This window comes from Dipodomys spectabilis, unplaced genomic scaffold (assembly GCF_019054845.1).
Source record: "Dipodomys spectabilis isolate Male_0828 unplaced genomic scaffold, ASM1905484v1 ptg000002l, whole genome shotgun sequence".
NCBI classification, from domain to species: domain Eukaryota; kingdom Metazoa; phylum Chordata; class Mammalia; order Rodentia; family Heteromyidae; genus Dipodomys; species Dipodomys spectabilis.
Window position 1 is genome coordinate 30035623 of NW_024870679.1, and position 121896 is coordinate 30157518.

The 121896-nt window shown below is 36.8% G+C and overlaps 1 protein-coding gene across 1 annotated transcript; it reads left to right on the forward strand.

The window, feature by feature from the left end:
• The first annotated feature begins 13413 nt into the window (after positions 1-13413).
• On the forward strand, positions 13414-103934 carry Erich3 (glutamate rich 3). Its single transcript, XM_042674289.1, is given in 13 exon segments — positions 13414-13582; positions 33840-33933; positions 36580-36705; positions 40503-40574; positions 42285-42413; positions 46771-46929; positions 52479-52697; positions 60533-60713; positions 67205-67391; positions 73414-73697; positions 77479-77715; positions 87841-88364; positions 101646-103934. Coding segments are annotated over 13 exon segments (4524 nt in total). The 5' UTR covers positions 13414-13559.
• Positions 103935-121896: the final 17962 nt, after the last annotated feature.

Below are 121896 nucleotides of genomic sequence, written 5' to 3' on the forward strand. Positions count from 1 at the left end.
TACTCCTTGGCTGGTATCTGCTTACATTGCATGGGATGCCTGCCTTCCTTGGCCTTCATCTGTGTTTCCTGCCATGCTGTTTCCCAGCTCCTCATTAGGATATAGGGCACAATGTGAGTTATTAGGGGCCAAGTTTCAAATAAAGGAAGAAAGACCTTTTTAGGCTTGTTTTGAAAACAATTGCAGAATTAGGATATAGCAATTTTGTTTGTTTGTTCTTGTTGTTGTTGTTTCTCCATCCCCAACACCAAAGATTAAACTCAGGCCTTTCAACTTGCTCAGCAGCCTTCCTTGGGTAGTTTCTACTACTTGAGCCAGGCCTCTAGTCAAGCTTTTTACTGGTTGTTTTGGAGATAGAAACTTATATACTTGGGTGGGTCTTAAAACACAATACTCAAAATCTCATCCTCCAGAGTAGATAAGAATATCTTTCATGATCAGTACATCATTCTCATCTATTGATCCTGGGGCTAGAACTTAGGGCTTGTGCCTATTTCTCAATTGTTCTGATCAAGGTTAGAACTCTCTCACTTTAGACACAGTTTGACTCCTGGCTTTTTAGTGGTTAATTGGAGATAAGAGTGTCACAGACTTTCCTGCTCAGGGTGGTTTTAAACTGTGATCCTCAGAATTCAGTTTCCTGAGTAGTTAGGATTACACACATGAGCCATCGGCACTGACATATTTTTTTAAATCATCATGAACCTAGTATTGTGAAAAAGAATGTTTTAGTCAGAAATAAAAACAAAAAGTGTCCTCCTATGAGAAAGTTAAATGTACAATAAGATAATCCATTATAATTTCTGATTAAGAAATTGTTTTATTTAGCTTGGATTAATCATCTTGCATTCTGTAAATCTATGTGTACACATACATAGATACAGACACACACATACATGCATGCACACATATCTGAATATAGACTTGTAGAAATGGGAATCACTTGTAAACTCATATTATTGCCTTGAAAACCTCTTAGGAGTTGACAAGCCAGATGGGAAATTGGTGGATATTGCTTAGAATCATTAAAAACAAATTAGTTAGAAAGATCCTATGTATATTGAATAGTAAAATGTTTTTTAAATTTAAATAATTTGTTTCCTTTTTATTTCTTTCATGTTTTTTATTGTAAAAATACTGTACAGAGGGATTGCAATTACATGGGTAAGGTAATAAGTACATTACCTCTTCCTTTGTTTTTTGCCCTACCATTCTTACCTTCCCCACCTCCCCCTCCAACCCCCAAGTTGTGAAGTTCATTTTCAACATAGTGTCTTATATATCTCATTGTTACAATGGGTCAACCTGTATACTTATTTCAGCATTTTGTTATTTTCCTTTTTATTTCTATACTGTTAAATTTTTTTTATCTTGTTAATATGTCTTATGCAATTTCTTTTTTAAAGAAGTTTTTAATTGTAAAATTCCTGTACAGAAGGGTTACAGTTACATGAACAAGGTAATGAGTACATTTCCTATCAAGCATTGTTGCTTCCTCCTTTGTTTTCCCCCTACCATCTCTTCCCTCCCACCTCCAAAACTACACCCCCCATTCTTCCCCCTCCCCCACCTAAGTTGTAAAGTTTGTTGTTCAACAGTGTCTTGTACATCTCATTGTTACAATGGGTCAACCTGTATCCCTATTTAAACATTTTCTTTTTTCCCTTCCCCTCCCCAAATTATACCGACATCAAATACAGTGAAAACAGAGGTTATACCATGGGGGAGGAACATACAAAGCAACAAAAAAAATCACATGGTGCATTATAAATACGTTAGAAACAATAGCAAGAAAGACAAAAAACCCTTGTGTCCCTATCTTGGGGTTCATTTCTCTTATCACCTTATCTGGTCATATGTACATAGCTTTTGACCTTTTCTGCTTATCCCAGACATATACTAGTTATTGCAAATAAGGGAAATCATGGGACCTATGTTTCTTTGGGCCCGGCTTACTTCACTCAATAAAATGTGATTTCTTACTTACATAGTAGTGAAATCTTTTAGGAGAGGAGGCAAGGTGGAAAACCCAAGAGTTCTGGATGAGAAAAATTTTGTCATTCTATTTACAACAGTGTTGACCTTCATTAATCTAGCAAACTTAGCTGAGGTTTAGCTTCATTAATAATTTTTTTAAAATGATGCCAGGTATAGGTGGCCCATACTTGTAATCCTAGCTACTCAGAAGCTGAGATCCAGGTAGCAGAGATTTAAGGATTGTGGTTCAAAGTCAGCCTGAGCATGCAAAATCCATGACACTCTATTGCTAATGAACCAGAAAAAAGCCGAAAGTAGAACTGTGGTTCAAGTGGTCAGGCATTAGCTTTGCACAAAAAAGCCCAGGGATGGGTTGGGAAGTTGGCTCAGTGGTAGAGCGCTTGCCTTGCATGCCTGAGGCCCTGGGTTCGATTCCTCAGCACCACATAAGCAAAAAGAAAAAAGCCGGAAGTGGTGCTGTGGCTCAAGTGGTAGAGCGCTAGCCTTGAGCTGAAGAGCTGAGGGACAGTGCCCAGGCCCAGAGTTCAGGCCCCACGACCAGACCCAAAAAAAAAAAAAAAAAAAGCCCAGGGACAGTATCTAGACCCTGAGTTCAAGCCCTGGGACTAGCACATACACACCCAAAAGACTACAATACTTATAAGATGCTGTTAGAATGAGAGACCATGAATGTAGAAGAAGTTACCAGGACAGTGTAGGTTTCTAATAAAGTGAAATCATTATTAGAATAAGAACCTTGCCTTTTATGAATATTTACTATATGTCATGCTCTCCTCATTTTCTGATGAGAAAACAAAGGCTTGGAGACTATAAATAGTTCTCCCAAAGTCACATAGCTAATATACAGCTGTATTAACCACCACAGGCCTGCTAGGCTGTAATTAACAACAACCTCTAAATCTCATGGCTTGAAACAGCATAGGTTTGCTTTTCATTCACAATCATTTTCATGATGGATTGTGGATAGGGGCTCTGCTCTATGTGGTCCTTATTTAAGAGGACCCAAGGACTGTCCCATCATCTACAATGGCAGCTGCTATGCTGAGGGGAAAAAAGATGGAAAGTCCTGTAGGAATTTTTAGAAATGCTACCCAGAAGTTATGCATACCACTTTTCACTTATATTTTAGACCAGACCAAGTCACATGCCATGGCCAACTAATGTCAAAGAAGTGTTGACATGCAATTCTCTCCTATAAACCAAAGTGGTCCTGTCTTCACAGTGACAGAATTCTGATTCAGACCTGGGTCTTTTGTTATAGGTAGACAAAGCAAGAGAACATAATCCCTCTCTGTTTCTCAAATCAGTTCTTTGTCACATGGCCTCTGTGGTACATCTGAAATAAAACATTTCTAGTATTTATAATATCACTATAATATATATGTTATTATATTATATATATGTTATAATATATATATATAATATATATGGTAACTATAATATATATGTTATTATATATTTTATATATACTATATCGTATCAAAAATGGTAAAGATCTATAGAGCTTCTAATTTGTGTGTGTGTATGTGTGTGTGAGTGTGTGTGTGAGTGCACACACACTGGTTCTAGAGCTTGAAGTCAGTTCCGTGACCTTTTGAAACGTTTTTTGTCAGTTGTGGGGCTTGAATTCAGGACCTGGGCACTGTCCCTGAGCCTCTATGTGCTCAAGGAAGCATTCTACCATTGGAGCAACAGCTCTACTTGAATTCTGAGCCTGGGCACTGTCCCTGAGCTTTTTTGCTCAAGGACAGCACTTTACCACTTGAGCCACAGCTCCACTTCTGGCTTTTGAGCATTTAAGTGGAGATAAGAGTCCCATGGACTTTCCTGCCAGGGCTAGTTCAAACCTCAGTCCTTAGATCTCAGCCTCCTGAGGAGACAGATTACAGGTCTGAGCTCCTAACTTCTACTTTATTTTTATAATTATGGCTAATTGAAATTATGTACCTTCCCATTAAGGTTTTGCTTCTTTTGTGTTTGTTTATTTCATTTAAAGCATCTGAGTTACATATCACCATTTAGACTTCTTTTTCCTACTCATTAAATATTTCTTTGTACTATAGCACATTCCAGTTAACTATTCTGCTTTTTCTCCTTTGGCTTACAGTTTACGAAACCGCTGCAATTGCAGTATGTGACTGTAGAAGATATCGGAGTGACAAGCACCATAAAGTTTCTGTGCTTCTATTTCCAATGGTGCGGAACACGGACACATCAGAGCATCTCTCCCACATTCCAGTCTGACTGACCATTTGCCCCAGGGATCAAACCTCCTTATAGTGACAGCCTTGCCTAGAACAAACCCTGTAATCTTGATACCTCCTTCCCAAGAAGAATGTGCAATTTGATGTGGCTTTTACTAAATGAGATATAAGCAGTATCAGAAACTTGGAAGACAGAAGAAATCCCACATGTATGTTTTAGTGCTGAGAATAGAACCCAGACCTTTTGCCTATGCTAGACAAGTGTTATGCCACTGAGTTACCTCTCCTGGCCCAAATCTCATAATTTTGATCTTGGAGAAGCTGTGGAGGTTGTATTTAAATGTCTATTTCTCAAGGAATCCACGACTTTAGTACAACTTTTGTACAACTTCTATTGATTTACTTTCACCTCTCTGGGTTTTAGCAGTTGACCAGTAGGTAATAACTGTTATTGTTTGAATTTGGAATCTCTCTGCAAGTGCATGTGTTAAAGACTTGGTCCCCAACTTGACTGTTTTGAGCAGTGTGGAACCCTAAGAGTTCAAGAGTTCAATCCTGGAGAGTGGACTTTCAGTCATTGGGATGGAGGAACCTCAGCTCCTTCCTCTTCCTCTCCTTTACATCCTCCAGTGAGGTGTGCGGTCTTGCTCCATTCCTAACTTCCTACCACATTGATGTCTCCCAGCATCAATGCACTGAACCCAGTAAAACTGTCATTCAAAGTGAATCCTTTTTTGGGGGGGGAATATTTCCTTTTTTGTTTATTTATTTCATTTAAAGCAGCAGAGTTACATATCACCATTTAGACTTCTTTTTCCTACTCATTAAATGTTTCTTCACATTATAGAATATTCCATTAACCAATCTGCTTGAATGGGACTTGACCTGGGACTTGAACTCAGGGCCTGGCATTATCTCCTAGATTGTTTGGAACTCAACCACCTAAGCATACCTTCATTTGCAGCTTTTTGGTGCTTAAGTGAAAATACATCTCACAGACTTTCTTGCCCAGCTGGCTTCAAGTTATGATCCTCAGATGTCAGCCTCCTGAGTGACTAGGATTAAAGACATGAGCCACTAGTACCTGGCAAACCTTGCTTTTTTTAATGTGATTATTTTCAGGTATGCGTTAGTGACACAGCCTGGCTAAAATAATTCTTTTTTTCAACCTCTTTTCTACATTTCTGTTTTCCCCTTTGTATTCTTTGTGATGTCTGTTTCACAATTTGTATTTTTTTTATCTTTTATTGTAACAAGAAAGTCTCATTAATTCAGATTTTGTAATTGCTCTAACAGCAACTAAATTTTTGTTTAACCTTTATGCCTTGAGGTTGTCAGTGTTGGCTAAGCAATTACTAGCAAAACATGCTCCTCAGGAGAGTATTTAAGCCCTATGAGAAAACACCATGAACCCCTTTAGAGGTGCTTATTTACATGGACCTACTGTAATTATTTCCAAAAACGTACCTTTAGCCAACCATTTTTTTTCCCAAAATCTCTAATCTTCTACTGAAATATTTTTATTTTAAGTTTAAGCAGTATGTTATTGTTTGTCCAGGACAACTGAAGAGCTCACTTCTTTTCCTTTCCTTCTGGTCCATGAGGAAAGACCAGGTAAGTCACACAGGAGGTGGTGATGCCAAAATACTTGACGACCAGTGCTGCTCTGCTTCCCATGAAAACCCAAGCTACAAAAAGTGTTTCAGAGATGGCTGCCCCCAAGGGTTGGAGGGTATGCAGTGTTCTACGTACTCTGTCAGAAAACAGCCAATGTTTAAAAAAGTGACATCTTGTGCTTCAGTATCTTTTGAAATTGGAGTTTCGCCTCTCAGACCTAAATTCTAAGGTTTTCATATGTCATTTCTGGCTACTTGCCCAATACAACAAATAAAGAGACAAGAAATGGTGAAAAAGGTGTTTGTTGTTTTTTCCCCTCATCACATAGGCAGATGGTAGGAAGAGGCAGATAAGCACTTCAACCCACACTGGGGTGCAGACATGAGCTTTAGGTCTAAATAGAGCAAGAATTCTGAGCAATGAGTGTAAGTGCTCTATGGTGAAAAAAATGGAAAAGCACAATGTAAGAGATCAAATCAGGAGTCTTTATTAAAAAGCATGCAAGTGCATGGTGGACACAAAGACCAGCAGCCAGCAAATACATTTAACATGTTAGGAAACTGAGCCTTGAAGGCTGGAGAGAAAAGAAAGAACAAAAACAATACCAACAAACCAATACGGCTCCAATGGAGAGCTGAAGTGAGAAGCCATGGTGACCGGAGAAGAGTCAGGAGACAGGACATAAACACAGACATATGTCACCGGGTAATGTTGCCTGAGGTGGTCCGGGCCTAAATAGGGTCAGGTTAGGGGGCAGGGTCACAGGAAACTCGAGCTCCGGGCACTAGACTGACAGGTTTAGTAACCTATCATCCCAAGTCCCAGCCCTTGACTCCAGAGATTCAGGCATGCCCATTACCTGGGAGGTGGGGGCTTTATCTTCCTGCACCATGAAGATGCCAGACCCTCCTATTCACCACGTGGCCAAGATGACACTGGCCAGACACAGTCTCTCCACTTCTAAAAGTATGCATTAATTATTAAACAGGCTGGCCAAAGTAAAGTCTAGTGGGCTCATGAGAAGTTGTGTTTGCTGTCACCACTTGAGGGAAACAATGTGGTCAGAATAAGCAAGTCACTGTTGCCTGCCAGGTGGTCTGACCCCTCAGAGGCTCTGTTGTTCATTTGCTTGCAGGCAGTTCAGTCCTGTATTTCCTGGATTCCAAGATGGCTGCAAGGTGAATGATTAAGATCAAAGACAGACATGAAAATGCCAACCTTTTCCCCCACTTTGAGTTTTAACTTATAGGTACAAGTAAGGTGTCAAAGCATTCTAGCATAAGAAGTTCCTATGTAAGTGCTGTATTTTCACAGTGTTGAGCTGTTGTCAGGGAGGATGTTGGGGAAGAGTTGGTGTATCTGGAAAGCAGCTTCCATGTGAGCTTAGCGGTCTCATACTTAATCTCTCACCTGCAATGAGAAGGATCATAGCCAACTATTTAAGGGAATGGCTTCCAGAATGAGAAAATTATATTTGAAACTCAGTTTTTCTACTTACTGTTATTTAACTTAGCTGAGTCTCAGTTTTCTCATCTATAAAATGGAGGTTAAAAACAAAAATAAAACCCATTGCATCTCTGTGAGAATTCAGTGAGTGAAGCACTTGACCCAGTGTCCACAGCTGGTGGACATTCACTGGCATTAGGTAAACTGTGTCTTAGCTTTGTCAGTTCTAAGTATGTCTTCAAGTATGCTTTCCAGTGACGTGGGCCATTTGTAGCTGCTTCTGAAACATTTGATCAAGCAAAAATATCTAATTTGCCATTACATTGGCCATTACAATGGCTCTACTCAGTTCTCCTTCTGAAATTAAATGCCTGTACTGCCTCTTAATTGAGTCTTTCCTTAATCTCTCTAGAATAATTTTTGTGTGAGGATAGCAATGTTTTTCTTATTCATTGCATATCTCTTAGTAGTTGACTCCCTAACAACTTGTATGATGGTCTCTTCTTTCAATACAGCCAAACTTTCCTTTCCCTGTCATAGAAAAGAAGATTAGAAATAATTGGAGTCTGAAAGTGTCCATTTTCTGTAATCTGATACGTGATAGTTTTATAAAAGAAAAAAAAATAATCCATTAGGGGAATTGACTCAGAGTATCATAGGGGCTAAGGAATCCTACAATATACAATTTGCAAATTGGAGAACCTGATAAAGATGTTAACCATGATTCAGCTCAAATTCAGAAGTTTTAGAACCAGAGAATCTGACATGTAGCTTCATTCTGAGGTCAGGCTCTGAGAGTATCAGGGGGAAGTGTAGTTAGGAGGGTGGTAGAGGTAGAAGTGGTGGTGGTGGTTAGAAGCTACTGGTACAAGACCTGGAGTTCAAAGGACTTCTGATATCTGAGTACAGAAAGAGATTAATGTCATGCTTCAGAACAGAGAGATGTGATTCTCCTTCGTGTGTGTGTATGTGTGTGTGTGTGTGTGTGTGTGTGTGTGCGCGCACGTGCGCGCGCGCTTGCTTCCATTTTTCATCCAGGCCTTCAGACTATAATATAGAATGTTATCTGCAGTTACTGACAAACATGACTATCCTCTGGAAACATAGGCACCCCCAGAAAGAGTGCTTCCTCTGCCACCAGTAGAGTTGAGGTGATACCTGAAACTAACCATCACACAAGACTAAGAAAATGATAATGTGATTAGTGAGAAGTAGTGATGGACATCATAGGCAGGACTTGGTAGGTTGGGTTTGGAGGGGCAATAACATCAGTCAGAAGACATTGTGTGTCTCTTTGTGGAGGGGCAATAGTGGAGTTTGAACTCTGAACCTTGTACTTGCTAAGTAGATGTTCTACTATAGAGCTGTCTCCAACTCTTTTCCCTATTGACTACTTTTTTTAGAGTTTCATTTCCTGTCTCACTTCCAGTGTGTTGTCTGCACTGAATTTTGCCTATCTTAAGCTTTCTGTTCTAAGTGGGATGACAAGCACGTGCCAGAATGTTCAGCTTCTTTCTGTTGGCCTAGAATTTTGATCCTCCTCATGTCAGCTTTCCATGCAGCTAATGATAGGGACACACTGTGGTGCCCAAGTATTGTTTATGAAGTATCTCATGTGTCTGGAACTATAGTCCTCCTGATTTTAGCCTCTCATGTGGTTAGGATTATAGACAGGAGCCACCATCACCTGCTTCTAAAAGACAATTCTTTATACATACTTCCATTAGAGCCTTTAACATTTTCGGGGGGAGAGGGGTCATTCTCTGTCTGAATGTCTTCATAGCTAAGAGATTTTGTTTAGGTGAGTTCTGTTCATCTTTAAGAACTCATGCCTCATCAGAACTGCCAATTAAATAAGTCATTTTTTATATAATCTTAAAATGTTCCACTTGAGAAACTTGATCAGAAATAAGGACAGAAGAACATAGAGATACCTATATTCAGGTTACTCTGAAGTCTAAATTAGGAATATTTTTGAGTTTGAATTTTATGCATTGTGTATATATTTTCTTAACTCTTTCCCATATCTAATACTGAACTTCTTTAAAGCTTGCCAGAAAAGACTGGTGTCTTTGTACTGTCTTGATAAAGTACTGCGGGTGGTTTATAAATAATGGTGTTTATTTCTCATACTTCTAAGAACTAGGAAGTGTAAGATCAAGGTGACAACAAGTCTGGTAGCTGGTGAGGGCTGCTTTTTATTTCTAAGAGGGTGACTTGTTGCTGTGTCTTTAAGGAGGCCCAAATGGCTGTGTCTGCTTATGGAAGAAGGGAGAAGATAGAGTGAACTTACTCCCTCAAGCCCTTTTATAAAGGTTTTGTGTGTTGAAGACTTGGACCCCAATTTGATATTGTAAGGTAGTGTTTTGGGGAAGTACCCAATCAGTGAATTTATCCATTGGTAGATTCGTAACTGGGTGGACTATTGAAAACTGTAGAAAGTGAGGACTGATTGGAGGAAGGGGGACTCCGGAGGCCGGTCTCTGAAGGTCTGTCCTGTCCCTGACCTCTTTCGTGTTTTTTCTGCCTCTTTGCTCCCAGGCTGTTAAGAAACGAGCAGCTCTGTTCTGCTGCATGATCCCTGCCATGATGTCCTGCTCCATCACAAGCAAAGGAACTGAGGAGGACTGAAACCTCTGAAACAGAACCAAAACAAAGCTGCTCCTTCAAGTAGTTTTTAAGGTCCTTGTTATAGCTATGGGAGTAACTCAGCTCAGTCCTATCCACAAGGCCCCGCTCTCCTGGCTTAATCGCCTTAATTAAACCATCCTACCTCTTAATCTTACCTCTTAATTACATTGATAATTAAGTTTCAACACCTAAGTTTGGAGTGCAATCAGATCATAGCAGCTGAAAAACAATAGCTTGAGGTACATCCTTATAAATCACCTCCCAATATTCTGTTGCTCAGTGCAACAGCTTTCACAACCCAAGCTAAAAGTTCCCTTGTGGAACATAGTGTTGATAAAAGAAGGTAGTTCTGGGACATATCAAATCAAAGCCTTGGCACTTTGGGCTTATAAGGAGAACAACAATCTTTTCAAAGAACTTGAGTGAAATGCATTCAAGTTGTGTCTTGCAAAAAGTCTTGGTTCTGTGATCTTTACCCTTTCAAAAGATAAGCATTGGAACAACTTACTTCTCTAATCCATTGCTTCTTCCATTTGCTTATTCAGTTCCCAACATTCTGTACTTATCATTTGGTATTTATTTGCTGCAATAGATCCTAGGGATACAAGGGTAAAAATGTGGTACCTTTTTTTTTTAAATCCTTGAGGATAAATTACCTTTTTGATTGTGAAGATGGTGGAGACAGGGTCAAACCTCTTACAAAGGAAGGATACTAGGTTTTGTGGGCCATAATATCATTGATGAAAGTATCCAGCTGTCATCTTGTTGTCTAGAAGCAGCCAGCCATAGAAGACTTGCACACAACTAGGTGTGGTTGTATTCCAGTACAACTTTATTCACTGATGTTGAGATAGGAATTTCATATAATTTTCATATCTCATATATATTGCTCTTTTTAAATTATCTTTAGTGGTGGTATAAGAGTAGCCACTTAACAAAGCAGTTTATGAATACAGTATGTCTTGATCAATGTCACCCCTTTCAACTTTCTCCCTCATTCCCCTCTGCCCACTCCTTCCCTCACTCTTCTTAATTTTGCACAATGTATATTGGATTCTTGTCTGCATTTTCTCCTTTGCTCCCCGTAATTAGTCTATCACTTGCCCCTTGATTCTACCCCACCCATTTTGAGTACCTGCATCCTAATATTTTATTTTGCTTACCTTTGCCTTTCTAAGGAATTGCATTATTTGAGATCATTGTTGAATCTACTATTTTTCAGTTAATACATTTATATACACTTGCACACCACCCAGTGCATTTACTTATGGCTTTGCTAGCTAAATCTAGCTTCTACATATAAGGGAAAACATGAATCTTTTTCCAAGCATTTACAAATGTCACCACATTCTTGTTCACCAACTCTCCAAAAGAAGATAGTGGGTTGAATTTAGTGAGTAAGCCTCAGATTGCCTGTCCTGTGATAGGACGTTGATATTGACAGTTCAGATCTTTTGTGATTCTTCCTTGAGCAACAGTTCACCCATAATAGCTACTGAATCAACAATGTAGGTGGAATCTTGTTTCTCTGCCTCTTCCTTTTCTCTGTCTCTTAACCCCTAGCTCTACTCCATGGGTCTTTCTCTAATAAACACAAATCTTTTTATGAATTTATGATACTACTGGAACATTGGGGGATTGTTTTCCTAAGAGAAAATGAAAATGACTCCAGTGAATATTTAGTATTGAAACAGTTTAATTTAGTTTTTTTTTCTTTATTCCCTTTCCCTTTCTCCATACTAGAAATTAACATAAAAATTCCTTTTGGCTAAATTCCCAATGCATTTTCACAGTGAGCATTTCTGAAGTGAAAATTAGTAGCTTCCTTACCGTTTTCATCAGGGATGTGAAATTGTGTAGCTCACAGGGGTGGAGAGCTCCAACCTCATTTATGAATTAAGGCATGCTGTTGAGGGTACCTCAATGTCTGCAGAATGCCAAGGATGCATTTAGACACATTCTTGAGCATCTGAATCATGTGTTTTAACTTCTTTTTTTCTTCTACCAGTGAGAAAATATCATTATTTCAAAAAAGTGAATTCATAAGTAACAAGTAGAACCTATATAAAATTACATTATTTACACTACCCTTAGGGATTGGCATCTCCTAGGGCATATGATAATGTCTTTTTCTTGTCTATCCTGCCCCTCTTTCCCCACCCAGTGATTCACATCCAGGTAAAAATCTACTTATAATAAGCACTGAGGGCAACCTCAAACAGGACCCATAATGGGGGGGGGGTGTTAAACATATGGGAAAGATTAGATTTCCGCCTTTCCTAACCTCTATGCATTTAGTCCTCTAAATAGATCTGAGTCCTTCAGTCTCAGGACCTAAACCATTGAGTTAGAATATGAACACACACATGCCCTTCCCTGTGAGGAAAATCTATCTTAGTTGCACTTGTTAAAATTACAGTTTTTAGAGTTAGACTAATCTAGATTTGGATCCTCTTTTCCACTGAGGAGCCATTGTAGATGTCAGGCAAAATAATTAAGTTCCCTGTACTTCAGTTTTCATGGCTATGAAATGGAGTTTAAGGTAGCAAATGTGGAAAAAGTGGTCACCATGAGGCTGATGGAGGATACTGGGGTCAGATGATGAAGAGTCTTGAATATTATGTTAAGGAAGTGAGTCGCTGTCATGATCAGTGAGTTTTTATTTATGACATGTGGAAAGCAGAATGACTTTATAGAGCTGATGCCCTTCCCACTTCCTCCCTATCATGGAAGCCAGCAAAGCAAGAACAGGCTTTGACAATAGACCATGCAAATACAGTAAATCCACTGGCTCCCCCAAGGCCTCGAATATATTTTCATCCAGGCCCAGGCTTGCTCATGAAAGCCTTGCATTCTAGTCTCTGACTGAAAGGTACATTCTGGGACGTGTAAGTGTTTCTGGAAACATCAAGGCTGCCAGCCTTGCCTGCAGAAACCAGGGAGGGCCCCAGAGAAGGGCAAGAATGGGGATTTTCCAGGGAGGACAGGAGGGTCCAGCTTTTGTTTGCTGAAACAAAATCCACCCAGGATTAGGAGAAGAAGCTTGTTTCTTTCCCTCAAACTTGCAGTTTACTTTGGGGTTGGAAACCATTACATGTTGACTGTGGCTGTGCCGGCTCTCGCTTTCTGTAGATAAAGCTCAGTTCTTCCTTCTTCCTTCCCCAGAGCTTAGCAGGAAACAAAGGGCCAAAAGGGTGTGTGTGTGTTGTGTGTGTGTGTGTGTGTGTGTGTGTGTGTGTGTGTTCAGATTACAGGTGCCTAGGAACTCATGTCCCAGAGCAACAAGCATGAAAGGTGGTGTGTGTCTCCTCTCTCATCAAGGCCCCAAAAGAAGGTTGGAAGCTGGCTTAACCTCCAGCTATCCCCAGGCTCAGTTACTGCAGGGCTGCTGCTTCTCCATACCCGGGGCTCTCGCCTTCTCTCCTCCCTTAGCAACCGGGTGGCTGTGGATACCGCTGGCAGCTGGGGCCCCGGGGAGTCTGTGGGTAGTCCTGTGCTGATCTGCTGCGGCGTCCCAGCCCAGGTGCCCCGACGCAAGGGGCTACCGCAGTGCGAAGCCACCACGCAAACGTGGATTTCAGGGCTCAGACCTCGCACTGGGGCCGGGCCCTCGCACACGCAGCCACCGCATCTGCGGCGGGGTCAGAAAGAGATTCTGCAAAAATGAGCCATTCTCACCCCGCTGGGTAAGTGACAACTGGAGCTTTTCCACTGCTGGTGGCTCCAGCCAGCAGCCCCTCCTCCTCCCGCGAGCTGCAGAGGGAAGGGGCGAGAGGGGAAGCGAGAAGGAGGGCTGGGGCGGGGGGAATTATGGATTCTCTGTTAGCAGGAGGGTGGCAGAAATCCCAGGCATCCGATCTCCTCCAGCCCCATCCTTGCTTCTTTCACTGATGTTCGCCTCCTGAAATTTTCATCCTGGAACGATTTAAAAAAAAAAAGAATGTGAAAAACGCATCCATTAAGCAGGGAGGTTAGCTGGAATGAAAAAGATCCTGTGGTGGGAGCATAATGTGTTTAAATGCAAACGTGGAGCTTATCACAATATTCATGTGTTGGGGGATTGGAGGCAGAGAGAAGTTCTCATTTCACCTGGGCTGGCGTATACACGGGACTCGCGTTGATTTTCAAGTTGCTGGAGCTGTCATTGTGGGGGAAGGCCGCTTATGACACGATTTCTATCTTCCTGCTCTCAAAAGCATCCCAAGGGTCTTCTAGAAGGATTTCGACCAAGGAAAGTGATATGACAGGAGAAAGGAAAGGGGAGAAGAGGAAGCTTGGATGAGGGGGACTACTCCCCAGAAGTCTGCTGCCAATATTTAATATACCCTAGAAAGTTCCCGCAGTCACTATTGGCTATTGCACTAAAAGGTCATTATTCTTTAATGAAACAGAGAACATCCAACCTCCTTCAAAATTAACCAGTAGAAAGTAATTAGATGATTCTTTTGAAATTATGATTCACCTAGTAAAAAAGATAACTATACTGATCTTATGGTTAATGTGAGAAAGCCATTTAAAAATACAGCGCATATTTTTAGGAGCAGAACATTAGCAGAGGGGAAGATATTTAACATCATTTGAAATTTCTGATGTCTGAAATGTCATAGTAGTCATGCCCTTGGGATTTAGAATGAAGCTTGAGTACTATTTGTTTCTTTCTAGTATTAATGGTTGAACTCAGGGCCTTACTCTCACGCTCCTTTTGCTCATAGCTGTACTTTAACCACTTCAGCCACAGCTCCCACCTGGCCTTTTGCTGATTCATTGGAGATGGAATCTCATGGCGTTTTCTCTCAGGGTCGGTATTAAACGGCAGTAATGCAGATCTCAGCCCCTAAGCTAGGGTTACATTCAGGTGAACATATTTTAATGTTTGAAATAAAATATCATAGTCATATAAGATACTCTGTTGGAGTCAGGTTTAGAACCTTTTGCAGAGAGATGACGCTATGCTTAAAAGAGCTTCATAATTTTTCTTAAGTTGTATTGAGTTTGGCTACTTTAATATTTTTGGAGGCTGACTTCTTGGACATGGGTCATGTGAGATGCAAGTCATACTTTTTTTTTTTAATTGCCCTTTACAGAAAGCCTGAAGTTGGGGAAATGAATGTGTCCGTCATGGTTGTCTTCCTATGTTTTTCAAGTTTTTGGCTGCATTAGAGTCTGATTAGACCATTTAATCATTGCTTTTAAAATGTGGAAAAACCTGTAGCTTCCTATTTCATTATGCATGATTAAGATTTCAAAAACTGCAGTCAAATTTTTCTGAAGCTTTATTAGTTCCAACCATACGAGGGAAAAGGAAAAAAATCTGATTTAATGTAACAGTGGTGCTTCACAGTACTTTTCAAGAAAGATATTGACATGGCAACAAAGACTGTGCATTAATGTGAAAATCAGCAACATACCTTATGAATCTTTGTTCCATCTGTACGTAAGAAAGTGTTCAGAAAAAGGTGGAACTGAACCAGTTATAGGTTGAACGAATGCCTTCTGTCAGTGACACATTCAGTGAAGAGGAGCATGAGTTCACATGTGATAACCGTGCGAGAGCTCAACATTTCTTAAGTGCTTGCCGTGAACTAGGCTGTATTGTAATATTCCACATGACATCGCTCATTTCTACTTCCTACTCACTTCATGAGGAAGTTCAGGACAACCTCATCTTTTCAGATAAGGAAGTTGAGTTACAGCTAGGAAGCACTGAAGTTAGAACACAAGGCCAGCTTCAGAACTTATGTCCTTATCCACACATGGTCAGTGGCTTTGATGTGCATGATCCTAAATATGCAGAAATTCTGCTGGTACATGGCCATAACTAATATTTTGACATAGGATTGCAGAATAATTTTGTAGTATATATATATATATATATATATTATATAGTGATATTTCTTTTTTTAGTATCAATCTCTTTTTTGTACGTTTTTTATTGTAAAAATGCTGTACAGAGGGGTTACAGTTACATGAGCAAGGTAATGAGTACATTTCCTATTGAACATTGTTGCCTCCTACTTTGTTTTCCCCTACCATCCCTTCCCTCCCACTTCTATAGCTCCTCCCTCCCCCAAGTTGTTGAGTTCATTTTTAACATAGTGTTGTGTCCGTCTCATTGTTACAATGGGTCAACCTGTATCCTTATTTAAGTATTTTGTTTTTTCCCTTTCCCTCGCCGAATTAGAGAAGTCTATATGCAAGATGTAGGGCACCGACATCAAATACAGTGAAAACAGGGGTTATACCATGGGGGAGGAACATACGAAGCAACGAAAAAAATCACATAGTACATTCTAAATACGTTAGAACCAATAGCAAGAAAGAAAAAGATAGCCGGGCGCCGGTGGCTCATGCCTGTAATCCTAGCTACTCAGGAGGCTGAGATTTGAGGATTGTGGTTCAAAGCCAGCCCGGCAGGAAAGTCCATGAGATTCTTATCTCCAATAAAGCACTAGGAAACCGGAAGTAGCCCTGTGGCTCAAGCGGTAGAGCACAAGGACGCAGCGCCCAAGACAAGAGTTCAAGCGACACAACCGATCAAAAAAAAAAAAAAAAAGAAATTTGTGTCCCTATCTTGGGGTTCATTTCACTTAACATCATCTTATATGATCATATGTACATGGATTTTGGCCTTTATTGTGATATTTATTAAAAAATAAGGGGGAACAATGAACATATGTAACAAATCTAAATGCCTGAGAATTCACTCAAGAACAAAATTATTCAAATTGCTCTAGTTTCCACCTTAGATAAAAGTAGTATTTTCTTGGCCTGTGTTACCATTTGGAAATAATAAAAGTTTCAGTAGCAAATAGAAGATTTCATTAAAGCTGAGCAAGCTCTTTATCATTACTGAAGTACTTTACACTTAAAACATTTTTACGGATAAAATGGTAATAAAGTGTAGTTGTGCAATAAAACAGAAATTTTAGGGTCCTGAAATTCCACCAGTCAATAAGTGATGTCCTGGTGCTTTTTCTTGGTATCTCCTCAGAGTTTCTTTGCTTGCTTAATTACAGCATGAAACACTGGATATAAAAATTACAAAGAACCTGAAATGGATTTGTTCAGATAGAATTTAGAGTAAATAAAAATGGCCTTAAAAACTGCTTTCAAAGACAATAGAGTGAATCTGAGCTGCATTGTAATTTGGTGGAGGTTGAATATAAAACATCGTTTCCAACTAATGAAATTGTTGTTATTAATTAATAAGTTTTTTTATTGTGAAAATACTGTACAAAGGGGTTTCAATTACATGGGCAAGGTAATGAGTACATTTCTTATCAAGCATTGTTGCCTCCTCCTTTGTTTCTCCTTACCATCCTTCCCTCCCCCCCATTCCCCTGCCAAAGTTGTAAAGTTCATTTTTCGACATAACGTCTTGTACATCTCATTCTTTCAATTGGCCCACCTGTATCCCTATTTAAACAATTTGTTTTTTCTCTTCCCCTCCACAAATTATACCACCATCAAATACAGTAAAAACAAGTATTATACTGTGGGGGAGGTACACACAAAGCAACAAAGAAATCATCTTATAATTACGTTAGAAACAATTGCAAGAAAGAAAAAACATTTGAGTCCTTATCTTGGGGTTCATTTTGCCTAACATCAACTTATCTGACAGTTTCTGCTTGTCTTAGACATATGCTAGTTATTGCAAATAAGGGAAAGCATGAGACCTATGTTTCTTTGGGCCTGGCTTACTTCACTTAATATAATTTTTTCCAAGTCTTTCCATTTCCTAACAAGTGGAGTGGTATCATTCTTTCTGATAGAGGCATAGAATTCCATTGTGTACATATACCACATTTTCTTGATCCATTCATCTACTGAGGGGTATCTGAATTGGTTCCATATCTTAGCTATGGTAAATAATGCTACAATATGCATAGAAAACCAACAAGACCACAATAAAGGCCAAGAAATCACTCCCAAACTGAGAATCCAAGAACCATAGGAAGAATCCAGTTGTTGCAGCCCCCAAGAAGGTAGATAACATGGCAGGAACTACCAAACACCTCTCAGTCCTAACTCTCAACATTAACAGACTTAACTCTCCAATTAAGGGACATAGACTGTCTAGTTGGATTAAAAAGCAAGATCCTTCTATCTGCTGCCTTCAGGAGTCACATCTTGCCCATAAAAACACATTTTGAAAGTGAAAGGCTGGAAAAAAAATCTACCAAGCAAAGGACCCCCATAAACAGGCGGGAGTTGCAATCTTAATATCAGATAAAATAGACTTCAAATTAAAATTAGTGAGAAGAGCATAAAAAGGTCACTACATACTAATTAAGGGATCTCTCCTTCAGGAGGATATTACAATTCTAAATCTCTATTTGCCAAACAACGGAACACCCAAATTTATCCAAGAAACACTACTTTCCCTCAGATCTCACATAGATCCAAAGACATTAATTATTGGGGCTTTAACACACTACTATCCCCACTAGCTAGATCAACTTGGCAAAAACCCAACAGAGAAACTGCAGATCTAAACAACTGCATACAGCAGTTAAGTTCTTTTTAATTGTGAAAATACTGTACAAAGGGGTAATGAGTACATTTCTTATCAAGCATTGTAGCCTCCTCATTTGTTTCCCCTTCCCATCCTTGCCCCCCACTCCTGCCAAAGTTGTAAAGTTCATTTTTCGACATAACGTCTTGTACATCTCATTGTTGCAATGGGTCCACCTGAATCCCTATTTAAACAATTTGTTTTTTCCCCTCCCCTCCACAAATTATACCAACATCAAATACAGTGAAAACATGGGGGAGGGACATACAAAGCAACAAAAAAAATCATCTTATAAATATGTTAGAAACAATAGAAAGAAAGAAAAACCATTTGGGTGCTTATCTTGGGGTTCATTTCGCCTACCATTAACTTATCTGACTGTTTCTGCTTGTCTCAGATATATACTAGTTATTACAAATAAGGGAAAACATGGGACCTATGTTTCTTTGGGCCTGGCTTACTTCACTTAATATAATTTTTTCCATGTCTTTCCATTTGTTAGGAAATGAAATTGTTTTAGAATGGAAAATTTCAATTGACAGATCCTCTAGTGTGTGTGTGTGTGTGTGTGTGTGTGTGTGTGTGCTTGTGGATTGTGCAGTGGCCCTAGAGATGGATTGGAGACTTTATTTCCCAAGTCATACATGAGAATAAAATGATACAGCTCTTCTGGCTCCTTCAAGTTCATCACTGACTCCATATGAAGTTGATTCTCTGTGGGAAAGATCCACTTGGCTCTAAGTAGAGACAGTCACACTCAGCTGTAAATTTTCTTTGAGGAAAAAAAAATATGAGGAGTACTAGAGTCCATGACAAGAAAAACATGCAGCAGATGTACGTTTTGAAGAATTGTTCTGAGGTTTAGGGGTTCTTTTTTTGTCTGTTTAGACTTCTTTGTCGTTAATGTCAAGAAGGATTTCTGTAATGAGAAAACACTGAAGTATGATAAAGACTGAATTAATACCTCCTCACTACTTGCAAACTCAGTTCTTTTATTGCCAGAGTTAAAAAAAAAACAGAAGCAAAGTTGTCAATGTTTAGATGTGTCTGTATCCAAGAGTAACAAAAATTGTAACCTTGCCACATGGTTTAGACCAAAGTGACCACGGATCACTTGAGTGGTATAAACTGTCTGACTCTGTAGGTTAGTTTGTAGTCATGTCAGTGGTAGCATTCTAGATTGTTATGTACTCTCACTACCAAAATTATCCCTTTGTCATAGAATTTCTGACTTAAAATTATTGTACAATTAAATTTCAAATGGGTAGATTCTATCCCTCCTCCTGTTAAATACTAACAAATTAACTTCGAGGAGTAACTTGGTTTAGATTAAATCAACTGAAAAAAATTCATTCATCATGGTTTCTCCTCTGATCATTTTGTGGTAGAGATTCTGATCTTTTTCTAAAAGATACCATGTCTATCATTTTCCCCATGCTCATATAAGTCAATAGTCACTTCATCTTGCTTGGATTCCTTCAGATTCCTTCAAAAATCATATAGTAATCTATCACCCCATTTCATTTTGATAAACTTATTTTCTTTTTCTTGCTGGTGGTACTATGGCTTGAGCTTGGGGACTCATGCTCTCTTTTGGCTTTTTTGCTCAAGGCCAGTATTCTACCACTTGAGCCACAGCTTCAATTCTGACTCTTTTTTTTTTTTAAACTGGTTAATTGGAGATGAGAGTTTCTTGGACTTTCTGCGCAGTCTAGCTTGAATTGCCACCCTTAGATTTTTAACCCTGAGTAGCTAGGATTACAGGAATGAGTACAAGTGCCCAGCTGGATGAGCTTTTGATGACAACTCAATTAATTCCTGCTTCAGTTGTACTAAAATAACATATTGTGAGCTATGAGATTTCTGATCAATGTTGTAGTGAAGTTATAAAGGCCATTTGTTGAATCAATACTTAAAATTGACCCTTTGTTTCTGAGATGTTTTTCTAAGTTTAGTGCACCCTAAGATATCAAGTGATAAAAGATATGCCTTTTTTATATAAAAATAAAAGGAGAGTATAAAATGGTGTGTGGGGAGAGGGCAGAGAGCATGGGGGGGGGTGAATAAACATACTGGAAGTTTATTTCCAGGAAGATCAATTTTAGGGGAGCACAGAGGAGTAGAATTTGATTCTCTTAAAACAACCCTTTACTGGACTCAACCTGGAATGTTTTTTAAGTTATCCTCTGTTTTTTGAATTTCTGGTGCAGAGCACAGAGTTCCATCCAATGCAGTCTTCTGTGCCATTCTCCTTTCTTTTCTGAGTCTGTGCTGAGGAAAAGCATCTGGAACTGGGAAGAGAGGCAAGGAGTTTCTCAGCTAATATGCATTATTAAGAAGCTCAGAATGTTTTTTGAGAAGGAAGCACAACTTTTGGGTTCAATTCTCTGTCCTCAAATCAGTATTAAATTATTAAATAATCTGAAATCTCAGTACTTTTTGAGTTTGGTCATTAGTTGGGGACTTGGAGAGGTCTTAGAATAGAACTCCAGCAATGGCAGGTCAATGGGGAGTCTTACAGGTGTTTTTGACAACCATAGGCCTTGTTCTAGCTGCCTGTCTCAAAAAGACAGTCAACCTCAAAATAATAAGGCTTTCTCTACCTATGAGTCCCAGATGAACACAACCAGTGGTTCTTTCATTACCCAGAAAATTAAAATCATTCTCTTTTTGCAACAGTCCCAGTATGGCAACACATCTTTCATTTGTAACATCATTGCTGAGAAATGTTGTATTGGAAAACGCACTTGGATTAAAGTAATTCAGTGGAGACCTTGCTTTTTTGGATTAAGGTTTTTCTGAAGAAAAGAGAAAAAGATGTGACAAGTTGACTGGTGCAGCTTGAAAAATCATGCCTTACTGAGATTCTGTCAGTGTTAGAATTAAAGGTTTTTTCGAGGCTTGTTGGCAAATCATTGCTTGTATATTGGGCCACAAGAAGGAGATGAAAAATGAAGAGCACTGAAAAGTGTACTAATATAGATCTACATCTCATAAATATTTCTCATTCTCTTAGGAGTCTACTTTGACCCTACTTCTCCTCCTTTATGTGCGTCACTCTTTCTTAGTCTGTGGGCAGATTACTGTGCAATTTCTTATGCCAAGACTCATGATTTCCCCATGCGGAGAGGATTATCACTTGAGAGCCTTGTAATCCTCTCCATTTCCATATCAGCTTCCTTCATGTGTGGGGTGGGATTCAGAATATCTGCATCTCTTTCCCATGGGTCATTAATGCTCCTTTTCTGTTTGCTACCACAGATAATTTTGACTCATGCTGTAGCTGTTTGGGTTTCTAGGAATCAAAGACAGATATTCTTTATTTTTTTCTGTATAAGTCCATATTATGTAAGTTACCTGTTTGCTTATCCAGATGTTATGGACTGAATGGCGCACTTCTTCTAATTCCTGTGTTGAATTCTTATCCCTCAGCACCTCAGAATGTGATTGCATTTAGAGACATATATTTAATGAAATGATAATGCTAAATGAGATCAATGGGATGAGCCCTAATCCACTGAGTTTGGTGTCCCTGTAAGAAAAGGAGATTGAAACACAGATATGCATACAGAAGAGATTATATGAACACACAGAAAGATTTATCTGTAACAGTATAGGAGTCATGGGTGTGATGGTACAGTTGGGTTACTAAAATGCCACAGACTGGACAGCTTATAAACAAGAGAAATTTATTTCCCACAACTGTGGAAGTTGGGAAGTCCAAGAACCATGTGCTGGCAGCTTCTGTTTCTGGTAGGGAACTACTGCTTGGCTCCCATTGGCTGCCTTCTAGCAGTGTCATCACATGCCAGGAGTGTCAAGAATGAGAGTATCTCTTTTCTGGGTGCTAAGTCCATTCACGAAGTATTAACTCTTGTAGTCAGTGCCCTTTCCCCAAAGTGCTCACTGTCTAATACCCAATTGGGGATTAGGATTTCACCAATTAAGGGCATATTAACCCAAGGAGGGACATTTAAAGCCCAAGTTTCAAAAGAGAAATAAAAGCCAAAGCTAGCAAAGTGTATGAGGAAAGGTCTTTCAAAGAAAGATTATTAAGAGCATAAATCAGTGATCTCTACAGGTAAGGGTTGAACTTTGGCTAAGTCTGATTAGTAATCAAATTATCCCCCATATCTCAGTGGCTGATGCTGATTGAGTTATAAAATTGAACATTTTAAGCTGGTGATACATTTTCTGTGACTGTTATTATTTTTCTATAATAGTCATAAACATTTATAAATTAATGAAAAGTCTTAGGGCAAAATATTAAGGCAAGGGAAGAAACAGCAGGGTACTAAATAGGCAGTATAAATTGCATAAAGTAGTTATGAAACAGCATTAAAAACTAAGGATTTTAAATTGAATTGAAGCATTGTGCTTTACAGTGGCAATTAATTTGGTGTTCTCTATATGCAACGGACTATAATATTTTGTATTTGTGAATATTATGTGGCTTTCATTTTAGGAAGTTGCTTCTGTTCATGGCTTGTTCCAAGCTACTTATAGTAATATTAGTTCTAATGCTTAGTTTCAAATAAAAATAATAGTAGGGTCAGCCAGAACTTGGAGTATCTGAATAAGTATCCAAGTAAGGTTTTATTCTCCACCTTCTTTGTATTTTGAAAATTTTATACTTTGAGAAGAAAGTACAAAGAAGAAAATCAAAACTGCTTTGAGCTTTTACCATCCATAAATAATTATAGTTAGTAGATTTTTTTCATTTATTTCCACTCCATATCCTTATGGTTTCTTCCTGTTTGTAAAGTTATATTGGCAGCATTATACTATCTGAAAAGCTGTTTCTAAAGTGTTTTTTAAATTTAAACCCAAAGGGATCACATAGACACTTCTCTCATATCATTTGGATGGTCTTTGTATCTCTCATATAAACTCCTAAATGTGGCAATTGCATAACTGTATGTCTTTGGGTTTTTAGTGTGTTCCCAAGACTACACCCTAAACTTAGTGCAGTAGTTGCTAAAAACTCTTTTATAGTCATTTATTATCATTCTAAGAGCACATTTGCTCATCCCTTTAGTTCATAGGTCCTAAGTGTCTACTATGTGCCAAGATCATATTAGTGCTTACAATGTTCCAGGAATTCATTTCACAGGGATTCATTTGAGTGCTTGGAAAAGCTTTAAGAATAGGTTTCTGACCTTTGTTGTCCTTGAGCATCATGATGATGCTATCAGTTATGAATGTGTTCAGCTGTTAGCAAGAGAAAATGATTGTAATAGCTTAAACAATAAACAGATTTAATATTTTAATTATACTTTTCAGATAAGATACTATAAAATCACCTCATAGAGAAAGATAAAAGACAGACCCCCAAACAAAAACATTTCTGGAATCTTTCCAGTAGACTTTCCTTTTATGTAACTGACTATAACTGTATCAGTGGACATGTCTAACTACAAAGGAGAACAGAAAAGCATGTGTTTGACTTTTCTAAGCTCTACTGTAGGAGATAGATAAGGGAGAAAGGTTTGGGAATGGATTTTTTAGGCAGTCCGGTGTCCACTACAGTATGTTAGTGATTGGCTACTAATAGTGGGCTTAGATGTCTGAGTTTTCGATGTTCAAATTTGTAACTGTCAGATTTCTAGATTGTCACATAGCTTTTGTGTAACTCAAAGCAAAATCTGGGATCTTACTTCATTCTTGTGTTTTTTCCTTTGTTTCATCTGTGTGTAATATGTGCTTTGCAAGTTGTTGATAGCACTAACTGAGATGATATGGTCCCTTAGCACAGGGCCTGATAAATATCAAGTATTCATATACTAGCTTTGTGTTTGGTACAGATTTCTTCAGAACTTCCATGACTAAGTCATGAACTAGATGTAGAATTAGGTTTTTTTGAAGAAGCTGCCCTGAGATTAATTTGCAGAAGAGAAGGTGAGAATTTGAAGGCAAGAGGGGATATAAAATAATATATCTGGGAATATTTAAAAATAGTAAAAACACTCTCTAAAAAAAGGCATGATAATTATAGTCATCACTGTAATAGGCCATTATGACTTTGAGTGAGAAAAGATTTGTTTATTTAGATACCATTTTCTCCGGAGCAGGCAAGGATGTCATAAAACCATGTGAAAGCTGGTTAGCACTAAAATGTTAACACCTATACTTTTTCTTTACTCTTCTTCTATTTTCTTTCTTTTGGGGGGCAGGAGCTAGTTCTGCGGTTTGAACTTAAGGCTCCTCATTCTCTGCTTTTTGCTCACAGATGACACTCTACCAATTGAGCCAGGCCTCCTGTTTTTTTTGCTGGTTAGAGATAAGATTAGTCTTTTGGATTTGTCTGCCTGGACTGACAGATCTTTTTGTTCTTGTTTTTCCCCCTTTCTTTCATCTTTGTGTTATATGTTCTTTGTATGAGATCACTAGGTCTCAACTTCCTTGAGAGGCTAAAATCATAGTGTAAGCCACTTGGTTTACCTGCTTCTGTTTTTAACATGCACTTACTGTCTGTAGCTCATTTTTGAAATCTTGAGTAGAATACTACCTATATACAAAGGATTTTCTTTCTTAATTGAAAGAGATTTACATTCAGTTATTTATTTATTTATTTATTTATTTATTTATTTATTGCCAGTCATGGGGCCAGAACTCTGGGCCTGGGCACTGTCCCTCAGCTCTTTAGCTCAAGGCTAGCGCTCTACCACAATGCTACTTCCTGCTTTTTCTGCTTATGTGGTGCTGAGCAATTGACCTCAGGGCCTCATGCATGCAAACACTCTACCACTGAGCCACCTTCTCATCCCCCTACATTGCTTTTAAGTCAGAAAATGACTTCAGATTTATTTCTGATCATATAAACTCATTTTAAGGTAGATTTAAACATTTCTTTCTCATGGAATCAATAGTCTGAAACCTTTGTCTGTGCCTGCAGTAAGTGCATGCTACCAGATAAGTCATAGGCAACAACATAAGATAAGTACTCTAAAATTATTTCTATAAATCTTTTCCTTTAGACAAGCTGGATCCACGAAACGTTATCTCAGGTTAGAACCCTGGAAAACAGGGACTTAGGGAGATGGGGGGCTGGCCTCAGTCCATAGGCTCTGAGGTGTATGTAGAGAGATACTGAGATTCCCGTTCTTGGTTAGAGTCTTCAGAACAAAAAAGGAATTTGGAAGTTTCAGCATCAATTGCAAGAGTGCATGGAGCAGGAGTCAGTTCCAGAACCTGTGACAGAGGAAAGAGCCTGGGCAGGATGTTGGAACACAGAGCCCAAAGAAATGCAGAAACAAATGAGAAGCAATGGCAAGATGTTAGAGATTTCCCAAGAACGCATGTTCACAGTTCCAAACTGCTGAAACTGGTGTTGCTTATTTTATTTTTCTCTACATGAGAGGGACTGATATTCAAAAAGAAAAATTTTCAATGATTCAAAAAATGCTATAGCAGTCCGAATGTTTACTTTTTGAATGGTGGAGGTTTGAAACTCAGTTAGTCCTTTCAAATGATGGAAAATTGTTCCTCAATTCACTCTTTCCAGAAATGAAGCTGATAAACACCTTGCTTGCAGACAGATTGGAGCGTAATGGGGATCTGATATATGATAGCCATTATGTATTTCCATTCGTCTTTGTGCAAAAACATAACATTGCTTGAGATTTTAGGATTTAAGTTTTGAAGTATGTCAACCAAAACCAAATTAAGTATCCAACTCTGAATAAGCAGAGATACCTCAAGCTGAATGGAAAAAAGAAGATAAGGAAGAGAGTTTCAGTCCATACATCATTTCCTGATCAATGAAACTATTCCTTTTACATAGTAACCTGTTCCTTGTTTTGGGAGGAAATAAACACTGGTTCATTCCCCAAAACTTAAGGTTGCCTTTTTAAAGAAACTATGCTTTGTATATTTGAGAAATGCAATTAAAAAAATGGAAACTATCCCAGGTGTCAGTGGTTCATGCCTTGAATCCAAGCCTGCTTACAAATACTTGTGAAAAAAAATTGTTGGTTCTAGCTGGGTGCCAGTGGCTCATGCCTGCGATCCTAGCTATTCAGGAGGCTGAGATCTGAGGATCATGGTTCAAAGCCAGCCTGGACAGCAAAGTACATGCGATTTTTATCTCCAATAAACCACCAGAAAACTAGAAATGGTGCTGTAGCTCAAGTGGCACAGTGCTCACCTTGAGCTGAAGAGCTGAGGGACAGAGCTCCAGCCCAGAGTTCAAGCCCCAGGACAGATTAAAAAATGCTGGTTCTAAATTTTTCTTCTCATTCACCTGTTCTTTCAACTGCTCTATAATCTTCTTTTAATGCCATTTTTTGGTTATTGTACATTTTTGTGTCTTTTTTTTGTTCAAAGATGGAAAAGTCAAAATTCAATTGATCTTACAGGGAACCAGTCAAATCTACGATGTCCTAAGAGTATTGGTGTCTAACATATACCTTTCCTATTGTCCTATCTGTGGGCTCTACAAAACTGCCTTGACAGTAGTCAGCATGGTTGAAAAGCAGTCCGTTTTACTAGTCATTTCATACCATCATATTAAAGCTATAAATAAAATAATATTATGATTTTCATCTGGGTGCATTGTTAGAATAAGCTGAGAGAAATTGTAAATCAATATTTAGTATAATTGCAGAGATCTGGCAGGTTTGGATGCAAATAAAAAAGAATGAAGAATGTAATATAAAATCATTTATATATCAGTTCAATCACTCCGTATAAAGTAGCAGTCTGCAAAGACTCATGGTCTAATTTTAGTTGGCAAAGTATTTTCTTTTAAAAGGATGGAAAATAATTGACCTACATGTCAATTGTTCTCCTCTATTTGTCTTGCTTCAAGTTTCCTCAAGAGGCTTTTCTTATTGTTGCTGTTGTTCTGTCTCACTGGGAACTTTGATACCTAATGCAATTGAGTAGCACAGAACAAAGATACTTATTTGGCAAAAACAAAACAAAACTAATACTGTTAGTATGATTATCCAAATACAGCATTTCACGTTTTTAAAAAGTCAAAAGACAAGAAACATTTTAAAATCATTTTTATTCAGATTGTTTCATTATTATTATGAAATGGAAGAAAAGGGAGAATTATGATCCTCACATGTGGATTATTTTAAAAAGGTATGTGTCAAGGAATTAGACCAACATATTTTGTCTCCATTCATTGAGTTATTCATTCATTGAACAAAATATTAGCTGTTTCTTGGGTGGGAGGCTCCCTACTATATCTTGTGAAAGGGATGGGAGAGTTTGTGAACACAAAGGCAGTGATTACACTTGGATGGATGAAAGTTATTCTGGTTGAGACAATGACCATAACAATGGGCAAGGAATGAGCTCATGGAAAATTCTTAGGTATTGGATTCTTGAATCTTTTTTTTGAGTCTTTTGAGCTTATTTATGAGCCATGTCCACTTTCAGAACTTGAGTTCCTTGACTATGAAATGATGAACTTGGCTAGATTTGACTTGATTATTTCTATGTGTGTATATCTTAATCCAATAAGGTAATAATAATTCCAAGTAAACGTATTTCCAGACCAGCAAACTTAGCTTCCCTGACTCTACTTCAGAAACCAGTCAATTTTACTTCATAGTGATGATTCTAAGGAAGAGAAAACTGGATTCTTCACAATTAAAATCTTATAAGAGGTGGAATTAGAATTTGATCTCAACTTCTCCTACCCCAACTTTAAAATTTCATCTTTTTTAAAAATTTCATCAATTTTTATATTGGGTAAGAAAGAATATAAGTTTCTCTGGTTTAAAACAACAGAAAAGTTATTGTTCCCCTTTAGAATCAAGGTACCTGTCCTTGTAGTTTCCTAAATTTTCTATTTTTAAAATAATAGACATGAAGCTGGGTTCTGGCAGTTCATGCTTGTAATCCTAGATACTCAAGAGGCTGACTGTTCAAATCCAACCCAGTCAGAAAAGTTTGTGAGACCAATCAGCCACACACAAACAAAAAAGCTAGAAAGTGGAGCTGTGGCTCAAAATGGCAGAACAACTAGCCTTGAACAAAAATGCTCAGGGATAGCATCCAGCATCAGGATTCAAGCCCCAGGACAATTACCAAAAAATAAATAAATAGAATAATAGGCATGAATTTCTTTCTTTCTTTTCTTTTTATTTTTTTGGTCAGTCGTGGGGCTTGAACTCTGGGCTTGGGCACTGTCCTCAGCTCTTCAGCTCAAGGCTAGTGCTCTGCCACTTGAGCCACAGCACTACTTCCAGTTTTCTGAGTGGTTTATTGGAGATAAGAGTCTCACAGCCTTTCCTGCCTGGACTGGCTTTGAACCGTGATCCTCAGATCTCAGTCTCCTGAATAGCTAGAATTACAGGCATGAGCCACCGATGCCTGGCATGAATTTTAGTGATTGAAAGCTAAATTTTCTAGATTAGATCTTCAGTTTTGGTGTTTGTATTGTTCTGATTATTGATAGCATTTTCAAATATTTTGTTTAGAGAAGCTACTTCAATGTAAAATTTATTAACTTCTTTATTATTAATTTTGCTAAGATATCAAGCCTTTGTTGGGTACCTTAAGCTTGATGAATTTGTTCCTTGAACTGGAAGTCAATGTATTCTTACTAAATTTTTTGATTGACAATGAGAGATATTTGGTTCAGGTGTTAAAATTCCACTGCTTGTGAACTGTTAACTAACCTACAGACAATGAAGCCACAAGATTCTGGATGTTATTTAAACTTGACTTCCCAATACATGCATTGATTTGTGACCTGTAGAAACATTTTGACTGGCTTTTATTGGAAATCTGCTTTGGCAGGAGAGATTTGATGCAGACCCTCCTTGAACACGATCAAACTCTACAATTGCAGATTTAGTGGCCTCTGAAATGCAAAGCACCTCTTGATTAGGCTTTTCATCTTTAATAATAAAACTGTGCTCATTCACATAAGTCTCAATTGATTCTGTTGAGCATAAAATGATGTAATCATTTTTTTCAGATTAGTAGGGAAGTTGAACCTTTCCATTTATGGCAATGTACAGAAATAGCTCCCATAAAACTTCTTAACTGAAATGCAGCTGAAAAAAATGCCTCTGTATTTGCTAAAATTCTTCCTCTCTTTTTGTGTAAAGGATAGGAAATAGTTGAACATGTCTATGAGCTTTTTGGTCAATGCATATGAAAGATGAATTTTAAGACTAAAACTATGTAAGGTATACTTCTGTGTATTGATTCATGTAATGAATCATAATATTTATCCTCTGTGATACATATTGCAACCTACTTTTTAAACTTAATCGTTGGCATGCTGGTAAACTGGCTTTTCAGGAAAGAAAAAGAGCACTGGTTTGTAATGTTTGCCACTTTCTCGGGTATAAATACTCCCATGATGGCTAATTTCAAGCTACCAATATCTTGCAAAATGCCTGAAATTTTTAAAATTGTCTCATGAGAGCCAGTATAAGTCAACTCTAGCACAACACCAATAGTGCTTTTGAAACATACTTTTGCACATTTGCTAATTATTTTATACATAACATTTCTCTTAAACCTTCTTTTAAGGTTCTTAATATGAAGAACATTCCATTTTGATAGATGCCTGCTTTTACTTCATTACTAGTGATATGTGCAGTCGTCACATATATAATAAAACTTTTATCAGTACTAAGATGATTACTTTGGTCATTTTTAGTATCATTGAAATCACTTTCAACTTATGGTCTGTGGCATGTCACAATATAACAGTTGAGGCAAGAGAAGGTTTAATCACTTGCTCCTAGCAATGGGGCTACCAATGATGGATATAAACAGAACCTGACCTGAAGTCTTAACCTATACATCCCTTTCCTTCCCCAAGAAAGGCTGAGTGGATAGTGTCCAGAGAGAAGGATGGGGTTAAAGGGTGCTGAGGGGCAGAAGAAATGAGCTAATCAGTCTGGTGCATGAAGAAATGTTGCCTTAATCAGGATTTACAAGGGCTGCCTCTCAGTGAGCAATAAATAGTCCTGTTTATAGAGTCAGAGTATGTTTTAGAGTACTACTCCTTCAAGACAATTACCTTCCAAAAGCCTTATTTCCAGTCACCAGTTAGGGAGGTAGACGGACTATAATAGCTAGACAAAGGATAAAGTGAGAGTGCATGTTCACATGTTTTGTAATCTGCAAGTTGAGATATGGATATCATATTTTCAGCTTCAGCTCAGGACATTTGGGGTACAATGTCTTATCTGGAGACATTCAATTCTTTGTGAGTACATTGTTATAATATGGGAAGAAATAATGTATGTGTGCGTGCGTGCATGCATGTACTCACGCGCATGTTCACGCACACATGCTTTCTGAATTCAGAGCCTGTGCTGTCTCTGCATCTCCCATAACTTATAGAGTGACCTAAAAATATCTGCTCAAGAAATGTTTGTAATTAATAATGATTATAGTGCCTCTTCTTTTGAGGTTTTATAGGACACTCTCTCCATTTGGGGCCAGATGGAGGAAATGATAGGAACTGCTGACTTTTATTTCTATGCAGCCCTTGTTTATATATTCTGCCTGGTGAGAGGCAAGGGTTTGGGAACTGAGAGCTGAAAAGCTGCAGCTGGGAAAGCACCAGTCTTTCTGATGTGACTCAGCATTAGGCCCTGAAGGAATGTGGGGTGTGTATAAAAGGGAAAACAGGAACCAGCAACAAGAAAGGTTTGCTTTGTTTCCTTGGGGACTGTTTTCTCCAGTGCATAGAGCCAAAGAGCAGGTCATTCCTTTCCCAGCAACCAAAGTGTGGATAAGTAGTCTTGCCCATCACATAAAAGAAGCAAAGACTTTAGACTGGTTTAGCTAATGAGTTATGTGACTTGTGTGAACAACATGGCCAATGAGTAATGTGGTCACAGTGGCCACAGGTCTGTGACTAGAGAGAGGACGCAGAGCAGGGAGATCACAAATTGAGGCAGTATGACCAGGAGAGTCAATTTTGACAACAGATTCAGAGACTAGCATACAAAGGGAATGGAGTGTTTAATGTGCACACAAATCACCAAATCCAAGGCCTGGTAAGTTTATTTGACCCAAATGTAATAGATAGAAATAGAAAAAAGAGTGACAATGAGGGCAGAGAACAAATAGAACCCCAGAAAGGCTATGGCAAGTAACCCAAGCTTTGTCAGTAAAGCCTGTGCTATTGAGTAAATGCAAAGGGAGGCCAGGAGCCCATGCCAAGTGCACATGAAGAAGCAGAAGGAATCACACAGAGTCTGGCAGTGGCTACAAGTCCCTTCTCAACCATCTTCCTGGTGAAAAAGGCTTGATGTTGGAACCAAGCTGATGCCTACAGGCTGGTGCCTACATACAGTGAAAGACGTGTGCATTAACCACTTCACCAAATCTGTATTTAATTCACTTGAGCTCAACTTCTTGTTATCAAACCATTTTTTAGCCAAAGTGTCAGAAATAATTCAGACATTGTCAGAAAAAGAAGTTAACTAAGCCTGAGTGGTCTCAGGGTGGTTGTTTGCAGCTGTCTTTCCAAGGTATCATATGGACTTGGAAGGAGTTGTGTTACAAATGGACGCTAGCCAGGGACCTAAACAGGAAGAACTTAGAGAACTGATGTACAAAAACCCAACTGGACCTTTTGTGCCTTTCAGTGAGATTAGAGGTGAATTACACACACTTATTCATTTAGTAACATCCTGAATGCATAGATAATTAAAATTCGATCATGCCAAAGTGGCTAAGCACTATTATTAGGACCTAAGTATTTAAAAAGTTATAAAGCCTGGATTTTAAAAAAGGGGATATTTTACCTGTCATAGTGAAGTTGACAGAGTAGTCTCAACTCTTAGACTTTATTTAATCAGGTTTTTTTTTTTTAAACACTCCTAGATATTCTAAAACTATTAAGAAAAGGAAAAGAAAAAAAAAACTTGGGCTGGAAAAACAGACAAAGGACTATATATGATACCACTCTAATGATTTATCTTAAGAATCTGTGAACTGTGGAATCATGATTGTTAGGACTGAGAGACACCTGCTCACCTTTCTGAAATGAGGAGCTGAAAAGATATTCTGAGATTCAGAAAGGGTAAGGGATACAATGTTGACCTTTCAGAGACAGGAAACCTTTGATGAACTATAGGACACCAAGACAGTTCATTTAAAAGATGGTTTCAAAGCATTATCTGAGGCTAGTTTTGTATGTGCCTCAGTGAAGCTCATGGGTTGTCTTTTTACATAAACCCTGGAAAATAATGGTTTTCACAGTTGTTCATCTGTCTGTAACCCTCATGTGGCACCTTGGCTTCTGGCTTTGTAACTGTTTTTTCTGTCGTTTTTGTGGACAAAATTAAACTTTCCTCACCATCTGACAGCATGGAATTTTCCTGAGATGGGCTGCTAAGGAGAAGAGACAGGAAAAGGTCAGCAATACCATCTCTACATAATTAAAGCAGTGCAAACAGCCCCATAAAATTATCGCTAATGACATTTACTAGATTCTATAATATGCATCTCTACTCTGGTCTTAGAATAAGTTAAGGATCAGCTGCTCATAAAATGTACTGATGGTAAATCTTTGATGCAGGTAATATTGTATTTTTTTAAGGACAGATCTACTTATTTCAGGGCTGTGTTGAGGCTTGCTTGTTCTCTTTTTTCCATGCTTCTCTGTTATCCTTGCATCTTATCCTTTTTATCTCTAATATATACTTTAATGGATGTGTGGATAAATGCATGTATATGTGTATGTATACATGCCCACCTGAATACATATATTTGCATGTGTAAAATATAGAATTAAGAACAGCTAACATCACTAGGAGAACAAGAATCAAGACCACCATCCAGAGTTTCAAATCTCAGAAAGAAAACACCAGTTCTATAGTGTGAAATGAGAAATATCACTCTGGGTCTATGGAGTAAGGGCAGAGGGAAAGGCAGGCCTAGCTCATAGTTACACATTGGGAAATAGGTTCCTGGAGAGGAGATGCATTGCACTGCTTCTTGGAGACTCTGGAAGCAAGCAGGTGAGGGGGGCAGTTTAGAGTATGTACGGAAAGGCTGGCCATTCTTCTGAAGGAGCCATTACTTTTCCCTTTCTTTTTTTTTTTTTTTTACTTTTCCTTTTCTGATCAATGGAGTTTGCCTTTCCTTTTCTGAGTTCTTATGGGTTTTTTTTCTTTGTTTGTTTGTTTTTGGTTGGTTAGTTGTTGTTTTTTTTTGTATATTTTTGTGATTAGACTTTTCACACTTAAAAAATTGTTTATTATTGATTTCCACACTTGTCTGCACGATAATCTAAGTCATGGCTGTCTCCCAGCTTCTGTCAGCAAACTTAGAAAATAATAGTTACTCTGTACATGTTTATTAAGTGTACCCAGAAATGATCAGAGTGCTTGATTAGGCACAATATATCAATGACAACACACCAACCATTGCCTAGGTTATCAAGCAACCCTTCATAAAATCTTAATGGTTTCATTTTTCTGTTTCAGGTTACTTGCAGCATACAATAGCCTTACTGATAAACACCTGGTTGGATATTTTAATAATGCAAGGATAAGGAGGCATCTTTTAAGATCAGGGCTGGTAAGATTTGCTTTATTTTATCCAACTTATTTCCTTAAGTCAAATAATTCCCAACCTTTCTCAGATTTCATCTTGGAGCTAGTCAGTGACATCATCTTCCTTATTCATTTTTATAAGAATTACTTCCTTTCCAAAGGCCTGACTTTTATTTGAGGCTATTTTTAAAGGTGAGAACAGAGGTCACAATGAAACATAAATTATCAAGGAAAAGTCATCATGAATTTTCTAAAACAGTTCCGTAGTTTATCCATTTATTTAAAAAAATCTGCTAAAGAACTAAAGCAGAGAAGATTTTGTCCTCAGGAAAATATATTTTTTTAATAATCACAGAATGTGGTGTAGAAAACATCAACAATTCAGCATTTCCCCTTGATTTTTTCAATGTTCATTTCCTGTGATAGTTTATTAAGACATTAATGTCTTTCAAAAGTGCTCTAGCCACAAAATATCCATTCCTCTATGTGTATACAGTGTGCAAAAGCTGCTAAACATCTTATGATTTTTCTACTTAAAGAAAGGGTGTGGGAGATGTGAAGGGATGGAAAGGGGAAACAAAGGAGGAGGCAACAATACTTGATAAGAAATGAACTCATTACCTTGCCCATGTAATTGTAACCCCTCTGTAAGGTATTTTCACAATAAAATAAATAAATAAAATGCCTTTACATAAAAAAAGAAAAAAAAGAAAGGATGTGGTTTAGAAAGTGTTAGTTTTTAAAAGAAAGGTGGATTTCCTTAACAATTGTTGCCTTGGTATTAAAGGAACACACATTGCCTTTCTAATGGTTGTTTATGTGCTTGGCACTGTAGCTTGAATAGATGTGAGAGAGTTTGCTTTTCAGTCTCCTGGGGTTTTGTGCATCAGACCTGGCTCAGCCATTAATAAGAAAAGAATCATGAGTAAGTCACTTAACTTGTACAGTATCAAAGCCCTCCATTTCAAAATGAAGCTAATGATGCCCCGTCTTCAGCACTGATTTAAGACTGAGAAAGGTGTAACAAATTATTTTAGTTGTTATTAATATTGCTTCTTTGGATAGAGTCTATAAGCTTCATGCATAAAAGGAAGGACTTTGTGTTTATCAACATTACTAACAAATACTTCTTGAGTGCTGGTTATATCTTGACCACCCAAATAAGGAAAATACACCTTTCCCTAGAGCAGTGGTTCAAATGAAAGCTGCTTAGTAGTGTTGAGTAAGGGTTCAGCATCACCTGGGAACTTGTTAGAAAATGCAAATACAGAGCACTATTCTGAAACTACTGGATAAGAAGCTCTGGACAGGAGCCCATCAATCTGTCAATTCTGGTACTGTCTAAGGTTTAAGAATTTATGCCCTATTGGAGTTTCTAGTCTAATTGGAGAGATCAGATATCATCCCAGAGAATACATAAGGACCATACATATTAACTGCAAGGGAATGGCAATCAAGATGTTCAAATCTTTCCTCCAATTAAACACATGTGGCATAAAATCTCATAGAGAGCACAATCCAAAGATTGTATGTAGGTTATTTGAAAGTTTGAGTGCACTTTCTATAATATACATCTTTCCATCATTATAAAAATTACAACTTATTATTGTAGCACCACTGTAATTGATCTCAACACCAATATGTTGGAATAAGAATGATAACAAAAACGCAGCTGGCAAAACTAAGAACAAAGTTTAAAGGAATGGAAAGTAAGATGAGTAATCTCAGAAGAATAGGATATTTTGCTCACAGGACATAAAAACAAAATCAGCCAGAAAGTTCCTTAGCCAGGCGGTAGTTCAAAGCCAGTCCAGGCAGCAAAGTCCACAAGGCTCTTATTTCCAAGTAACCACCAGAAAACCGAAAGTGGTGCTGTGGCTCAAGTGGTAAAGTGCTAGCCTTGCTGAAGAGCTGAAGGAGAGCACCCAGGCCCAGTGTTACAACTCCACAACTGACCAAAAAAAAAAAAAAGAGTTCCTTAGAAAGATTTAGAGAACAACAAAAAAAAAGCAGCAACTTCCTCTCTTGGTTCTTGCAATAATGCCAATTGAGACCAATACTGAATTCCTTCTATCTAAAGTACTGCATAATCTGTAAAATTTGTGAATCACAACAAATTCAATTACATTCTGAGCTGGAAATCGGAAGAAAAGAAAGCAGTGGGAAAAGACAAAGTAGTGAAATCAATTATTTTTCAAAACAAACAGATGAGAGCCTCTGTTGCTTGCCTGTTCTGCTCTTCAAAGTGTTTTCTATGGAAACATCCGTCTTGTGATCGCTGCTCCTGTTCATTGTTTCAAGGTGGTACCCACCCCCTTTCTTCCCAAAATGTGTTCAAATGGAGAGATAAAAAAAGAACACCTGGGCTCCATCAAGGGAAAATTGCTACTCTAATGAATACCTTGTTTTAACTGTCAAGTGTACCACCTGTGTGCGTTTTCACACTGATGGGTATATGAGACTTCCTCTCTCCTTTTTGCCTTATGAAATATTCATTGGAAGTGAAAGTTTATTTATTAGCCCTAATGATGTCCTCTCTTAAGCTTTTAATGATACTACCTCTCTTTTGTCCTTTTCCTCCCTTCTCTCCCCTCTAACATATTTTTCACTTTGTTTTTCTATGTATGTTTCATTTATTCCTTCATTCATATGTGTGATTTATTCATAACAGATCACAAGAAGTGGAAGAATACTTTCTGAAAAAGAATATAAGCTAAATATCATGAAGCAGGATCATCAAAAGTATATCCGGGAGTGTTTAGCCCAAGCTATTTTCCATAAGGTCCTTGACATGGAGGTACAAATATTTATTATCTTCCATATATCTGATAGTTTGTAGTGTAATCATTAATATTATTTTCTATCGGGGGAATTGTTCCTTTACTTCATGAAAAAGTAAATCAAACCAAGTGATTTGGGAAATGCTTTATACCTCTGTAGGTATCCAGAAGCCAAGAGACTATGAACTTTTCTCTCTTTTAGTTGAGAAAAAATGTGGGCATCATTACATATTTTGTGATATTTAATTTTCTAAATGTAGATTTTTAATTCACAATGGCTACTCTGAAACATACCAGCCCTCGCCATCTGTACGTTAATTTCCATTTACTAAAAAAAAAGTGACATCTGTTTAAATATCAGTAATTCCACTGCCATGAATTATTTCAGATCTGTTATTCTTTTAAGTCTCGAAGCTCAGCGTATGTTAAGCTTCAAGGAATAGGCACAGAAACATCTGCTGTCCCTCCTACCTCAGGCCACACTGGTCACTGCAGATTAACCACCCAAGCATCAATATAGTGTACATTAAAAAAATCCGACATAGCATTTTTAGTGAAATATCTTGCTAACTTGATAAATTACTTCAGCCTTGCTCCATGAAACTTGTAGTTTCAAGCATCAACACCATTTTAATCTCTGTGAAAAAGTATGTCATTTTTTGGCTTGACCAAATAGCTGTAAATCAAAACTCCTGGCTTGTAAAACTTTTGACCTGTGGGCACAAGTAAACATTTGTGTACAACTGTAGAATCATCAGTAAACCAAGTTTAATTCCACTGAAGTATTTATTATGTCACCATTATATTGATTAAGCATCCCCTTAAGATGTGTGTATCCATGTTTATACATACACACATTCTATTAGTTTGGCAATTCATTTGTGGTTTATATCATATGCAATAATTATACAGAATCATTGTTTATGGACCTCCAAATCTGATTGTTTACAAAGATATTAGAACTCTGTAATTTGGTTTAAACTAATCAATACAGCATAAAATTAATCTATACTTAGTCAATAAGCACTAAGTTCAATATTAGCCTTAGACCTTAGACTGTAGTTTGTTTTTTCTTTTCATTCCCCTCCTCTCTGTCTCTCTGTCTGTGTGTGTGTGTGTGTGTGTGTGTGTGTGTGTGTGTGTGTGTGTGTGTGTGTGTGTGCAGGTCCTGAACTTAGGGCTTAGGCCCTGTTCCTGAGCTTTTATGCTGAGGAATAGTGCTCTACTACGTGAGCCAGAGTTCCATTTCTGGCTTTTCTAGTGGCTACTTGGAGATAAGAGTCTCATGGACTTTCCTGCCCAGGCTGGTTTTGAACCTCAATCTTCAGATCTCAGCTTCCTCTATATCTAGGATTACAAGTGTGAACCCCCTGCACCCTGCTTAGACTTTAGTTTGCTGAACTCTCATATGACTGATATATTATGTTGCAACAGAATTAGATGTGATGTAATTTAAGAGTCTTCATGCATTTTTCAAGTGTGGCATAAATACTTTGACTAATAATAATATATCATCTACAATGTAGTTTATATGTAATAGAACATATAATAATTATAATGTACAGGTTTGGTATCCCTAATGATCATGGATCTAAAAATGTTCCAAATCCATCATGATGATACTCAAAAACTTCTTGGTTTCAGATTTTCAGATTAGGGATGTTTAATGGAGAAAAATCTATGTAAATATTCCAAACTGAAATCTGATATATTTCTAGTCTCAACTATTTTTGATAATGGAGACTCAATTTATACAACACAACAATTAATATACTAAAATGTCATACTCTAAAAAATGTCATATGTGTCTTTCATTTAATTTATTCTAATACAGATGACTAATATTGCTATATTAACACCCATGTGTTAGGAATGGAGTTATTCACATAAATAACATTAATTGCAGGCATCCACCTGCCCAAATGAGAATACAATGGCGTGAAAGGACATTGAACGTAAAGGAAAGCTCATGTGGCCACCATGGGTGGGTTGGAAGGAATGGCTGAAAGTTGGGTCCTTGGTTTGTGGAGAACCTTAAATTCCCAATTTGCTTTGAAGAGTAGGTGATGAGGCGATGAAATGTTTTCCAGCAGGGGAGTGAAATAAATGAGCAGAGCTGTTTGAGAAAGATGATGTTACTAAAAATGTGGAAGATGGATTAATGAGCTGGAAAAGATTGGAGGTGGGAGGTCAATTAGGAAGCTGTTGCCAAAGGGTGTGGGCTAATAGCAGTAGTGATGATGCTGTGGAGATGCAGCTGTCTATAGAGCTAGCGAAGATGGAGAAAGCCTTAAAGTAACTGAAAGGAGAGGAGATTACGAGAGGACGGGCCAGAGCAACACTGAGGTTTCCAGACTAGGTGTCCGTCTATGGAAGAACAGGAGGAATAGCAACAAGGGGAGAAAAGAACAAGTTGTGAATTTCATGCCTGTAGCACGGTGTCCTGCAAGCCAGGGGAGACTACAAGTTGCAGGATGGTTAAGTCAGATGAATGCTGGGGGAAAAGGAGATTATATTAGACCCAGTGGGCTGGTGGCCCTGGGGAAGTAGTTTCGTTGGTGGTAAAGAAGAGGAGCTGACTGCAGAGATTTGGGGATAAATGGAAGATGGAGTGTGGTTGATAGTGAATGTAATAAAGTTTGGTGGTAAGTGGGTGAAAGATCAGAGGAGAGAGAGAGAGGAAAGGGAAATATCAAGAAGAGAATTAATGATTCTCAGATGGGAAATGATTAAGTGTGCAGAGCCAGGAATCCAGAACATAGACACTGTTTTGCTCTCCCCACAGCACCAATAATTAAAATATTCTCAAATGCATGTACATGATATCAAATTCAATTCTAAGTAGATCACCCTCATGTGATGATAATTTTAATGTAATATACAAGTTTTGGAAAACACAAAGATAGCACTTTAAAAGAAAAATAATCATATGTAGGTCTTATTATCAAAGATAGCCACTACTGTTTATTTATTTTTGCTTCTATTAGTGTTTCTGCATTAATAAAAGTATGACATGTGTGAAGCCCTGGGTTCAATACACACACACACACACACACACACACACACACACACATTTGCACACACATACACACACATCATGTGTTCTCGGAGGGCCATGGTTTAGGGTAATAAACAATCATAAAACCTAGAGAGTTAATGTTATTAGACCAAGGTTCAATTTACAGTTCCAGGGCTGACTCCATATATTACTGGCCTCAATTTTTGCACTTGTAAAATGGAACAGCTGGACAATGAGAGTTGTTCAATTAGTGATATATGGGGCTAGGTGCCTGATAGAGCCTTGATCAATAAAGTTGTATTTCTGTGCCATTCTATATCTTGCTTTTCCCTACATCATGTGCATTTACCATACTTTATAAAACAAATCTTTCTGAATTCTGTCCTATCACATAGATGTGCAAAAAAAAACAACAAAACTCTAACCATTCTCTTCAACATTTCTATCACAGTTGCCATTTTTTCTTTGATGAAGGAAGAAAAGGAAGCTTTCAGATAGCATCTTCATGCTCAAAACACTTTGAAATCATTGTTCAGTTTTCCTCTTAGCTTTAGGAGTGTAATTTACTGGTTAAAAGCAATGGATACTTTTAACTGCTTAAGATGTGCTTATAATTGGCGTCCCAAAGAGTGGTATCAATTTCTATTCCCACCTGCACACTTATGCAGGTGATTCTTCTCCATCTCAATGACAAAAGGGGTAATTGAAAAGACAGCTATTGGAATAATTTTCCTCTAAAAAATTCTTTGCTATAGCTCACACGATTCTCTCTTCCATTCTTTCCTGTATGCCCAGCGTTACCATCAGCTTGAGATAAAAAAGAAACTAGAGACTTTAGCGAGAAAGGAGCAAGTTCAGCGGTTTAAGGTAAGGTACTACAAACTTTCTTTTACTTCACAATGTTATTTTATGACTACAAGAGCCACTAGTGTGATGATTGAAGTTCCCTGACTTTGTTTTGGGGTAGAACATAGCTGAGGTCAAATAATGGTTCTACTAAGTTTGGATCTTGGTTGTCATCATTACTGACAATCACAACAAAATAAGAACATTTCTGTGAAATAAATTTTAACAAGGCACAGGAATTTCAAAGACAAACTTGAAAATATCCTTTTCAAATGTGTAATTTTGCTTTTATATTTTCTTGTGAGAGAGGCCAAAGGATTGTCATCTGTCTTAAGAAAATAAAAATAGATGGTAATGTTCCCAGCAAGAAGAAAAATTGGGCACCTTAAGAACTATACAATGAAACATTTTCATGTGAATGTCACCCTTGGAAATTATGGTGGCAATGATCTTCTTTTGCAAAGAAAAACAATAAGATTTAAGTCATTTTGTGCTGGGTAATTTGAAATTCCTTGCTTATTTTCTATTTTTGTCTTTGAGATTCCTTCTCTGCAGTGAACTTATGAAATACATAAATTTGAATCTAGATGAGAGTTCAATTAGGTATGTCTGAAAGATTACAGTTAAGGTTGGCAGTTTTATTCTGTTTCTTGAGCCATTCAAAATCCCATGTTTTTTCTTAATTTTCTGTTTAGTCTTACAAACGTGGGGCCTAAAATATGTTTCAAAAAACTGACCTGTATTTGGAAGCTTCTGAAAGGGTAACTTACTATATGTGGCTGTAATTTCTCTCTCTGGTTTGATAGACTCAAATCTATTTAATCTGAATCAGAACAGAATCTTGGTATAAAAGTGATGTTAAATGATGAAAGATAGGCCAGGTTTTCAATATCAGAAGAAGTAGAGCATAAAGATTTGTGGTTAATTCAATATTGCTGGTATTGTCCAATGCCTTCATCAAGAACTGAGTGAGATTCCCTAACTTATCTGCTGAAATGATCATGAAGAAAAATGGTCACTGGAAATAATGACTAGCCCTGCCTGAAGCATTGTGGAGTGTGGCTGTGCTACATTGTCTCTTGCTTGGATTGCCAGGCCAGGGGAGGCCAGTGCATGAGCATCAGTAACAATGGGAGAGATTCGCTATAGACCTTCTAGTTCCTCACCATGTGGTTTTTTTCCTCATCACAAGTTCATTTCCTATTTGCAATTGATAAAGACTTGTTTTAAATCCCCTTTATTTAAGAAAGAGGTGACAGTGATCAAGATGCATTGTACTCATAAATAGATATGTTGAATTGAAGCCCTTTAAAAATAACTACTTAAAAGTAATTTAAAACAAGTATTACGCAATCTGTTTTGGTTAATGGAATTATTGAATTATTTTCCAAGATAGAAAATTACTATTTTCTGGAAGTCTTTACTGATCATAGTAGTCAAAAGGCATTGTGTTCCTTATAGTGGTTCCTTTAAAGTAGCTCAGAGTAAAGATCAGCACAAAAACAGAGGGCAACCTGCTTCTATATAGTTGAAGATGATTCCATTTCCTGCCTTTCACCTCTGCCTTCAACTCCAAATTAGGGCTGTCGGAACTTCTGTCTACTATGACAAGGCTCAGAAATATCATTTTTAGAATGAAGGAGAAATGACTTTGGTTTCACAATTAAGAATGAGCTTATTATATCAAGCACTAATTTAACATATCAACTATGCATCTCTTTCTTATTCCAGGGAGAGCACACAAGAAAATTTATTGAAAACAACATGCCAATCCTGTCTCCCCATCCCCCAGCAGGCCCAAAGACAAGTCGTGGCCATAGTGTTCTGACTGATGAAAGATATTCCAGTCCACTAACACCAGTGAGTTATATTAAACACTCTGTCCTAGATAGTTAATTTACGATGCTCTTTAAGATCATATCTTCATAACCCTTCAAGTGCTACTAGGTAAAAACATTGGTTTAGAAATAACATGAAAATAGGCATATATAATAACAAGAATAAGTCATATCTGCTCAACTCTGTCTTAAGAAAGTCTCAACTCCAATCAAACTCTTGCCATATGTTTTGCTTCTTAGCACTAGATTTTATTGAAATATAATACTTAAACATTATTCACATGACCAAATATCTTCCCTGGCTGGAAAAGACCAGAATCTTTTTACTTGACATTTAAGACCCTAAACATATGACCTTATGTTAGTTTTCCTGATATTTTCCTTTTATCTAGTCCTTAGCATCCTAACATGTAGCAAAATGGAAGCACTAGTTAGGTTAACACAAGGTTTGTGTTTTCTGTCCGCTTGATTTTTGTTCTTAGTATTCCTTCTATGAACACCATATCTTCATAAATATAATGGTACCATAATGAATGTTGAAGAGATATTAACACTTGGCTTCTTTTATAAAAAATGTGAGCTTATACTTTAAGTAAAAATAATTAAGTGGAAAATTCTACCCAGAGAAATTGCGCAATAATATTTTATTCCAGTTTGATACATTTATTACCTAGAAGTTATAAATGAAACAAGGTACCTTGCTTGAAGGAAAGTACCTTGAAATAATACAATTATGGGCAATATTACCAAATATTTGCTAGAAGCTGACAGTTGTGTTATAACTAAATTGCTTAATTGCATCTTTATTCTTGCTATGTGTAACCTAATATATTTCCTTGTTAGTATGAGGAAAACAATTTTTGAGTTCATGATGTTTCTAGAGAAATTACAATGCTTTCACAGATTGTTGAGTTAGGTTTATCATATAGAGTGTTAAGCTTGGACATTTTTCTAAAAGTAAATATGTTTTCAAGTTTCCTGATGAGCAGCTCAAGTGATGCAAACTTCCTTTGTTCTTACACTTTTCCCAGTTTTGATCTATCTATATTTATCTATCTGTCTGTCTATCTATCTATCTATTATCTATCTATCTATCTATCTAATTATTTCTTTGGATGGCAACTCAATAGACTCTCAAAAGCTTAATTCCAGTGAAATAAAAGAAACATTCAAGTTCTTGTTTCTGTCTTCCTACCTGCTGTAGAGAGGAAAGCTTTCTTTTCAATTTTCCAGCAGAACACCTTCAATAGTTTGTGATACATCTATAAGACCTTAATATGGCAGGAGTGAGAAAATAATTTTAAAATTACAGCAAACATCAATACCAACACTTTAAATGTGTTTCCCTCAGGTAAGCTAGGATTCTTACTTGGTCATCCCCATGGTCCACTGAAACAAATAGATCTTCATAATGGATATGGCCATCTGTATCTTTATTTCTTGAATTAATAAGGAAAGCATCTAGTCACTAGATGGTCACTAATTGCCTCTGAACTTGAGGTGCATTGTTTATCTGTACCATATCATTAAAATTGTGGAACACCATTTCAACTAATTCCATGCCATTCTTAGGCAATTCACTCCTCGAGATTTCTAAGAATTATAAATGCTCAGTAAAGCTGAGTAATCACCAGGTAGTCAATTTCAATTCACATTCAGGTACAATTTTGAGAATGCTAAACTACAGTGCCACATTTACTCCAAAAATATATTACAATTTAAAATATAGCAAGTTTAAGGTAGCTTCTGATGTGAACTACAACTGTTTGTAGCTCACAGCTGTTAAATGGCACAGATTTGTTTTTAGAGATAAATGTAATCAGTTAAACATTTGACTGCCACATTCATCTAACTGAATGATATTTGTATGCAAATGCATGGAAATAAAATTCAGAGCAAAAGAGCCAATAGATCATGTTCTAGTTTGCTGTAACCTGATTTCTTGAATCTCTACATTAGACGTTTTCATGTTTCCCTGTTCTATTGGAATGACAAGAGAGTCTTACAGCATGGACATATTTGTTTTACAGAGTCCAAAACAAGTCTTTGGGTGATCTGATTTCTTTAATTTTCTTTTGTATGGATTTAAAGACCTTTACCTTCTGGTCCATATAAGCTTTCGCTTCATTCTTTGAACTCTCATGGGTTGGCATGGTACTGGTTTGTTCGTAGAAACACTAAATAGCAATGGCTTAAACATAAGTTACTCTTGCCCATCCAACCCAGGTACCTGAGAGTCAGCTGGCATGACATTTCCACTCTATGAAGTCATCAAAAGCCCAGGTTCCTTTTGTGTTACTCATCTACCAAACTTAGTGTTTTGGTTTCATCCACTTAAGACAGTGTATCACCATGTGGATGCTCTTGCCTCAAGGAAGGGGTACCAAGGAAAGTAAGGACACATGTTTTTCTTTAAGGGAATGGTCTAAAAGATGTGTCACTTTGAATCACATCTTACTAGACAGCCACAAGCATAAACCTACATAGGGTTGTATGGGATTCTGGGAAATCTGATCCTTGTGACAGCCATGTTCCAAGACAAAAGTGCAGTCCCATTTTAAGAAAGGAAAACAGGTATTGGGGAATATTGTGTTTGTTATACTTCCCACATCTTGCTCACAACGGTTTTCTTACTTAGATGTTTAAATTTACCATTTTCTCTGCTTATGCATTTTCTTCTCTTGCTTCACTGAATAACATCTGCCTCTCTGAAACTTTAATTCCTATTAGACTCATTGGCTCAGTTTGAATATTTCAAAGGACTTCAATTGTAAAGTCTCCTTTCAGGTATTTTGTTGTGATTGTATATTTGGCAATATTTTTTGTGGGGAGGTCACTGGACATTCACTGTTTTGTGTCATCATTAGATGTTAAAGCCTGTTTTAATCTTGTTACTGAGCCTATGGTGTGAATCAATAAATGTTAACAAATGTAAATAATGTTCAGCCTGCTTGTCAAGACAAGTATTAAGACTAATATTTGGTAGTAGGAGCTGTCTTACTGCTTTTTAAAATATTTATTAGTCTTCAGAGTCAATGGATGAAGCTGTATTAATGAATCATTTATGTACCACCCTCCTACCTTCTTACCAAATATGCATGTCTTATTCTTGAGAGCTACTTATTGTAATAGGACAATGGGGTCAAAGGCTTAATTTTGTTCCCCCTTTTGACACATTGCTAATCTGTGTACTAAACTTACAATATTCTGTTCATGCCCCCAACGGCACTTCTAATGCTCCATGCTGGCACTTTTGGTATTCACAGCAGTACATTCTTGATTGGAAAGTGTCTCAGTTGGGGGCTCAGCAGGAAACAGATGGCTCACAGAAATAGAGTAATTAGGAAGTGTTTAATAAAGAAACTATTTACAAAGATGCAGGCTTGGTGAAGGCAAACCAACTAGGGATGATAAGCATGCTAGGGTCAGCACAAAGGAAAACCACAGTCCATAGACTAATAGTGGGAGGGAGAGAAAGAAAGAGAGAGCAGAACCAGTCAGTGGTTAGTACCTATAGCTGGGAGAGAAATAAGGGGCTTAAGTTGAAAGATACTTCTGTCCCATTTCAAACCTGCAGGGACAGTCCCAGGGAAGTAAAGATTCCAATGCCATGGTTTTCTTGTCCTGCCAATGCCCTTCCTTGGTAGCATCTAAATGGAATCTTGAAGTTGACTGCTAAATTCCTAAAGGAAAGCCTCCCTGGAGTCCCAGAGCAAGACAGAGAAGGTAGACAGGAGACATAGGCAGTACAAATGGAAAATACACAGCTTGGAAAACCCATCTGTTTTCTCATACAGTGTTTTACAAAGTTAGCAGTTACAATCTTTCATTTTCATTTTTTAATATCTCAAGGAAGCAGTTAAAGTAATGATCATATGTTATAGTTAAGCATCTCACTTTCCTATTGCCTGCTTTTACTTCAGCACTGACCTTAAGGCTTAAAAGATTCATAGTACAATTTATATTGAAAACATTGAATCAGAAGTGAACCAATTCCAATAATATCCTTTAAGATTTCTAAAATTAGGAGCATTATTCAACCTAACATTTAATTGTGCAAAACCATGCAATGCAGAGCATAAATTAAGAATTGTCATTGAGTTTACAGTATGCATAAAAATGCAGCAATGTAACAGAGGACATCTCCTTTGTCTAGAATACTCTATAATTGTGGCATTTAGTTATGCAATGGACTTCAACACCATATGTTTTAACAAATACTTTGGTCATAAGGGTATGTATAATGGAAGGACATAATTAAAGTTTAATCTGTTCAGTAAAAAGGCACCATTAATTACTCTAGGCAATTTGTTAGGTTATTAATTGGTTCTGGAAACATGTCAAGATACTAATTTAAATGGAATTTTTTCTTTGTCTAGACAGCCCCACGACCATATACAGCCCCGGGAATTATGCGGCCTCCAATTAGATTACAGCCTCTTCCCAGTAATCATGCCGGAAGAAGTGTTTCAAAGAGAACCTTGAGGTCCAGATCAAAAACTTCTTTGTCGGAAAATGAAGTTCCATTTCCCATTGGGGTAAATGTTATTTTCTTCAATGTTCTTGATGAAGAGTATTGAGTTTTCAAGATTTTATATTTAATTAATCCATGCCATCTATATTGTGCAGTTATTAAATACTTACTGTGTACTTCTGATTCATTCTTATTCTTATTGGCAAGCCTATCAATTCCGTTGTTACAAATTAAGATGTATAAGCAATGATGTGTAATTATGTATCGTGTTTCGTCATTAATTGAAAAGGCTGACTGCAAAACAAAGAGGAAAGATTTTTCACAGCCAGACATGACTTTTATCATAAATGACCCACTGTTGACTCCTTCCAGATTTTAAATGCATGAGATCTAGAAAATGGAACTTTCTAAGAATAGGTTTACATTTGCATGCCGACTTACTTTCCCATCAGTGTATGAAATTGCTTCAAGTTTGACTCTTACAAGGTTGAATTATTGAAGGAAAAGAATGTCCATCTTTAAAAAATGCTGAGTTAATCACATCGAGGAGCTTGACTCTGCTTCATTTTCAAGGTTATGTCTCAGGTAGTTTTCACTCATTTAAATAGAGGACAGGAATAAGGTATGATAACTGTGAAATGTGAATTAATCAGGGAGGAATAACTAGGACATTCATTAACTAGGGAAGGTATTGTTTGAGTTTATAATATGAACAGGACATATTTTCCAGCTTAAGAAAGAACCTATGTCAGAACTATAATTGTTATTGGGTTTAATAGGGTGAATGATATTCTGTTCCACAGTAGGGAATAGCATGTATGGAATTAAGGCATTTTTACATACTTAATAACCTTGACACTAAGGCACTAATTCAGATGAATTATTTAACAGTTTAAGTATAAATACAAGTCTAAAATTATAATCTAACTCACTTAATACTCTAACCCACTTATATTTTTTTGTTTGTGAACAATTTTACAAAACTTATTTTAATTAAATAGTAGCTTCCCCCAAACGAGACAACATCAATCCAAAGTGATGGCTCTTTGTGTTGAGAAGACTGCCTAGATCTATGTAGCAATGTGTTGGAACATAAGTCAATTAGTTTGGTGCTTCCTAAGACCTACTCTCCAACTGAAGGCTCCCTGATCTCCCATTTCAGTCACTGTCCAGGAATGCTTGGGTCTTGGGAAATTATCTTAGGTTAACTAAAATGACTTATAGCAAAGGTTATCTTCTCAAACCAAATCAAGAACTTACGCTAATCAGGAGTTATTAATTCACGAAGAGCTATCAATTAGTCAAAGCTTATAGAACTTATAAAACTGCATGGAAACCTGGTAGGTAAAGTGACATGGGGAGCCAGGTCACAATGAGGAGGTTGCTTAGTGCCTTTGGGATCAGAATGGGGGGAGGGGAGATACACTCCGATGGAATATTAGTCAGATCAGACTAAGATGGCCCAGTGAACCAACTCATATCAGGAATGGGCTTACCAACAGTACAAGAAAACTCACAGGTCTTTGGATAAAACCCTCTGTGTTCTCCAGGGATAACTTTGCCATTAGGACTGAGTATATTCAAACTTCAATGGGGAGGATTTTCTGTCTCCTAGTTTGTACTCTGATGAGTACTTTCCATGTTTGCCCAGGTGATTATACTCATTTCTAGGATCTATAATTGTGAAGTGTATTTTATTATATTTTCTAGTTAAATAACAATAGCAATCAGATAATATTTAAATTCTTCTGACTGGGAGTGATTTTATTTTTCCTTTTAGGTGCTTTTCCAAATTTACTATAAGCTACTGTAAAGACTTACCAGTTAAAACTAGCATTTCCTGGTTTTGGGGAGAGGGTTTATAAGGATGGGGACTTCATGGTAGTTTACATGTTAACAGGATTGAAATCAATTGTGTGTTAATTTCAACTCACTAATTTTCACTTTTTAGTAAGTACTAATTGGCATGTACTATGGGCTAGATACTGATAGAATTGGTGCTTTATCAATATAAAGGAAAGCAACTAATTTATTGGAGTTTATGTGTTTAAGCAAAATATACTGTGGCAAACTTGTTTTTACTTTTCAGTAGCATTCATGACAAAACTAAGATAAAATCTTATGGGGAAGAAAAATGGAAGGAGTGAAATTGGTCAAGACACATTGTACTCATAAACTGATATGTTGAATTGACGTTACATTGTACAACTACTTAATGATAATTATAAGCTTAATTTAAGAAGATAAAAATCTGATAATACATTTCTAATGAAGAATTATAGTCTGAATGTATAAGTATGTATATAGTGATCACCTAACAAATTATTATTGCTTTTTTAAAAAGTAAAGGATATGCATGTGGTAAATATTTCAAGGTAGGACAGTTACAATACATTTAACTGGTGTAGTAGCATAAGTGGAGGCATTTACTTAGGCCAAAAGTGGATTTGGCCAGAAACAGATTCTTTTGAGATACAACTAAGTAAAAATAAGCACTTTGCTAAAAATGAATATCCGCAGAATGACAATTTCTTACACAGAGTTGGTAGAAGTAGAAATTGGTTCAAAATTGTAAAGCCAATACTGAAAATATTATCATCATTTTAAATAAATATACTCAAGCATTTAACATGTAAGTCTTTTAATACAATATGATCATTTAAAGAAATATATTCAAGAATATGTTGTACCATCATATTTATAATTGTGATCAACTGCAAGAAAGTTAGATAAAAATATAGTTGTAAAATGTTATAATACATTAAAGTAGATTTTAAATCTACAGGACTACCTGTAAGGCCATGGAAAGTTGACCCAAGGTAATTTGGTAAGTTAAAGAACATATTAATTAAAAAAATTCAAACTATTTCCAGATAAAGCATGCAGTGGTCCAACAATCTCCCAAATGTCAGGTCTCATTGATTTTATTGTTCTTGTTATGTTCACTTATTTTTATTTGATTCTACAATGGCCATGTAGCCCATTCCAGAAAAAAAGAAAAAATGTAAGGAAAAAGAATTTAAAATATAATACAAAATATAAGACCAGCCATTATAACAAAATAAATGATTTCATGAATATCTATTTAAAATTCATTTTGTACATATTTCTTAATACATATTAGTTGTACAGTGGTGCTTCCATTTATACATACAATGTACACTGACCAAATTCTCCCTCTTATCACTCTTCTTCATCTCTTCCTTAAAACAGTATCAAAGGTTTCATTGTTCTATTTTCAAACATGTGTATATTTCAAATATATCCTCCCTTCACTTCCTTCATTCATCTTCCATTTTCACTGGTATACATCTACTTATAAAATCTGTTTTACATTCCTTTTTCACAAAACTATTACTTTCAATCAAAATTGGGGCTACATATTCCTTTATTTGACCTATTTTTATGTAGTAATGAAAATGTTTGGAGAATAATATCCTTTGCTTAGAATAGTTTTCTTCACTTAATATAACTTTCTTTCATTGTATTTGATGTCGGTATAATTTGTGGAGGGGAAGGGGAAAAACAAATCGTTTAAATAGGGATACAGGTGGACCCATTGCAACAATGAGATGTACAAGTCGTTATGTCGAAAACTTTGCGGGGGGGGAAGGTGTGAAGGATCGGGTGGGGGTGCAGGGGGGAGGGTGACGGGGGGGGGGGGGAAGGTTGGTTCGGGTGGGGGGCGGGGGGAGGATGGGAAGGGATAGGAAGGGGAAACAAAGGAGGAGGCTACAATGCTTGATAAGAAATGTACGCATTATCTTGCCCATGTAATTGTAACCTCTCTGTACAGTATTTTCACAATAAAAAAAAGAATAGTTTTCTTCATTATTAATCTGTAATTAGAGATTAAACATTATTTAGAAGTTAAAAAATAAATTCAGGGTAAATTCAGGGGCTGAGAAGGTAGCTCAGTGATAGAGCGCTTGCCTTGCGTGCATGAGGCCCTGGGTTCCATTCCTCAGCACCACATAAGCAGAAAAAGCCAGAAGTGGCACTGTGGAACTAGCCTTGAGCTGGAATGCTGAGGGACAGCACCCAGGCCCAGAGTTCAGGCCCCATGATCGACCAAAAAAAAATTTCAATAATTTGTTACCTAAATATAGAACAAATACATTAGTATAAAATGAATAAAATCCTCAAAGGCTCATTAAAGTTTTGGAGAGCACCTTGGATATACAATAGTTACTGAAAATTTGCAGATTTAAATATACCTGAAAATATAATTATTGATTATACATTTGGGGTATTTTAGTGGTTAAGGTAATGTCACTACTATACAATATATCCTTAAAGGTACTTCCCTTTTTAATTTCTCCCAGTGCCCATTGGTTTTTAGCCAAAATGTACATATGCATTTTTAAAAAGAAAATGTAATATCATACTACATGGATTCTCTTACATTATATAAATAGATACACATCTTTCTTCCAATACCCTGATAAGAATGAATTATACAAATATCAAATATCTTCCTATTGCTAGGCTTTTAAGATGTTACACTTTTGTTTAAAATAAATTATATATAATTATGAATATTATATATGTGTAAATATATACATATAATACATACACTATGTATGCCCACATTTAATTCTTAATATTTTTAATAAATATTTTGGTTGCCATTTTGTTCATAGCCTTAACAACCCCATATAATTCTAATATCTAGATATGTGAAATCAGAATGTAGAAAAATGCTACTCTTCTATTGGTAAGGGTACTATCCAACCCAACTTCAAGGTAAAAAACTATTGACTCCTTTGTTTTGTTTAATTGCACTAGGTTCTCAGAAATTTAATGGATTGAGGAAAAATTCCCAAACCATTAAAGGTACCATTACTGTATTTAGGGTTAAAACTACACTAACATAAGGTGAGAAATTTTCAAATATTTAATTTGCTATAGATATTATGCTATATTTCAGCTGACTGGAGTATTTTGGATATATATTTTGGATCAATTATGTGTGAATGCCATTTTTAATCATATAAAGTGTCTTTTGTTTTATATTGCATTGGTTACTGCTTCTGTATCATTGGTTCTTTTTAAAAAATATTGTGAAGGTGATGTACAGAGGTTTATAGTTACATAAGCTAGGTAAGGAGTACATTTCCTTTTGAACAATGTCACCAGCTCCTTCATTTTCTCCCACATTTTCCCCTCCCATTTGCCCTCCCCCAAAGTTGTATAGTTCATTTCCAAAATAGTATATAGTGGATACTAGATATCACTTCTGAATTGGTTCACCCTTTGTCCCCCTCCATAGATAAGACTTATATACAAGACAAAGGATACAGAAATCAAAACCAGCAACAAAAGGGAATAAAACAAAACCTAATGGATAGTAAAGGACAAATAATTACTCTTGCACATGATTGGTTAAGCATCACTGTAAACATTCACACAGTGAGACCAAAGGAAGATATTCTTAGGAAGGGATCACAAGGGCTCAATAACTATGCACATATGACCTTATAAAATGACACTATCAAAATGAACTCCAAGAAATGGAAACAAGAGGTTTTTTATTGTACTGTTTGCTTTTTCTCCCTCCCTAACCTTTCTTGTTTGTTTACTTAGTTCTTACATCATGAAATGTGATTACAGGGCAAGAAGTCAATGCTGAAGTTCAGGAACTCCATGGACTTTTCACAGAAAATTTTTCCATATCAGCTTCCCTACATTGAAAATTACCTGAGATCTATTCCTCCTCCATCTCCTCCCCTAAATGGCAAGATCACAAGGGAAAACAGATCTGAAACATGGAGAAGGAGGAGATTTCGTCCAACCACTGCTCCAACTGGCTTAGAACCTCTCTTTACCAGGGTGATTATGATATCAATTTTTCTGTTATTCATTTAATACAGATTATATCACATTACTAGAATTCTACATTCCTATTAGAAGAATTTGTAGGGATCGCATGGGAAATGCCTTGCATGAAAACTTAGTTTTTAGTAGTATAATTCCATCTTAAGTGAAACTAAATAGTTTGAGTAGTTCAGTTTGAGTAAACTAATTTTACATACTTGATAATATACTGATTAAAAATTGTGGTCAAATTTAGTTGGAACGACTTTCATTTCCAAATCATTTGCTTACTTAGTGCACTTAATTTGTGAAAATTCAAATGCTTAAGTCTACCTGGAATATGTAATACATCCTGCCAATTTTTATTTTTGATGATTTAAGCCAACTTAATGTTTATTAACTAGAAAAATGTCAGTGATATTTTTCTATATATTGTAGTTCATGGTACTCATTTCCTGAAAAATACTGATAAAAAACATACTTGTAAGGCTAGTTGAATTTTATCCAGATTTGAGCTATTAGGAAGGCAAAATAGCTATACCGCCAGTATTAATTGCATGTGTGATACTTAACAGATAACTATGTCTGTCTTTTCCTGATTGAGCATCAGAGATAACCAGCATGCACACAAACTCTCATAATGGCTCTTCAACAGCAGCCTTGCTCTTTCAAATTCTCTCTTCCCCTTATGTCCACATTTTATTATTAGCAACTATCCACACCTCTAACTTCCTCAGAAAGACAAGGTCCTTATTCTTCTGCTTCAACAGGGTTTTCACCAGTTAAGTTCCCTTTGTGGCTGTCTCTGTCAGAGCCAGAGAATCTATCTCATCCCTGAGAATCAACCTTTGTCCATGTCCTTGATCACTGACTCTTCCATGGTTTGTGGTAGCCAGTAATCTGCCATTCCTTTCTAATTAGGATTTCCAGCCTTCTTCTAAAATTCATTGTCAACATACCAGTCCTGACATGCAGTCAACGAATCCTTTTACCACAGACTGTAACTATATACATCAACTTTCTCCTTTATTTTTATTGCAAAATTAAGTGAAGAATAACTTATTGTACTTTAATGTAATGAAAAACCCCTAGTTTACAACAACAAAGTTTAATTACTTCTACTATGATCATGCTTTTGTAACTGTAATTCCTGGCCTTGGACTGGAGTCTCTCTCCAATGCATCTTGATCTGTGTCATCACTTCAACATCGTCACCTCTTTTCAACAACCCCTTCCCTTATAGTTCTCAATTCTGTGGTAACTGCAGTGAATTCTTGCCTGCATTCTACCTGCTTCTTCATTCCTTCTTCTTCCCTTCTCCCCACTCTACCTTCTTTCAAGGGCCCAATTTCTGATACTTATTTTGTTGGGCTTTGACTTAGTCTTTTGAAAGAATTGAAGGAATTACATTATTTGCCCCCTCAGAACAGTCTATTACACATCAATTTATTTGTCATCCTTTGCTTACTACCCAGTGTGTTTATTTATAGATTTATGGGCACATCCTAGCTTCCACAAATGAAGGAAACCATGCAACCTGTGTTCTTCTGGGTCTGGCTTACTGCACTTAATATAATTTTTTCCGTCTTTCCATTTCTTTATGAATGGTACAATATTATTCTTTCTGATGGATGAAGAGAATTCCATTGTTTATATCTACCACATTTTCTACCATTCATCTATTGAGGGGCATCTGGGCTGATTCCATATCTTGGCTATGGTAAATAATATGTGAAATAATCTTTCTACTTTATTTTGCTTTAGTATGTATAAAAGAAATATAATACTTTCAGCAGGTAATTGATATGAAAAAATTCTAAAGAGTCACTATACATGGTTGCACTATGTCTTTGAGATTCCAGGAGTATTTACACTTTAAAAACACTTGGCAGCCAACTGGGGCAAATGGCTGCTGTTTTAGCAGCAGCCTCAGATGCCACCTCTACAACAGTTCATATATTTGATAAATGCTGTTACATCTTAATAAGACTACCACAATCATGAATACTTGTGTCCTGTCTCTAAATCTATCAATTAGTAACTCTTCTTGGTTAAGGAGAACGCCATTATGCTAGTATCATGAGGGTACTATGAGGAGTAAGACTAAATCCTTGTCAGAAAAGTTGCAATGTTTAGCCAGGGAGGGAGACATTAACCAGGATACATTGTAGTATAATTAAGCCACAATGAGAATACTGAAGAAGGAAATATGAACTCTGGATAGGACTTGAGAATGCTTCATAGAGTAGGCAGCATTTGAAATGGACTTTGATCAGTCAGTATTTATATAGAACCAGGGAATATAGAAGAGCAAAGGGGAAAAGTCAGGGAGAAGAAAAGAGTAATCAAATTTCATCTCAGTTTAGTAGATTCTAGCTATGTTGTTAAACTTTATAGATGTATCTCTAGCTACCCTTTTCTAATGATATCAGGTATATTCTTCTACCTAGCTATTTTAAAAAAAGCCTTAAAAGTGTACATGGGAAGACTTGTAGGTCAAGATAATATTGCCATCGAAAATGGTTTTTTAAATTTTATTTTCTATAATCTTTAAGTAGTAGTACATAGGAGTCATCATTCAACAATCGTTTATAAGTTCAGTGCATCTTGATCAATGTCATTTCTTTCATTCTTCTCCCCTATCCCTCCCAACCCAGCCCCTCTTGAAAATATAAGTTATTGTTATTTGTTTAGTGTTTTGTTTGTTTTGAGACAGTTGCACTGTGTTGCTCAGGCTAGCTTCAAATTTGTGTGTTTCTCTTGCCTTTCTGAGTCTTCAGTAGTTTAGCCTACAGGTATACACCAACACCTTTCTCTGAAAGGACAGTTTGACTCTTAGGTCCCAAGTGGAGTGCGTTTGTCAGAAAGTATTTTCATCCAGAAGATTTGACTCCCTCTCTGGGAATCATGTGTGAGCTAAGTTGTCAGATAAAGTGAATCACAAGGACACACAGGGAAGCGCCAGGGTAGGTAAGGAGGAAGAGGAGTGAGGAGAAAAAGGTAGACAAGCGGTTTTATTGTGCTTTCACTGAAAAAAGAATGGGGGAGGTAGGGTGAACTGGTTTGAGATGGATGAACACCTTCACTGAGCTCCAGAGTGTGAGGATTCTTCTGATTAGTGTGTTACCAAACCTGGGTGGTTAGCACTGGAATATTGGCTTAGAGTTTGCTGCTTGATAGAGGAGCAGATGTGGAATCTGGGTTGGTTATTTTACAGATGAAAAGTGTTCTCAGGAAGGTCCTTTTCTATCTCTAGGAAGTGTTTGTGTGTATTCTCCCAAGGACAGGAAGGCCCCAGACACCAAAATGGCAGAATGAAGGGCCATGCTAAACATACAGCATTTTAGGTCTTCTAGAGTCTAGCCTCCTTCCTCCCTTCTCTCCAGCTTCTCTTCTATCCAAGCCAGTCTGAATTATTCATTTCAACTCATCACTCCACCATTGCCTCACCATAACTTTTTTTACTTTTTACATTCCACTGATGGTTCACCCACTTCTAAATAATGTACTTTTTTCTTATGTTTTTGTTTTAGTGAAATATAGACATTCACATTTTTAAATGATGAGATTGATTGCTTCTCTTACTTATTGGGCCTTTAGTATAAGATGACAGTTATGCTCAGTGTTTAATATATGTCTTTCATCTAATACACATGGCAAACCTCAGAAAGGGACATAATGCTTTCTCCATGTTAGAGATGAGGCAAGTGAAAAAAATGAGGTTAAATAACTTGTTCAAGTCACAGAGCTAATTAACAACAAACTAGGTGCACAACGTTGCACGAGACACATTAGTGGACTATGCTTGTAATTCTCAAATCTGAATTATATGAAAATTATCAGACATTGTTTTCTCAAAACTTTGAAGATGCTAATTATAAGCATTCAAGAATTTCTTCGACACACACCAGCTCTATGTGACGGAAGCAAGTGTTCCTTTTCTTGCCTGAGTGATAAGAAGGGTATGTGTCTATATACCCTTTCCAGACACCTCAGAAGCCCCTGCTCTCTAGTATGTATCTTATTACTACTTCTGTCATGATCTTTATACATTATGCTTACCACAAATCCTCAGGAATTTTTCTTTTGTGCTGATTGAATTCAGGAACTCAAGACCTAGATTCTATCCCTGAGCATTTTTGCTAAGAGGAAGCTCTCTACCACTTGAGCCACAGCTCTACTTCCATCTTTTGGAGGATTAATTGAAAATCCACAGAGTTTCCTGCCCAAGCTGGTTTTGAGCCACAATCCTCAGATCTCAGCCTCCTGAGTAGCTAGGATTACAGGAGTGAACCGCCAGTGCCAAGCTTATGAACTTCTTTTATCTCTTGTATCTTTGCCTGAGTTACAAAAAAAAAAAAAAAAAAAAAGTCAAGGACAAAGATTTGATTTTGCTTACATTTTATCCAGCATTTTTGTTAGGGCTCTGTTCATAAAGGCATTATTTTCTTGTCCAATTGAAAAATTAAATTCATCTTTTTGCATAAGGTAAATTTTATGGAACTCAATGATGCCTTTCAGATATAGATGCCTTTTGGGGGTCATCAGACTGAAGTGGAGAGACTATAAGTATTTGTTTGTAGAATAGTTCAGATTGCTACCCTTTTTTCTCTCCTCCAGAATAATAATAACTGTGTATCCCAGTTTAGATGATAAATTCTAAGATCTATTAGAGTGGTGTTCCACATTTATCAGAGTCTAGTTAAGCAGATGAAGAGGAGTTTCCACTCAGGAACAGGCACTTTGGCATTTAAGCACTTGCTCTCTCTCTCTTTTTTTTTGTCAGTCATCAGGCTTGAACTGGGGTCCTGAGCTCTGTCCCTCAACTCTTCAGCGCTTCAGCTCAAGAGTAGCTCGCTACAGCTACAGCGCCACTTCTGGTTTTCTGGTAGTTTATTAGAGATGAGAGTTTCATGGGTTTTCCTGTCTGGGCTGGCTTTGAACCATGATCCTCAGATCTCAGTCTCCTGTGAAGCTAGGATTACAGGCGTGAGCCACCAGCACCTGGCGTGAGCACTCTCTTAAAGACACTCCTCATACATGCCTGGACAGGGAATAAAAAATACCAGTGAAACTTAGTACCTGGGTCAAATGATTAGTATTGCAAATCTATTAATGGCTGACTAATAAACATATTATGGGCTAACTGTGCATTTGTCTTCTGTATTTGCTTGTGAAATTGACAAGAAGTAGAAAGGAAGTCATAAGCAACTGGTGAAGGAAGTAAGAAAAAAAAGCCTTTGTTGCGCAGGACCATGAGGTCTTGCTCCTGGTCTTGAATTGGGCCTAAGATTTCATGGAAGGTTTCCATACTTGCTTGAGAAAAGCAGAAAGAATCCTAAAACACTGTTAAGGTTTCATGGTCTGGGGTCACCATAACAATGGGAGGTGATTTGTTATAGAAGTGATTTAGTCAATTGAAAGAAACAATGGTTTATTTCCTAGTATTTAGTCATGTACTGTCACTTGGGTTTCCTGTTAGAACCTAGAAAAGTTTTCTTCATGGCATTAATTGGACAATGTTTCTTAAAAAGAGAATGAAGTAACTAGATCCAAGGAAAAAAGGAATGTAAGTATCATAAATATTCTTCAGCAGAAGAAATATGAATTTGAGGGAATGGAATGCGTGAAAGTTTGCTGTTTATGTCATTTTTGAAACCTCTCCACCCCCATTCTCATTTAATAAATAAGTAGCAAGTCTGTCCTCAACTCGAATCCTACTCTTACTTGGTATTTACAGGGTACCTATCTCCTGAAGCTTAAAGAGGCTTCTCTCTTTATCTGTATCACCTCAGACAGTGTTGCTTAGCATAAAGGGGATATTTTCATTCAATCACTCACTTCATTTAACGTTGTAGCAGGAGCTGGGAGCTGTATTTGCTGATGGTGAGTTGGGCTATACACAGGTGGGGAGCAGACGGATAGCTGCCAGGCAGTAGGAGCCATGGGATTAGGATTCTGCATACAGGAGGCAGCCTGCCATTGTGGCTTTTCTTTCCACTGTGATTCAGGGAGATGTTTCTCATCTGCCTGGCACTATCCAGCTGATTTGCCTTCATGACTCTTGATTCCCTGAAATATTTTCTGCTGATTCTCTCTGTCTGGGAGCTCTCTGTATCTATAGGCAAGACAATTTGCTTGAATAATTTTAAATCTTGGACTTGCCCCGCCACTTACTCCTTTTAGACTGTTGTTTGCAGAATTTCATTTCATCAGATTTATTTTCTCTGGGTTTTGCCTCAGAGAAATAGAATTGAATTTAAGAAAATCCTCTCAGGTGCAGGAAGATGGGCTTGGGGATGGAAATATTTCAGTAGTTTCTTCAGAAAGTTTTTGTTGCGGTTTAGTTACTTTTAAAAAGAGATTCATCTATAATTTCAGTGAACTCAAACTCAAATTAATGTCTTGGTTCACTGAAAGATGTTTTTTACCTAAATTTTAAAAAGACATTTTTAGAAAAGTAAAGTAGATTAAAAGCCTGACATTTACACAATTCTTGGTGCCTTCTTACTAGGGCTACTCAAAGTCTCTTAACTTACCTATCCTTATTCTTTCTTTCCCTTTTCCTGCCTCTCTCTCTTCTCTCTCCTTTTAGAGATTAATTGAACATTATGCTCCTTTACTATAATGAACATACCTCAGAATATAAATTGAGGCAAATCTAAGACATTTCTTTTCATCTCTGCCATTTGCATCCATTACCTTTTACATGGTTAATTTAAATCAAACAATGCCATGGACTATCAAACAGGCTTAGAACGTGTATTGTTTTGATATAAAAGCAATAAATAATCATTTTAGCTACTCAGGAGGCAGAGATTGGAAGGATTGTAGTTTTAGTCAACAGTGGGTAAAAAGTGCAAAACTCAATCAGTATCTGGGCATGATGGCAGGTGTCTGTCATTCCAGCTATGCCAGAGACAAAGATTGAGAGGACTGTGATACCAGGCCAGTCTGAGCAAAAATATTTGAGAAATTCAATTTTTTAAAAAAGTTGGACATGATGGTTCATGCCTGTCATTCTGTCTTTGGTGAGAAGCATTAATAGGAGGATCTCAGTCTAGGCCAAACTGCAAAAAGAAAGACTGTATCTCAAAATAACAGGAGCAAATTGGGCCTGAGGAATGACCAAGTAGTGCCTTCTTAACAAGCATGAAGCTCTGATTTCAAACCCAGTACTAACAATATGAAAAAGTGCATGCTTCTGTTGAAACTGGATGATCCCAGGCAGAAGACAACTAATCTCTCATCCGCAGCATGACTACAGAAGGAATCTATGGCTGTTGCTCACTCCTCTCAGAGAGAATAAATCTATGGGAAGACGTGTTGTCAGAGTCACTTGCAAAGATAAAGCAGTCAATAACAAAAACTTTTGATAAATTGCTAGCAGTGTAAATTTGGATCAGATCAGGATGGTAATATGAGTAGTTATTTAATCTGTTTGTTTGAATTTGGATTTGAGAACTAGCATAATTTTTGTTGTATGTAAAACACTACACAACACACAATACACCATATATATGCATACACTTCAATGGAAAAATGACTTTGTCCAAATCTTTATCATTTACAATATATAAAGCCTATACATATGAGTGTGTGCTTGTACACACATATACACACATATATGCACTATAGTTGTTTAGCAAGATTTATTTGTAATGGGTTTTGACTTTGTGTATAATGGACTTTGACTTTTTGTACACTGTGTAAACTGACATTTTATAAGAGTTTTGTTACTCGATACATAAACCTAGCCTTTTCTGTTCTTCACATTGTAACATCATGTAAGAATAAGAACATTGATGAGAAGATAATTAGTTAATAAACCTCTTTTTTGTGTACTCTAGGATCCAGGAAGGATTAATAAACCATCACTGCATAGCAATGCACTTATTACAATGATCTATTTGGGGAAAAGTGTGCACCTTTCTTATGGTGACACAGCTTTCCAAGATGAAATAAAAATTTATCAACAGCACTGTGGTGGAGAAAACCTTTGTGTCTACACAGGCACAGTACTCGAAAAAGGTACACAGAAAATGTGAACTTTTAAAATTGCTTAGGGTTGGTATTATGGATAAGCTGTTTGTTGATGAAATATCAAAATGATTTCAATCACTCTATAAAATTATGCATATCCAGGGATGTATGAACCAGCTGCCTAAAAGTAAATCTAGATTTACTGCTCCATGATTGAAGCTGAAGCAGCAATTACTCTTGCAGATTGTAGAAGAAGGAATTTGAAGTGATTTAACTCAGTAACAGATTAATTTTGGGATAGAGATATATGATCATTAAAATGTTGCACAAATAAACTGTCCCCCAAATTACAAGTTAAGTATTTGGCTTGCCATCATGAATTAGATCATACATTATTCTAAAGAGAAAAGTAGCAGATTGGCAATTTGTTCTTTAGAGGTATGTTGAGATAAAATCACAAACCCAATAAACTCCAGGGTGAATTACACCTAAGTAACTTGATGGAAAATTTGGCTAAAAGGCTTTTTAGTACATCTTTGCTTCATTTCATCATAAATTTGTGTTCATCAGCATAAGATAATTTTATGTCCAGTATCAGTTTTCACATATTGTACTGCAATATGTAGTTCAGCAGAGAAGTGATGAAAGGAAGTATGTTTACAGGGTTATATTTGTTGCTTCTTTAAGAAACTGTTTAGAAAAGAATTCTACTTTATTCACTCCAAGAAATATTTACATATGAGAGCATCTTGACAGTAACTTAGCAATTAAGGGTAGAATTCAGGACAAACAAGGAATTATTTTAGTTGTGGCCTTTCTGATTTCATCAATCCCAAACAGTGGCTATTAATTACTAAAGAGTTTGAACTTTATACTTCTTAAGTTTTATACTTCTCAAAAGAAACAAGAAGTAAACATAGCTAGTTTGAAGTTACGTAAAATTATATGATGCTCAGTTAATGCTAGAAACTAATTCTCTCTGTTCATGTATTTGGTAGAAACAATTTACTCTGTCTCTTTTTGTTATAGCCTTGGTTTGCACTTCCATTCTGTTGATGAGAAAAATGAAAGGAGTTTGATTTGTAATGACTCCTTGAAGTCATCACTCAATTCTGGGCAGAGTAGAGTAGAGCTGGCCCATTGACTGGGTGTGAGCCAGGCTAAGCTCTATGCAGCCTCAGTTGTCTATGCCCAGTAGCAGAGGGTTCTACATTTTTATCATATAAGGGATATTAAAATTTCAAGGAGTTTAACATAGATAGTGGCATAGATATATACTTGTATGTTTCAGAATGAAAGTGGTGGTGTTAAGCACAGGATTTGAAAGTATAACTTTTAGCTATTAATTTAGAGAAGTTATTGAAATTCACTATAATCTAAAATTAGAAATACAATGAAAACTGTCCTGGGCCCTAGATCTCTCTTTATTCAACATGTGTGTATGTATTATATATATGTAGTATGTACATACAATATATATGTATATGTATATGTACATCTAGTTATGTGTCTATTTGTCTATGTAGATTCATCCACAATATCTATTCAACTGGTGGAAAATATGATAGCTACAAATTATAAGAACAAAGTTAGATGTGATTCTGGTAGAAGACAAATCTGTATGATAAGCCAAAGCTGAGCAGAGGAGGGTGCTGCTGTCAGTGTAACTTGTATGCATATAGTTCTTGGTACTGTGCTAAGGCATTGGACAGTTTAAATAATAGGATCAGATGGGGATTTAAATAATTGAACCTTGTCCATGCAGTAATTTTGTCTTAGCTTGCCCTTGATTGCCAGGGAAGTAATTGTTCAAAATTGAAAAGTTGGTTGTCTCAGAATTTGTCTTGAGGTTCAACAATATTAGAAAATGAACTGAATGCAAACAAATCTGTCCTTTTTTACAAGTCAGAGCCATAGTGACATGTGAATAAGATTTTGGAAGATTATTGTTAAAAATTACAAAGGCCTTTATTGTAGGCTTAGAATAGTAAAGTCATTAAGATATGATCTTTTCTTTGCATAATTAATAATAACAAATTGAAGACTGTGGCAAATGTACCCTTTTGAGGTATATTGAGCAGCTTTTAGCCAAACTTCCCATCAAGTTGTTCAGGTGTAATTCATCCTAGAATTTATTAGGTTTGTGGTTTTATCTCAACATACCTTTTGAGGTATGTTGAGCTATTATTTTAATATATTTGCATAGGCTTTAAACTGCTGAGTACTACAACTAAAACTTCTGAAACCAGACATGCTACAAATAGTTGATGATGTTTGCATAGCTAGATAGAGTTTAGATTCTTAGACAAAAGTAGATTGCTTGGATACACCTATGAAGCTATTGAATATTTCTGTGAAGAGTACATTTTCATCAGGCACAGGTGTGCCCCATACTTGTAATCCTAGCTACTCAAGAGGCTGCAAACTAAGGACTGCAGTTCAAAGCTAGCCCGGGGTATTAAAGACTGTGTGGAATCTCCAATTAACCACAAAAAAGCTGGAAATGGAGGTGTGACTCAAATGGTAGAGCACTAGCCTTGAGCAAAAAAGCTTCGAGATTAGCCCAGACCCTGAGTTCAAGCCACAGAACCAGAGCACACACAAACACGCGGGCATACACACACGCACACACACACACGCATATACAAAGAGTACAGTTTCTTCACAGTCTTTCATTTTTAATATTCACCCTTCCAAAGCAAAAACCCCTTGGCCTCATAATTCATGGGTAAGTGAAGAATGAGTGCCTTTTTGTTTTCCTTCTGTACTCATTTTCTTGGATCTTCATCACCTTATCCCCTGGCATCCATTCCTGCACTCCACATGACTCTCCCCCATGCAGTGGTTCCTCCACTGTCTTACACACAGATGGGCTTCTGTTCTGGTGGCATGATGCTCTCTTTCTTTTCTTTCAGATTTTACCCACTTTTTAGACTCAGATTAAGGCGTTGTGGTTTTCTTAATGTCTACACTGCTTGTACCCAAAGGCCTACTGCTCTGTCTGTCTTCAGTGCTACCAGTCTATTGTACCCTGACTTTTGTCTTTATCTATTATATATTGATTTTTTTAGTTTTGAATATAGATTTGTTCAAGTGTAATGAAATAAAAGGTATAATATAATAAATACCAATTATGTATTTCAGTGTACTATGGCTTGAACTTCAGGCCTTGTGCTTTCGTTCTGCTTTCTTGTTCCAGATTGGTACTTGTTCCAGATTGTGCCATGTCTCCAGTTCAGTTTTCTGCTAGGCAATTGGAGACAGAGTCTCACAGCCTGAACAGATATCAAACTATGGTCTTCTGCGTCTCAGCTTATTTGGTAGCTATGATTCCAAGCATGATCCATGGGTGGCTGACTTGGAGCTCCATTTCTGATTTCAGAAGTTTTAGTTGAGGTGCTCAGAAGTTTAAAGCCTATGCAGATATGTTTAGGAACCAAACAACAAGAACAAACAAACAAAAACCTCTCCAATCTGAAATACCTTTCATCAATGTAGGTAGTTTTCAAGTCTGCTCTTGTGTCTGAGTTCCTGTGGGTTGGAATATATGAGTAGGTTGGGCCAGTCCCATGCATTCAGCTTCCAGTTAGCTGAGGTAACACAGAAAGCTTACTGGATGTCATTGTCACCAGCCATATCCTGCTCCATCTCTGCTTACTCCATTGGCCTGTTGCTTTTCCTAATTAGCTATAGTGTCAGTGAACTTCTGACCTTCCCTGTGAGCTTGCCTTCAAGATTGTACCTGTTACTGGTAATGCTAGAGGCCAAGAGTTTTTTCTTTTGCTCCAAGTTGAGTCAGCACCCACTGTCTGGAAAGCTGTTGGTTAAATCTGTCCTGCCTTGTCCAACTGGAACTCTAGTGATGAAATTGGCAGGTGTGGCAATGAGAGTAGCCCAAGGCAGGAATGTTGCAGATTCTTGGTGCTTTTATCTAAAGCATAGAAATTTTTCATGAGGAAGTGTTGTTTACTTTGTTTTAAGTCTTTGGTCTGTTACCAGAATATGCTCGTTTGCTAGCAGCATAGGGAATTGAATCCGGGTCTCTCAAATGCTAGGCACGGGTGCCACTAATGAACTAACATCCTAGCCCAGGAGTAAGTTTTCAGATGTATGAAATAATTTTGTCTTTCCTACTGAAGTATAGCTTCTTGAGAAAAGAAATCACATTCAATTTTCTTAGTTTGTTCATCTAGAATGCCTAAACAATTCTGTTACAATTTTAAATAATGAATAGTTATATTGTACAACTACTACAAAACGATTTCTGATATTGTAGCTTATGAGTAGATTGAGATATTCCCTGCCCCAACCATCCTGTTTTAAAAATTAAAATTCTCCAAGTACACCAGAGTTATTGAATATACAACCGATAAGTGAATAACTGAAATATGGGCCCAAACTTTCTGCTTTCTGTTCCATGTCCTTTCTACTACTCCATTAAGCAGCAACAGATCAAGAGTGAAAGATATTGCTATGTTTTAAAAGATAAAAGTGTAAAATATAAAAGCAAAAGAACCTAAAAGCAAAGAGTGCAATTCTTATTTAATAAGCTTAAAAACAAATGAAAGAACAAAGTGGAATTATAGTTGGGTTTGCTCTCCAGCTACCTGGGAATCAAGTGGAAGGGAAGTCAACTCTGAAAGTTTCCTCTACCCATTCTCCCTATGTTTTTTGAGTATTTTGTCTTCCTGGGCTAGGGACTTAGGGAGTTATGAGGTTCATGCTACAACAGAATGGATTACATTACACAAATATGGGGTTAAGGCTCTGTAATAAAATGCTACAAAAGAATGGATTATGTTACACAAATATGGGATTAAGTGCTCTGTAATAAAAATAATCAAGCTTAATTTCCAAAGCTAGGTAGGTGGCACACTCCTATAAAAGATGTACAATGGAGGCAGGAAGACTGTGAGTTTCAGGCCAGCCAAGGCAAAGTTAGTGTGACTCTCTATCAAAAATAAATGCAAACAAAAAAGATGTGGTAAAGTTTAAATGGTACAGTACTTGCTTAGCATGAAAAGCCCTGAGTTCAATCTCCAATGTCCCAAACACAACAAAACACAAATAAGTGGTTTCTGGTCACTCTATCATTAAAGCAGTTAGATTTTATCTTCCATCTTAACTTCACCATACACTGACATTTTTTAGCTTGTTTAATTTCATAACAAAAGATTAAGATGACATAATTACCTTTGTAAAAGGTCTAATTCCTTAGGAAGAAATTCATTTAGGGGGTTCAATGTGGTATAATCATAGTGTCTCTAGATGATTGTGAAGAAAATAGGTTAAGTAGTAGTTCACTAATAGTTTTGTTGTGGGAGTTGCTTTGCCATTGTTCTGGGACCTGGAAACATGAGCACAAAGGAAGAAAAGCTTCGCCTCTTGTGTATTTAACCAATATCAACACAGCAACATCCCGCTGTACGTTCTCAAGGTGGCATCTGTGGGACCAGCACAGCAGCTGCCACAGCAGCATCACCTTGGACCCTTGTCAGAATGTAAAAATCTTCCTTAGAAGACTTTTTAGAAGGGTTTCTCAGCCCTAGACTTGCTGAATTGGAAACTCAGGGATGAGGCTCAGCAATCTGACTTCTAATGAGTCTTCCAAATGATTCTTATGTGCATTAAAAATTTAAAACCTCTGCTGTAGCCATATTTTAATCGAGTGTAATAAGAGCAATTACAAGAAATATGTGCATAGAGAAGAGGTGAGACTTGATAACTGTGTTATTAGGAGAAGCAGAGGAGCCACTGCAAATGTGCATAAGAAGCAATATTCTGAGTCTTTCTAGAAGATTTCTTGGGTGAGACATTGCTTAAGAAAATTATAGAGGCTTGGGTTGCTTGAAACTATTAAATGCAAAGGATTTTTTTATTTACTGCTATGATTTTTGGGTGTGTGTTAGGGATCTCAAATCTAGGTAGAGCTGAGTATAGCTTAGGAGATAGAATTCCTCCGCCTCATTCACACACACATTTAGATCATCTAGAAACTGGCAGTAGAACTTTTTCCAACTTAGGTGATTGTTGATAATTAGCACACCCAAGATAATCAGGCATAGAGCCTGGACATAGTTAAGTGTTAATGTAATGTTAGATATTGTCATTACAAATTAGAGTTTTCTAAAGAATTGTAATATTTATTAAAAATAAAAGTAATAACTGTGTTTTATGATTAAAATTCTCAAAGTTGGATGCCAGTGGCTCATACCTATAATCAGGAGGCTGAGATCTAGAGGATCATGACACAATGTCAGCCTGAGCAGAAAAATCTGAGATATTCCATTTCCAAAACAGGCAGCAAAAAGCTGGTCTAAAAGCCTAGCTCAAATGTTAGAGCACCAGCAAAGCAAGGCAAGGTTTAGCAAGCATGAGGCCCTGATGATCAAATTCTGGTACTGGACAAAAAAAAAAATTGTTCTCAAATAAAAAAGTAATCTAGAGCATAATACTATATTTCTGCAAAAGAAAAATAAAGGTGATTTAGAAGATATTAGTTGAAAGTTCACTAATGTATTTCTTTTTTAAAATTTCAGATACATTTCAATTTATTTCCAAACGCCATCATGGCTTTCCCTTCAGCCTCACCTTTTTCCTGAATGGGATTCAGGTGAATAGGTTAAGCTCCTGCTGTGAATACAAGCACCGGAAAGGTTCAAGACTTGGAGGCAAAAGAGGCTATTTCGGGTTTGTGTGTGTGGAGAAAGCATCTCCTTGCTACAAGTATGAAAAAAAAGTCCTTTGGTAGAGGACAATTTTTAACCACATTTTCCTTATATTTTGCTAATGTATTTGTGAATGTATTTGCTACTGTTATGGAAAATGAGTGTATATAAACCTAAAATATCTAAATCAGAGATGATTTAGTTTAACTCTGAGTGTTTGTATTTCATATAAGATATATACTTGATTTCCAGATGTATTCTATAATGTATTCTATAACAGAGACAAAATGTCTCTTTCCTCTACTGCTTTAAATTCCATTTCCCAGGGGAGTTTTTTTGTTTGTTTCATTTTTTTTGTTGTCATTGATCTTAATAACTAGTTTGGGAACTAAACCTCCAAACATTTGCTCTCTTTTCAGTATCAGTCTTGTGTGATGGACATCACAGGTTTATGCTCATTGGAAGAGATAGAGTGACCCAATTTTTCATTTGCATCCCCTTAATCTTTAGTCACAAGTATAATAAAATGCATGTGAAGAGATTCATTTTGACTGCTGTTTATACTTCTTTATGATGGACATTGAAATAAGAGTCTTCTCTTAGGTCTTTCTTCCTTTTTTTAATAATCGTTACTGTAGAGTTGAGTTGATATACAGAGGGGATATAGTTACATGAATCAGGTAATTATTAATGAGTACAATTCTTTTTGAACCATGTCTCCCCTTCCATCTCTCTCTCCTGGTTTATCCTTCCTGTCTCCACCTACAAGATATGAAGTTCATTTTCCACGTAGTGTCTAGTGAGTACCACTGTTGTATTTGTTCATCCTTATTCCACTTTTTATATTTTTCTCCCTTACCCTCCCAAATACAAATTAAGACAAAAGGAAAAGAAAACAAAAACAGCAACAATGGCAACTAAAAAAATGTCCCTTGCTTCCTCTTCTTGGAGTTCATTTCATAGAACATTATTTTATAAGATCATCTGAACATTGCTATTGAGCCTTTGTCAACCACTCCTATGAATATCCTCCTTTGGCCTCAATATGTGAATGGCTAGAGCTGTATATAATTTATCATGTCTCAGTGTATGCATATGTGTGTGTCTCTGTGTGTGTGTGTCTGTGTATATCATTCAGTGTACTTACTTGTAGATTTATAGACACATTCTAGTTACTACAAGTGAAGGAACCATGCAACCTATGTTTCTTTGACTCTGGCTTACTTTGCTAAATATAATTTTTTCCAAATCTTTTCTTTTGCTTATGAATGGTACAGTAGTATTCTTTCTGATCAATGGGTAGAATTACGTTGTGTATGCATCCCATAATTTCTTGATCCATTCGTCCACCGAGGAGCATCTAGGTTGATTTCATATTTTGACTAGGGTAAACAATGCTGCAATGAACATGGTTGTGCTGGTGGCTTTACTGTGGCCTAGTTTGTGGTTCATTGGCTAAATGTCCAGGAATAGGATTGCTGGGTTATTCTTTTACCTTTAGTCCAAATATTGCTGGAGAATTGACTAGATCCCAAACTTGAATATAAACCCCATGTCACCACAGAGCTTATTCTAGTAGTGAAGGACAAATAAAATATCAATGAAGTTGTATAGGTCAGAATCTGGTAACAAGCACGAAAAACACAACACAAGGGAGCTGATCTAGACTAGAGATAAAAATTTAGGAATCATTTGAAGTCACAATAGAAGCAAGTTGCTTAGGAACTGAATACAAATAGATGAGATATCTGAGCCATGACTTCCATGTTATTCAGTTTTAGAAATGAGGGTAAGCACTTCTGAAACCAGCCAGAGGACAGACAGTGTTTGAGAAAGAACCCAGACAGACTGATATCTTGAAAATGAGATAAATGTTTGAAGAATAGGAGGACATTTAATGGAATTCAATATTTGGATAGGCTCAGTAAAATGAAGATGGGGGACTGAGCATTGCTTTTGTAATGTGTTAGTTATTGGTGATCTTGACACAGTAAAATGCTTGGGAAGTAACCTTGATTTGAGTAGGTTTATAGACTAATTGGAGAAGAACTAAGACTGGAGATTGCAAGTAAGTTTTAAAAAGAACTTTGATTAATGTGGCAATTAAGTGGCACCCAGAAAGGAAAACCAAGGGATCAAAGGGACTTTTTAAAAATGTTAAGATGCTATAGATGTAGTTGCTAGTAAATGGTATTGATATTGGTACCATAGAAAAGAAAAGAAAACAATTATGAAGCATAAAATAAAGTGGGAAATGGCCATCTTCTAGTGCTTTAAGTAGCCTAGAAAAGAAAGAATCTAGGGTTCAAATGGAAGTTTAAACCTTCAGAAGAGTGGGATTTTTTTTGTTAGGAAGGTAAGGAAAGATGTAGGGGGAGAGAGAATTAAGATGGTGCATGTGTAAAACTAGAAATTCTATGCTGCTTGTTTCTATTATTTGGAGATGCAAACAAGGAAGACTTTTATCAGATGAGGTTAAGGAGAAAGGATTGGAGGTTTGAGGAGTGAGAATGGGTATGAAAAAGACAAAGCATTCAATGAATGGAAGAGCAAATGGTGTAGAGTAACCTATAGTTGCCTGTCTGTATTTGATGTACACTTGAATTGTCTTCTTTTACCATTTCAGATATGCTGTCTCTTTATTTGTGGGCAAGCCATTAACCACATTCCTTTTTCACTTCCTAGAGAGCTAATGAGTTTATTTATGATCATCCATGTGCAAACACAGTGTCTTTGGGTTAGGGAGGGGAGTTGTTACATAGATTGAAGCTATAAAATTTTAGTCCCAAGTGCTTTCAATGAATGTTTAATAATCAGCATCAAAATCTCATGACATCTACTCTCCTGTTTAACAACTTCTAGTTTCTGTCTAAGTTTCTCTATGATAATTTCAACACTTGGTTCCTTCTACCTTTTTTTTTTTTCTAATTCTCCCTCAATTTAAGAATGGTTGTAACATTAAAGGATGGGGCCAATTACCCTGACTAGAAGGTGTGGTTCTTATAATACTTCTCAATTTTCTTGCTGTTGTTTGCCTCAAAATCATTTCTTCAAATGAAATCTGTGAGTGCTTGAAGTACTGTCAGTTGATATCTCCATGTTACAAATTAGGCAGACAGGTTTGCATGGACAAGGATCAGTGCCTAAGAGTAGAGCACTTCATACTGGCTTGTGCCTTGCCTGAAATGCTTCTGGTTATTGCCGGAACACTAGGCTTGCAGAAGTCTAGCAAGAGTTGAGAAGGACCCCAGAGGAGACTCATATCATTTATTATATAGTATTTCCTTTGATTGAGGTCACTTTTGTGTTTTTTTTTTTTTGTTGGTCGTGGGGCTTGAACTCTGGGCTTGATCGCTGTCCCTCAGCTCTTCAGCTCAAGGCGAGCACTCTACCACTAGAGCCACAGCACCACTTCTGGTTTTCTAGTGGTTAATTGGAGATAAGAGTCTCATGGACTTTTCTGCCCGGGCTGGCTTGGAACCGTGATCCTTAGATCTCAGCCTCCTGAGTAGCTAGGATTACAGGCGTGAGCCACCGGCACCCAACTCTTAGGGTCACTTTTATAGTACCTTTAGTTATTTTTAGCAGTATATGTTAATTTCTCTAGATCAAAATTAAATTAATTTTAATTTATTACAAAAAATACCCATCGATGGAACTGTTACTATGACACGAAGGAAAGTATGGTAAATATAAAGCAATTTGGAATTTTCTAAAAATGATTTAAAAGAACAGGAAAAATGGAGCTAAGGTTCTTTCATAATGAGCAGATCCCACATTGGGCTTACCCTTCTATCATGGAACAGTTTGAAGAGGCAGAGCAGTTATTGTCAACTGCTAGAGTGAAACATGGGAAGAATTGCCCAAGTTACAATGGGGACTACTTGAGCTTTAGTCATCAGAATCAACACCTCACAGCATACTCAGAAGGCAAACAGGTAGTGAGCGGGGAAGAGAGCACAGATGTTACTACTTTGTCCAATTCCCTTCAGCAGATGGGCAATAAAAGGTCTGTGCTGGCAGTAGGGAGGCATCAAAGCCCTACACAGTCACAACATAAACTAAATATAACAGCATATCACAGGCTCCAAATCGATGGATTTGGTGTTTCCTTTGAGAAGGGAAGAGCAGCTTGAACAGAAGGTAATGCTAGTAGTCATATTCCATGAAGATCTATGATGCCTTTATTCCAAGGAAAGCTATGTACCATGAACATTATCCTTAATAGTCAGGAAATGTTTATCATGCTTCATATGGATGAGGTAAATATGTTCTTATCATTTCATGTTTCATAGCCTGCGTATGCCAGCCAGTCTTGTGAGCTTTAGCTTATGGGACAATATTGAAATGTGAATTTATGGAACTCAGTTCTCATATTTCTTTGGGAGAATTGAGATAGTTTCTGATGCTACAAAGCTAGAGATGGCCAAAGTGCAGTGAAATCTTCAGTTGAAGACATTGCCATTGGATAAGGTTGAGGCAATTTCCAGATTTCATATTGTTTCTGTTCTTCCAGAACTGACAAATCTTGACTGGATTCTTTTCCTTTTTCACCTACCTACTGTAAATCATCAGATACCTATGACCCCACAGCATGGAGAGAAGGGCCCATGCACAGAACTTGAGAAGGAATAAACTGGAGATCAATGACAGCCAGACTCCTCGATGTCCAGTCATGGACAATCTCCAGGCCTTGATATCTATAGAGTGTGTTAGTTTCTGGGGAGGCTATTCTACTATGTTCTCCAATGTTAAGCCCAACAGGGTGGCATTTGTCTCTATCCGTAGTCATTATAGATGCTGCACCTGTAATAGAACACTCTGACTTTGCTACTGTGAGAGATGATATAGACTCGCAACATTATGTTGAAATTCAGTTCCCTCACTAGCCTGCTGGGTGACTCTGACAAAGTTGTGGAATCTTTTGTACCTCAGTTTCCTCACTTGTGCATTGCTGGCAGAAATTCTTAGTGGGCTATGGTGATAACTGATCCTTTAATGTTTGTAGAATAATCTGTATCAATCTTAGCACAGAAGGAATGTTCAATAATCAAACATTACCAAAAGCATATTTTTAAATTAATATATAGTATCATAGTTAGAATTTTTACTTTATTATTAACTTGAGAAAATAGCTACAGAAGACAATTTGTCATATTATTTTTACTATAACTGATTGAGATATTTTTAATGTCATATGGGTGGCCCAGTACATCTGACTTGAAAGGACCTTATGATATCTACAAATTGTTGTCATTTTGGGGGAACAAAAGCTTATTGCCAGCCAAACCACCAGAAGATTGCAGTTCAGGCTTCAAATGCCTCAAAGCAACAATGGAAGTTCTATCAAAATAAATAAAACAATTATGCAGAATTCTTAAATCTTACAGCAACATTTGACTGTCTATGTTTCCTTAAAAAGTCAGTCATATTATTGTGTTCAGTCATTTTATTTAGAATCAATCTTTTATGCAAGTTTTTCACTATTGTACTATTAGAATAATAAATTATGAAAGAAATATCCTTCTTCTGATATTTTTATCTCAGCTTCCCTATATTTCTAAGTCTAAATATTCTTTTATTACATAATTCTCACTAAGAACCTGGATGATAATTGGTCTATATCTATCTAATCCTTCTATTTGTCTATCAATATCTTCTATCTAACATCTAACTCTATAACATTTATTTGTTCTTTATTACCTAATTTTTTATCTACATATCTATCTCAATCATTACACATCACACTCCATATATGTATATTTTTATATCTGTATTAGACTCTCTAAAATGTGTTTTAATGTACAACTTTTAGTTTGATACTCCAATACTTGGCTAATGAGTTCTTTTGTTTTCTTTGTAAAATTTCTTTGTAAAATTATTGTAAAATTATTATGAATTTGTTATGTTGTATTGTAAAATGTTAGCATAAGTATAAAGAAAATAATTTATTCTTTATTAACGTGCACAGTAATGACATATCTTATCATTTCTTGCAGGAATGATTTGACATAAAGGCCTTGGATTCCCCTGAGCTTGTGTGTATGGATAAATATTTCGTGTTGTCATTTCTTCCACAGGTGCATTATTGCAATGGGCCTTGACAGAAAACAGCCTTTGGCAAAACCTAGGAAAGAAAAGAACAATGAGAAAAGAGAGGGGAAACAGAGGCACGAGAGGGGGAAGGTGACATCCAGAAGAGATGAGAATATGGCGAGTCAAACTTATGTCCCAAGCATTCATTCAGCTCAAGAGATAAACACGGGCCTCCCAGAAGTGAGAAGTGCAATGGAAGAGATGGAACAAAAATGTAGCTCAGGACAAGACGTTTGGGACGATGACCAGGAAAATATCGTTAAATATGGTAATCAACCACATAGGGCTTTCTTAAAAAATTGCTGCTGCCATTGTTTGGTTTAAGTCTTAAGTGTATCATTATCAAGAACTTCAAAAATATCCATTAAATGTTTTTAACCGAGTTTTGGCCTTTAGGCAACTTCATGTAAAGAACCTTTTCTTGTTTACACTGACATTTTTCTTTTTCTTTTCTGTTTTTGTTTTTGTTTGGTGACTGTTACCATAATATTAAAGCCTGGCACTTATTATGTTTTATTTTGTATGTTTTACTTCTATTTATTTTCCTAAATAGGACTTCACCTTTGTCCAGAGTGGTTTCAGACCACAGTCCTCCTATCACTGTCTCCAGGGTACCTGAGATTACAAGGTGAACCACTGTGCCTGGCTTGTTCTTTGAGTTATTAGTACCTTCCCTCTTCCCCTCCTCCCCCACCCTTCTCCCTGACCCATCCCTCCCCTGGCTGGAATCAAACTATGATCTACTTCCCAAGTAGGTGAGATTAGAGATGGGTACCAGCATGCCCAGCTCTTTTGAATGGAACACTGGTCACTATAGAGGAGGACTGACCTAACCCCATGAAGGTGCTTTCCATGTGGGTAAAGGATCCAGGGGAAAAGGGAAGCTTTAGTCTGTGTTAGTGAGAGAACATTTTAACCAATCATAATTTTTGCCTATTTTTTAAGTTTTTGGACACCCTTGCTTGGAGAAATTGATGAATTGCATAGGCTTTATGCAAATCTATGATAGTTGGTAGGGTGCTATAATAGAATGCTCCTGGGCAATAGAGTGTGGTCTTTACATATGATGACAATAGGCATAGAACTAGTGAAGGGAAACCTTGATTTTCCTGTTCTGATTTCCTTTTTGAACTGGTATTGGGGCTGCAACATAAAAGCCTTGGGCTCTCCTGTGGCCTTTTTCTCTCTAGGCTGGTGTTCTACTACTTGAGCCATAACTCCACTTGCAATTTATTATTTTTTATTTTGTGAGAAACACAGATGTCTCCTGCAAAATAACATATGGGACTTTTCCTTCAGTTCATTCTACGTTTCTCCAATTTTGTGCTCTATTTTAATAAAACAACAGTAATTGTGTCCTAATTGCAAACACCTGTACTGCTCAGATTTTAGTCAGGTGCCTCTGTCCAGGTGTACTGCTGTCAAAACTGTGCATATTGTATGTGATTTCTCCTGTCCTATGGCCAGCTCCTTCACCATGCAATCACAATTGCTGTTGCACCTGTGGTTGCGGATCCTCTGTTAAAGACTATTGCTTTTAATAGTGCCACAGGTTTGGATTAAACATTTTATGGATAAAAAAAATGAAACTTAAAGATGTGAAGCAAATTGTCCAAGGCCACATAGCTAGGAAATGTCTGAACTGGGTGCTAAACATGTGACTGCCTGACTCCCCTTCTATTCTAGTTCCACTCATATTCTGTCTGACCCTTGCATAGCTTGGATTGATGGCAAATATCTATAAAATTACCTATGTATGTGTATTCTGCAGTTAGTCTCAACTCCTCTTATGTAGTCTTCCACAACCCTAGAAAATGACAGCTTAGTTTATAAATTAGATGCAGTAGGAGTGTGGCAACAGTAACTGATAAAACTATAGTTTTAAGAATGTATTATGGGGTTGGGGATGTAGCTCAGTGGTAGAGTGCTTTCCTAGCATTCAAGGCTAGGGTTTAATCCCCAGGAACACCAACAAATGTTACTTAAAAGTTGAATGTTGGGCTGGGAAAGTGGCTCAGTGGTAGCTAGCCTTGAGCTGAAGACCTGAGGGACAGTGCCCACACCCAGAGTTTAGGCCCCAAGACCAAAAAAAAAAAAAAAAAAAAAGGTTGAATGTTTAATTTCTGGAACTTTCTATTTGATATTTTGCTACTGATATTAGCTGTGGGTAACAGAAACCCAGAAGTGAACCACAGATTGGAAGACTACTATTAATCATGAGTCTATACAAAAATATACAGCATTTGATTCCCATAATGTTGAAGCGAATATTACTGAATGCCCTGTGTAAGCTTTACTACAAAATGAATATAATACAGCTTGTACCCTTATATCTTATTTCCTCAAAAGCACTTGGAGATTTCTTGATGGAAGTATTTGTTTTATTGCAACATCCTTGTCTTGCAGTTTTATCCTCCTCTTCATAGAGGCTACTCAGTAAAGGCTTACTCATTGATAGTTCACTGAGACATGTGTTGTCCTATAACTTGAACAGCATCATTTGGAGAAAATAATTGGTTTTATCATCCTTTCTTGTTTGTGTCTTGCAATATGAACAAAAAAATTTCAACTTCTGTTCTTTTTTCAAACTGTTTTGTTTTTGCTAGTACCTACATTTCTTTTTTTTAAATAAGTTTTTTTTATTGTGAAAATACCATACAGAGGGGTTACCATTACATGAGCAAGGTACTGAGTACATTTCTTATCAAGCTTTGTTGCCTACTCCTTTATTTTCCCCCTACTATCCCTGCCCTCCCATCTCCACGACTACACTCCCCCCGCACCCCCATCCCTGCCAAAGTTGTAAAGTTCATTTTTCAACATAGCACCTTGTACATCTCATTTAAGCATATTGAATCTCTTTTGTGAACGCTTTATATGAATTGTGAGTGCCTTCTCCATTATAGTTTTTGATTTTGCTTTTCCTTTTACAAATTCCCCTTTATTCTCTACATTAATGGTGCTTCTTTCCTATGCTTAGGGCATATACTCCTAAATTAAGTTTCTTTTATTGCAGATTGGTGGACAGCTGAAATAAATTACCCAAGAGGCTTCACCAATTAGGAGAAGAGCAAGAATATTTAATAACTAAAACACACACAAATTGGGAAATCTTTATTTTCCCTGTAATTTTTTTTAAAATATAATTATTTATTTGCTTAATTGGTTCTGCATGAGATCCTTTTGCTCTTTATCTTTGGCATGTTGTCACTTCAAGATGTTTTAGCTTTTTGGAGGAAAAAAGGGGAACAATTAAATATGAAAGGTGAAGAATTATAACCACAAGGGACAGTTGAAGTATATCGAATATGACAGCTTCTTTTTCTTGCTGCAGATTTGTTGTACCTCTTTAGGGAATGAAGTAAATTTGTGATGGTGATAGGAATGTCCTATTTTTAAGGACTCAAAAACTATAAATGCATTGTAATTATTTCATTTATACATTTATGCATGTATACATTTATACACATATGGCTTAAATTCTAGCCTAGCTGTAGACACCTTAATGCTTCTTCTTAGTGTCCATTTTGTTCTCAAAAAGTCCTATTCTCAGTGTTTCTTCTGAGGTCCTTTAGACTTAATTGAATTTTTCCACTTCACTATTCATTAACTTGATATCCAAATATTTTGAACATTCTTCATATGAAATATGACCTCACTGGGTCTCCAAATTAACTTTCATTATTATAATCCTGTTCTATTCATTTTTAATTTACTTCTAATTTATTGTCTTCTATTTAGTTCTTACCTTCCCATTTTGGTCCTTGTGGAAGATGTTCATTTGAAAATGAGCTTTTATTAGGTTTCATCTTTGCCATTTAGAGTATCATTTCTTCTGTTCTCTTACATATGTATCTGACTGCCATCTCTGATCACATACTGTTAGTTTTCCATGTTCACTAATTGTACAAAAAAAAAGATGAAAAAGCCACCGCAGCAATAAAGAAAGCTCCAAAGAGAGCGCCACGGAGTCAAAGTCCTTGTTAAAGTGAAATAGGTTTATCTGGGATTCTATTTGCATTCTTACAGTGGAGATTTTCTTTCTTCAGAATATGAAGAAGATTTTGAAGCAGATGAGGAGCAACAGGCTGAGACAGCTAATACAGAAGTACAGGCTGATGATCAAATGAATGGAGTATCAAAGTCACCCTCAGATGATGAAAAAGATAATTTAGACCCTGAAAAGGAGAGCGATATCTTGTCACGGGGGGCACCTGAGATTGAAGACAATATGAAAGATGAGGATGATGGCTACTCAGAGAGCGAATGGGAAGAGGATCAAAAAGGCGAGTAGAGCAGTGTATCCTAGGGCCTGGATGCTTAGTGAGCTTTCTCCTTTTCTTTCTTCTATATTTAAAATTTTTAAGGGATGTTCAGAGCATGAATACCTAATGAGAGACTAAACCTTCCATACACATACTACCAAACCATTTCTTAATAATTTCACTTTTTAAAATTTCCTCAAAAATATTAGCTAATGTATCTAACACAACTTTAATTTGAAAGTTACTGTATATTTGAATTCCATGCTTTTCCTTCTAAGACACACATACCCACACACATTTCCAGGGCAACACGTCTGTACTATTTAAAGATAAAAATACAACTAAAGAAAGAATGAATGAAAAGTAGTGCCTATGTACTCGAATGAAAGAGTTCTACATTTAGTTATTTTGATTTTTTCCCCTTTAATAAACATTAAACAAAGGATTCTGGCATATTAGTTTTATGAAAAATTTTATGGCTTCCTTGTAATTATTCAGCCTAAAATGTCTCTGAATGCTCACAGGAAAATATAGAACTTTTCAGGTAGAGAAACTTTATTATCTGAAACAAACCTGAATTTAAGATCTTTTATAGAAGGTCTCAATTCATCTAAATTATGTCCAATGAAAGAATGAACCTACTTTCTGCTTTGTTCTATAAGAGGATTTGGCCAAAGCTATATGTATTTTTTTTACTTAATCAAAATCTTCTCTCTTTATCTTCTGAGCTTTCACTAGTAATAACAACAAACTATTCTATACTGAAGTATGTATATGTCTTTGCAATTTGCAACTAGGGAATGAAGTCAGCTTATTAAGGTGCTTTTCTGAGTTATCTGTATTTTTTCCATTCTTTTCACCTCTCAAAAATTTCTTGTCTATAAAATCTTATAATTTTGAGTTCAGGAAGTAGGATAAGATAAATAGGAAGAAATTAATCAAATAATCATGGAAGCATATATTTAGTTTGTAGTTCTATTTTCTTTAAGAAAGAATTCAAAATATCACAAATACCTGGGTGTTGGTGGCTCACACCTGCAATCTTAGTTGCTCACGAGGCTAAGATCAGAAGATTGTAGTTTGAAGCAGGCCTAGGCAGTGGTTCAAAGCCAACTGGTGCAGGAAAGTTTGTGAGATTCTTATCTCCAATTAGCTAGTATAAAACTGGGAGTGAGCTGTAGCTCAAGTAGTAGAGCACTCATCTTGAGCAAAATAGAATTCAAGACCAAGTGCCAGCACACACACACACAAAATATGCATAGTTACTTGTGTATATATATATATATATATTTATGTATATACAAAACAATATGAAAAGGCCAAATTATTTAGAGTAAAAGGGAAAACAATTTGGCTACAAATCCCAAGTGCAATTATAACTATGTAATTAAAACTTTAATCCTTGATTCCTGATGGATATGTAGAGTTAAACACAATTTGAAAAAAATGAAGTGTAAATGTGAGTAAATTTAAAAATATTTAAATTCATTTTTATAGTTAAATGACTACTTAACAATTGATAGACATTTAAGTATTTTTTCACATCTTGAAACAAGCCTTTATATTTTATCTTTCTTACATTAAACATAACTATGAAAACTTCTCAAATTGAATGTGAATATTAAAGTTCATAGTCATATGTGATATACAGTTAAGGAATTTAGTAGGAAAATGATGTAATTTGAATCAATAATTTTAAGGAAATCATCTAGGTGATTAGAGCTTGGAAAATAATTGAAAATGTATTTGTATTTTAATATAATTTGTTCAAAACAAAAATGTTCTCAATTTTTTTACTTTTTTTTAATGTGAAAATACTGTACACAGGGGTTACAATTACATGGGCAAGGTAATGAGTGAGTGTCTTATCAAGCATTGTTGCCTCCTCCTTTGTTTCTCCTTCCCATCCCTTCCCATCCTCCACCCCTCTCGTCAAAGTTGTAAAGTTCATTTTTGACATAGCGTCTTGTACATCTCATTGTTGCAATGGGTCCACCTGTATCCCTATTTAAACATTTTTTCTTTCCCTTCTCCTCCACAAATTATACCAATATACCAACATCAAATACAGTGAAAACAGGGCTTATTTCTATCATAGTGGTGGAAAATTATCAAATTGCCGATTTCACTGACCCCAAAAGTTTGTCTGAGAATTTATTTTGTATAATCACTGTGCTTTGTGGGGATCAAGTGGATTTTTTTCACGACAGAAATAATGCTTTTTTATAAGTTCAAAGAAAGAAGGACGTAGATAACACTTGGATCTACCTTGGAGGGAAAGAATTAATCATTTAGATTTGTAATTATTGAATAACGGATAGCAGTAGGTAGGCTTTCACAGTGAATAGTGCTTGCATATAACTAGTTGGAAGCCTATGTTTGGCAAAACTGAAATAACTGATAATGCAATAGGTCACGTAAGTGTTACTGTTTTAACTAATGAGCTATGTGCTAAGCCCTGCGGTAAATATTTTCTTGAACCATTTACTTTCAACAACCTTAAAAGTCAGCTACTTTTTCTGTTTATCCACATTTCACAAATAATTGTAAACTTGAAAATAGTGAAGGTAAACCATTCTCAAAGCTACAGAGTCAGAAAGTAGCTGAACCAAGATACAAATATTACTCAACTACAGAGCTGGCATTTTAGACTTTTCTTCTCTGTAGATGGATTTCCCTTTTTATTCTGTGTATTTTGCCAAGTTCTGCCTTATCCTTCTGTCAGAAACTGTCCCATTTCAGCAGCCTCAAGAGTTGCTTTGATTAATGAAGCACTGTTGTTCAGTAGTGTATCTTTTCACTCAATTCATGTGTGTTAAAATTTCTCCCTCAAATTAATTACATGTGTTAATTATACTATGAAAATGAAGATTGAATTTATTTTTGTTCTTCCTAAAAAATATTGTGTAATTTTTTAATCTCTTGATTATTAACACCAGGAAGTCTAAAGAGTTTTTGTTAGTGTTATGATATAACTAGCTATATTTAAGTTAAAAGATCATTATTGGAATTTGTTTTAAACAATTGTATAATAAGTGATACAGATACAAACCATACAACATTTTAATTATGGCCGTATTAAGAGCTCTAAGAACATATAGCTTATGCATAACTGTTGGGAAATTTAAGAGGTAGCAATTAAATTGCTACCTAGTTTATCACTTCAAAAAGGACATTATCCAGTTTCTTTGTAAGGTCTGTTTTGCATCTTAGGTATTTGAATTGAAGATTTTTTATTATTCTAAAACAAAATCTCTTTTTTATTGGTATTGTCTCTTCACCTTCAGGCTTTCCTCTTTTCCAGCCCTTTATTCTAATAACCTGCCCTTGTGCAATTTCAAAAACATACCTGTTAGCATGTGAAGTCTCAGAATTCAAGATTCCATCCAGCTAATAAGGGGCATGTAACAAGAATGATAATGACATGATAGATTTCTTCAAACACTGTTGAAAAGATGTCATTTCATCTTAAAAGTGTAAGAGGCATAGTGTGGCCACTGAATCCCAGACACCAGTACATCCTTTTTATTGACATGATTAAGAATCTTGCTGTTAGTATTCGGATGTGTTTCATTTGAACCTGCCTGCACCTGTTCCCAGAGGGCAAACAATTGCCCAGGCTGTCACTCTTGTGACAAGTCAGCCCCATTTAAACTGCCAGCTAACAACAGGGCCGGCCTGCCTTGATGAATGCACTGTGCTGAGCAGCCTGTGAGTGATAGAGTACCAGGGACCGAAAGCTGACTAAGAGAGAGCCCTAGTTTAGGAATGATGGGTGAGACTTCCTATCATTTAAAAAGAATGACAGCCTCCTTTCTCTGCATTTATGTTGCCAAGCCCAGACATTAATTTACCAGTTGAAAATGTATTGTCATTGATGAATGTTGTATGATTGGGAGTGAGGGGAATATCATGTCACTAAGAATATACTTTTATGGACAGTTTGGACAACAGGGCCTATGAGTAAGGGATAAAAACTAAATAACTCCTAGGAGTGAGGAGAAAAAAGTCAGAGACATAGTAAGAGAGAGATAGAGACTGAGATACAGAATGGTTTCCCACAATATGAACAAAGCAAGACTTGAAGCCATTTTTTTCTACTAAGAAATGATGATTTTAATGATTTCATTTGTGCTATTTTTCAGTCTGTTGAAGAAATAGACCTCAGAGACAAATTACTAGTCAAAAACATTCTATTTACTTTCTGACTTATTTCAGGGGTCTCACTGGTTTTGTGTGTTTTGTTTTATCCTGGGAATGAGACACATGGTAACTTGTTCTCCTGTGTTGAAATTATATGTACTACGAAACCATACCCCTCAGATATGGGTATAACTTTTCTGTTCCTTGGGCCAGGGAGAATTATAAGAAGATTACTGGCAACTTTTGACAAAGACTTCATGTAATTTTTCACACAGTAAACCCTATTTTTTCTGAATGTTAAGAATTAGCCAATTTATAGTCATCTCTGGATTGCTGAAGTCACAGCACCAAAGAGATACTTAAATGTAGCATTATTTTACATAAACATAGTTGATACGAATTATTTCTCTGCTTTGAATCTTCCCTGTACACAGCCTACCTGAACACTCAGTAAATTCTGTGATTGATAAATGTGTAAAGATTTATGCAGCAATATATAACACAAGATTTCATTCTAATCACAGTATTTTATTACACATTTTAATAGTTAGAATGTGCAATTGGAGGTACATGTAAATAAAACTTTGTTTTCTTTTCTTCCTGTGAAAGTTGTGTTTATCTGTGGATATCTACCTTTATACAGTAAGGTATAGATTTGTCTCCTTAGTGAATTGAACCATCATAACAATTACCTGCTACAGGAAATATGATCTCTCTGATATGACAAATAGCAACTTACTGTTCATACATGGAAGTTCATTTCACCAAGAACATATTCATTATACAATTGCTTTGTCTAAAATACTGTCTAATTAGGTATTATTATATATGAATAGATTGAATACACGTATCTGATATAAAATATAAACAAATTTCATGAACTCTTGATTACAACCAAAATGGAAACATTAATACCAATAATACTAAGATAATATAAACAAATGGCTAATTTAAACAAAATCAGAACACTATTTATGCAGATTTTGATGAACTCTTACAGTAAGGAATAAACAAAGATCCAATTGGTATTAGAGTTTAGAATAGAAGAAATGGGGCATACTGATTTAGGATCCATGATATATTACTGGGATGATCTAAAATTTTAACCTTTATTTCCTTGAATTTATTTCCTTTATTCTCCTTGAGTGGTAATAGTAGACAATTAGATAGGAAGAACCATGGTAAGTTCATAAAGAGTCAGTACTTCTTGCTTGAAAGACTGATAAGTGTGCTTTGAGTTCATTACGCTGTGTCATTATAAGAGAAGTTTTTTTGTTTGTTTTGTTTTTATAAAACTTGCTGCTTTATTTCTGGTACCAGTGGTTTGCTATTGGGTTATGAGAGTTATGATTATCAATTCTCAGTATTCATTGCAGCATGCATTTTTTATATTTTTTTACTTGACCTTACTCTTTTTCAACTTTTGCTTCTTTTTTTAAATTAAGTTGTTTTTATTGTAAAAATACTGTACAAAGGCGTTACAGATACATGAGCAAGGTAATGAGTACATTTCTTATCCAGCATCGTTTCCTCCTCCTTTATTTTTCCCCTGCCATCATTTATTACAGTTTATGAAAATGTAAACCTGCAATTGTAATCTTATTTACTCAGGAGACTGAGAGCCTAGGCAGAAAAGTCAGCCAGATTTCATCTCCAAAAACATGTGAAAGCATTAAGTGTGGGCTGGAGGTGTAGCTTAAGTGGTAAAATGCCAGCAGAACAAGCAAGTCAAGTGAGTGTAGAGTTCAAACTCTAGTACCACAAAAAAGCAAAGCAAAACAAAACAAAACCCTTGCTGTTTCATAGCTAGCCAATCATTGGGTTTTATTTAACTTTATGGGAAGTCTTTTTCTGAGTCCTGAAAAAGAAGATAGTTATTTCACTAGAATAATACTATCTTATGAAATATGTGCCTCGGTATTTGGGATATAGTAAGTACATAATGTAATCAAATTTTATGATTTTTCCCCCTTAATAAATGTACCTGGATTAACACTCCATATTATGTTATGAGAAGCATCACAAGAAATAATTCATTGGAATACACTACATATAGGATAGGAAAAGATTGCCAATTATATAGACATGCTTATTTAATTTGATTAGGTTATATTTTTTCTCATATAATGACTTGTGGTGAACAAATAGAATTACCCCTATTTTATGGCTGTGAAAATAGAGGCTTGGAGAAGGTGAGGAGCATAATCAAATTTAAAGCTAATAAGTAGTCAAGTTATGATAAGGACATCTATTAAAGAAAGACAAGGTTTTTTTCTCAATTACTATCTTTTGGAATAATATTTTAGTGGTAGTAATGCAAAAAGTAAGAACAATTATACATGTGCAGTGGTCAAACATAACAAAGGATTGGGGTTGATTGAATGTTGAGAGGAGAAAAGTTGGAGCTATACTTAGGATAAAAAAACAAGGAGCCAGGTCTTTGGCTTTGACCAAAGCTTCAGTCATTAAGTGCAGAATTTTTCTTTGTCAAAAAGACCAGATACACTTTCTTTCTGTATTAGTACCAGGAGAGACTGATGGATAAAGGCAACCGGATAGGAGACAGACTTGTTTTCTCCTATACTTTCGAATTTTTCCTCCTAATGAAAAAAATTATGTAGCTATGTGCCTTCAAAATTCCTTTATATGAAAGCCTTTTAGGAGGTGGCATATAAAATTGATTTATAAGAGAATAAACAATATTCATAAAAATAAAACAAAAACAATATTCATTGTGAAAATCAAACTCTATGGCCTTGAGCCTTTTGGGACTTTTTTTTTTGGGGGGGGGGTCCGGTTGTTGGGCCTGAACTGTGGGCCTGGGCACTGTCCCTCAGCTCTTCAGCTCAAGGCCAGCGCTCTACCACTTGAGCCACAGCACCACTTTCGGCTTTTTTCTTTTTGCTTATGTGGTGCTGAGGAATCGAACCCAGGGCCTCATGCATGCAAGGCAAGCACTCTACCACTGAGCCACCTTCCAGGACCTTTTGGGACTTTTTTAAAATTTAAATTTAATATTTTATGTTTTTTATTGTAAAAATAGTGTACAGAGGAATTACAGTTACATGAGTAAGGTAATGAATACATTTTCTACCAAGCCTTACCTCCTCCTTTGTTTATCCCCTACTATCCCTTCCCCCACCTCCCCAACTTCTCCCTCCCCTGCCCAAGTTGTAAAGTTCTTTTCAATATAGTGTTTTGTAGGTCTCATTGTTACAATAGGTCAACCTGTATCCTTATTTCAGCATTTTGTTATTTCCCTCTCCGCCAAAATTAGAAAAATGTATATACAACTGTTTTTTCTTGCTTGCTGTTGTTTTTAACATATTTAAAATATGATTTTTTTTGCTTCTTTTGTATGTGCTTTCCCCAAGGTATAACCCCTGTTTTCACTGGATTTGTTGTCAGTGCCCTGCATCCTGGGACTTTTTTGTAAACATAGACTTATCCTGATGTCTGCATGAAAATAAAACTAAGACATGATGATCTTGAGGTTACAGAGGAATTTGAAAACTGAAATGAATTTGTATAGGAGATCAGCCACTTTGCAAACGTTCAATCTCCTGATCTTTCTTTGTTACTGACTCAAAATTGAACCCAAATGCATGTTAACATTTGAACATAAAAACGCACCATTAGTAGAAGTTACTAAGGATTGATAGAGGGGGGGGTGGTCATTTTTTTTTTATTGAGTGAATAGCTCAGAGAAAAGGATGAGATCCACCATGCCACTATTCAGACGATATTTAAATTTTTGTACTTTCAGAACAAATAAAATATTGTGTCCTAGCTGACCACATTAATGAAAACTATCATTAAATCACTAATAAATAAGTTATTTCTCTTTAAAAACTGTGAAGTACTTATAAGAGGAGGAGTACATGGGTCCTAAAGTTTCTGAATGGATGCAAATAAAATAGACAAAATACCTTGATCTGCCATATTCCACACAGGCAACATAGCTTAGATTTTGCAAAATGAAAAATGAATAATCAGTGACTAGATGGGGTACTGGAGGCTCATGCCTGTACTTCCAGCTCCTTAGAAAGCAAAGATCAGAAGGAACATGATTCAAAACAGTCCAGGGTAAAAATCTCACAGGAACCCATGTCAACTAATAGCCAGGTGCAGTGGTTTGTGTTTGTCATCTCAGCTATGGGAGGGGCTGAGATTTGGAGTAGGGTGGGAGTAGTTGTTTCAGACCAGCTTGGAAGGGAGTGGGTGCAACAAGAGCTTATCTAAAAAAAGTAATCAGAAAAAAAAGTCTGGAAAAGTGACTTAAGGAGTAGAGTACCTGCTTAGCAAGTATGAAGCACAAAAGTTTAAACCCCAGAAGGTTAAAAAAAACAAAACTAAACAAAAAAAAAACAACAAAAAACTGAATGTCTAAAGTAGGTGATTTTTCTGAAGAGTAGTGGTCATCTAGTGCTTGTCAAGATATTAAGAGATTAAAAAATGGAATTATGTTTTAAGGGCTTCTGTTCCTTAAAGGATTTTTTTTCTTGCTTTTTTTTTTTTTCACACTGTGAGCCAGCACTCAAATATTTGTGGAAGCTCTGAGAAGTCTCAGCATCTATAGTTAAAATGCTAAGACCTGTCATAGAGAGCTGAGGGGCAGAGGGAAGCAGATAAAGTTAAGACTGGCATTTCTTTTCTTAAGCTAAGCATTAGTGGCCACATCCACCTGTGTAGCTGTCATGTTGAAATACAAGAAACAGAAAATAAGGTAAGGAATATAGAAAAGAGGAAACAAAAAACAAGGCAGGATTTAAATGTGGGTGATTTCATTTGAAAATATGTTTTACAGAATCAGTTATAAACACAGATCCATTGATTGAATAAAGAAAGCAAGTACGTACTTCTCTGCTCAGCAGCAAGACATTCAGTGACTTTTATTCTCTTTCTTGAGGAGATTCAATGAATATTTTATATTGTTGGAGGTATTTTTTTTTAGCTTTTGGGGTCGTATGCAAGTCACTTTCGACTACTGTTAAGTGTCTACACTGTGTATTCATGGCATGGTCTCTTATATGACTTGAATCACTTCTCTATCCCTCCTTCCCCCTTCCCTGCCTGTCTCCTGGCTTCTGTCCCCTTTGTCTCCTTCAGAGGATTGTGCAGGACTACAGGATCTACTTTACCTCAGGCTCAAACAGCAAGGACATGTAGCAGAGTTTATGTCCCCCCAGGGGACCCCATAGCCCATATCTTATTGGTTCAAAGCAGAAACACCTAGATTCATCTTACTTTAATTATATCCTTCTAATGTAACTTACACTTCAAGATCGCCATGGGATCAGGCTGAGCTTTGGTTGTTTGAAATAGCTCCTTGACTGCCTGCTTCCTTTTCTTGCATGGCTGTCTCCACTCCCTTAAGAATTTCTCCTGGAGCATGTCCTTCAAACATCGCTCTTCACACACCTAGCTTCATCTGGCTGGGGAGTGCAGAGCAAGACAATCTATACCACAAAAGCACACACACACATACACACACTACAAATATTTATTAAACAAATGTCTGTATGTGTAAATGATTAGAACTGACCATACATAACTATCGGGGGTACAGTAGAATGCTAGATTTTATAGTAGTTAAAAAATTTAAGAATAAGGTAAAGAAAAAATATTGTGGCTATTTAAGGAGATAAATAAATGTAAGCTTTTTCTCTAAAAACAAAGGGTTATTCTATTGTTCTATTTCTTTAATAGAAGGAGATATTTGTAAAGACTTTCTAAACAAATTGCTTTTAAAAAAAGCGAATCCAAATAATAGTGTTTCTCTTCAGTTATATGTGACCTCCTACTAAAACTTTCTGTAGTCAATAGATTAGGCAGATATCTTTCTTTATTATGCCAAATGGGGTAGAACACATAGGGAAAGCAGGAATATGATTTATTCAGATGACTTTGATTTTATTAGTATGCTGTATTATGGACATCGTTTTGTTTCCACAATGTATTTAATTGCTCTGTGGAACAGTGATATTATTCTTATTTTTGTAGACACTAAAACATCTTCATCAGTCTCTTCTATGAGTCATCCCCTCTCTAGTGAGAGTGAAGACGAATCTGCCGAACATGATCAAGAAACTCACACTACCAACGAAAGAGGCTACGACAGTTCCGATGAAGTTGAAAGTTCATCTTCTCCAGAGCTGAGTGAAAATGATGAGCCAGGAAAACTCTACCGTCCAATGACGAAAAACTTCTTGGAAAATGAAGTCAAAGACCAAAAAATAATAAAAACAAATGTGAAGACCCAGCCTTTGTCAGCAGATGAAAGCTATAAAAATGGTCTTGGAGAAGAAATGGAGAAAACAGCCCAAGGGATTACAGAGAATTTATCTATGAAGTCCAGGAAACTAGCTTCTGCAAAACAAAAGGAAAAGATTATGAGTAAGGTTTGGGAAGCAACCACTGCTAAGGTGGACAGAAAGGCAGGTCACCTTGAGGTGGACGAAGGTGGTGAGTATAGCCACTGAGCTGACTTGCCATTGTCCTATGCATGGAAGCTGGTTTGGGTTATCGTGTCCTGCCAAAGCTTAGGAAGCACTTGTGATAATGCTACAGAGATTCCATGTTTCCCTCCTCTCACATAATCATATATGTATTTTCAGCTTGTTTTCCTTCTATTCCATTTTTAAAAATCACTTGATAATTCTTATAGCCTGTTTCCTATTTCCTGTAATTTCCTTCTTATGGTAATTCTATCTCATGAGTCAAATAAAACATGCTACATGTCTGAAGGCAAGGATATGTGTGGCTTTATAGAGGTTAATGTTATATTAGTTCTTAGTTACATATCCATAGCTTACATTGGTGGGCGCTCGCTGGTTTCCACGCACGTGCATGGTTCTAAAAACACGTTAACTCACTGCATCTCACAACAACTTCATTTCTCCATAAATTAGGTCCCATTGTCACATCTTCTTTTTAATATGAACAATCTGTGCTTTAGAGAGGTTAAGTAAGTTGCTGAGGTTCATACAGCTATTGAAAGGCCTTCCCAAAATGTAAATCCAAGTAGAACGCCTCCAGACTAGCTAGATTTTCTATTACATCAATGTATTTGGAATTTAGATTTAGAGTTAAGAAGGAAGGAAAGAAGGAAGGAAGGAAGGAAGGAAGGAAGGAAGGAAGGAAGGAAGGAAGGAAGGAAGGAAGGAAAGAAGGAAGGAAGGATGGATGGCGGAGGGAGGGAGGAAGGGAGGGAAGGAAGGAAGGAAAGCAGAGGGAGGGAGGAAGGGAGGGAGGAAAGAAGGGAGGAAAACTGCCTAAGAAATGTTATTCTTCACTTTTCTTTTGTGAAACTGATTAGTTTGTTCCTGATCCCTGGGGTTCCCTGGTTTGCAGGATGATCCCATTTAACAGGGGGAAACCTAAGGGGGATTGAAGTGCCATGAGGTCACGAGGCCTTAGACATATTTAAGCCCTGCTGCTTTTCTTGCTGTGGGAGGACAGTGAAAGGATGGAGTTTCATCTTGTGGCCCACTGGGTAGTGACTGCCAGACACCTGGGGCTGCCTGATCACCCACGCCTTATCCTGTATCTCAAGACATACCCTGCTTGCTCTCACCTCTCTTCTGCCAATGCAATGGCCATTCTTTTGGATTGTAAGATAAAATTGGCTTCATATTTTAATACGATGGAAATCTGTGTTCCCAAATGGCCCTTAAAAGCTATTTTAGGACCTTAAAGAGAAAGTTTGGCACTCCAATAACTGAGACAAGGTCAAAAGTTGCATGTAAAATATTATGGATATTAAATATCTTAGGTAATAAAATAATAAAGTACTATTGTTAAAGTGAGAAGAGAAAAAATGTAAATAGTCAACAATAATAAGATGGTTCGGTTAAGAGAGCATACAGGCATAATATATAGACATTAAACATATTCATAAACATGTAGCATGTGCCACAGTAAGTTGAAAAAATGGTTATAGTATAACATTAAGATAAACATCTTTTTAAGATCTACACAGGGTTTTGTAGGCCATTTAAAAATGTAAAAATTAGCAGGTGCTGGTAGCTCACACCTGCAATACTAGCTACTCAGGAGGCTGAGATCCAAGGATAGAGGTTCAAAGTCAGCCTGAGTAGAAAGTCCATGAGACTTTTATCTCTAATTAACCATCAAAAGGCAGAAATTGAGCTGTGGCTCAAGTGATACAGCCATGGCCTTGACCATGGACAAAAGGACAGTGCCTAGGCCTTGAGTTCAAGCCCAGGATCAACATACACACATATTGATAATAAACTAAAATAAAAAACAGCCAAGCCTGTGTAATCATACTTTCCGGAGGCTGATATCTAGGATGATGGTTTGAAGCATGCCTGGGCAAGAAAGTCTATAAGACTCTCATCTCTAATTAACCATCAAAAGAATACCAAAGGTGGAGCTGTGACTCAACTGGTAGAATACCAATTTTGAGCCATAAAGGAAGTACCTGTGCCCTGAGTTCAAGCCCTAATAACACACTGAAAGCAAAGATATGTGTGGTTTCATAGAGGTTAATGCTATTTCGGTTCCTAATTATATATCCATAGCTTACATTGATGGGCACTCACTATTTTCCAGGCATGGTTCTAAAAACACATTAACTCATTGCATCTCAAACAGCTTCATTTCCCCATGAATTAGGTCCAATTGCCATTATCTCCTCTTTAATATGAATAATCTGTGCCTTAGAGAGGTTCAGAGAAGAGAGGGGGTTGGAGAGGGGAAAGAAAAGGGAAAGAGATAGAAAAAGAGCAAGAGAGAGAAAACTAGAACTAGAGCTAGGGCCAGAGACAAAGAAGGATTGAAGGAGGGAGAGAGTAGGGAGGCAGAAAGCGGGGAAAGACAAAGACAGCTAGAGAAAGACGTGGTCAGAGGGGCATAGTGGTAGGCCATGTGGAGGGAATTGTTCAAGATGGGAATCTTTCCACTGGAAAGGTTTGAGCTGACTGGATTTGAAAGTCATGAAAAAGATTGCTCTGACTACTGACGGAATTTGTCTTTGAACAGCTGTGGTCTTGAGATTATAATTAATCCTGTTTTTTTTTTTTTTTTTTTGTGGGTCATGTTTCAATGTCAAAGGTAACACGAGAGCGTCTTTACTCTGTAGGTAGATGATGATGTGAATTTTGTTCTGGAAAGACAGTGGGTTGGCTAAATGAAGAATGATTAAATACAGGGAAACTTTTCAAGGTGACCTGGAACTTAGAAGATTTTAACTCTGCATTTAAGGCTTTCTTATTCTTAAAATTCAGATGAAAGAAATTCTTGGTAAATTTTTCTTCTAATACTGAATTGGTCAAGATTCTTATCATGTCCTAAGATAGATCCAGTTCTGCTTTTATTTTTCAAAATTACTGGAGGAAGAAATGAACTGTCACTGAGAAAACAGTTTAGAGAATTATAAGGAATTTAATGTATCCTAAATTAAGATACCTTGTTTTTATATTTGGGACACTGAGGAAGAGAACTGATCATTAGAGTTTATTTCTTCATGGATTAAATAATATTTATTTTTAATACTTGGGTCTCATACTCCAACACCATTTTTACTGCCCAAACATTTCCACAGACACTTTAAGCTAGAAAATATTTGGTTGTTTTAAAAGGAAAACAAACAAATGTAAAAACCATAAACTTTAAAACTTTTGTAATATAAAATGGAAGTTCATTGGATGATATTTTATGACTTTATAAATTTTGTACTGTTTCTAGGTTTTAAACTTAGGGCCTGTGCTCTCACTTGGTTTGTTTATATCTGGTGCTCCAGCTGGCTTTGAACTATGATCCTCAGATTTCAGCCTTTCAGTAGCTAGGATTATAGGCAAGACCACCAGCATTTTTGCAGGTGTTTCTTTAAAAAAAAAAATCTTCCATATAGTTTTCACCTGAACTGATAATGGCATCTGAAGATATGTAGAGAAAAAGCAATTACAAAGCAAACATATTGTGGTTTTCTTCTGTCTCTTTTTGCATTATAGAAAATGTTCTATAGGATGTTATAGGATGTAAAAACTGTGTGGAGGAGCAAAATAAGCACAGGAGGAAGAAAAGGAAAAGGAGGAGGAGGAGGATAAGGAGGAGGAGAAGGAAAAAGAAAGAAAAAGAGAGAGAAAAAGAAAGAAAGAAAGAAAGAAAGAAAGAAAAAGAAAAAGGAACAAATATCACCATCAAATAATGTGGAACCTACAAAACTGTAACATTCACAATCATTTTTCTAAATATTTTATTTTTTCTTAAAAATCAAAAATTTCAGGACTAAAAGTTTCCAAATTACACATTTAAATCACATAAGTACCAGTGTTTCAAAATGACCAGAAGTATTGCTTGAAATTTAGTTAATATTTATGACTAATCAATTTGAAGTTTTGTAGCCATTAAGAGTCAACCTTGATATCCTAATAATAATAGCATGGATTTTAATATGTACTGATTTGGTTTGTTTCAAGCACAGCATTTAGATTATTCGCTTATGTTTTTAGGTTTCTGCAAAAACATATTGGCAAGAAAACTTTTAAGGAGACTGTTAATCTAAGAATTCTGAAAAGTACTGGTGCAATTGGCAAGATGATCTTTAATACCTGATGTTTCCTGTTTTCAGTTTTAATTGGAATGAGAAAGGTTTTAAAAAGTTGAAAATATGCTAATGAATCTAGAGCAGGTACCAAATGTCACAGATGGTAGGTGGTCACAAATTTCAAGAAATTATATTACGAGAGTACAATACAGAAAGATGTCAGGTGCTATCTTGAGTTTATTTTTCATGAGACAGAGAAGAGATTTTGTGGAAGTGGGACAGAGAAAACACTAGACCTTAAGTACTACAAGGTAAAGTTAGAGATGTAAGGAAAAACAGAAATTTCTCAAAATTCTCTCAGTGTTAACCAACCCTTTGAAAGTTTGGGATACAACATCCAAGAGAAAGTCAACATTACCAGGAAAGGTTTTGGCCCCTAACTTGTAGGAACTCTCCCCGTTCATAAACACCATTACAGGAATAGCCTCTGTAACCACAGGAATATTAACATTCTGCTAAGCATGCTCAGATCCCACCTTCCTCTTTTCCCTCTAGATCTTGGGACACAGCTTGACAACTCCTTCAGACGAATGCTTTAGGGAATGGTGTGTGTCCAAGAACAGTTTAAGGAAATTAAAAAAAAATCTAACCACAGTCTTTTAAAAGATAGAATAACAACTCTCATTTTTTATATGAAGACAACCATCTGCCCTATTCAATAGATAAGAACATAAAAAAGATTAAGATAATTAGGTGGTTGATTTATTAAATAAATATAGTCTCTAGATGCAGAAGTTTCTGATATATACTCTATGATAATGTAATAAGACTAAAATTATTCACAAAATATCATTAACTCTCATAAACAATTGTAAATTTAAAAGAGTATCTCTTCCTGTAAGCGGCCAGAGGTGACCTGTAAAAGAGTATTCCAAATAATTCCTGAGCCAAAAAATTCAATTCCCTAATCATTCACTGAGCAATTATTAGAAGCACCAACTGGTTTTTATTAGGTAGCCAATGTCAAACTATACCCTCAGAAAACACTCAGACTATATAACAGAATTTAGCTTTCAATATAGTAAATGGAAAGTATAGCAAGTATGAACTGAATAAGAAGTGGCAATACCTAAGAAATCAAGTATTTGAATAGAAAAGAAAATGTAAAGGCTGATAATTTTTCTAGATTGCATTCTAACTTTGTAAAGTATCTCCAAATATTAAAAGATAATATTTGGGGATATGAAAAAATAGGAATAATATCAAGCAATCTGAAATTCTTTATGATAGCAATAGCATCAGTAGCAACAAAAACAAAAACAAAACACTAAATACTACAGCAAAAAGGGAAACACGAACTCTGGAGAGAAACTTGAAATATATAATACACACACAATATATATATATATATATATATATATATATATATACATATACACCCATATATATACATATATATACACATACACCCACATATATATCAACTCTTTCTCATATATACATATATACTTATGTATATATACATATGTCTATGTATATATTTATGTATATGTACACATATATGACAGAGACTTGATAATTGTGGTATCTAAAATATTTTTTAACTTGTGGGTGGGGAACAGAAGAGAAAAACTGGGAGACAATGCAAGGGAAGGAGTAACATTATCCAAAAAGAATTGTACTCATTAAGTGACTTATGTAAATATAATCCTTCTGTATGTCACCTTTATAATGATAATAAACACTTAATTTTTAAAAATTACTAAGAAAAAGGCAATCACCAGAAGAATTTAAAGTGTTTAGTAGGAGACTCATGAAAGCTTGCCTGAGTTTGGAGACATGGCTCCCATTGTAGAGCACCAGCCAATGAGTGAAAGCAAATGTTAGACACAGAGTTCAACTCCTAGTCTTGGAAAAGAAAAAAAAAAAAGGAAAGAAAAAGAAAGAAAAAAGCTTGCTTGATAGTATTGAAATACTTTTTAATTAAAAATTATCAAAACTGGAAAGAGTTGCTAGAAATTGTGGCACTGTTGTAATTCAAGGCAATAGGTTATTGATCAACATGCGTGAATTGGTAATTGAGAATTCCTTTTAAAAAGACCACTTAATATAAAAATCTTGTATGAAGTTTGTGCGGGTTTTTTTTTTAATGCCAGTCCTGGGGCTTGAACTCAAGTCCTGGACATAGTTCCTGAGTTTCTTTTGCTCAAGTCTAGCTTGCTACCACTTGAACCACAGGTCCACTTCCAGTTTTTGTTGTTGTTTATGTTTTGGGTTTTTTGGTTATTTATCAGAGATAAGAGTCTCACAGCCTTTTCTACCTGGCTGATTTCAATCTATGATCCTCAGCTCTCAGCCTCCTGAGTAGCTAGGATTACACACATGAACCTAACCACCAGCACTTGGTGAAGTATGCTTTTTGACCCAGCAATTCTAATTCCAGGGTCTATCTGAAAGGTTGTCAGAAATGTGTACAAACTTAGCTGAAAGTTGTATTTATGGTGGTTTTATTCTTACAAAAAATGAAATACTTCAATCCTCAACATCAGGCAAGTAGTTAAATTTTAATAGAACTTTTTAAGAACATTCCATGTGTTGGCAAACAATCTTTTTACCTATTGCTCTGGTTAAATAGATTATACTTCTAAATAATGAAATGGGATGGAAGATGTAATCTATATTAAGATTTTGAAAAATCATTTCTTGGAAATTCACTAAACTGTTCACTAATAGTTTTGGGGGTTTTTGAGTTAAAAATAGTTTTTTTTTTCTTCTCCGCGTTTTTTAATCCTCTTGAGCCACAGATAATGAATTTATGCTAGTTTAATCACTAGAAAAATACATTATATTATTTAAAATATATTTGTTTTTGCAATAGAAATCTAACCTTACAATATATTGAGCAGTACAGTAAAGTATCCTATATCGTTGAGTGGTAGCAAGTGCTTTTTGGAGAAATTCTCTGAGTGAGACGATTCCATTTTTCTATTAATGCTGTGAGAACTGACAATTACCATTGCCTTTAGTGGTCACCTTTATAGAAAGGAAAAGGACAGGTATCTTAAGGGATGAAGAGCTAAATAGAGAACAAAGCCACATGTCACATTGCTGACACAGGAGTCTCAGCATGCACAGGCCTCTTGTACTGTGGGTAGAAAGGAGTTGAGGATAGACACTGGCCAAGTTCTTGCTTTTAAGTTTCAGTTGCAGAAGGACATCTGAGTAAAAATGTCCGAGTGAGTCCTTTTCTGGTCTCATACCCAGTGTGAGTCCTTAATAGTTAGGCCAGAGTCCCATTCATGCTAAACTCAAATAGGCAACACCTAACTACCCCGTGTCTCATGTACACTTCCAAAGCACACTTCCAGAGGCAAGCCAGCAGATGTGGGCAAGTGATGACAGTCCTGACACAGACACATGACAGGTTTCACTAGTTACTCTGAGCGAGTTGTGGTTTTCAGATTGTGTTAGTACTCTTTCACTTCGTAGGACATATTTTTGGTTCAGTAGCTGTTATTATTATTTATGATGCTGCTGCTGATTGTAACTCACATTTCTCTCTTGGCACTGATAAGACAAAGCTTTACATAGTTGCTGAGTAACACTCTCATCCCTTGACCCTTCCATTGTTGAGTTCTAGTGCCCAAGACAACGGACTAAATTTATGTTTGGAAACCAAAGACACCTCTTATTTAAGTTTTTAGAATATTTCAGTAAGTAAAGTGATATCCAATCTGCATGTACTATGAATATAAACTTCAAAAAATAAAAGGTGCTTAATAAATCAAACTATTATGTAATTGTCATGATTTTATGTTTTGTGTATAGTGCTGTAATTTTTTTTTTACTTGCTATAGTGGTTTGTCAAGAAGACAATCTGATTTTACTGTCAAATTTGTAGGACTTGTGTAATAGCCTTTTTCTATGTTTTGCTTCTGTCCATATGGAGTGAATATTGGGATCAAATCACTAAAATCTACTAATGGATGAAATGCTTATAATGTAGTCAATTTCGTAGGCTTAGCAATTTACAAGAGCAGTGATGGTATCACAAAAACCACAAGACATTTCTAGAAAGTAAAAGGCAACTAAACCACTTCTCTCAATCATCTCCTTGCATGAGCATTTGGCAAACTGTCGCTGCTTCTGACTGTTGTCTTTTCAAAATACAAGAACTTGGCATGTCACTCTTTACTTCATGATCATTTGTGCCTTGTTTTCCTTTTGAAATCATGACTGTTTCTGTTTTAAGATTTTGAAATCATAGTTGTTTAATCCATAGATTTTAGAGACAGTTTCATTTTAATGTGAATGCACCTCAGTTGACCCCACTTGCTTAAATGATGTGAAATAGCTCAGCAATGCTCCCATGACTTGTTTTATACCTTTTGATATTTTATATGATCTCTAATCAGTTGGACAGATAAGTGAAGCCCTGGCACCTGCTTGCCAATGCCACTCTGACACCAAGTCTGGTGTTAGCAGCACGGATGATGGGGAGAAGCCCATGAGGAAGCTGGAGACTGACCCGACTGGAGGTAAGGGTACATCATTACCTAAGAAAGATTTTCAAAATTCTCTGTCTTTCATCTCCCCAGCCTCATATCTTCCTTCTGCCACTGTTTTTGCCTCTCATCTAATGAATAAGATAGCAGGAAATGGCAGAGAGGCCTAAAGAAGAGCTTTAAAAGTGACATAAGTTGTGAATGTTATTCTCTTTTGAACACATGGCTACCAAAGATAAACTATAAAAGGGTTTTAGACTCCCATGTTGTGGTAGAGATCTTCAGATCAACCTTATTTCATAGTCTATCCTCCCATTTGCAGCAGGGATAGGTGGATTTGCCTTTAATTGGCCCAGTTGGAAACATCAGGAGCCATAGAATATGACATTTCACAATGGGTCATGGAAACGTCTCATTCTTTTTTTAATTAGGAAAAGAATATGAACTGCTTCTTGGTGGAGAGCGTTCTATCCTTAAGACTGCTGATTAGAATGATTCAAAAGACCATGCCTCCTACATTTCTATGCAACCTACTATACCCTTGAAATCAGGCTTTCTCTCCTAGATAGTGAAGGACTTTTGAAGAGTATTCACATTTGAATATGTGTGCATATATATATATATATATGTGTGTGTGTGAGAATGTTTGTTTTACTTCCTCATTATGGTCACATTACCCAATCTCTAATTTTTTAATAATTATCAAACACTATGACTGAGTCATTTGGGATTTTTTTTTTTGTCAGTTGTGGGGTTTGAATTCAGGGCTTGGCGCTGTCCTTGAGCCTCTTTGAGTTCAAGGCTAGAGCTTTGCCACTTGAGCCACAGCACCACTTCTGGGTTTTGAGTGGTTAATTGGAGATAAGAGTCTCACAGGGGCTTTTCTGCCTGGGCTGGCTTTGAACTATGATCCTCAGATCTCAGCCTCCTGAGTAGCTAGGATTAGAGGAGTAAGCCACTGGAGGTTGGCTCATTTGGGATTTTATACTACTCTTGGACAAATAACTTAGCCAGCCCCCAGGTTCATGGGCAGCAGTAGAAATGAAACAGTCTCCTCTTCATAGGCAACATGAAAAAGGCCAGAATAAGCTGTGTTTTGCAAGAGAAGGACTGAGTTTTGACCAGGCATTTCACTAGAGGAATTGCAGTATATTTTCCCCAAATTTTATTTTACAGCTCAACCAAATCTGAATGAATAAAGAATATCTAGTTAATTTTATGTAGTGGGAGGAGAGAGTGAAAGGAAGGTTTGTTATAGTTTGCTGTCATGCCTGGCACAGTACTAACCACATAACATGAATGATTTCATCGGCCACTTCAAAAATTCTGAATCAAGCATGGTTATTCCTATGAAATGGATAAGAAAATGAAGGCCTGGGGAGGCAGGGGAGGTATGGGAAGGGATGGGAAGGGGAAACAAAGGAGGAGGCAACAATGTTTGATAAGAAATGTACTCATTATCTTGCCCATGTAATTGTAACCCCTCTGTACGGTATTTTCACAATAAAGAAGAAAGAAAAAGGAAGGAAGGAAGGAAGGAAGGAAGGAAAGAAGGAAGGAAGGAAGGAAGGGAAGGAAGGAAGGAAGAAAGGAAGGAAGGAAGAAAGGAAGAAGGAAAGAAAGAAAGGAAAGAAAGAAGGAAAGGAAAGGAAAGAAAGAAAATGAAGGCCTAAAAAAGGTGCTGTTTCCTAATTTTATGCATCCAACCAGTGACAAACATAGCATTCTTACCAGGTTTATCTGACCTTCAAATAGTCATTGCACTAAATCAAATTACCCATTTGTGACTACTGCTTGTTCTATGTTATGTATTTTTCAAAAGTGCAAAAGACTACAATCAAAACATATATGTAATTTTCCTAGTGATAATTTTTAAAGGCTTCAATTATTATTTGTCCCTCACTTCAGGAATGTCATGTCTCACTTCCCTGTATTGTATGTGTGTGTGTGTGTGTGTGTGTGTGTGTGTGTGTATGTTTCTGTGTGTGTGTTCACATAATGATAGCTCAGCTGGATTCCATTATACTTTCTCCTCCAGAATTTAGATGTGGGATATTATTACATCGTGACTAGGCAATTTTATTCCTCTGTTTTCCTGAGAGATCTTTAATTAATCCATAAATTTAGAGTCCAGGTTAGAAAAATAGAGGACTTTACTTAAATATTTGTTTTAACTGGCTTTTAAATAATACCTTCCTGTGGAAATTTGAATAGCAGCATATTTACTATTAAAACTGATTGGCACACAATGCTGTTTCTCATTGTTGCAATGTAATTGTGTTTTAAATCCAGCCATAATCTGTAGTGAAATAAAATGAACTATAATTTCTCAGGTGATTTGGCTATATGATCTCTCAGTAAACAGTTTGGTTTGACATTTCTCTGTAGGCGCTTTTAAGGACAATTTGGGAAATAATTGCTGTGATTTACAGAGGGCTCTCTATAAAAGTCACCTTCAACCCCATGGACTGACATGAAATTTCTAGATCTACACCTTTGAAAGAAGACATCAAAAATTTCCTTCCAATTATATGTTTTAAGCAAAATGTCATATCAGCTATTATTGTCTTACATAAAATGGCTAAGGGAACACAACAAAGAATGCTCATGTTTTGCATTAGAAGAAGTAATAGAAAGGTAACAGTTCTGTATGGTTGTGAGAATAAGGAAATATGGGCAGATTTAGATTTCCTTTAGACTTCCATGACAGAATTGTGGGTAAAGATTCTAGTCAAGCGGGGCACTGGTGGCTCATGCCTGTAATCCTAGCTACTCAGGAGGCTGAGATCTGAGGATCGCGGTTCAAAGCCAGCCTGGGCAGGAAAGACCGTGAGACTTCTATCTCCAATAAACCACCAGAAAACCAGAAGTGGTGCTGTAGCTCAAGTGGTAGAGCCCTTGCCTTGAGCTGAAGAGCTGAGGGACAGCACCCAAGCCCAGAGTTCAAGCCCCACGACCGACAAAAAAAAAAAAAAAAAAAAAGATTCTAGTCAAATTCGGCATAATGGTTCATGCCAACAATCCCTCACTTAGGAGGCAGAAATGAGAGGATTGTGATATGGAACCCATTGTGGATTAGATTGCGACACTAAATCTCAAAAAAATATTTTGGAGGTTGATATCCTGGTGTAAGATACTTATTTTATAGCATCTTGGTGTAAGATACTTATTTTATACCATCCCTTGCAGCTTTAAATGAAAAAAGATAGATTAAAGGAAATTATTTCAATGACCCATTTTGAAGTTCTTAGCTCCTTAAGTACTCAGTTGGATTTTTTAAAGCTTTGGTTATTTGGAATGATACATCATTATGTTTCATGCATCATCGAGACAGCAGCAGGTCAGGTCTGTAATCCTAGCTGTTCATGAGTCTGAAAATGGAAATAGATTGGTTTGAGGTCAGCCTGGGCAGAAATGTTTGAGTGACTCTATCTTGAAAACTACCAGCATAAAACAGGATTGGAGGTGTGACCTAAGTGGTAGAGAGCAAGCCAGGAAATTCAAGGCCCTGATTTCAAATCCTAGTACCACTAAGAAATAAAAATTTTAAAGCAGGAAAGAAAAAGAGATCTAGTCTAATACTCATCATTCAGGAAAAAATACATAACAAGGCTAAATAACAAGAAACAAGACTTTAAAAAGATAACATAGCAAAACTGTAATTATTGAATGTGACAGCTAATACCTAGAGGTTTGCTAGGAAATCACAGAGGAGAATTTATGAAATACTCCAGGAACATAGCATATGTAGAAATTGTCCTAGATTATAAAATCCTGTCTTGCTCTGTGATCTTATTTTGCCAAAGGCATATTCCTTTTCTGATCTGAGACAAGAGATATCTTGATCTGTAATATAAATTGGTGTCTTTAGTAAAAATGACTAAATCTGGACATAATGGCTTTAAAGTATGAGTAAAATAATATAATCACCACATCTATGTTATGATTATATTGCTAAATGCACATTGTAAGTAGAAGAAACAGTCAGAAAGCAGTCATGATATTTTTAGGGAATAAGGATGATTTAGTTTTTCTTATTAGATAGTTTTTTCTACAAGTAATATTTCAAGTTAAAGTAAGATGGCTAGGTTTATGTGTATGAGAGAGAGAGAGAGAGAAAGAAAGGGAGTTGTGAAATTTATTGATTCTTAAAGATTAGGGGCCTGAGGGTTATCCATTGTTGTTAGTTCATTTTCAAGATCCTTGATTCCTTGATGTTCAATCCTTCTTTAATGTGCCCATTACAGTACATTAAAAACATTTTTGTTTGGAATAAGAGACATTATTATATTATGATTCATGTTATAGTAAAAGGCATCGTGGAACTAAGGAAATTGTGTGTGTGTGTGTGTGTGTGTGTGTGAGAGAGAGAGAGAGAGAGAGAGAGAGAGAGAGAGAGAGAAAGAGAGAGACAGAAACAGAGACAGAGAGACAGTCAGAGAATGAGTCTTGGCTTGAGCATTGTCCCTGAGTTAGCATAAGACTAGCACTCTACTATGTGAGCTAGCTCTACTTCTAGCATTTTGATGTTTACTTGGAGAAAAGTTTTATAGACTTTCCTACCTGGGCTGGCTTTGAATACTGATCCTCAGATCTTAGCCTCCTAAGTAGTAACTAGGATTACAAGGAAGAGCCATTGGCATCTGGCATGAAATATCAAATGCTCATGCCCCCTTGACAAAATAGAAATACTTTATCTTCTAAAAAGTCTCATGTAATAATATCTTCTCTTTTATCCACTTGGATGGGCATAACCTTGCTTTCTAACCTTATTTTTTGTAGCCCTAAAGAAGAATTTCATGGTGGCTGAAAGGGAAGCAGTCAACCCCAACAAGGAAGCCAAACAAATTACACCTGATACACATGCACAGAGAATGAAAGAAACCATGGAGGAATGTGAAGCTTCCCAACTGGAGGAGGCAGGCACAGTGGAGGGAAAGGAAGATGTAGCACTGTGGGAGAAGGCAGGGGTCACTGAGGATTCCTTAGGGGAGCAGAACCCAAGAGCAGAGCAGTCAGCATTAGCAGAACAGTTTGCTCTGGGCCCAGCAATTGAGACAGAGGCAGAAGCAGAAGGAGATAAAAACCTGGGTATAGAGGAGCAAAACTCCACAGCAGCAGCTTCAGCAAGCACCTCTGAAAATCTGAGTGAAGACGAGTCTGATGAAGAGCAGCCCTCATTGCCATTTGTTTTGGAGTCAGAGGAGGCAGATTCTGAAGGGATGCCTGGCTCAGAGGAGTCCTTTATAACCAACCTAGCAGTGAGCTCTGTGTCTCTTCAGGAGGAAGCAGCCCTGAGGGAAAGAGCGACTCTGGAGATGGGAGAGGCTGAGAGCGGGGAGGCTGAGAGAGAGGATGGATCTAAAAAACCAGGCGTGGCTGAAAGGGATGAGGAAGTCCCCACAGAGTCAGAGAATGTGGGATCTGTAGAGAATGCAGAGAGAGTGTCTGTAGGGAGTAGTTTTGAATATGCAATGCTTGGTGGAGAAGAGCCAGCCAGAGAAAGGAAGGAAGAAATGGAAACAATAACACCCTTAAGTACCTCAACAGGAGAGATAGATACTTGGGAGATGGACATTTCAGAGAGCAGCTCTGATGAGCTTAGTAGGGAAGGCACAGTGAAGCAGGAGCTTCAAACTGAGGCAGAATCAAGTAGGGAAGATAATAGGCAAGAAATGTTCCCTGAGGAATTAAAGGTAGACAGAGAGAGACAAGCCACGCAGCCTAACACACCTCAGTGTGAAACTAGATCTGAGAGAGAAGAGGTGACAAGATCAAGTGCACTTAAGGATGAAGACACTTTAAAAGATGAGCAGAAACTGGAAGAGGAAGACAGAGCAACAGTCAAGGGAGTAAGATCTGAGAAAGAGAAAAAAGGCTCTCACAATGAAATGGAATCTCACACTGAGGAAGCAGGGTCTACAGAAGCAATTGAGTTGACTGAAGATACAGGGCTTCTGGAAGATCCACTGAAAGAAAGAATGGAAACCATGTTTGAAGCAACTTGTGGATTTGAAAAGTCACGGGAACAGGTAATAGTTTTGAGCAAAGAAGAAGAAAGACTAAGTGAAGTGAGAGAGACAGAGCATAAAGACAGAACAGAGTTTCCAGGCCAGGATGTGATTCTGCCCGAGCAGGGGAAGGAGGCCCACCATGGGAAGAGACCATTAGGAACCCCTGAAAGTGAGCCAGCTGGCCAGGGACAGGCACCCGAGGCAACTATTGCAGCCACAGGAGAGGCTGATGCAAGCGCAGCCAAAGATCAAGACTGCCTTGAAAGACTGGAGAGGAGGGATGAAGGAGGAACTGCGCAAGGCCATACAGGCCAGGATGTGATGGTTGTGAAAATGACCCAGGAAGATGTTCCTAAGGGAAGCCCCACAATGGCAGGAAAGTTCAAGGGAGAAGCCATGGATGAGGTGTACAGGAATTCCAAGTGCACTCTGGGGACTGGAGTGGGGAAAGACAGTAATGTGGAGCGGAGCGACACCATGATGGATGCAGATGGAGACCAAGGAGTGGCAAAAACAGCCACTGAGAAGAGGGGTGTGTGGGTGGGTTCAAAGACAGCTGAGGGGGAAACAGTGGCAAATCAACCCTCTTCCTTTTCAGAGGTTGCTGGAGAGAAACCTTGGCAAGCAGGGAAAGAGGCACTAGGAGAAACAGCAGCTGCGGAGAGAGTGGCTACAGAGGAAATAGCTCTGAAAAGCGAGGAGGTGTCAGCAGAGGAGGAGGTGACAGTGACGCCAACAGCGGACACTGGGAGGTCTCTGCCTCATCCAGAAGCTAATTTTCTGAGTGGACAGATACTTATTCAAGGGCAAGATCAAGAAGGAGGGGGCACTCAGCACACAGGGTCAATGGGAGAAGAGGCAGACATGGAAAGCCCTTATGAGAGGCAGGAATCTGGATCAACTGAAGAATCCAGAAAAGGGTCCTCCCCAGATAGGGAGTCAGAGCTGAGCAGAGTGAGGCTAGGGGCAGTGGCAACAAGTCCTATGAAGCCTGGTTTCCCTGGAACCCAAGAGAAGCAAGAGGATACAGTGCAAGAACAAAATGAGCGTGCAGATGTTTCTTGAACCACTCTGAAAGACCTGGGAATACAATGGCAGATGGTAAGTTTAGGTCTAGTCTGTGTGCAGAATTGAATGGAAACCTCACTGTGGGTCTCCTCTCTTTGGGGCTGGTTTCCTCCTTTAATTGGTATCTTCTGTGTACACATACAAGCACAGCCTTCAATTCTGAGCTAGGCCAATAGAAGATGAGCATGAAAGATAGAGGAAGAAGCAAACACAGAGGAGCCCAAGTGTCGATTCCTTTTGTGACTCTTTAAGTCACTCTGCCTTTTCAAACACAGCTCCGTCAATCTATCTGACAAGGCCCTAAAAAATTGCAGAAAAAAATGTGCTCAAGGTACAAACCATGGAAGTGAACAAATCAAACTTGGTTTTAAAATCCTTTCCTTTTAGGCCCTTAAAATATAGAATGAAGCTTGTCAATAATTATTTGTCCTTTAATGGACTTTATGCCTTTGTGCCACAATATTATGAAGTTTAACATATATTCACAACAGATATACATATGTCTTACACATATATATATATATATACCCACATATAGATGTATATACATACATATTTATTAAGCACATCATATTTAAATATGTACTAAAGAATGGAACTTCAGACCAAAATATACATTTTTGACAGCCTGGTATTTCTTTGATTCTCTGATATCCTTAGTACTTGTTTCTGTTTCTTTAACTGATTATATCTATGGTACTAATGCCCTTTTCATTGTTTTTCAGGGTACATTAAAGATGTCCTCTAGAAGACAAAGCACTGAAGAAAGATTTGCCCAAGAGTCTCACCATGATTTTATATTATTTTCAATTTCTGTGCTTGTCTGACTTGATTCCCAGTTCTCTCAGTGCTGGTCAGGGGCTTGGGAATCCACATGGTAATAGCTCAGGTAGAAGTTATGGTTCTCCATGGGTCTCTATTTAGATAAAAACAATGATTTTTCAAAGGGTTAACTTTTACCAAAGATCACTGGAAAAAGGCCCAGCCTTGATGCCTGGGATTTGTTAAAATCCCTTTTTATTTTACTGTCATATATTAGACATAGTTTCATACTTGGTACTTCAATGGCTTGGACTTTGAAAGTGAGCTCTAAAGTTTCTTTCATGCAGATTCATGACTGAAGATTACTACAAGTCTCTGAAGTCTTCCCAGGAAAGGATTCCATAGCATGGAAAATTGCCTATACTTGGAATTGTCCTTTCTACTATTTACATGGAAGGAAACCTTAAAATGGGCATGTTATTTTAAGACCCACTTTGTTGTGTGTGTTCTAGCTTTGTCCTCTCAGGTAGACCAGCAAAGTGTTAGCTTATTCCAACTTTTCTCTGGGGCCACCAGAATTAAAATTAAAATAGTAAATAATTAGAAAATTTGAGTAGTTGTAATAAGTACAGCAGGTAGACATAGCCTATCCATATATATGCAAACATTTTTAGACTCTTTAGTTCTTGTCATTCAGTGGAAAGAAACTTGGATTAAATTAATCTGCTGCTCACCTTCCTCAGTTTTAAGTTTGCAGTCTATGACAAAGCTCTTTAAATCACCACCTGTTTTTATTTTCTAATTGAGTATCAGCATATTTCCAAGTTTTTTTTTTTGGGGGGGGGGGGCGGTTTGTTGGTTGTGGGGCTTGAACTCTGGGCCAGAGCATTGTCTCTCAGCTCTTCAGGTCAAGGCAAGCTCTCTATCACTTGAGCTATAGCGCCACTTGTAGTTTTCTGGTGGCTTATTGGAAAGAGTCTCAGACTTTCCTGCCCCAGCTGGCTTTGAACTGTGATCCTCAGATCTCAGCCTCCTGAGTAGCTAGGATTACAGGTGTGAGCCACTGGCGCCCGACTTCCAAGGAATTTTGATTTCCTTGAAGGCACCAACATTCCAATTCCCCCAAAGGGCATTGGCTGCATTCTCTCCAAGTAAGAAAGTCAGAACAGGGGCTGGGAAGGTGGCTCAGTGGTAGAGTGTTTGCCTTGCATGCATGGGGCCCTGGGTTTGATTCCTCAGCACCACCAGAAAAAACCAGAAGTAGTGCTGTGGCTCAAGTGGTAAAGTGCTAACCTTGAGCTGAAGAGCTGAGGGACAGAGCCCAGGCCCAGAGTTCAGGCCCATGACTGAACAAAAAAAAAAAAAAAAGAAAGAAAGAAAAGAAAAAAAAGCAGCCATTCCTCAGCCAGACTAGATGTGAGTCCTTCACTTTTGTAAATGACTTAATACTTACCCTTAACCCAAAACTCTGGATTTAGTTTAAGGTGAATCAATATTTTAGTTTTGTCAGGAGTGATGTATTAGTAGTGTTGTTTAAAGTCCTCCCTGATTTGATTACATAGACAAGGTTGAGAATTAACCTAAATGACCCTACAATGCATGTTGACTTCCCTTCCTTCCCTATGTGTCCCTGGGGACAAGGCATAAGAGTGTGTTCATTTTAATGAATCATGGTGTCATTCAATAATAAAGTAATTCTACTGGGCCAAACTAGTAGACTAGTAGACTATCTAGTAGACTAGATAACAGTTTGTTCATTTGATCAGGATCCCCAGTATCACTTTGAATTAGTTCTTTCTTTGTCTCATACCTATTAATTACAAACTATAGGTCTGTTGCCTATAAGGTAATTCTGATGTATACCGAAGTCTGAAAACTGTTCTCCTGGAACTGTTCTGCATTTGTGTTGAGGATTAGTCTCACATGGAAAATGAATTTCAGGAGTAACGTTATTTTTCCTTATTTCTGTCTCTCTGTCTCCCTTTCTGTTTGTCTGTTTTTTTTCCTCTGTCACTCTTTCCCTTTTGTGTAAGAAATAGTAATCATTATGAAAATGGTGAATTCGCCCTCATGTTCATTTTTCTTATGGTTTTATTGAAGTACATGTGAACTACTGCTGCCCTCTCCCTACTGAAGAATGAGTATTAACAAAATTTATTTCTTCTGTTTTTCTAAGGTTTTATGAGGGGATTTCATCTAAGTTACATCTGATTTCATTTATTACTGAATTGTATTATTGTGGTGTTCTATAATATATATATATACATATATACATACATAGTATAGAATATATAGTATATATATACTTATATTTCAGCTTTAGCACTACAGAGCACTTTAAAGGCACAGCATCTTATAGAAGAGATTGTAAACTTGTTAATCACATTGAAAAAATAAGTTTTGTATAATGTGCTAAATGGAAATTGCATGGGTTTATTTTTAAATTTAACATATTTCCTAAAAACATTCTGTAGCAAAATTCTATAATCTGCATGTGAAATTCAGTGTTGTGACATTTTGATTAAGTGAATTCTTTCTCTGCAAATACTACATTGATAAAATTATTATGTCCACCTAATGGATTTTCCCTAGTTTCTTTATTATTAAAAACATAAATAAACATTTATGGATATGTTATGTTAATTGTTCTTTGTAAATAGGAGTAGACTTGAAAAACCATTTGTGTTTTTTCTACTTCATGTTGAATTATTACAGCAAAAAATTAATTTTGTTGGGCTGTACCTTTGAGTGTATGTGTTTAGACTGTGTTCATATACATCTTTCACGTATATGAATGTCAGAGAGGAAAATTATTCCCACTAATTTAGAGATGAGTAAACAGAAGCTCAATACACTTCAATGCTATCTAAAATAATGACCACCTTGAGGTCATCTAACTCCAAATTCTTTTTTTGGGGGGGGGGTTGATTTTAATCTTCTTTCAAGAAGACACATCTTAGATACTAGGACACTAAATAAGAATGTTTTGGTTTACTTGTAGAAGGCCAAATAACTTATTACTATATCCTGTGATAGTGAGAAAGAAGTTATTTTGCTTCTAATCAGTGTTAAATCAAAGAACAAAGATGAAACAATTGACAAGAAAAGCCAAAGCAAATATAGGAAGAATTAGGCTTTGTACTTGAATTTCTTGAGGTGAGCCTTTTCTATGGCTTTATAAACTCTTGTGTTGTAAATTTAAAGTACAGTTGAGTTCTTTAATCTTTCTAAATCAATAATTTTGCCACAATGATTGCCCTTGGAAAATGATTGTTTGAACAAAGAAGAGAAAACCTTAAAGGAGGTTCATCTAGTAAATGAAATATTCCAACAGGCTCAAGGACAGCTCACAAGAGGCCAGTTCTGACCTTGGGTAATATTTCTTCCCTGGAGTCTGTATGACTCAATGGTGTCATTTAAGGAAAAAAGAAATTCCCCCTCATCATGGCTAGCAAAGCAGGTGTAAGAGAACAGGAATAAATAAATATAGCTGGAAGTCTTTAAAAGTCCTCACTCTCAAGCTCATACTTCTGTTTACTTATTTTTTTTTTACTGTTCAGTCTTTGTTGTTTTTTAATATTACATCCAGTAACACATGCTCTTGGAAACAACTGGAAGTTCATTCTATGAAGTGAAATGCTAGAGAGTTAGGAAAGCACCTTCCTTTGTAATTCCTTTCAGAAGCACCAGACAGTTTAGTCATCTATGCAAAACTTAACAGCCTTAACAATGTTTTAGAATACTGCAATATCTCTATTTTTACTAAGGAAAATGAGGTATGCCTAGAAAATTAGAAGGCCAGATAAGCTGGATCCATAGTTGACTTCCTTTGCACATGATTTCTGGTTTTTTTATTATATACCTACTTGCAATTAAAAGCCACATTAATGCCTCATAAATTATGCAAGAAATCACAGTTTTTCAATACTAATGTGATGCATTCATACTCGAGCCCCTGAAAAACTGAGAATACTGGTGTGAGATCCCCATGGGAAACTGAAACTTTCCAGAAGTTTACTGACGCTATTTGCAGATATTCTGAATGCACTTGTCATAAAATTATATTCAGGACAAGTTACAAGTCAAGGTCTTCCCGTTAGCCAATTCCACCCCTCTCTTCACCATGGAGACTAACTCTTTATCCTCTTTCTGATTTAGTGTGGGTCAGTGTCCTGGAATGACACAAATGAGACAAAGGAACAACATGAAATATGGTATCAAAGTTGAGAACGGGAATAACTTAAATGACTTAAATGGAAGCCAAACACTGTCCGATTCTTTGTAATCAACGTAAATAAAAAATTGGTAAATTTTTAGCTAACATGTCACTAAGTTTTATTTGTCTGTCACTTCTAGTAAATTCCTTAAATAGAGTTTAAAGAAGAGCATTGCTGTATAATATAGTGACCTATTTCCACTCCCATCCACACATTTATGTGACATACATGAACACTATATTTCCACATCTATAAACCTATGGCACAAAATGAAATGAAGCTGATGTTCAACACTCTCATTCTAGTAGTAAATACTATCTGTTCAAAGTTATAAAAACTAATTAAAAATAGAAATCACTGTCTTTAGAGATGCAGTTTTACTTTCACATTTTATGTATAGTATCAAAATTTCTAATGTATATATATATATATTGTCTTAATCAAATCTATATTACTAATAATGCTAGTGTTAGACCAGAAGAAATTTAATGTATCAAGGCCAATGGTCATAAGGAACTTTAAAAATTAAATATTTGTATAATCTAATGGCAGCGAAGTATGATAGGGTGATAAATAAAAGACTTTGAACTGTAAAAATATAATGCAGTAGCATAAAATTCTGTGGGCAAAGTGGAAGTGAAAGGTAGCATAAGAAAAAAGTAATGTAAAAATTTCAAATGATAAAGAAGGTCTTAGTCCTGTACTTTTGAGAATGGATGTCTGAGGTTAGGCTCCCTGAGACATGGCATGGGACAGAGGTTAGTAAGCCAGAAGGTTTACAGGAACAGGCCCTGAAAACAGCACAATGGGGAGGGAAGAAGCAGAAACGGGCTGAAAGAAAAGACAGGCTCTGGTGCTGCTGCCACAAAGGCTGCAGTTCTGGGGCTGGGATGGAAATGAGGGACCAGGCAGTCCTTCCGACAGGGTAGTCATTAGAAAGTGGCTGCCTCCCAGGAGGGAGCACAACCTTGAGTTACATGATCCCCTCATTGGAAAAGCAGCCCCTGCAGAGATACTCTGAGTTTCTCTGTGGAAGTACCCCCACTGAAGAGAGCTGGGGAATTAATAGGTCCATTGTGAAAGGGGTGCTAGGGAGGTACCCAGCAGCACCCATTGTATACATGAAGGTGATGTCAAATTGGTGTGACATTTTGAGTCCATGGGACATGTGTAGGAATGAGATATAACCATTTTATCTTCAAATGTCCTATTCTATAGGCCATTCTATAACAGGCTAAAAATTGTCTCTGTGACTACTATTTAAGCTTATGAACACTTTTAGATGTCAATGAAAAAATGTGTGAGGGAGTACTGATGGTTTTTCATCACGCTTTTAGAGATACATGAACAAAAATATTTGAAGAGTACTGATATAAAGAACTAAGTGAGTCACACAGGCATGTGTGTTTAAGCTGTTTGGTGGCATGGCAGTCATTGTAAGTGAACTGTGAACATTATGGGTAATTTATAAAGTTCGTTCTGACTAAAAGTAATAACAGTCAGTAAACCAATAAATGGTCATTGTATTTTCATAAGAAGGATAAGTCCTAGCATTGTGTCTGACTGGATTGGCTCTCCAGTATGTGCAAAGTGGAAATACTCCCAGGAGAGTTGACATTTGTATTCATAGTAACCCTGTGCTAAAGAGTAAATCCAACAGAGATATTTTATAAGAAATTAGACTGTTAATCTTTTACTATTTGTGGCTTATGATTATCCTTGTGGAATGTATAATCATATCCAACACTGCTATTCTAGGGTTAAAGCAGTCATAGATAATTCTTAATCAATAAGCTGCTGTTCTAATAGAACTGTAGTTTTTAAAGAATGAAGTTAAGCCAGGCACCTGTGGCTTAATAATAGCTACTCAGGAGGCTAAGATCTGAAAATTGTAGTTCAAAGCCAACCCAGGCAGAAAGTCCATGAGATTCTTACCTACAATTAAATACCAAGAAAACTGTAAGTAGAGCTGAGGCTCAAGTGATAGAGCACTATCCTTAAGGACAAAAGCTCAAGGACAGTACTCAGGTCCTGAGTTCAAATCCTAAGACAAGCATCAAATTACTAAATAGTAAAAATAATTTTAAAAAACTGAAGTGCAGGATTTTTCTTAAGGACTATAATTTGCTGACCTCTACTAAAGGCTTACCAACTTTATACTTCAAGCTGGGCGCCAGTGGCCCATGTGTGTAATCTTAGCTACTCAGGAGGCTGTGATCCGGAGGATCGCAACTCACAAACAGCCTGAGCACAAAAGGTTACTTGACTACATCTCCAAAATAACCAGCAAAAAGTAGAGCTAGAGACATAACACATGTGGTAGAGTACTAGCTGAGCAAGCAAACATGAGTTCTTGGAGAAAAAACTCTCATACCAGTTTTTAAAAAGTAAGAGCATAATTCAATAGCTTCTCAATACCCCACAGAAATTTTAATATTCAAAAACATTTCTTGAATCTACAAGTCTGGAATTGGTTACTAAGAAAATAATTGACTTTTAATTGCACAGAATGGATGACTTACTAAAAATCCTCCTCTCTAACATTCTGATTGAAAAGCTTCATCTTTGGTTTTCATGCCTTTCTTCCCCTCTTTCTCTGTTACAACTGTTAGAATGCAAATGTGAGATGTTGTGAAAAAGGAGAAATAACTAGATTTGTGATAATTGCATTTCACATAGCACAGGCTGACTTGTTCTTTGGTAGTACATTAACTCCATGAGAGAAGTGGTCTGTACTTGTTTTTGTCCTGAGTCAATAATAGTCTCATGGTATTGTGTGCAGTAAATGAATGAAAACCCGAATAAAAATGCACAATGGGGAAGCATTGTGATACATGTTTTGAATGTTTTTCAGCTCAAATTTAACTGATGTGGATGGGATATGGGAATATCAAGTGAAGGTCATTAATTTTTTATTAAATGTTAGAGAAGGATGGGGATACTAGAGATCACAAATTCCACCTGGTCTTTTTAGTATACCAGTTGGAGACAGAGACCCAGAAGATCCAAGGACTGGGTTGTACACTGGCTAGGGATAAGAACAGTATTGGAATTCCATCCTTGTTAACACTGATTGACTTCACAATTCTGTTTTTGGGGTTTTTTTCTCTCTCTCTCTCTCTTTCTTTCTTTCTTTCCTTTCTTCCTTCCTCCTTTCTTTTTTCTTTGTTCTTTCCCTTCCTCCCTCCCTCCCTTCCTCCCTCCCTCCCTCCTCCCTTCCTTCCTTTCTTCCTTCCTTCCTTCCTTCCTTCCTTCCTTCCTTCCTTCCTTCCTTCCTTCCTTCCTTCCTTCCTTCTTTCCTTCCTCTCTCTCCTTCCTTCCTTCCTTCCTTCTTTCCTTCCTCTCTCTCCTTCCTTCCCCCCAACCTGTCTAACTTCTATCTCTCTGTTTTTGTGTCTTCCTGCCTTCTTTCTCTTCTCTTTTGTTCCATTCTGGCTTTTGAACCCAGAGTCTTGAGCTTATTAGTTAGAAGTTCTACCACTTGAACCAATCCTCTAGTCTTTCCTTGCTTTAGTTAGTTTTTGGATAGAGTCTTGCATTTTTTCCCAGGGCCAATCTGGACCACAATTCTATCTTTCCCACCTATCTGGGGTAACAAGCATGCATCAATCACTATGTCTAGTCCCACAGTACTATTTTGTATTAGTAAGATTTTTCTCTGAAGATATATAACATCATCATTTCTAATTATCTACCCTCTTAAAACTTAATGTTCTTCAAAGAATAGCTAACTTAGCTTTTTACCTTGCAAACAATGAAATATAAGTTTTGTTATAAAATATAACAAAATATAAATTTCGTTGTCTGGATTGTAAAGTCCATGAGGTTTGCAATTTCCATTTTGTAAGTCCAACAGAGATGGCCAAAGGTTCATAGAGATAGCAGAAATGCTGTATATAGAATGTATATATATATATACATATATAGAAAAAGAGAGAGAGAGAGAGAGGGAGGGAGGGAGGGAGGGAGAGAGAGGCATATATGAACATGTGACATTGAAGAACAGAAAATCTCCAAGAATGAATGGTAACTTTCCTTACTGAGGGAAATAGATCACAAACCTCTCTAAGCATATATGAATCAGATTAATAAATTCAAATCCAAATCACTGGACCTTATCTTGGGTACACATTAGATATCGCTTGAGGCTTTTAAAGTGTGAGGAGGTAAGGACTTTAAAAATATCTCTAGGTGGCTCCTGTTTATAGATAAAGATTGATACTAGTAATTTCAGATCTAAATAGTTACTGAGATTCAAAGGTAAACTCTAAAAGTAATTTCATAAACCAGTTTAAATAACTAGCACAATTTAATGTCTTGTTTTTACTATTATATTCTTTTTATTCTTTACTAATTTTTATGTATTTTTACTTTATTACATGTCACAGTGTTATGAGTCCATTATATAAATGTGCTAGTCCATTATATAAATGATGATACCAAAACACAGAAAGCTGAAGTAACATATTCAAACCACAGATCTAGAAAGTGTCCTAGCCTGACATCAGTCATGAAAAATGGCTGCGTCTGGAACAGAAGTTGTGAAAATTTAGCTTGCCTGAGATGGAAGGGCTAATCAAGATAGAATTTGAAGGGCTTACTCCTAGTGTTTCTGATGCATTAGGGCTTACAAGACCCTGTGCATTTTGAGCAACTTCCATGTGACGCTGATATTGCTGGAACGTGGACCAGACTTAGAGAACCTAGAGTCCAAACTCTGTCTTTCAAAGCCCCAAAGTGATACTGATGCATATCGAAGTTTAAGAGCCAGCACTGTCAGCGGTTCTCAGCCTGGGGTGCACATTAGAGTCCCATGGGAAGCTGCATATATTCCAGATCATTAGAATCTCTGGGGTAGGGCCAGACATCAGTAGTTTTTAAAGCTCCCTGCAGCCATGATGGGGAACCAATGATTTTAAGTTTCTCTGTTAGCCACAATTATAACTGCCCTCCATGTTGTTGAGATGAGGCTCCTAGGATGTGGCACTACTACAATTACAAGAGCAGTGCTGAGATCATTGTTCTGGCACCAAACAGATAGCGTTTCAATGGTACACTACTTGTTTGCAAGATGAGATCGAATAGCTTTCCCTTCACCACTGGGGCTTGTTTTGGAATGTAATGCTTCTCTCATAATAATTAGATTTTGTTAACTTCAAATCCTAATCACCATTTGCACACTGTGTGATTTGTGGGACTGAGTTTTGGCAGATTTGTGGTTGACTTTCTGCGGGCTGTTTCTCAGTAGGAGAGCTTGTGCCAATGAAAATCACTAGCATTAGTCTTTGTGGCCCCTAATACTTAACATTAAATGCTCAAGCACCCCACATCAAGAAGTTTCCTCTCAATCGAACCTCTCTACTCAATGACCAAAAGCTTCACACTTTTCAGTCTGAAAATCACTTTCCTCAACTGAACCCAGGGAATTTTGGCCCAAAGAATTTTAGAAGGACTGAATCACAGTAATAGATGTACATTGGCCAGGAGAGGATGGAAGGGTCTAGTAAGAATGGTCTTGGAGAAATAAATAAAAAACTTCAGGTTTAAGTGAAAGGATGAGGAAATGCTTAAAGATTAGGAAAAGACAAAGGTGGTCTCACATATTTTATGATTTTTACATGTACATTTGTATATATATATATGCACACACTATATATGCTTGTGTATACATATTTATGTATATGTGTGTGTACATATGTATATAGCTGTGTGTATGTGTAAATAGTAGTTTTCTCCTGCAAGTTATGCTTACACATATCTTGGAATAGAATTCAGTTCTTCTTGGAATAGAATTCAGTAGCAAAGAGTATTTCAGTTCTTATTTCATATGTAAGGCCAAAATACTATGAGGCTTTTCTATCCTATTGCTCTTAATTTTTGAATCTTATATAACATATGATTCTTCAATGCCCTCTGACAATTCTTATTTAAAAAAAACCCGAACCTAATGTTTTGTGCATCTAGTAAGTATACATAAATTCTTGTGTTTTCAAGAACTTTATTTTGTTATATCTTAAGGTTTTCTGCAGTCTTTGATTCAAATCTGCCCATTCTTTGATGATCACATGTTGATTTTCAAAATTTCTCTACTTTGTATCATTTTGTTTTAAAAGTATTTAACTATCATAGTCATGTAATTCATGTAGCTTCTGTATTATGAAAATGATTTCTTCTGTTATGTGAAATCTTTGGTAATGTATTTATTTTGTTCTTCCTACTGACTTTCATTCATAGTTGTTTTTCATTTGACTGTGTATTGAGTTAATTTATGGATAATCCATCTAGTCCATTTATGAATGCCAATTATTAGTAAACTTTTCCCTCATTATGGGTTGAAGTCCTAATAGTCAATGTTAGTGCTAAAATTCTGTCATCTTCATAGCAACCTTCATGTTCCCTTGTGTTTACCTACACCACTGCTGATTTTAGCATTCTCTCACCTCTCTTTCCTTAATGACTGCAAGCCCAGCAATAAAAAAATTTTGTATGTTAATGGGAAATTGCAGTATTGAGTCCTTATATTATAAACAGACCCAACATCATAACAAAACTTTTAACTAAAATACTATTTAATTGAACTGTATGTGTATATACATATGTAAATGTATATATACTTATATTTATTTATATGCACAAATAGAATATATATTTTAAATGTTGATTAAATTCCAGATTTTCAGAAATAGGATTTATACAGTGTATGAAGATGCAAGCAGTCGAAGCTAATTTTTTTCCCCATAACTGAAGCCTAAATGATGGTTTAACAAAATTGCTTTAAAATGGTTGTGAAGAGGTTTTTAAATTACAATGTTCTTGTTATTGGCATTTAACATTGTAATACACTTTTTAGTGGCATTTAAAACCGTAATGCTCTTGTTAGTGGTATTTCTTCCCCTATTTTAATTCCAAGGAAAGGTTCATAGGTGGGTCAAAGAAATAAGCGGTATGTATTAAACTTCACAGAACAAAGAGTTAAGTATTCTATCTTCTGAGTACCCATTTTGGTCCCTCTCTTCCTCCTTCTTTCCCTTTCTCCCTTCTTTCCTTTTATTTTTTTCTCTTTTTTATTTTTATGATTGTTATTTGTCTATTACAGCTATTAAAAGATAAGTTTAGAGACTGTATAGTACTTAGTGGGGAGGAAGGGGAGGAACGGGCTATTTTAATGAGAATAGGCTGTCCTTTGAGCTCTTGTAAAGAATGTATGCGACTTGTTAAGTTTATAAACAACACGAAACTAATTTTTGCAGTGCTAGGGGCTGGAGAATGATCAAGACCCCAGCAGGTCTGATATCTGTGAAGGACCATTCCTCACAGATGTCACAGTCTAGATTTCCTCACATGGTGGAAAGGTAGAAGTCAGGAGAGGCACCTCTTCAGTGATTTTTCTAAAAGGGAATTTTATCAGTGAGGATGGGATTCTCATTAATAATTTCTTGCAGTTTCCAAAGAAACCTGCCTCTTCACATTGGGGGTTCAGCACTAGTAGGTGATTTTTAAAAAGACAGATGTATTGATATATCTCATACTACAGGCTAATGACAGATTCTCAATTTTGATACTATACTTCAATTAAGCAAAATGTTCTTTTTGGTTTATTAAATGTTCTCACAGGGTCAGGTGCTGAAGGATTAGTCCTTAAGTTCTATCATCCTTTTTTTTGGGGGGGGGGGTCATTCCTGGGGCTTACACTCTGAGCTGGAGCTCTTCAGCTGAAGGATAGTGCTCTACTACTTGAGCCACAGTGCCATTTCCAGTTTCCTGGTGGTTAATTGTAGATAAGAGTCTCACAGACTTTCCTGCCCAAGCTGGCTTTGAATGGCGATCTTCAGATCTCAGCCTCGTGAGTAGCTAGGATTACAGGCGTGAGCCACTCACGCCCTGCTCTAGCATCGGTTTTTGAGGCTGTAGAAACAATGGGTAGTGGGGCATACATGGAGGAAATGTGGCTGGAGGTGTGTCTTTGATGAAGTGTACTTTTCCTGCTACCTTCCTCCCTCCCTGCTTTCTGTCCACTGTGAGACAATCAAGGAGGTACTGCCATGAACTCCTACCTCCATGATGATCTGCCTAAGTACACAGGACCCAGTGTCTATGGACTGACTGGACCCTCTAAAATCTGGGAGCCAAAACAGATTTTCCTTCTTTTAAGTGGCTTATTTCATGGATTTTGCTATAGACACCAAAAAGGCAATGACAGAAATTGGTATCAGAGAAGTGGGGTCATTGCCATGACTACATTTTATCATGTGTGTTTTTTAAGTCTTTGGGAAGGGTTTGCAAGAGAAATTTGAAGCAATTTGGAGAAACAGCATAGTAAAATCATGAAATGATGTAAGTGGAGCTTAATGGGGAAATCACATGGGAGTTCAGAAAATCAGAACGCCAACAGAAATGCTAACAGTAAAGACTGCTCTCATAAGGTTTTAAGTCCAAATGAGGACACTACTGGAAATTGGACTAGAAGCAATTCATAGTAAATTCTGGTCCCAAATTTGTTCACATGTCATGCGTGTCCTAATTTTGAGGAAAGCTGAGTTTAAAAGTAATTGATTAATTAATTTGACAGAGAAAATTTGAAGAAATTATAGCAATCAGACTGTGGAATGGATCTTGCTGAGTGCTTTTATCCAGGCTTGAAGTGAGAATTGTGAGCAAAATGAAAGGCATATTATAGATTTAAAAACTTGTAGGTTCATTAGAAAAAGGAACTGAAAGTTTATGCTAAAGAATATATGGTTTCTGAAGGGACTAATGCTATTACAAAGAAGCAAAGCTGGTTTTGGTGGCACATTTGTAATCTCAATACTCAAAATGCTGAGTAGATGCTATCCATGATATCAATATTATTAAAGGATATACACTCATTTGAAAGACACTTTTTTTCTTGATCAGATAGTACCTCCAGGTTGCTTTGCTTTATACAAGGCCACAGAGAAAGTTTAATTCCTGGATTCATTGCACCCTGCTCAGCTACCAGGTACTCAGAACTACCATAACTGTGGTCCAAGATATCTGGTTTCTGTTTGAGTTAGTGGCAGACCTTGAGTATCCTGCATATGATAATGGGAGTATAGGCATACAGAATGCAAGAGTTATAAGATCATGGAGGCTTCTACCCAGAGTTCAACCAAAAGCCCAGGAATCAAGGAAGTATGTGCCAGGATCGTTGTCCATATAAGAATTCCCAGAAAAGGGGACTCATTAAGCTATGAGGGTGAAATCTCAGTTTCATGGGAAACCCCAAGATGTCAGCATTGCCAGGGACATGGAACAGTCTAAATGGCTGCTGACAAAAGGCACATACAACAAGGGAAACCACTGGGGAGAAGGCCACATGGACTGTAAATGGCAAGGTGTAAAAGTGGGTCTATGAAGCCTACTGAAATAACATCATAACATCATGTGTCCTTTGTGCTGGACACAGAGGTAAAGGCCTTAATTTTTGCCTTTCTTGTTTTGAGGCTTGCTTGGTTCCATGTCATTCTTTTTGTGTTTTTTTTTTCCTAGTCCTTGGCCTGGGCACTGCCTCTGAGCTTCTTTTGCTGAAGGCTAGGGCACTACCATTTGACCCACAGAACCACTTCTGACTTTTTCTGATTGGTTTACTGGAGACAAAAAGTCTCATGGACATTCCTGTCTGAGCTGGCTCTGAACTGTGATTTTTCTTTAGATCTCAACCTCCCAAGTAGCCATGTTTACAGGCATGAACCACCACCAGTGCCCACCTAGTCCTATCTCTTTTATTTCCCTCTTTCTCAACCTTGTAATGAGGATGCTTACTCTGTACCATTATGTCTTAGAATTGTGTAGTTTGTTTTTTATTTTAAAGGCGTATTCTCTTATTAGAGACTCTGGATTAGACTTTTTGAACAATAGTGCAACTATTAAGATACTAGGGACTCTTAAAGATGGACTAAATAGATGTTATGGCATGGCCATGAGTGTTTCAGAGCCACTGTTTGAATATGAAATTCTCCCTAGGCTCATATATTGAAGCCTTAATCCCCAGTTGGTGGTACTATTTTAAGATATGGTAGAAATGTTTCAAAGTGGGACTTGGATGAAGGAAGTAATTCACTGGAGGTATAACGTTGAAGGTTATATGTGGTTGCTGGTCCTTTTACCTCTTTCTGTTTCCTGTCTGCCATGATGTGTACAACCTCTCTCACACACTTCTACTACCATGATGTTCAAGCACAAGAAGCCAAACAACTATGAACAAAACCCTCTGAAACTGTGCGTGTCAAGTTTTAAATCTTTCCTTCTATATGTTGTTTATGTCAGAGATTTTCTCATAGCAACACAGAAATCTAAGTAATAAAGTTCTTTAGGGAAAACCAGATGACAAAAGCAAAGACTTCTCTGTATCCTCTTTTGAAAATTCCTCTGAATTGATTATTACTTAGTGAAAAGTTAAAAAATATCAGAGTTCAGACTCAGATTAAGGCCTAAAGGAAAAAAAATATGAAGGAAAATGTTGTACTGGTTCTGAATAGTTATAAAATGAGGGGAAAATATTTGTGGCACATGTGAGCTTCTTGTACTTTCCCCAAGATATTGCAGGCTAAAGCCCTAACTAGTGTTAGTAAACATTCATTTATCTGCTGTGTACTCTGGAATAAAATCCCTGAATAACCCAGTTGGGTGTTAGACTGTGGTATGAATGTGAAGAAAACTAGTCATCTTCTCCTCAGAGACACAGCTAACATCTACTTTCAAATATATAGCATTATTTTGATAGTAATTAATGCCAGGCTTTACAAATAAACACCATAAATTAGCACCATGGGTAAAATGAATTCTATGGAGCCTACAAAAATAAGAGGAGACATTACTTTTAAGGCAGATCACTTAAAATTACAAGAGGATAAAGAAGGATCTCTGTGTTAACATGGTTGAGAACATTTACAAACATTTGTAAACACTCCTGTTTGTTTTGCAATATGGCTGTGATGAATTGCAATGTATGCGTATAGAAAGATTAATCACTTTCAATGTAATAGTAATGTTTGTCAGAAAACTGCAAATAAGGAGGTATCTCTAATGCTTGAGTATTAATATTTTAAATTAACTAAGAGCTTAATGGATAGTGTGGAGAAATGTAACTAATTAGCTTCCATAGGCAACTTGAGCAGTTTCTACTACCTACTATTTTATATTTTTGCAGAATTTCCATTTGAATTAATAACTTATTACTTATATTAAACATGCATTTTCCCTAAAGCTTAATGTTCCTTCAGTGGAGACCAATTAACTGGGACAGTCCCTTCGTAGCTGGCCAATTATTTTAATTACTAGAATTTTTAAAAAAGATATGCTTGCTTTGCATAGATTTGACCAGCTGAACTTGCCTAAAGAATGCATTGACTTTATATTCCAAGAGCTGGTATGTTTTTATTGAATATGGGGATACTAGCTCATCTTTCAGAAATTTTTTTTATTCTGCACAGCTAGAATACATGTTCTGTGTGATTGTTTCTCATCCCAGTATTTACCTTTAATTTGGTGCCTTACCAGTCCAGCAGTCTTTTCCTGTTGTTTGTCTTTCCGATTCCTTGTTATTTGTGTGCAGAGTTATGGCTGGGAGGATGAGCAGGGGATCCCTATGACTTAGCAGTAACTACAATGTGATAGGTGGGAACTTTTCTAGAGCAAAACTCGAGAGTTTGCATTTACTTCTTCTGGGCTGGTATTAAAAATGAGTATTAAAAAAATGAGTATTAAAAAGATGAAAGCATAAATAATGAAAAAATATGTCATTCATTAGCCCTTTAAGGGGATGGGTGGGGGTAAAAGATGCTTAAAATGCATGAACAAGCTGTTACCCTGGAGAAAGAGCTGATTTGCCTGGTTAGTACTCTCCTCCTAAGGTCAGGAAACCATTCTTTTCCATGCAAATGACCTGAAAGGCAGGTTAAAAAGTCTTTTTATTCTTGCAGAGAGACATTGAACAAGTAACTAGAAAGAGGGAAGAAATGATACCAGTTATGAAGGCTAAATACTAATAATTCTAATGAAGCAAAATAGGCATAAGCCAATGAGTTAAATAAGCATTATAATCAAAACAGAGAAAGAGAAAAAATCACTTTATGGAAATGTAGAGCAAAGTCAGCAAATCCCTTGAAATGCACCTGAGTTTTGCTGGTGAGAGTGGAACACGAACAGGGCAGTGCTGAGTGCAGCATCTACTCTTAAGAAACTGAAGCGGAAAACAGAAAATAGGTGATCCACAAGGGGCTGAAGAAACTAGGCTAATCTTAGCCCCACTGCCTCACTGAACCTATTTATTCATTTGTAAATTTTTTCTTAACCTCATTGGAGTATTGATTTACTTATTCCTTCATTCCACAAACCACATTTTACTAACAAGAAATCAATGGTCAAAATCCAATTCATTTGCATACTGCCTCTCCAGGAAAGTTCTCACCAAGGAAGCAGAGCCAGAGGCAAAAGCCTATATGCTGCTGCTGCTACTTCTCTGAGGGCTGCATTACTACAGAAGTGTGAATGAGAACTTCCCATGAGAAAGGCTGCATTCGAGAACAAGTCCTAGTGTTCCCCTCAGTTGGCTGCTGCTTGGGATTCAGGCTATTCATTGCCTGTCTCAGTAAATTGTCTACTGAGGCTGTATGAATATGCTTTAGGAAGATGGGGTGGCTTGGAAAAGAGAAAAGACTCTACATGCTGGCTTTGGTCTGCTTTAGGCAAAGATATATTCCACAGTTGTAAACTACCAACTTGAACGCGAAAGTCTACAAGACTGAGGCAATATTATTGAAAACAATAGGAATGCTTAGTGGCAGAGTAAGAGGACACAATGGGGACCTGGCTCACCAAAGGTGAGGTGTGAGTAGATTATGCCCATACGAAATTGGCAATGGTAGATGTCTAGATAGCTGAGGACACATGTCAATGTCCAGATCTGAGGCAGCACCTAAGAGGTGACAACTAGAGATATTAGTAATTCTTCAGCCATA